Source organism: Misgurnus anguillicaudatus, chromosome 4, assembly GCF_027580225.2.
Source record: "Misgurnus anguillicaudatus chromosome 4, ASM2758022v2, whole genome shotgun sequence".
Classification (NCBI taxonomy): Eukaryota; Metazoa; Chordata; class Actinopteri; order Cypriniformes; family Cobitidae; genus Misgurnus; species Misgurnus anguillicaudatus.
The window spans coordinates 5,864,976-6,009,154 of record NC_073340.2 but is presented as its reverse complement, the minus strand read 5'-3'; the positions used below and the strand labels follow the sequence as shown (position 1 = coordinate 6,009,154).

Here is a 144,179-nt window from a genome sequence, read left to right as displayed (position 1 = left end):
GATCCACTACTTGAATATTTTAAGTAAATTTACCAAGGATTTGTGCTTTATCAGAGTGTTTGTCTTGGGAAAAAATGTACTTTAATTAGCTAAAAAATGTTCACTACATTCTAAAGCATAGAATCATACCGTGTATTACTTTTATATTGCATATTAAAATTGATTTAATACCCAATTACATAAAAATGTTGTACTTTTACTTTTCTTGAGTAAAAATAGAAAAAAACTTTTTAACTTAAGTAAAAAAATACTAGATGTTTAATGTACTTAAATATTACATATAAACCAAAACTTGAAATTATGAAATGTAGTGGAGTAAAATTATGATAATATGCTTTGGAATTTATGTTTTACAAAGAAAAACACTGATAAAATACAAATACTTAAAAATGTACTTTTATGTAGAAAGTAAAAATACTTAAAGGTATTGCTGAGGATTTTCTTTTTCCGGGTGGATCATCAAGATTATTGGTCCTCCTAGTTGTCAATCAGGAGATGTTGTGCAACTGCATTTTTTTAAAAAAGTGGAGAAGGCTGTTCTTTTCTAAAATTTGAGAAAATCCTTCGCTACACCTTTAAGTAGTGTCCGCCTCTGACTTTAACACATGAAACACATTATAAGAAAAAAATTACTAATATATTTTATTAATAATTAATAAATGATTAATATATTTACTTATTATGGTTGAAAACAGCTTTCCGGACCTACGCGCGCAAAACGATAAGAAACATAAACTTAAACATTTTATCTAAAAAAAAAGGATTTTACCTAAAGTAAAGTTGTTTTCTGATTCTTTTATCAACTTCTGTGAATTTGTGCCTAAAACAAGAAAATAAATCTGCAAATTTGGGTAAGAAATAAAAACTAATAGTTGAAGTTGTAACTCTCCTTAAAGGTGCAGTGTGTAACTTTTAGAAGAATCTCTTGACAGAAATGCAATATAATATACAGAACTATATTGTCAGGAGTGTATAAAGACCTCAAATAATGAACAATTATGTTTTAGTTACCTTAGCATAATATGTTTTTATCTACATACACCGAGGGTCCCCTTACATGGAAGCCACCATTTTGTGTCACCATGTTTCTACAGAAGCCCTTAACGGAAACACTTTGTTTAATAAGTTGCCTCTGATGTAGACATGTTTGTCCTGTGGCATCTACCGTAGCTTCTCTATGTGTTTCAAAAGCGAGGGGTTAGCTGTGGACGTGCCGTTGGTTGCAATTTGCAACCTCACCACTAGATGCCGCTAAAATTTACACACTGCACCTTTAAGTATTGCTATAAATTTACAAGCTATAACTGAACTTGCAAAAAGTTAAACTAAAAAGTTTGCATACACTTCTCAATATTGTGTGATGTTACCTGGACAATTAGTGCCTGATTTGTGATAGTTGTTTGTGACTTTCTTGTTTAATCTGAGCTGCCAACTGTTCTTCATAAAATCCTACCGGTGCTGCACATTCCTTGCTTTTCTAGCATCTTTGATCCCTTTCAAACACTCACTGTGTTATGTTGAGATTCTGTTTTCACAGTGATGACATTTAAGAAATGCATACAAAAAGATACAAACATTCACTGGTGCTTGAGAAGGCAATGTGATACAGTAAGAGCGTCTGAACAGAATGATCAGTGTTATTATTTGTGACCTTGCGTCTAAAAACCCAGTTAAAGTTATTTTTTGTGATTTAATATTTTCTACAAAAAAATCATCCTACATATTGATTTAAGTTACTTATTAACGTAATATTTTTTGTTGAAAAAATGTCATTTTTTGTGTTACCAATTGAAGTAATTTTTCAAGTTCACTGAAAAAAATGATTCATTGAATTTAATCAATTTTTTTAAGGTAAGTGGTTACAATCAATTTATTTAAGCTACATTTAAAAAAAAGATTAGTAAAGTAAAATAAAATATAAAAATTTTGTTTAAATGTAGCTTAAATAAATTGATTGCAACCACTTACCTTTAAAAAATTGATTAAATTCAATGAATCATTTTTTCAGTGTTGATCCAACTTTTCACATTTTACAATGCACTTTTATTTGTAATATTTTAACAGTGCAAAATTCATTTTACATGGCTTGTGTGTCTAACTAGTTACTTAATCATGATTCTGTTCATTGCATAACCACCTAAACTGTGCACTTCTCCAAATAAACATGAGGTGACAAATTTGGTATCTTTGTTAAAATATGTAAATGTTAATAAAAGCAGATATTGCTAAAAGTGACTTTCAGTGTTTATTCAATGGTATTGCAGTTAGCAGTACTTGCATATATTTCTGTCCTCAAGAAATAATGACGATACATTTAGAGGAATTGAACAATTATACAATTCCTTAAACCAGATAGTACAAGAGGTGAATACTACAAGAATAATACTGTGATGCTTGAAATTATGGCAAAGTAATTGATTTCCTCAGGGGAGATTTCAAAACTTATTCTCTCTCTCTCTCTTCAGTATCTTCTCAACCCAAGCTTGTTAGTTCTAACCAGACGTTTGTGGCTTAGTTGACAGATCCTGAATCTGTGGCATTAGAAATTTGATAAAATAACACTCTTATTATTAATGTGGATATACATGATTCATCTGGCTGGTTAAAAGATCAAAACGTTGTTCTACACTGCTAGTGTAGGCGAATGAATTCAATGCAATTACAGTTATATAATCCTGCATTCATTCACTACTCTTGTGTCTCAGTGATGATGGTGAAAGCCAGGAGAAATCTGCACGTGATTGGCCTTGACCTTAACAATACAAATGCAGAACTAGATGAAAAGCTTTTGCAGGATGACAAAATACAAAACTTTGTCAAAACCTGACCCCTTTTTGACAAATGCTAAAATGTTGTAATTTGAAAAATACGGTGGTATGTTTCTTGAACAAGTGAATCACTCAAGCAGAAAAATCTTTCAAGTCAATGAGATGAAAGACCTGAAAGCCTTCTGAAGCAACAGACTCACACATGTTGTGTCATACTGTACACTTTTTCTAAACTAAAATACAAAATCAGTAAATAAAACAGGATAAAGGTTTGGCAAACAAGATAGTGTCTGGTGTATGTCATGGGTTTATCAACTGTTATATCTCTTACCCTGAACATTTCATGAATGCTGATTTATTAATTGCTCATTAATGTCCTCATGAGATTTCCAGAGCTGTTTTTTAAACTTTAAAATAATATGCTTTGAGACTAAGTATTAAATGATATTCTGTTTTCACTGTCATTCCTTTGAATAATTCTTCACATTCACATGAGGGTTATTCTGTGCATGATGATAAAAGATATATTTTAAACATTAGATAACATTAAGAAGGTCTTTAAATGATAATAAATGGCATTAAGCTATCTCAAGATAACTTAAATATTAATGTTTATACCACGGGTCTGTTGAATGCTGTATTCTGATTGGCTGAGAAATGTATGCATTAATACACTCTGAGGCTATTTTGGGGATTTCCGCATGGATTTGGCCTACCCAATTTCAAAAGCTTCTCATACCCACAAGCAGAGGTGCACATACAAAGGTTTGGTATCATTTTACAGGAAACCCTTTGAAATTACATAAAACACTGTTAAAAGTGCTCAACATGGTTGTATGTGTTGTCAGTCCTCTAATAAACACAAAAATAAATAGGCGCTTTTTGATGTTTTTTTTCTAAAGTCTGTATTTAAAAGTGTATAACTCTGGCCCTGAGTGTTAAGGAAACATGCAGACAGTTTTGTTTGATTCCAGCCAGCTTACAGAGGAAAAAGGAAGTTTTCTCTATCATAATAAATGCAAAAGTTATTTTACTCCAACTGATGGGAGGAATAATACCCTTTTTGTATAAAATTTCTGTCTAAAAACATTTGAAGTGCTCCCATAACCACATACAGTGGAATAAATGCAATATCTTTATATCATTTTACAGAAAACCCTTTGAAGTTACATAAAAAGCGACAATGGTTTAAAAATGTGGAACAAAAATTAAGTAGTTACCGTCCAGAAGCGGCATGATCCTGCCGATCGTCGCATAACGTGACGGCACCTTCCGGGATTCCCTTTCGTCTATATCCAATGCTGAGGGATTAGCATGAAAGCAACGGAGTTCCCATTTCGTCGATATACTGACGCATAGGGGCACCCTTCGCGTCTTCATATTGAACATGCTTCAGATTTTGACGCCTTGGGGAGTGAATGATATCAAATGAACATCTATTTTTATAATACATTAACAAATTAAGTTAAACAATTTCTAAGTTAAACTTATCACAAGTCAATACTTAAAAAGGTAGATTGAATTGACTTGCAAAGCCAAGTTGTTTTAACCTTAAAAAGTTTTGTGTTTCTACGTAAATGCTTATCTGAGAATTTATATTTTATGATCCATGTTAAAAGCCATTTCTGCAAACATTCAAATAAAAGTAGATATTCATAAAGTTAAATCTACTGTATAGCCAAAATACAAAATCTTTCACCTCTTAGAATTAGGGATGCAATTTTCTGACACCTGCTACACAGCTGGCAATACTGTGTCATGTTTAAAAACTGAAGGACTTTGGATTGAGTTTGGGCCACAAGATGTCCTTGTTCTAGAGTACAATATTTGTTGTAGCCATGGGAACCAGAGCCGTACACAAAATTTTATAAACACAGAGGTCCGAATATGCTTTAAGTAGGGCATGCATCCCTGGAAAAAAATGTGATTTCCCTGCTCCATATATATAGGCTACATATGCATTTGTTTTTAAAACATCAGAAGGCCAAAGAATCAGATAACTATACTGTAGATATGAAACCATTTTAGCATGCATTAATTGCGTTAAAGAACAACTATATACAACACCCTCCATTGGGACAAGAAAGGCCAAAAAAGGTGAATATGTGATCATATGGAAACAATTGTGTGACAAGTCTTAAGTGATGAACTGTGTCTTAATGCATTAATTGTTCACACAAGAAAAGCAAAGTTTGATCCACTGCTTCTGCAATCCCAGTCTTGCATTTGGTGACGACACACATTAGTCAGTATGAAAGGTTGTTGTTCTTTATTGGAAAATGTTTAAAACATAATCAAATGTTATTAAAATGTAACATACTGTACTTTTGATTGAGCAAATAGAGAAGTTGTGTCTTTATTGTTCCAATATGTGTACTGTATGTGTGTTGTAATAATGCTTTTTCAATCTGGGCACAGTGGACTGCATCAGTAAAGTAAACATAATGTTACTGATAGTATTATATGTAAAGTCTATGTTTCATGAATCCCTTTCTTGGACGTGAATTAAAGTGAATGTACTAAAGGCTACCAACAAAACATCCCTTACGAAAAAGAAGTTTATTCAAGTGTGCTATAAGTATACTTTTTTAAAACTTAAAATAAGAAAGTATACTTTCAGTTGACTTTTTATGTACTTCTCTAAAATGTACTTTAGGTACTTCTTAGAAATATACTTAAATTGTACTAAAATATACTTGACCTATACTGACTGAAATGTCTAAGTATATTTGGCCTATACTTGTTTACTGACATATACTTAAAAGTATTAAGTAAAAATGCAACAACAAAAGCTACATCAAGAAAGCTGCAAAAAGCCATATGAATAGCCCTGGTGAAAAATAAATATACTTTATTGTATTTCAAGTATATTTAACTTTGCAATAGTACATTACAAATATACTTAGAAAGAAATGTACCATCTTTGAATATATTGAAAGTATGCTTACAACATATTTGTTTACAATTAAACTTTTAACATATTTCAAAATAATTATAATTTAGTATATTTTCTAAAAGTATACTTTAAAAAAATATATACTTGGAGTTAAAGTTCCGTGCAATTTTTAAAGTATACTAATTTGAACTTATTTTAAAGTTTATTTTAGGTATACTTTATCTGTTAAAGTTATCATTATAATATGCACTGACAGCATATTTATAAAATACATTATTTAGCATCCTTTAGAAACAGTATATTTTAAGTAAATTTTGAAAGTATATGTAGTGTACAAATGTATATTATCTTTATGGAGAATCTTTAGTGTTAGTAAACTAGTAGGTTATTAATTTTGTGCTGCAGGTATACTTGCAAGTATTCTTTTACTACACTGTAAAAAAATACTTTGCTGCCTTAAATTTTTTTGTTGAATCAACTCGGATTTACAAGTCATTTCAACTTACTGTTATTTATCTTGACTAGAGATCAGTTGTTATAACTACAGGTGAGTTGTTATAACTTATAAAATTAAGTTGACTCAACTATATTTTATAAGTTGTGACAACTCATCTTTGTTGACATGACTTGTAAATCTGAGTTGATTTAACAAAAAATTTTAAGGCAGCAAAGTATTTTTACAGTGTAAACTTTTAGTTAACTAGTGTACTCATACTGAAAGTGTACATGCAAGTGTTCTGTTAGTGTACTCTTAGTAAACTAGTGTGTTACTAATTGTGTGCTGCAGGTATACTTGCAAGTATTCTTTTACTATACTTTTAGTTAACTAGTAGTTTACTACTCAACTTTACTTTAAGTGAACTTAACATCATACTATAAATATATATATATATATTGCACTTAAAGTACAATACAATGTTCCTGTGTATTAATTTTTATACTTGACATATACCTTTTAATTTTACTTTCAATTTGAAGCTAAATCTTTCGTATGCTATCAGTGAGCTAATCAAACAAAAATAATAAATAAAAAAATTATAAATATATAATTTATATATTATATACTCACTTTCAACATTTGATATGTTATCTATATTCTATTGTGAATAAAATATACGTTTATGAGATTTGTAAATGATTCCATTCCTTTTTTACTCACAATTTCTACAGTGTCCCAACTTTTTCTGATTTGAGGTTGTATATGTATCTATATATATGGCTGAATCCCCTGAATATTTACTTTCGTTCTGGACTCCATTTCCCATAATCCCGCATACCTGGACTGATTACTCTGCCACCTGAAACTCATTGGACAGCCTATATAAACTCTCTGGAAACATTCAGTTAGTGCATAGTCTTGATTTGTACCGGCTGTCATTGCTGAGCGGTTTGCCTGCCTGACATTGCTGTTGTTTGACCTTGCCTGTTGGAATATGAGTGTTTAATAAAAACCTGCAGATGGATCCTCAGTGTCAAAGTGCTTTGTTACACAAGCAGTATACAATAAGTAACCTACTAGTTTACTAAGAGTACACTAACAGAACACTTGCATGTACACTTTCAGTATATGACTAGTAAACTACTAGTTAACTAAAAGTATATTAAAAGAACACTTGGAAGTATACCTGCAGCACACAATAAGTAACCTACTAGTTTACTAAGAGTAGACTAACAGAACACTTGCATGTACACTTTCAGTATATGACTAGTAAACTACTAGTTAACTAAAAGTATATTAAAAGAACATTTGGAAGTATACCTGCAGCACAAATTGAGTAACCTACTAGTTTACTAAGAGTAATCTAACAAACATTTGCATGTACACTTGAAGTATAAGTCTAGAAAACTACTAGTGTACTCATGAGTTCACTTGCAGTACAAATTAAGAACTAATTGTGCACTAGTTGTACACTTAAAGTTGACTACTCTTACACTTATAGTACACTTAGAAGTATACTTTTATATACTAAAAGTGGGCCAATTTAGTCCCAAGCGGTATTCAAGCAGTACACTTACAAGTTTACTACTAGAACATAAATGTTAGTACACTTACTACATAAAGTATACTTAAAACTATACTCCAACATTACTTAAGTATACTTAATAAAATGAACTTAAAGTGTACTTCTTTTTCGTAAGGGATAGCTTCATAAGAAGTTCATTCAATTGGAAATCAATACAGTTATTGTCTCAGTATCGTCACTACAAAAACATCATTAGAAAAAAGCATCATGTGCATGCATATTAATTGATCAGACATTGTGACATCGCTAACTACTGCCCTGGCATGCATACATTATTTATAGTCGTCCTTGTGAAAAAAAAACGCAAAAGAGAAACTTCTGTTTTTATTACATCGGTGTTGTGTAAACATACCCCAAGACAATACAGTTATTGTTACAACCATACTGAGAAATAAAACATTTAGTGTTCATCTCAACCTGTCAACACTGTACAGCTGTTTGTCTCTATCCTTGGCCCATCTCTCCGTCTTTTAGTAAATTAGACACTAAGCACAGATTTCACATTGCATTTGGGAAAGATGATTAATAGCTTCAAGCCTTTTTATTTCAATCTGGAATATTCTCTTAACAATGCAGTATGATCACTCTCATCAGGGGCTCTTCTAGTGAGGAAAAAGGCCAATCAAAATCACACCTGTCTCTTTGCTGCCTGTATTTAATAGTGAGGTGCCTCCAAGCTTTATCACATATAACTGTAGCTGTGAATAGTCAGAAGCACTGGTTTATAAACAGGTCATTATTCACAATTTTATTAGTTGCTCATTGTGGAGACTCTCTATTTGAGTACAAAAACAGTGATTGGTATGACGTAATAACACGGTCCTTGTTTGCAAAAAAAAAAAAAAAAAAAAAACATAGTACTTACTAACTGCATGTGCATGGAAAAATGGAATTAAATCTCTTTATTTTTCAAATTATTCCCACCCAGAAAGCTGCAAGAAAATGGAGAGCAACTGAACATTTCTAAATCCCAAAAAGTTGCTGTCAGGAAAAGTCGGACTCAGAGTCAAGTGCAAGTCAAATAGTTTATTTAGAAAAATTAGAGAACAGGAAAGCAAAGTCACTGGTAGATCCACACACGGCGTACACCCGTTGACTCACTCTGGTGGAATCACTACTGTGGGAATGAAGCACTCCCACAGTAGGAGGGAGTGAATCGGCGCTACACAATAATCCAGTACAGATCCAAAGGAAGAGAGAGAGCCACCCACGCGCTCCGTCGAGAACGCCAGCACTGTCACCACACGCAACAGAGGGATGAAACACGCCGCCCTGAAGGTGGATGACAGGCGGAGATGGGAGATGGAAGTCCAAGTTCTCAGACGGATAATCCACTGTGTAATCCAAATGTTGAAGGTCCTCTCGGAAACCACTGGTCACCGCCTAAAAACAAAGCGAACCAGCGGTTCCGAAAACAACAGTAGTTAGAGTCAATATAATCCACAAAGGTGAAATGGGTGTACTCCACTCACGGGTGATGATGCAAACCGGCGAGAGAGGGAGACAGCTGGTATACCGCCTAAAAACGAAGCGAACCAGCTGTATCAAAAAAAACAAACAAAGTCAATATAATCCAATGCTCCACAAGCGAGCGGTCCGGGTGAAGGCGAGTCCCCGAACGCCGAAACCAAACCTGGGGTAACAGAGGAGAAGACAGAGAACGACTGACAGGACAAGGCAGGGCAGCAGGACTGTGATAAAACAATGAACGCGCACGAAAGACAGGACTACGTGCAATATAAAGGGAAAGGTAAACGAGACACCACCGGTGAACAATCTACTGAAACAAGGAGGCGGAGTTAGTGAACACACGAGGAACCGGCACCACAGGTAAACAACACACACACACACATCACACAGCCATCGATCACCCAGCAGTCATGACAGTAGCCCCCCCTCCACAACCGGCACCAGACGGACCGGGAGACTCACCCTGTCGCCGACGGAGATCCTCGATCAGCCCAGGATCCAGCAAATCCCGACCCGGAACCCAGCTCCTCTCATCAGGACCGTATCCTTCCCAATCCACTAAATACTGAAATCCTCTGCCCCTGCGGCGGGAGTCTAGTAACCTCTTAACAGCATAGACAGGGGCACCATCCACTAGACGAGGGGCGGGGGGATTAGGGGCAGAGACAGGAGGGTTATAGCGAGCAAACATCACAGGTTTAACCTTGGATACATGAAAAACAGGGTGAACCCGACCAAGAGAAAGGGGTAACTTAAGCTTTATCGTCACCGGATTAATGACCTTAGAAATACTGTATGGCCCAATGAATCTCGGAGCCAGCTTACGAGACGGCTCACGGAGAGACAGATCCTTGGTAGAAAGCCATACCTTTTGACCACAAACGTAACGGGGTGGAGGTCGCCGATGACGATCAGCTGCAGCCTTGGTTCGTCTGGAATTAGATAATAACAATGTCTTAGCTCTCCTCCAGGTGCGTCTGCACCTGCGTACGAAAGCTAACGCAGACGGAACCGCTGCGTCGGGCTCCTGTGATGGAAACAGGGGAGGTTGATAACCGATGGAAAGTTCAAACGGGGATAAATTGGTAGACGTAACGGGAAGAGAATTATGAGAATACTCAACCCACGGGAGCTGATTGCACCAGGAATTCGGATATTGTGACGACAAACAGCGGAGCGTTCTACCGAGATCCTGATTAGCCCATTCGCATTGCCCATTGGTCTGCGGGTGATAACCAGAAGACAAGCTGGCCGTGGCGCCAATCTGTCTACAAAACTCCTGCCAAAAACGAGAGATGAACTGAGGACCCCTATCTGACACTACGTCAGTCGGAATACCATGTAACCGAAAAACGTGATTAATCAAAACCTGAGCCATCTCTTTAGCAGAAGGTAGCTTGGGCAGGGGAATGAAATGAACCGCCTTCGAAAAACGATCCACCACAGTCAGAACAACAGTGTTACCATTAGATGCGGGTAAGCCGGTGACAAAATCAAGAGCTATATGCGACCAGGGGCGGGAGGGCACGGGCAAAGATTTAAGCAGACCAGCGGGTGGTAAATTAGATGCTTTATTACGAGCACAAACCGAACAGGCTAGTACAAACTGTCTGACGTCAATGGACATAGAAGGCCACCAAAAACGCTGACGGACGGCAGCCAACGTTCTCCGAATACCTGGATGGCCGACAAATTTGGATTCGTGACCCCACCGGATGACATCGGAACGTTACCGCTCAGGAACCCATAGGCGACCCGCTGGACACCCCTCCGGAACTCCCCCCTCCCGGCCGGCCTCTCTCACCCGCTGTTCGATTCCCCATACAAGGGCGCCGACCACCCTCCCACCCGGGAGAATGGTCTCCGCCCTCTCCGAATCGGATTTTTCGAACAGACGGGAGAGAGCATCAGGTTTGGTATTTTTCGAGCCAGGCCGGTACGAGAGGGTGAAGTTGAAACGATCAAAGAAGAGTGCCCAACGAGCCTGCCTAGATGTTAGTCTTCTGGCCGAACGGATATATTCAAGATTTTTATGATCCGTCCAGACCAGAAAGGGCTCCGAGGTTCCCTCCAACCAGTGACGCCATTCACCCAAAGCGAGTCTAACCGCCAACAGCTCCCGATTCCCTATGTCGTAATTACGTTCTGCTGGGTTTAACCGGTGAGAGAAAAAAGCACACGGATGTACTTTCCCATCAATAGACGATCGCTGTGATAAAACGGCGCCTACCCCAACATCAGATGCATCCACTTCCACTATAAATTGTTTAGCCGGATCGGGAATAGAGAGGACAGGCGCAGAGATGAACCGGGATTTTAACACATCAAAGGCCTCCTGAGCCTCTCTATTCCAACGGAAACATACATTAGGTGAAGTGAGAGCAGTGAGAGGCTTAGCGATCTGACCAAAATTTCTGATGAAACGCCGATAAAAATTGGCGAACCCCAGAAATCGCTGAAGCTCCTTCCGAGTGTCGGGTACTGGCCAATCGGCAACCGTCTTAACCTTAGCGGGATCGGGACGAATTTCTCCCTCGGCAATGACAAAACCCAGAAACGAAACCGACTTTCTGTGGAACTCGCACTTCTCCGCCTTAACAAATAGCTGATTCTCTAATAGCCGTTGTAAAACCATGCGAACGTGCTGAGTGTGTATCTGCATGGAGGGAGAAAAGATGAGAATGTCATCGAGATACACAAAGACAAATCTGTTAATCATGTCACCCAGCACTTCATTGACCATGGTCTGGAAGACAGCTGGAGCGTTACAAAGACCGAACGGCAGAACGGAATATTCCCAGTGTCCAGAAGGTGTGTTAAAAGCTGTCTTCCACTCATCGCCCTCTCTAATACGTACCAAGTGATAAGCGTTGCGCAGATCTAGCTTGGTAAATACGCGCGCTCCCTGTAATAACTCGAATGCTGATGACATTAATGGCAAGGGGTACTTATTCTTAACAGTAATGTCATTCAGGCCTCGATAATCAATGCACGGACGAAGAGACCCGTCTTTCTTCTTCACAAAGAAAAATCCAGCACCAGCTGGAGTCGAGGAGCGGCGAATGAGACCGGCTTTAAGAGCGTCATTAATGTATTTATCCATAGCCTCTCTCTCTGGTTTAGCTAGGGAAAATATACGACCCTTAGGTGGAGAAGTGTTGGGAAGAAGTTTGATCTCGCAATCATACGACCGATGAGGAGGCAGAGAAGTAGCCCGGGACTTACTGAAAACCTGACACAGATCTGAGTACTCCGCCGGAACCCCTGAGAGATCGATAGCCGGAACCTGCGGGACAGAACAAGAGACAAGAGAGGGAGCAGGACCAAGACAAGAAACATAACACGACGACTTCCAAGATAACACAACATTGTTCTGCCAATCAACGTGAGGATTATGTTTGGATAGCCAGTCATGACCTAAAATGACTGGCGATTGTGAATCCTCTAAGATGTAAAATTCAATCTCCTCACGATGATTGCCAGAAACAAACAAACTCACAGGGGGTGTGCGGTGCGTGAGCACAGCCATATGCTGGCCCTTCAATGTCCAGGCAGACAAAGGAGAGGAGAGAGGGATGAATGGAATACCCCAGGACTTGGCCAACCCAGCATCCAAAAGACACGCCTCCGCACCGGAATCCAGCAACGCCTGTGACGGAAAAGAGTTAATAATAACAGGTAGTGTGGTGCTGCTTACGGGAGATTTAAATGACGATGCGCCCACCGAGACTCCCAAGTTCATCGGCGGGCGTGAGCTTTTACCGGACAGGTGGCCGCCTGATGCCCCGGCTTGCCACAATACAAACAGAGGCCATTAGACAGCCGACGATTTCTCTCTCCAGCAGATATCCGGAACTTGCCCAGCTGCATAGGTTCCTCGGAGGGCGTCTCTGAAGCGATCTCCCCTGGTTCCGACATCAAAAATGAGCGACGCAGATCTCTCTGCCGATGGCGAGACTCGACCCTCAGAGCCAGATCGATGGCAGCTTCCAGGGACGTGGGTGGCTCCCTCAGTGCAATCTCGTCCTGAATACCTGGCGTGAGACCCTCGAGGAACTGTGCTCTCAATGCCGCGTCATTCCAATTGCAGCATATAGCGAGCGTCTTAAATCGTATGGCAAAATCTGTCACAGAGTCATTATGTTGCCGTAACCTCACCAACTCAGCCGCTGCCATCTCTCCCTTGAGTGAGCGGTCAAACAATTTTAACATCTCCTCCTCGAGAGCCTCAAATGAAAAAGTAAAAGGAGCTTTAGCCCCCCAAGCGGCCATACCCCAGTCTCTCGCCCTTCCCGTAAGTAATGTCAGGACATAGGCCACTTTGGAAGTGGATGAAGAAAATCGACGGGGCTGGAGCGCGAAGACGAGAGAGCACTGCTGTAAAAAGGATCTGCAGGTGTTGGGATCCCCATTGTAGGTGGGGGGTGTAGCCGTGTGTGGCTCCCGTTCAAATGAAGCGGCTCCTCCGGATGAGGTTGAGGCTTCATGGTGAGGAGTCACTTGGTCCAAGCGATCGCTGAGCTCTTTCAGTTGCCCAGACAGGATGCTGAAATCTCTGGCAGCAGCAGACAATAACGACGAATGTTGGTCGATGGCCGCTCCCTGCTGCTGAAGGGCGGTCTGCACCTCCAGACTTTCTAAACTTGCTGACTCCATTTTTGGCGCGCTCATCTGTCAGGAAATCGGACTCGGAGTCAAGTGCAAGTCAAATAGTTTATTTAGAAAAACTAGAGAACAGGAAAGCAAGTCACTGGTAGATCCACACACGGCGTACACCCGTTGACTCACTCTGGTGGAATCACTACTGTGGGACTGAAGCACTCCCACAGTAGGAGAGAGTGAATCGGCGCTACACAATAATCCAGTACAGATCCAAAGGAAGAGAGAGAGCCACCCACGCGCTCCGTCGAGAACGCCAGCACTGTCACCACACGCAACAGAGGGATGAAACACGCCGCCCTGAAGGTGGATGACAGGCGGAGATGGGAGATGGAAGTCCAAGTTCTCAGACGGGTAATCCACTGTGTAATCCAAATGTTGAAGGTCCTCTCGGAAACCACTGGTCACCGCCTAAAAACAAAGCGAACCAGCGGTTCCGAAAACAACAGTAGTTAGAGTCAATATAATCCACAAAGGTGAAATGGGTGTACTCCACTCACGGGTGATGATGCAAACCGGAGAGAGAGGGAGACAGCTGGTATACCGCCTAAAAACGAAGCGAACCAGCTGTATCAAAAAAACAAACAAAGTCAATATAATCCAACGCTCCACAAGCGAGTGGTCCGGGTGAAGGCGGGTCCCCGAACGCCGAAACCAAACCTGGGGTAACAGAGGAGAAGACAGAGAACGACTGACAGGACAAGGCAGGGCAGCAGGACTGTGATAAAACAATGAGCGCGCACGGAAGACAGGACTACGTGCAATATAAAGGGAAAGGTAAACGAGACACCACCGGTGAACAATCTACTGAAACAAGGAGGCGGAGTTAGTGAACACACGAGGAACCGGCACCACAGGTAAACAACACACACACACACACACACATCACACAGCCATCGATCACCCAGCAGTCATGACAGTTGCTTTGGTTAAAAGCATTTAAAATGTAATTTACTGCTATTTTATTATTTTAAAATGAATACCTTCTGGGCAATAACATTTATCTCTGGTAAAATAAAGCAAAAAAAAAAAAAAAAAACATGCAAAAAATGCTTTCAAGAAAAAATTTCTTAGTATTTTTGTCTTGTTTTCAGTAAAAATACCTAAACATTCTTAAATTAAGATGCTTTATCTTGATGAGCAAAACAAAAAAGAAAATAAATCTAGTCTTTAGATCAAAAATACAAGCAAAAACAACATGCATAAAACAAGCAAAAAAAAATTTTTCTTAAACCATAAATTTAAGAAACATTCAAGAAAAATTTGCTTGGCAGATTTGCATCTTAATTTAAAGTCGCAATGAAAGTAAAATAAAAAACTGTAATTTGTTTTGTAATATTGTGGTATTTTTTTTTACAAATAATTTATCTGTGAGCTTCATTAATTTTAAAAAATGTATGTGCCCTCATAATCTTTAATCAAAAATGCAAATCTCATCCCCTCCTCAAAATGATCTCTCTTCACTTCCGGTCATAATGTATGGCAGGTGGGCGGGGTCTGGGAGAATATCGCTGCGATTAGCAATAGGCTTTATGCCCAGCTGCACTACTTCCTGAACTTCAGCCAGCTCCTTGTTTCCTGTCTGCCATTATTGGACAAACTGATTAATTCAGGTGTGTCTGATTTTTGTTGTTGTGACTACTGAGGTCAGGCACACCTGGATTAATCAGTTTGTCCAATAATGGCAGACAGGAAACAAGGAGCTGGCTGAAGTTCAGGAAGTAGTGCAGCTGGGCATAAAGCCTATTAGCAACACAACCCAACTTCAAATGATCCAATCAGATCTCGATGGATACAAATTCAAATCCAGCCCTGCCTTATTTCATTTCAGAGGCCGGTTTTACTTGGATACACGTCACCACGGGGAAAATTAGGCAAATGATACTTTCGTTTCATGGCGACTTTAAGGCTTTTTAGATATGTTTACTGAAAACAAGACAAAACATCCTAAGAAAATGTTTTCTTGAAAATCATTTTTTGTAGTGCAAGGTAAGACAGTGTGTAATTAATGTATATATGGTATAAGGCTACATCTTTTGGATGAGCCTAATCTTTATATAAATATTTCCTATACTGTTTATATATCTCATATTTGAGTTTCTAGTATGATTTATGATAAATTCACATGAATTGTCTAAACTCAAATTGATGTTACAACAAAATCCTCCACTGCAACCCTGAGTGATTCACATTTTAAGAGACAGATGAATAATTAATGCTTTAATACTTTGTTTTTGACTAAGGGCCGTTCGCATTATAACGATAACCATTAGCATCCACATCATTGAACGATAATGATACATTTATGCGAATTTGCTCATGCGCACGCCGCTCGTGCAAATCACTTGCCTTTAATATTGCGTATTTCTTGTAAAAACTTTTGCAATCGTTTACATGTCACTGAATATGTAAATGCACGCGCAGTTCAAATTACATGTCACTGAATATTCACATAGGCTATTCAGTGACATGTAATTTGAACTGCGCGTGCGCTTGAAGTTCAAATAGATTTGATTGGCTGTCAATGGTTTATCGTTCATCAGGTGAGAAAAAACGCTCAGAATGTGACCCCAACGAAATCGTTCATTGTATCTTTATCGTTATAGTTGTGGTGTGACCTCCGTTATTCTCTTTAATTTAAAACGATTTTTAAAACTATATTTCTTATAGTTATCATTATAATGTGAACGGCCCTTTAGACCTCTTGATCAGGTTTTTTATTTGGCATGCAAAAATAAACCTTTAGCTCATTTACAAATTAAATTAGCAGGGCTTACCATTAGCTTTGTTCCTGCTATGCCAAGAAAGGAGAAAATGGCACCATGTGACGTCAGTGCTGTCGTGTTTAAACTGTGCTGTATATATTGTAGTTCTGGTGGGTTTTATTTTTACTTTCATTACACCAGGCCTCAAAGGTTCTTTCATAAAGTGATTCATCCTGTGTTGCTGGACAACATAGATGAAAATATGTGCACTTTAATTCAAACAGATGGAAGATAATAAGAAAAAACACAAATACACATGAACCAACCACACCAAACTATTATTGACAGAATATTTAATGATTTCATCATTTTATAAAGAACCATTATTTGCTTATGGGTTCTTAACATTCCTACTGTGGTATATTACATATTATAAAGTGGTTAGTTCAAGTCCTTGATTCTAATTGGTCAATAGATTTACCATTATGTTTATTACTGTGCAGCACCATTAGCAACATGTGTTTTTGTTCACAGTCGGTAAGGGAGTTTTTATGTTTTCCAGCAGAAGGAAAGCTTTTAGTGATTTTACTTTATGAAAGTTGCATTGATAAATATATTTAACATCTGTATTGTGTGGTAACCGTTTTATAAAAGCAATATGGTACTACAGGCGAGTGCTGTATCGTGAATAAGTAATGGCTGAAAGGTTTGCAGGCACTCCGCTTCTTGTTGTGCCTAATGCCCTTCAGCCACGATACATCACAACTAATTCATTCAGTGCCACCTACAAAAGGAAAGATGTTACAATATGATGACTATTTAGCACACTGCACATGTTTTTTGTGTGATTTAGTGTATATAAATATAGATTCACTCTAATGATTGATCCAGTATGGTGCAGAGTGACTTATATCATAATGGAAAACTAATTTTGTTATTTTACAGGCTATTTTTTAGTGATTATTGATTTGCATCTGACATTTAAAGCAAATTGAATCTTCCTGTAGGACTAGAAGCATTGCTTAATGAAAAGCCACATCTAACACAAACTCACAGAATGGCAAGAACAAGTTTTTTTAAGTGTGTTACCCACACTTTGGTATCACACAGTGAAATGTGCACATGTTCCCCTGCCTCTGGCTGTTTCCATTTTATTGTAATAAATACTTAGACAAACATTAATGCATAAATGAATCCCATATCCTGGAAGTGGTAATGAGACGGAGATCTTCATTCATTTACAATGAGAGAGATAGAGACCTTTATCTTTTATAATCAGATAAATTACATTAGTTGTCAATTAGTACAGTACGTCCAGTATTTGTAACAGAAATTTACTGTATCCAATATTGTTTAACCATGTTTAGATTTAAATAAATTAAGTCTAAAAATGGCTTGGTTATTTTTGACCCATAATGGGTAGATATTGGACAGAACACATGCACCGCTGCGTTAAAAATAACCCAATGCTGGGTTATTATAATCCATGGTTGCATAACAACAACCAAACATTGGGTTGTTTTTAACCAAGCAGTGTGGTTGGTCCAATATGACTATAATGGCGGCTGGCGACTTCTTTTCAACATGTATGTAGCCCGTCATCTGTGTGGTTCGTCATTTCAAAATATGTGTTCTGCGCATCAAGTGATCCTATATGCATCATCACATGTCTTCTGTCTGCTGCAGACGCGTCTAAAGGATTTATGATAAAAGAGACGCTCGTGTTTGCCAGACACTCGCATAATCTCATGCGTAATCAGAGTTTACTGTTAAGGGAGTGTGTTGCGTGTATTTTGTGAACGTGAGCGTCTCCTTTATCATAAACGGGTTTGACGCGCGTGCAGCAGGCACTTATTTTGACAAAACTGATGCACATTGTTCATATGATGCAACAAACAAATATTTTGAAAACGCAAGAAACACACATTACACCCTGAACACATATTTGGAATTTAGTATAAACCAATATATAAAGTGACATTGTAATGCAAGCACCAAATCTAACCCTAAACCGAAGCGGCAATGGTTTAAAAATAGGAAAAAGCAGTTGAGTAACCAATACGTGATAATCACATGAAAACAGGAATTTGATATACGATCACGAAAAAAATCGTTTTTGGTTTTGTCCTTTAAACTGCAAATGAGTTGATCTCTGCACTAAACTACTAATTGCCGTGATTGGATAGTGCAGATTAAGGGGCAGTATTATCCCCTTCTGACATCACAAAGAGAGCCACATTTTAATGACCCATTTTTTCACATGTTTGCAGAGAATGCTTTACCAAAACTAAGTTACTGGGTTGATCTTTTTCATATTTTCAAGGTTGATAGAAGCACTGTGTCAGGAAGGAGTCAGAGAGAGAGAGAGGATTCAATTGCAAGCGAAAGTGTTTATTAAAGGCAATTCACTTTATAAGCCAGGCAGCGAGCGAAAGGCCTCCTCGGACCAGCTGGCATAGGTGATGTCAGGAGATGGACGCAGATGAGGAAGTGAGAGAGACCGATTGCCAAAGAACAGTTTAGAGCGAGGATCGCAGAGTAACACAGGCTGAGACGCGGGGCAGATGGCAGGTGATAGTGAGCTGGAAAATAACAAAGAAAAAGAGGAAGGAACCTCACGAAAAGCACTGGAGACTAAAAAATGATGGTGAACAGCAGGAAGACAAAGTCTGTAACTAGAAATAAGCCTAAATACCATACTAGGCAAGGAGGACTATGAAACAATTTAGACAGTCACGCACAGGACAAGAGATCTAAGAAACTAAGGGCTAAATAGTGAAATAATGAGATGATAGAAGAATGAAATAACAAGAAGCAGGAGTCGAACGAGAATGACAGGTATCCACGAGGAGAGCTGTCAAAAACAACAACACCACATACACACAAAAAGAAATGACCGATCAGAAAAACACTTCTCTGCCAATGACGAGATTTTACGGCAATCCATATGTCCGCTATTATCCATCAGGTGGCGATCTTAGCCAACTTGTTAAACCCGGAAGCATCCCCTTAGGCCAAACAGTGGATACTCTGTGTATTTTTTGATTATCGCTCTGAATCTGATCTACATCAAAAGTTTTTCACAAAAATGGAACTATCTCAGCTTTTTGCTCAAATTTATTTTTTGTAACCTAACCATATTTAGGAGGTGATAAAAAGACAACAAATGAAGATGATTTTTTTTTTTTTTTTTTGAAAGCAGTGACTCTGTTCTTTCATTTGTATATATATATATATATATATATATATATATATATATATATATATATATATATATATATATATATATATATATATATATATATATATATATATATATATATATATATATATATATATATATATATATATATGTATATATATATATATATATATATTGTATGTTTATATATCCTTAACCCTAATAAATCCTTTGGGGTCAATTCTACCCCCAAGCCACTTTTCTTTAGTTAAAAAACATGGTTCCCTTCTTTACAGTGGAATAAGATTTTGTGACTTTTCCAGATTATCTGTCAAGATTTATATAAAATACTGGGCTTGATTCGGTCGTTCTAAAGAGGTGTAAAAAAAATTTACCAAAAGAGGCCCCTTGGGGGTAAAAATGACCCCAATTGAAATGAATGGGAAATGCAAAAAAAAAAATTTCCCTTTTATTTGTCAAAAAATGTAATGCATCCTGAATAAGGGGCTGGACACACCAAAACTTTTAAACGCGGCTTAATACGCCTTGAGGACGCCTAATTCCAGCTGTTTTTCAGCTGAGCGCTTTGGTAGCTGTGATACTTCAGCTGTGAGCCGGTTGGTTGCTGTGGTAATGTCCCGCCCCTCCTCCACTGTGATTGGGCGGCCGTGTGAGAACTGACATTGACGAGCGGAGCTTTTCTCCCAAAGTTGAATCTCTTTCAACTCTGGACGCTCAGCGCCGAGCGCGGAAAAAACCCGCTAGCTGCTGGCTTATTTGAAAAACGCCGAGCTTCCATTGGAAACATTTGAAAACATGCGCCGGCCGCGGGCGTAAAAGTTTTGGTGTACACAACCCCTAAATCTGAAAATGTTAACACAGAAAGGTGGGCCTGGTACTAGAGCACAAATGTTACATAGAAAATACATGCTCACACACACACACACACACACACACACACACACACACACACACACACACACACACACATACATACACACAAAATGCATCAAAAACTACAAAATATTCTACTATTTGAAATAATTTTTATTTTTAATGTCCTTTCTAATGTTTATATAAACATAAATTCACCAAATGTGTCAATAAAGAACTGATGTTAAGCAGTTGGTCACATCCATTGAAATGAATTGGTCTCTGTGTGCATCTGCTGGTCCAAATGATTTATTTCCTAAACTGTAGTTCTTTTTTTAAACACCAAATGGCTGAATTCAACACATAACATCTAGATCAATATCTAAAAACAATTTAAATCAAATTTAGATCATACTTTATGTGAATATTTCATAAAAAATATTTAAGATTTTTTTCAGGCAAGCTAATGGTGTAGTTGAGGAATTGAGTGGTAAACAGGTACAAAAGTACTTCATATCTCCCAAAACACAGCATTAATGTATAGATGGGAAGTAAACAAAAAATAATATTATTTGTATCATTAAAAATGTATATCTTTTTTTTGTAATCACTTTTAATTTCCGGGGTCATTTTTACCCCCAAGGAACTCTAACGTATACAGGAAGATAGGGTATTATGAGTGTTAAGATACAGTAATGTATCTAAAAAGGTACCAAATTGTATTATGTTTAGTATACATGTAAAGATACAAAACAGATCCTTAGGGTACAACCCCAGCAACAGAAAAGGTACAGTTTTAAACCTTTTTTCTGACAGTGTACAGGCATAAAAGTGTGAGTCACGTGTGGGATATATAACATCCTTCACAAAAGCAACGTTGGGATCCACCTTTTCAAGTGTACTTTATTATTTTGAGAGTTTGGGTCTTTGTGACCTTCAACAATCCATCTAGAACAGCGTTTCCCAACTCCAGTCTTTATGCAACCCCTCCCAGACTGTTTTAGATGTTTCCTTACATAAAACACCTAATTCAACTCATCAGTTTTGTGTTAATAGAGAAACATTTTGACGGTGTTAGATTTACAGTTATTTATTTAGCAGGTGCTTTTATCCAAAAGTGACTTACAAAATAATATTTAAGTGACTTACAAATAAGAGAGCATTTAACAAAAGCGTTTGTAAAAAAGTTGGTTCAACTTAAAAAAAAATATGTTATCTAGTTGCCTTAAAATTGTGAAAGATACAAGTTAATACAATTTTTAACAAAACCTTTTTAAGTTAACTAATAATTGTTTAAGTTGAACCAACAAATCTTTTTTTGTGTGGTTTTCACCGCCCGGTCACATTTTACTGTTTGCTGCAAGGACTATTGGAAATGTAATGCTATAATTATTCTGCCCAAACAAGTGTAAACAGTTGTGTACTTCAGTGTTTTAGCCTTAAACCACACACCTACCATTGCTTCTTCACTGCATTAATGTGCGAAGAGAGCTGGTGATGCATTTACAGTAAATGGGCAGAAAGAGAAACACATATGAGAGACGAGACAGCGGGCTACAAAAGGTTTCTTTTCTATTTCTATCATTTTTATTTTTTCTTTCAGTTATTTATTTATTATGTAATTGGATTATTATTACCAAAAACTTTTTATTTTATAGTGCATGCAAAAAGCACCATTTAGCCTAAAAATCTCTTATCAACCTTAACAACCCATAACCCAAAAATTAGCATTCATTTGAAAAGTGCAGTTTAATTTAGTTGCACATTTACTGTATTTCCTCTAATATTTCAATGTGAGTTTATCAATACGTGGTTGTTAACACTTTTTGCTCATATCCCATAAATTAACGTAATGCCAAAAAAAACCACACTGACGTTAGTTATGCCTAAAGACAGCCACTTACGTTCTTCCCTGTAACCATGGCAGAGCTGGTCACATTATTTCCACAGCAACCTTGAATCAGACACCTTAGATAAACAAGAAACCACTTTTAACACACTTTTTTAGGAGGCAGGTGGATTAAATAAAGTACATTTTGATCATTCTGCACCAATTTGATTACAACCAACCTTTTTAGAGCAATTGGTATGAGGTAGTTTGGATGATGTAATGCAAACTGTACTACTATATTGAGTAATGGCTTTCTCTTATTCTGGTTTGCAAAACCAGAATACCTTTTTTCTTTGTCATGTCTCACATCCAAGTCCTGGAACAAAAAACGGCTGGAACACAAATTTAATAAAGTTATATTTTCGTTTTTTATACCTTTCAAATGCATTTCTAGCAAGAAATCCGTATTATAGTTTAAAAATATGTGATTAGTTATCACAAAGGACTCCATTATGCTGCCTATGAAGTCTGTTCGAATGCGTTTCTCGGAGCTGCCTAAATGTAAATCTACGGTAAATTACCGGCAACCCAGCTGCAATAACATTGTAATTTCTACGGATTTTTTTACAGTGTACGTCAGAATTTTTTCTGCAAATACGTTTCCATCTCGCATTATTCACATTTACTTTTTTTCTCAAAAAGAGATGAGCGAATGACTCACGTGTTTAAAGTAGCCCCACTAACTAATACTAAAATGAGCAGTAGGGTGGTGGAATGATACAAACGGTGAAGCGGTTACTGTTATGTTATCAGTACAATATCACACGCCTGGGAGGAGCTCTTAGCCAATCAGATTCGAGACCCAGAAAGAATTGTTGTATAATTTCAGTTATAATGAGATTGTACCTACACTGTCAAAAATAAAGGTACAAAGCCGTCACTGGGGCAGTACCCTTCAAAAAAGGTCCTAATATGTACCATTTAGGTACAAATATGTATTTTTGAACTGCCAATATATACCTTTAAAGTACTAATATGCACTCTTTGGGTACAAAGGTGTACCTTTTTGAAAGGGTATTGTTCCAGCCACCGTTTTTAACCCAGCGTTAAGTCAATAAGGGACAAACCCAACCCACTGAGTTGTAATAATTTAACCTATGCTGGGTTGTTTCAATCAAAAATGCTACAACATTAACGATAATTTAAAGAATAGCTTATTTTAATTAATTAGCTTAATATTTGTATTTATTATAAGCATTCATAGCAGTTGTACCCTTTGACTTTGGTTGCACCACCTGACCTCTGCAATGAATTTACATTTAAACCAACCTGATCTCACGAATTTCCGTGGCATAGTCACGGAATTTTGTGCTCATTTTTCTGTGGCATTCTCACGGATCTCCGCATTTTTCCGTGGCCCTGCTACGGACTGTCTTTTTCCGTGGCATTCTCACGGATTGGTTACTCAACTGTTTTGTCCTATTTTCTTACCATTTTCGCACAAAATTCTGTGACTATGCCACGGAACTTTGTGAGATCATGTTGATTTAAACAAGACGTCTACTTGGATGCTGGTTTAAGCTTTTGCATGTGATATCAAATTCATAAATATACTTTTAAAGACAATTAAAATGTGTTTTACAACAGTTTTACATTGGTTATACCAGCCTACACATAACATTAAAGTAGCTATGTATACTTCTATATTTGTTTTCAGACATTTTTTTAAATATCCAGCTATGAATCTGGAATCTGCACATCAAAAACCAGTAATAATAACTGTGAATGTCAGACAGAATGTTAATCACAGACAGCTACTGGGAGTTGGCCAGAAAAGAAGTGTTTTGGAACAGCCGATATTTCTATGTAAACCAAGCCACCTGTGGTTGATGATTCACACACAGGTCTGTGACTGATAGCTCGCTCTCTGTGACACAGCTCATCTTCCTCTGTATATTCAGCTGTTTGCTGCTTGCCTCATCGGATTGGGCGACACACACTGTGCCAATTGCATCACAATATTAACAGAGGCGTGTTAGCGAGCTGGATCCCAATGGAGTGATCAGTGGGATGTAATTGGATCCAGAAAGAAAGATATTCCAGCCCAACAAGGTTTTTGAACTCTCTGATCCATCCTTGCCGTTCCCGCGTGACGCAAAGACCGAAAGAAAAACATTAAAAAATTTCCTGGAGAGTGCTGAACATGTTTCATTTTTTGGCAGTCTGTCTTTTATTAGCGCTCTGGCCAGGATCTGTTGCCTATAGGGCTAAGAAAGATGATTGTTGGTGTAATGATACCACAGTGTTTTTTTTTTGTTTTTACCACATGGTAAAATTTACTTATCACTTTTTATACATTTGTTTCAATTAAAGCAATGTACAGAAATTGTATGCCAACTAGTAAACGTTTTTGTGAACGAAATTTTAAATATGTATGATGATCCATAAATAAGATCTAAAATAATAGGGAAAAAATAATCTATGGGGCAAATACAGCAATTTATAACTACTTGTAACTAGTCCACCCACAAATGTAGCTATAACCTCTATTTATATCGCATGAAGATGCTAGAAACAATCTGAAATGCTCGTAGAAGTACACAGTTAATAGTACGTCGGGTTACAGCCTTGAATTAATTCCTTTGTTCCATTGTGGTGACACAAGAGTGATAACTTTAGCATGACTACAGCAGGTGAAATGCTTTGGTCCCTGTGGAGTTTTAGCATGTTCCTGCTTGATAAATAATCTAAATTTTAATTCAAATGAATGACAAACCAGGACTTTCTGTCTCTGTTGTTCAAAGCATTATCACACACAGAAAGACTAAGCATAGGGAACTGACTGTACACTGTAAAACCTAACAGTTGACTTAACTCAAACCATTTAACTAAACCGGTTGCATTAGGCCATTTAAGTTTTAAAACAAATACATTTAAGTACTGTGAACTTGAGTCATGTGCAATTATGCACTTATATTTAAGTAGTGTGAACGTAAATATAAGTGCATAACTGCATATGACTAAATTTGTTTAAGTTCACAGTACTCAAATGTATGTGTTTTAAAACTAATGCAACCGGTTTACTTAAATGGTTTGAGTTGAGTTCACTTTTAGGTTTTACAGTGTACTCAAGGGGATTCACAAATCAAACTACTGTTGATTGATTTGCATTTCCTGAGGGAAATTCACGTCATAGTGCTTTGAAGTGATGTTTTAAGTTTTAGCTTTAAAAAGCTGCATCAAAGCCACTTTTCTACTCTTATGAAACTTGTTTGGACACTTAGTTTATTTTTTTTTACTTATGCTTTGTGTTCCTGTGACCTACCCTGCATATGAAATTGCCTGCGTACATACTACACATAAAACCTCAATATGCAAAAAACAGGATGCTATGAAGTATCTATAGTCTACTACTGCTTACGTTAAGATTTTTCACTGTGCACTGAATGGACATTTTTCGAACCCACGAGACCACAGGACCTGAGCCAGGCCAGCCTGATATCACAAGAATTCGTACGTATTTTACAAGTTGGCGTAGATTAAGGGGCAAATTGGGTTGCTGCAATTTTGAAAATTTAAATTTAAAATTTGACCAATTGGTATACATCAAATTATCAGTCCTTACCCTTACTGTAGGTCAGGAGTGACATTATGAGGGTAAGACCATAAGATAAGGGAATTTATGATTTTTTTTGCCAACTATGTCAAGTAAATATGCCTATACCATCACATGGAATCTAATTTATCTTGAACTTAATGAGATTTTTACTTGCAAGATGAATTATAGTCATTTACGTATCTAAATTTCTGATTCATCAATCTACCCTGGCTTGGAATCTAAGAGGCTGTTTACACTTGGCATTAACATGTGTTTTCGTCGATCGGATCACAAGTGGACGACGTTAATGCCAGGTGTAAACGGTGTTCAAAACGTTTTGAGCTCGTCCACTTTCGACCACTTTCAACCACATTCAGAGGTGGTCGAAAACACTTTCGATCGGATCGCTTTGGAGTTGCGGAACGCTCATGTGGTTGAATGCGTTCGAACAGCCACACGCGACCGCCTTCTCTCCGCCCATTTATCTAATCTGAGGTATTAAACACAAGTTTTACGTCTTTTTTGAATTCTGGCGTGAACATTCGGTGAACAGCGCTATTTTAAGCCTTTCATTGATAAAACTAAGCGGCTGATCTCCGTAGTTTTGTTTTGAAAGCGTGTGAAAGTTGCGCGATCCTATTTCATCAATTGCGCTGAAAATTCAAAGAAAGCTCTTACATACTCATGTACAAAACACTGTGCAGCATGTTTACTTGCTAAACAAGCAGTGCACTCCGACATAATATTACTTTGCGTCCATATAAACTCATAATTACTCTCGCTCGGGTTTGAATGACAGGCAGAGAGACTCGCCCACCGTCTCACAGACCACCCCCTCGTAGTGTTCGGCACGGAGGCGGTCGAAAGTGGACAAAAGAGACGGATTTAAATACCAGGTGTAAACGTAATGTGTCTCTCTCGTCCACTTGTGATCCGATCGATGAAAACACATCTTAATACCAAGTGTAAACAGCCCCTAAGCTTATTTTAGATGAATGCCATATATCAAAACTTTTAAATACATTGTCAGAAATGTATAATTGTAGGATGCTTTTGTTATTTATACATAATTGATTGGCAAAATTATGTATTGTGCTGGTAATGATGGTGCTGGTAATGACATTTTTGTCAAAAAACTAGCCCTACTAGCTATGCTTTTCTGGACATCAAGGCATCAGTCTTTTCAGCTTGAAATCCATGTGCTCCACTATGTCATTAGGTTACCATGGCTACCAAATAAACTTTTGATGAAAAAACAGTGGAAAAGTGCCTTTATGCAGAGCGTGTTGGTAATGACAGCTAAACCATGGGACAGGTAGAAATTACGCAAAATAAAGTACAAAATGCTTAATCTCTGCATGTAGTTTATTAGTTCAAGTAACATTTAATTCATATGCACTTTTTTATTAATTTTTGATACATAATGTTTGAGATATGGCACGACATGTGAAAACTCTGGTGAAGGACAACATCAAAACACTGATATTGTACCACAAAACAACAATAAAATGTGATAAAATTATTAGTAAGAGCAGCCATAAAAAAAGTCTAGGCTTGTTTTTGTCTATACTAATTAATGGTGCTCAAATTTATTAGATTTGATTAGTTTTTAATAGAATTACACCCTGGGGACATAAATACCCATGAATTTGTACGAAGTGAATTGTACAAAAACATATTATCATTACCAAACCAATAAGGAAACCCTATCCCTAATTTCGATGTCAAAGGGACATAAGCAAATTATACAAAAATGTACGAATGTGGTCGTACAAATTAATACGTAATAGCCACTTTCTAAAATACGTGCAAATTGTCATGAGATAGCATGGGCCGGGCATCTCTGTCCAGTGTAGGTTATAGAAAAATCTTTGGTGACAAGGATGTGGTTAAACTGTATACTTGTATAACACACGTAAATTATTAAGTACATCATAGGTGCGATAATGTACACATTATGAATAAATACATGCCGGATAAACGTGATATCTATTTCAATCATTGCTGTTATTCGGTCTTGTTGCGAATCAGGAAGCAGTCATATTACGCAGCGTGACACAGAGGGTAATGTAATTGTGGCCTATTAATAGCACTGTTCTCTATTTTTAGCAAACCATTGTGCACAACAGCTCCTAAAATAACCAAGCTGCACTAAAAGGGCAAAAGTGAGCCCTTACATTTGGAATCATATTGTGGAAGAAAACTTCAAGACTTTGCCTTGTAGCCAATCCTAAAGTCACAGCAGGCAGCACTTGGTATCTCTGAAGCCTAGATTAGTGGCTGATGAGCCCAACTCCTCAATCTGTCACTCCTGAACGAAGCTCTTATTGGATTCATGCAGCTATAGCAGCCCTACAGACTAGGCAATGCTCCCCGAAATAGGCTCTTTTTATGGGTAGCAGCATCCGTACTGATTGCCTCTGAATGGGTTGCTCAGCACAAATGAAAATTACAATTTTTCATGCATCTGAACACCTAATACCCCCCTTTGCTCGCTTTTGTTGTCTGCGAGAGTCACAGTTTTTCTTCTTCACTGCATTAATATGCTTAATGTTGTCCTCTTATCAATTCTAACAATTTGATCATGTGTTGTTGTTCATGTTTTAAGATCACTTCTCACTATTCCCAATTATCTGTCGTATCTGTTGTTTTAAGACAGAAAAAAACCTGTTGTCACACAAATTCATCACTAAAACTGCTCACTTAACTGTAATAAAACAATAATTTATAATAACCTAATACTACAAACTTTTATTTAGACATAAAGCACCACAAAGTGTGGAAATGTCAGAGAATTTAACACAAGTTTAAGCTCTTTTGAAAGGAAACTCTTTTTTCCTCTCTGATTTTAATAAATTTAAACTCTTTTTACACCATAAACTGTAAAAAAAAATAGGTTTACACTGTAAATCAAAAGGGAGAGAAATTATGTCCTAAAGTTATTTATTTCTAATAATAAACTGACTTTTATCTCTCAAAGTGAAAATAAAAGTCTTGGAAAAATGGAAAGGATTACTAATAATTTAATAAATGTCCATTTATTCAGTTTTAAACTTTCTAAATAAGGGATTGGGAGATGCGTTTCGTTAACACGTCGGAACTCAATTTCCCATAGTTCATTGCGTCGTAAGTAGGTCAAAGGTAAACCGTCATGTCCGCTGTGTTACCTTTGGCATGCAGAAAGTTCCTAAGCAATACAGTAATAAACGTTATAGTCGTTTACACAGAATGTTGCTGATATATTGTTGAAAGGGATTAGACTTCCTCTTTTATACCTGATCATTTACGAGCGGAGAGTCCTTGTTCGACAGAAAACCCGAACTGGATTGCTGTGGAGGCTTGAATAACGTGGATTACAGTCAGGTATCAGTCTTTATCCGACTTTCAGGCAACCTTACCTGTCTTCGTGTCGTGTGTAAATGTGGGTCCCGCTGAAACAACAGCAAGCCAGAGCTCATTTTTCAGATGTGTCACCCGGTTCGCCTAAATTTAAATGAAGATTGATTGTGTTTATGTTTGATTTATTGTGCGCGTGAGCGCTGACTGGAAACGTGCTGTCATTTAGTCTGATTATTGTCAGTGTACCTACTGGAAAAATGATTTTTGCGAACAAAAACATTTGGCACTTATTAACACATTAACGCAGGATACACGATTTTCTGATTTAAGACCACCGGATTACTCTAAAAAATAGGTTAAATAGTGTCACTTTAATGAAAAGTGTATTTTATACATTTAGTTTATTACACATCTCCAACAAGTAGCTAATGTTTAAGATATAAACCATACATATACTTAGAATAGATAAGAATCAACGAAAGCATAGGTTTTAAAAAGTTTTACACGTTAATAAATGAAGATGACAAATCAAATAGCATCGCATGTAATGCTGCGTTCATGACAAGGTCGGGAGTGGTAATCAGTGTTGCCAGATAGAGTTGATGGTTTTCAGCTCAAAACTGTCCAAAAAAAACCCACCCAAACGCACAAAAACGCACAAAATATTTAAAACATTTTTGTTCAATTTGATTAGCATTTAGTTATTTTAACTGCCATAATGAATGCATCATACTATAACTAGCAATTAAACACCAGCACCTACAGAACCACAATAGCAAAATGACATATCTGGTGGCCCCCTCGCCCAAACGCACAATGCACTTTTACAGCGTATTTAAATGGTTTTAGGATTATTCAAATACCCAATTCGTTATTAACAAATTCAACATCTGTTTTTATCTATTATATTAATATACCTGTATTTTTTTAAGTGTGTTACATAGAAAGGTAGATTAGTCTAATTTAAATCCAAATAATAAGGTTGATTAGCCCTTACTAACTGCAAGTTAGTCAGAATCGTTCTTAAGACGCAGTCTTAACTTCACGGCTATGTTTATGCAACCGGCCACAGAACTATGTACAGTCTGGCTGAAGTTCATGGTACCAGAATGACAGCCAAACATCTGGTTCTGTTCACCTGAAATGCTCCGATAATTCATCCAGGGCATAATTCAACAACGGCATTGATGTGTGAAAAGCACTGTACGTTGCTATCCGGAGTCTGTGTTGCAGGATTTGCAGTGCTATTTTCCGATTTAAATGGCATTACACCCAAGCCAATTTTTACCTGCACAATCAAATAAAAAAAGAAACGCCCAATTGGCCGGACGCCGCCAAATCTGGCAACATAGCTGGTAAAATCTCAGTTTAAATGTACCACCTCTCATCTCAATCACACATTTTGCCAGATTAAACATCACACACACTTTATTTATTTTTTTAATTTACTACTTAAACTGACGAAAATACTTTTATACTTTAAATTTTTTTATTTTATAACAGTGTGGTGTGAAATTACTTTAAAGTTTATTTTTACGTTTCACATAAGATAGCAGCGCTAATCTCACCTGAGGTATCCTGGGCATGACATCAAATGATGGGTCTCCCATGAGGTCAAGTTGATCGTTGTACCGTAAGTTCACATGTTTGATTTGGCTTCAAGCTCCGTTCCAGACGTTTTTTTCGAGTTTGAGATGAGTTGTGACTGAGTTATCTCAAACAAAGCAAAATTGTCTGGAAGCTTGGTTGGACTTTGGATATTTCAATTTGTGTATTCCCACCTTCGACTAAAGCCCTGCTTCTTATTCGGTAGATACTTTGTATTTTGAGATTTGTTTACACTGGAAGGAGCTTACATGAGTATTCATAAGTTTCCTGAGCACTCTGTGTGATCTCAGATGTAAGTTATATTGTCATGATCGTGCATGGACAGAGCCCAATCTGTCTTAAAATACGTCCTTAGAAGGTCGCAGCCTTTGAATTGGGACACAGATTGTAAGGTCAGGAGACAAGACAAGGAAGCACACAGCCCAAAACAAAGGCCGTGTGCTGCCACCTAAAACATGGGCCTGTCATGATTCTGCCTCAAGACAAGAGTTAAACAAGGACAAGAGGGCAGAATCATGACATACTTTTTCATAGCAATGCTGTACATATTTTTTAGAGCATAGTAGCATGTGTTTGTGTGGCGCTGACATCAAAGTACTAAGAGAGTGATTCAAAAGCTATACTTGTCTACAGTGAACATGATGGGTTCTTTGATCTTGGCCTATCTTTTGCTGAGATTAAGGACAGACAACTCAGGGCAAAATCAGCCCTTTGTACCTGTAAACAAAGAGCTGTCTTTAAACACTAAGCGTTTGAATGTCTGTTTTGTTTTGCTTGATTGCGAAATTAAATCTTTTGCATACACATATGTACAACAGATTTTTTATATATATTCTTAAAGGAATAGTCTACTCATTTTCTATATTAAAATATGTTAACTTATTACCTTAACTAAGAATTGTTGATACATCCCTCTATCATCTGTGTGCGTGCACGTAAGCGCTGGAGTGCGCTGCAACGCTTCGATAGCATTTAGCTTAGCCCCATTCATTCAATGGTACCATTTAGAGATAAAGTTAGAAGTGACCAAACACATCAACGTTTTTCCTATTTAAGACGAGTAGTTATACGAGCAAGTTTGGTGGTACAAAATAAAACGTAGCGCTTTTCTAAGCGGATTTAAAAGAGGAACTATATTTTATGGCGTAATAGCACTTTTGGGAGTACTTGGACTCGGCGCAGTAACTACCTCCTTCTCCCATTATGAGAGTGAGAAGGGGAGCGGACTTTTCAGGCGAGTCGAAGTACTCACAAAAGTGCTATTACGCCATAAAACACAGCTCCTCTTCCAAATCCGCTCAGAAAAGCGCTACGTTTTATTTTGTACCACCAAACTTGCTCGTATAACTACTCGTCTTAAATAGGAAAAACGTTGATGTGTTTGGTCACGTCTAACTTTATCTCTGAATGGTACCATTGAATGAATGGGGCCAAGCCAAACGCTATCGAAGCGTCGCAGCGCGCTCCAGCGCCCACGCGCACGCACACAGATGACAGAGGGATGCATCAACTCCTCCCAGTCAAGGCAATAACATATCCCAATATTGAAAATGAGTAGACCATTCCTTTAATACCATTCCACACGCAATGACAAGATGGAACTAGTCCAGCCAATCACAGTGCAGATGGTATTAATGGAGAAAGGTTGACCAACTGAAGGGCATGTTGATTGTCCATTCATAAAGAAATGGCCTTGTAATTTCTCACGATAGATGCAAGAGCCATTAGAGATTAGATAATGAATGATCTCATCATTTATTATATGTTCATCAAACCTTGAGCCGTGAGACTCAAACTGGCAGTTTTTTCAGGTTACAACACAGACTTTCTTACCACTAGGCTACAACTGCCCCTTTATGCAATCAGAACTTAAAACAAGTCTTTTTAAAAAGATTTTTGAATTTCTCATCTTGCCAAACCATTTGGCAAGCATCTATATTACACATTAAAGAATAGTTAAAGTAAAAAAAAAGATTCAATATTAGCCAGTTGTGCAAAGGCAACATAAGTAGGCCATGGCAGGTTAATTTTAACACAAAGTGTATCCAGACTCTGTCAACACATTTCTCTGTTTGTTTAAACATTCTGGTCAGCCCGACACAGCAACACTGACCCAGCCAAAGGTGTGAGCTTTTGTTTTGTTTGAATTAATTTTTAACTACTGTTGATTCCCAAATGTCTCTGGATCATCTATTTTTAGATGTCTATTTCATCTAAACTATCATACAGATGGAAAATGTATACAATATATGTTTTCTTTCTCTCCTTAGATGAACATGTCTCTGGCGGTCCTGTCGAGGTTTATAGACCTGACAGAACCCAGGTTCTGCGTGGCTGTTGTTGCTATCATTTTCAACCCATTCTTCTGGAATGTGGTAAGTGTTCTGTTTCTCTTCAACACTGTGTTTTTTGTTACCAGTAATAACAGGCTTATGTGAGCAGGTCATTCTTACATAACATGCATACACATTTACAGACTTTGAATGTCTCCCTGCATTTCAATTGCACATCATTTACAGTACAATCAGAATGCTGATTGCTCTGGTTTGGAGTAGAAAAGCTTGCGTCTGTTTGAGGACGGATCTTTTGTGTGTTAAATATTGTTTTTTAGTGAACCCACGTCATAAACCTCTTTTCTATGCTGAATGGGTTTTTTAATGGGTGAATTATTTTTCATATTGATGTTAGCAGGACTTATTTTATGTGTCCAATACCTGCATGCCATAAGTTGGCCTTACTGCTCATATGACTGAAAATCCTTTAAAGGTGTCAAAGGGCTGGGACGATAAATCGTGTGATGATGCTTGGTATGCTTTTCAATGAAACTATTTGTAGAAACATTTTACGAGTCAACACTTCAGGTATCTGCAGACTTGCCAGCTTTGGCAAATTTGCCTTTTTGACATTGAAATAGGCCATTTAGTTGAGTCATTTAAATCCGAGTTGGGACTTATGGTTCGTGTCAACTGAACTTTGACGGGCAAAGCAAGCAGACTTTTTGACAACAAATTGCTTTTGATTATGGATGGTGATAATTTTGTAATAATAAGATTACAAGTTGTCAAGTTAAGCAATTCCTTATTCATTTTAGAGGCATGGTATGCCAAGGGCTGTCCCTAAATCTAATTGTCACTAAATACAGCATGTCTTGCTGCAGTGTTTAATAAAACATAATTCATATAACTTGGAGTGATCTAGTTGTGTGTAAATAAGTTGTGTGTTGGTTTGCATAACTAAATCGCATCTTTAATTCTTCTTTTCGCCTTCTTACTTTACTGCAATGTGTTTGTAATATGGTTTCATTATTAGTCATATATCTCTTGCTGGGCAGGACTGAATTATGGATAATACAGATGGGTGATTCTCGCGAAATTAGACTTATGAGGTGTCATGAAACATTTTGATATAAAAGGAAATGCAAAGTAAGAGTATCAAAATAAGAAGCATCTCCTCATGATTTCAAATTACATCATACAAACCAATTTTTTTTTTTTTCCGTATTTAAGGGGAAAATTTCATTACCGCAATGTGTCCATGGCTGGATTTGGGGTCTTTGACATGGAAATATTTTAGTGCTGCACAATTAATCGCATCGCAATCGCAATGTCAGCCTGTGCAATTATATGACAGCAAAATGTTGCAATTATATAAAATAAATAAATGTGTGGACTTGTTAACACAAACTTTCTGATAACAGTTTGATGATTTTCCTTGCTGTTTAAAAAAAGAAAGAAAAATGAACAAAAATGGCAGTGCACCATGTGGCATGCACGTGTGTGGTGTGCGTCGTCACTTATACCAGAGCGAAGATGGATGCAGAGGAGGTTGACAGTGATCTGGTAGCAAAAAAAAAAAAACTATATCTGTTGTATGGCGGTATTTTGGATTTAGGATTACTGACACTGAGCAGTTGCTACATCACGTGGCAATACGAAAACATTTCTAGTTTTACAAATACACATTTTAGCTAAACTGTGTGTGGATTTTCCTTAAAACCCATCAAGTTGACTCATGATACCATTTAGCATAATCGCAATCGCACAGCGCAATATTAGCAGCAATAACCGCAATGGGAAAAATTACCCAAATCGTGCAGCCCTAAAATATTTATAATAAAAACATCTAAAAAAAAAATTAAAAGCTTCAGTGCATGTTACACTATAAACATTTACAGTAAAGAAACATGTGCTATTTGGTGATCATTGGTAAATGTAGAGACAATAATAAGGAATATAAATGTGTTCAAGACCAATTTTCTCATCCTCCGCAACAATTTTCAATCATTGTTAAACCTTCAAGGAACTAACATTAAAAAAAAAAAGGGTTGTAGGAAGAGACATAATTGACTGTGACACTCAAGATGGCTACCAGGTAAGCAGTTCTTATTTTTTCTCTCCAGATAAAAGTATAAATTTTGTTTGTCATAGTACCAAGACAACTTTTTAGTTCTCATTACCGAAACATGAGTATGTAAATGCATATATTTAATGTAATATGTTGCGGTAATGATTTTTGATAATGATCATCTAAAAAATGTAAATATTTCTATAGGAAATATATTTTAAATCCTCTAAAAATAACGGTTATAGTAAGTTCAGACCTTAATCTTAGATGTGCAAAAAAATAAATTGGCTTCAAGGGCTTTTTAAAAATTCTGATGCTGGACACCTTCTAAATCTGTATTTCGTGAGAAACACCCAGATCAGTTTGCAATTATATTCTTGAGAACATTGTAGGACTTGACTAATCCTGATTAAGCTTCTTATAAGAATCATTCTCTCTGGGTGCCACCTTTGTCCCTTTCCCAGGTGGCTCGGCTTTAGACTCAGGTTTTCCAGTTGTTTTTGTCAGCACGTACAGATGTTGTTGGAAATAATGGTGCCATTTAGAATTGAATTAAGGTTTTCAATTTAAATTATGCTGCATTCATTAATTCTTTTTTTTTTTTTTTGAAAATTGGAGGAATTTGAATAGCAACTTGATTTATGTCTAGGAAAAAAGCTAAATTCAGAGTCGAATTCAGAGATATGGTATTTATGTAATAAATATTTTCCGGACTATAAGTCACTCGGAGTATAAGTCGCATCAGTCAAAAATGCGTTTTGTAGAGGAAAAAACATATTTAGAAAACGATTTTACAAAATCCAAGCTGAAGAACATTTAATCTGGAAAGGCAAGTTATTCATTCAACTAAACAATAGCACAAAGAACAGCAGGCTGAAAAGGTGTCCATACATGTTAAAGTAACATAAACAGTTATTTACACGATACACAATAGCATACAGAACATACATGAGAGGTTGAATAGACTAAATTAACAAGATAAGCCAAATCAAGTTCAAAAAGGTCCTGAAGTCATTTTGCATCACCGAATCTATTGAATTACATAAATACAGGAGAAGCATAGAGCGGACTCTCACGGCTGAAGACGGTAATGGTTTCACTTGGTTCATATGAAATAATTTTGACGTATAAGTCTAGAAGTTCCAGGACCTGCCAAACTATGGAAAAGTGTGACTTATAGTCTGGAAAATACAGTTTGTATACTGTGCAAAGTCTTAGGCCACCATGCTACCATTAAATGTGTTGTTTTTGCAATGGTGTAGTTATCATATATGATTGTTTCTCAGTTTTATTGTTTGAATACAACCAGACAATATACAGGAAATGTGTATGTAGTATTAAAAACTGTATAAAAGTATAAGCTAAAGTATTTAGGGTAATAGCGGGCAACTGCAGGATCTCCTTAACCTATATGAAATTAAAACCCAATTTCTAATTCTAATTGAATGACTTCAGGACTTCAGTCTCTTCAAAAAAAGCTCAAGATGTGTTTCGTGCAAAGAGAGGTCACACTAAATACTGACTGATGTCTGAAGAAGACATTTAGTTCTGAAAATGTTTTTTATTTATTTTGTCTACATATTTCCTGTTTGTTCTGTTTGTATCCTAATAAAATATATTGAAAAATAAATATGGATGGACATTCGTGAACCCACGTCATAAACCTCTTTTCTAAAACTTCTAAAACAACAAGTCTGGTGGTGGTGGAGGCATAAGATGTTTGCACAGTACTGTGTATATATATATATATATATATATATATATATATATATATATATATATATATATATATATATATATATATATATATATATATATATATATATATATATATATATATATATATATACATACATACATTCTATATTTAGAATATGCACCTTACCGTTTATTTCAATAAAGCTCAGTTTGCCAGACATAGACCTTTTTTCCACAACATGTATGTCTGTGCTTGTTTTCTTCTTTCTTTCTTTTACCTTTCCTGTATTCATGCTGTACTTTAAGTGCACCCACCATTAAGAGCATGTAGACCTTTTAACGTATTTTTTGGGTTATTGTATTCAAGATGCAGCCTTCAATATGCTATCAAGCTAACATTAGGGTTCCTTTTAAACAAATTACTGTGGGGCAAAACAAATTCAGGGCTTTTTAAAGGTAATGGCGATAAGGGCCAATCACAACAATGCAGCACAGAACATTTCTTAGACCATGTAAGAGCTACTTTCACCTGCTGTGATAATAATAAAAAACAAAAATCAAGCCTTTTAAACTTTCACCGATGAGTGCATTTACTATATTTGTAGTTATTGGATACCATAATACTATTCAAAATAAATCTGTAATAATTCTTAGAAAATTCTGAGTGCCCTAATATAGGTTGTTGTGAGTAGTAGTCTGGTTGTTGACGTGTGATGCTAATGCTTATGTGACCAAAGTGGTACCAAGTCGTGCCACTATAACCTCTAACAGGTGTTATGGCAAACATCACTGAAAAGTACAGAAATGTACAAGGTGAAAGTGTAATGCTGTACAACGTGCGATAAGGCAGTAAAGGTTCAAGGTTCACTTTGGGTTTTTTTTTCTTTCTGGAGCTCATCTTATTATAGCATGTGTGAAAAAACATGGAGGTGCAGAATCGTGTTCCTACGCCATTGTAAGGGAACATGGTGTTTCCCTGTGTCCTCTGTGGTAGCAGAAAAAGTGTGATCGAGATGTCCTCTCCTTTAACGTGACCTTTTCATTTAAGACAGATCCTGACTGAGCTTAGCAGTAGCCCATAGAAGCCATTCAGTTCTGCATGTTGGCATACGTTAACTGGAAAAATGAGGCAAAGTAGGCCTGTAGTGATTATTATATAATCTCCTATACAATATATGAAGAGTTTGGTTCCAAAACGCGATAAACGCCATTTTTGAAAAAAATGAGTTACTGCCAAAATCAGTATTATATCAGGTCAGTAGTTAAAAGTAAATAATTAATTTAACGCAAAATCCAATACAAGCCGTGATATTCTGTCATCTTTTCTCCCTTTTTTCCCAAAATGCGACAAACGCCACTCCTCCTTTTTTACAGAACGCAATAAATCCATTTCTGATATTACAGCGGACCATTCACGCAATGTAAACAAACAATGGCGGCGCGCTGAGTACACAGAGTCCTAGTTTTCCTCATCTACTTTGTACTTCGTGATCAACAAACAAAACAAAATAATACTTTAATAGCATTGCCAAACCTGTGATGGTTTTCTGTGACGGGAAAGAAACGTAAGCCATCAACAGCTAATAATTTCCGCGAGAGGCACTCGGTTGCTTGTTCTCCAGACAGCATCAAGCTTCTCATGCTAAAACATTGTGTTCTTAATATAACAAAGTAAGTGTTTTGATTAATGACATTAATGTTTATTTTTTAATCATTGTATACCACTAGTCAACTAAATAAATATAAAATGGTAAAGATGAATGCACATTTATACATTGATTTAATAGATTTATAGCATTTTGAAATAAAAAACTGTCATGGATTTATTGCTTTTTGTGGAAAAAAGAATTAGTTTTTATAATAAATCTTTGAAAATCAAGTTATGGATTTGAATTTTTTATGTTATTATAACCTAAAGATGCTATGTGAAAGTTTTTAACAGAAAATTGTGGTTTTCATCTTGTCACTTTCTTGGTATAGAAAACACGTTTTTACCGAAATTTGTCAAAATGGATTTATTGCGTTTTGGAACCAAACTCTTCATATATAATACCTATATAATCTCTAAACATTGTAAAGGTATGATCATGATTATTGGTACCTTAACGTACTAATCACACATTGTCATTCAAATAGAAAGTATTTAAAATACAAAAAAATCTAAATTGAATTTTTAATAGCACTAGAGTATATTTCTAATAGCCTAAAGTCTATTTCTGATAAGCTGAAGTCTATTTCTAATTTGTGGACAAAAATAAATCTACAATGTGAAAATAAATCTACAATGTCTCTCCTTTTGGGTTTTAATTAAAAAATTCACATAAAAAATATTTGAAAGTGGAGGGAATCGCATGAATAAAAAAAATGTTTTCTCAAATAGATGTTGACCACACTTCTTGGCCCCCCTCTTCATTTAATACTACCTCCATTTTCAAAGATAACAGCTAAGAGTCGTGTTTTATAATGTCTGATGAGGTTAAATAAATCATGTCAAGATCTTAGATTATTCCTCCATACAGAATTTCTCCAGACCCTTTAACGGTTGCTGCCCTCTCCTCTTCAGTTCACTCCGATCATTTTCTATGTTAGTGACCCATTTTTGTTGATTTTGATGTTTGTTTTGAAACAATTTCTTTATGGAAGATTAGAGGTCTTCACAGAGGACACGTACGGTTCCGGATCTATATTTTAAATTGACAGATGAACTTTATGCTTTGTTTGTCATTGTTTGGACGTGCTGCTGATGTTTGGATAGGTCGCATATTCATTTCCAAATGAATTGCTCGTACCGCCTGTGGGCAGGACCTTATTAAAGACAGTGGCATAAACTGGCAATATTTGTTTTTAATTGTAATTATTTTGTTTAAAAGTCAGGATACACTCACCTAAAGGATTATTGGGAACACCATACTTATACTGTGTCTGACCCCCTTTCGCCTTCAGAACTGCCTTTTTTCTACATGTCATTGATTCAACAAGGTGCTGAAAGCATTCTTTAGAAATGTTGGCCCATATTGATAGGATAGCATCTTGCAGTTGATGGAGATTTGTGGAATGCACATCCAGAGCACGAAGCTCCCGTTCCACCACATCCCAAAGATGCTCTATTGGGTTGAGATCTGGTGACTGTGGGGGCCATTTTAGGACAGTGAACTCATTGTCATGTTCAAGAAACCAATTTGAAATGATTTGAGCTTTGTGACATTTTGCATTATCCTGCTGGAAGTAGCCATCAGAGGATGAGTACATGGTGGTCATAAAGGGATGGACATGGTAAGAAACAATGCACAGGTAGGGTGTGGCATTTAACTTCTTCCACCCTGAAGCTATTTTGGGGATTTTCGCCTGGATTTGGCCTACCCAATTTCAAAAGCTTCCCATACCCACATGCAGAGGTTTACATACAAATGTTTGGTATCATTTTACAGGAAACCCTTTGAAATTACATAAAACACTGTTGAAAGTGCTAAACATGGTTGTATGTGATGTCAGTCCTCTAATAAACACAAAAATAAATAGGCGCTTTTTGATGTTTTTTTTCTAAAGTTTTTATTTAAAAGTGTATAACTCTGGCCCTGAGTGCCTCAGCTCCCTGCAGACAGTTTTGTTTGATTCCAGCAATTGCCAGCTTACAGAGGAAAAAAGATTTTTTTCTCTATCATAATCTATGCAAAAGTTATTTTACTCCAACTGATGGGAGGAATAATACCCTTTTTGTATACAATTTCTGCCTAAAAACATTTGAAGTGCTCCCATAACCACATACAGTGGAATAAATGCAATTGCTTTATATCATTTTAAAGAAAACCCTTTGAAGTTACATAAAAAGCTGCTGTTTGTGACAAATAGTGTTATTTATGTTGTTTTTCATATGAAGAAACACCAAATTTTCTTTTTATATGTTGTAAATACTGCCTCTGATAGTGTATAACTCTGGTTCTGGGTGCTCTAGTATGGAAGGTTTTTTTGGTCTTTTTTAAATTAATTAATTAAATTATAAAATAAAAAATAAAATCGCAAAATATGTCCCAAATTTGAAAATGAAATGCTAAAATAAAAATTTAAACATTATGTTAAATTATTTCATTTTCATTTTTAACGTGATGAAGCATTATTCCGGCAAAATTGAAAAATTTAATTAAATTGATGATTTGACATTTCATTTTCAATATAATCTTGAGTCAAGACTCACAAAATTAAAATAAAAAGGCAAACTTGAAAAGGAATCCGTAAATACATTTTTTAAAAGGCTTTTCATTCATGCCCAATAATAGGGACAAAATTAAAATGTAAAGTTCAGTTTTAATGTTATGTTCTCTTTTATTTGTTGTTTTTCTTTTTCATTTTCGTTTTCATTTTCGTGTTCATTTTTATTTTCAACTTGTATGCAAATTCAATGTTAGTCAGTGGGTGGGGCTTACTTGCATAAAAAAGGGGATTGGCTGAAGCGGTTGTTCAGTGTTGCCAACTCAGTGACTGTGTTGCTTGCCAACTCAGCGACCTTGGTGCTGCATCTGGCGACTTTTGGACTCATTTAGCCAAACTTAGCGACTGTTTGGATGAATATTAGCTTCACATCTGTACAGATAGGCTGTGTCAATTGTATTGGCCCACGAGTGCCGGGTGGCGCTGTCACGGTGAAATTTGCGTCTACCCTCTGTGCATGGAGCAACATTTAGACTGTACGAGCTGACGCGTGGATTGTTTACATTTCAAAGGAGGAACAAACATTAAAAGAAGCTGGTCCGCTGTTGTGTGTGTGCGTGTTTTTACACATCTGGTCCGGTGAGGCGTCAGTCATTCTCATATGCATTCACAGTGTCACGCAGTGTGATAATCGTGCAATACATGCGCCGAAATCCGGGAAGGACTGGTGTATCATATGCTCTCAAAATTGAAATTTGCCGTGAGGCACTATAATCACACTGCGTGTTGTTTGTATTCATTTCATGAGAATGGACATACACAGCGTAACTTACTTTTGCAGCGGGCACACCGGAGCAGACTTCAGCCTTTGGACGGGGTTCAGCTTCGGCCCAGTTTTAAACCCTGCATATTTGTAAGTGGTCCTCATTTGTAACGCTGATTTGTTGGCTGTGACCGTACGGGATTTTGTTTGCGGTGAAGAAGCAACAAAATTACGTGGTAGGGTGTTACAGCACAACAACCCACCCCAGGAAAGGAGTAATCGTATATATTATTAAAACAACAAATTATATTAGCAATAACAACATGAAATAATATGCATTTCTTTATGCCGTGACATCACCGCACCGCATTTATGTGCGTAGCTCGTCTTTTAAGCTTCAGCTATGGTCAGAACTGCAGCCTATGTTGTGTCCAGTGCAGTGTACAGAGTAGACCCCGAAAGACTCACATTGGGGTGATACTTGTGGGGTGGTACAGACAGCACAGATAATGTTCATTTAAAAGTAACTGGCTGTTTGTGTATGTCTGCAATTCATTGAACTGGCGCCTCATCGGGTCGGATGTGTGAAAATACGCATACATAACAGCGGACCGGCCTCTTTTGGTGTTTGTTCCTCCTTTGAAGTGTAGACAATGTACTCGAATCTCATCCGCGCGTCGGCTCGTGCAGTCTAGATGTTGCTCCATGCACAGAGGGCACATTTCACCATGACAGCGCCACCCGGTACTTGTGGGCCAGTACAATCGCCACAGTAGCCTATCTGTACAGATCAGATGTGAAGCTAAAACAGTCGCTAAGAGTCTAAAAGTCGCTAGATGTAGCAATAAGGTCGCTATGTTGGCAAGCAACACAGTCACTGAGTTGGCAACACTGAACACTGCTTCAGCCAATCCCCTTTTTTTAAGCAAGTAAGCCCCACCCACTGACTAACATTGAATTTGCAAGTTGAAAATAAAAATGAACACGAAAATTAAAACGAAAATGAAAAAGAAAAACAGAACATGAAATTAAAACTTTACATTTTAATTTTGTCCCTATTATTGATTGGGCATGAATAAAAAGCCTTTTAAAAAATTTATTTAAAGATTCCTTTTCAAGCTTGCCTTTTTATTTTAATATTGTCAGTCTTGACTCAAGATTATATTGAAAATGAAATGTCAAATCATCAATTTAATTAAATTTTTCAATTTGGCCGGAATAATGCTTCATCACGTTAAAAATGAAAATGAAATAATTTAATATAATGTTTTAATTTTTTTTTAGCATTTCATTTTCAAATTTGGGACATATTTTGCGATTTTATTTTTTATTTTATAATTTAATTAATTATTTTATAATTTAATTAATTATTTTATAATTTAATTAATTAATTTAAAAAAGACCAAAAAAACCTTCCATACTCTAGCAGACTGCAGACAGTTCTGGTTGTTACCAGCAGCAGACAGTAAACACCCAAAAAAAGAATGATCTCTTTAGCATGTCGCATTCAAAAGTTATTCTCATTTTACTGAAGTGTCCGAAAATACATTTTTCATATAAATATTAAATTTTTGTTTTGGACATATAATAAATAACAAGGGATTATTCATGCACACAACCTAAGAAAATGCTGTGAATGGACTCATTTTTTAGAGTAGGACCTAAGAGAAAAGATGGTGTATCATTTGTGGCTATATGTGCTATCTGAGGCAGTCCACACTCAATTTTCCCATATGTTTACAAAAGACGATTTTTTACCTTATTATTCATTCAACTATTGTTGGATATGTGTTGATAATAGAACTAAAATAACGCTGTAGCCTTATTCTTGAGAATGAGAGCTTTCATTTGATATAAGACTTGCCCATGTTTGTGATACTTGAAAAATATGAAATATGTGAATATTAAATCATATAAAAAATTATGGGGGGGTGATAGTGTAAATTAAGTGTAAATAACTTTCTTACAGTATAAGATTTCTCAAAGTGATGCAGGAGAAAGTAGAGAGTCTAAGCTTTCAAACAGTATCTCATATGTGTTACTGGGGTCCATGATGGACCATTAAAGATTAAAAGAATATTTTATTTGAGTCAAAATACGAAATTTTGTACCCGGGACTGGGTCCTCAGGGTTTAAGAGGTTAAACGATGCACAATTGGCACTAAGGGACCTAAAGTGTGCCAAGAAAACATCCCCCACACCATTACACCACCACCACCAGCCTGCACAGTGGTAACAAGGCATGATGGATCCATGTTCTCATTCTGTTTACGCCAAATTCTGACTCTACCATCCGAATGTCCCAACAGAAATTGAGACTCATCAGACCAGGCAACATTTTTCCAGTCTTCAACTGTCCAGTTTTGTTGAGCTTGTGCAAATTGTAGCCTCTTTTTCTTGTTTGTAGTGGAGATGAGTGGTACCCGGTGTGGTCTTCTGCTGTTGTAGCCCATCCGCCTCAAGGTTGTGCGTGCTGTAGCTTCACAAATGCTTTGCTGCATACCTCGGTTGTAACGAGTGCTTATTTCAGTCAAAGTTGCTCTTCTATCAGCTTGAATCAGTCGGCTCATTCTCCTCAACAAGACATTTTCACCCACAGGACTGCCACATACTGGATGTTTTTTCCTTTTCACACTATTCTTTGTAAACCCTAGAAATGGTTGTGCGTGAAAATCCCAGTAACTGAGCAGAAGTCTGAAATACTCAGACCGGCCCGTCTGGCACCAACAGCCATACTCAAAATTACTTAAATCACCTATATTTTCCATTCTGACATTCAGTTTGGAGTTCAGGAGATTGTCTTGACCAGGACCACACCCCTAAATGCATTGAAGCAACTGCCATGTAATTGGTTGATTAGATAACTGCATTGAGAAATTGAATAGGTGTTCCTAATAATCATTTAGGTGAGTGTATGTGTATCATGTTTGTGTGATGAGTATTTGGAAAGTATCAATTGATTTTGTAACGTCTTTCGAGAGACAGTTTGCGGACACAGATGTCTGTAAGCGCACCCTGTTTATTTTCTTTATTTGACAAAAACACAAAGATATGTTGTTATTGTGAATGTACACAAATAAAACTAGACCACCGCATATTTTGCTTTTCCATTGGATACTATGGCTGGGACAGCTACAGCTCCCTTTTGGGGAGGTTTCCAACTTGTACAATACATAGTATCTGATATTTTTTTAGTAACACCTCAGTTGAGGTTTCAAGTGATACTAAAACGTGACGTGTAACACTGCAGATCACTGATTGGTCAGAGAGAATTGTCACTAGCATCATTGCTAAATGCAAGATTACCTTTGTGCACCGTCGAACAGACCAAGTGATGTTGTCATCTTTGCTTTGTTGTCCAAGTTCCCAAACGGTGAAAAAAATCTACATGCTGAGAATCAAGAACACCATTCCATTGACATGAGCATTTGTTTGTATCGCGTTTATGATGATGTCAAGGCAGTATGGGCTGCACAACTATAGATAAGTCTATAATCTCACCCGCTCTAAAGCAGAACTAAACTGCAATGGAAAAGCAAACTTAGCCGAGCTGTGTGGTACCGAGTCGTGTCATAACGATAATAGAAAAGTGCCATTAGTCATTTACACACCTTTGTGTTGCTTACTAGATTTAAAGTTTTATAAATGACATCTTATAAGATGAACTATAATACTAATGACTCATCCTATAAGTGTGTATTCAATTGGTTCTCCAATGAAATGTGCTTTAGAATAATAATGTCCTTGTTTGGACAACCACTTTAACACTAGCCAAACTATGACGTTAAACTGTCTCAGCAAAACCAAAATATCTAGTGCGAAATGCTCTAAAAATACAACTTCTCTTAGCATTGTGTTTCTAGTTTTAACGTCTTCCTACACTTCTAGTATTACACTTGGCATCTTTTTTATGCCTTGACAACTTCAGATTCACACAACTACCGCTGTGTGCCAGAAATGTTATTTCCGGCCTTGCATATGGGCCACTGTAGTTTCTGTGAGCACTGCTGATAACATACACATCTGTTTATCCGGCCTCTTTTCTCTGCTTCTTCTGACACACTAACACCACTTACCATCTCTTCAATTAGGTTTTTAGGACAGGAAGCAGTTCTTGAGTTATGGTGTGTTAGTTAAAGCTTTACTTTACTTTACTTTACTTTACTTTTCAGAAAGAAGGAAAAAGTATTCGACCACCATGTCACCATTATGATCAGAAATACAGGACATTTGTATGCAGTATTAAAAAGTCAAAATAAAATAAAAATCTCTTTAGTTAGACTGAAAGAGTTAAAGCACAACAATATGGATATGTAAAGCAAAACTCGCCTTTCCACATTAGAAAAACAATGTCCAAACAAAAAATATCGGACTTTATCAAACATCCATTATTTAAAATTAAAAATGAACAGGTTTATTTTTAGAAATTCTGTTATTTTTTTGTATTACAAACTTTACGTAAACTTTTCTTATGTTCTTGTTCTGGGCAGGACTAAATAAAAAACAAAACCTTAATTTTAAAAATTTCTTATGTTTCTGCAAAATTGTATATATGCATATTTCAGCTGGTATCTAAATGACTTAATGCACCATTAAATACAGTATTTTAAAACGTCTATTTAGACTACTTATCATTTTATTCTCCATAATGGAAATAATTCCTAGCCAGCGGCATTAAAATATTGCCAGACATGATTTACTGTAATTGGCTGTTTTCCATCTCTCAGGTCTCACTCAGTTATTTCACTGCTTGAGTTCAGGTATTTTGTATTTATTTTAGATTTTTTTATATCCCATCTTCTTAGTTATATTGACATGTTTATATTTTAGTTGCATTATCTGTCCAATTGCAGGCTGAAACAACCTTTCTTTGTCTTGGCATTGCTTCATATGCTTGATTTTTTTAAAGACATCACCACATGTGTTACAATAAGCTAACGACAGTGTAATGACAGTCCTGAAGTTACTGCTTGGAAAATGTTTTTGTTTGGGTTTTTTTGGAATTTGGAGCAATCTTTTAAATTCTGAAGTCCTTTATCACAACTCTTTTTATATAATTTTTTACTAGCACATTTTAGGTCTAAAGTTTGTAAAACAGTTATCATTTTGCAACGTAGTTTTAGAAGTATTAAAAGTTTTTATGCTCTATTCAGGCATGCGTCCACTGTTTTACAGTTAGTATAGTATTTTTTTATTAAAAGTTACATAAATAATCGTAGTACTGTTTGGAAGTGTGTAGCAAAGAAATTGAGCCTTATGTAATACTGTGAACCATGCATTGGTGTGTAGGGCTGTCGCGGTGAAGGAATTTCCCTTGCGGTGATTTTGCGTGGCTCACCAGCGCGGTATGCGGTTTTACCGCCTTCATTTACTAAAATAAAATATTTTTTAAATCCAGAACAATGAGGTCAACTAATAGATGAAGGGTAGACTACAGGTATTCCCCCTTATGAAAAAAAAAGATTAACACAAGCTATACTACAGCTAAATATATTTTTGAGAAAACAAAAATAAATTGAAGAACATCCTATAGGCTTGTTAAGTGCAAATTAACAGAGCATCAGTCAATACAATATCAGCAAAGTAATGCGGTTACCGCGACAGCCCTATTGGTGTGGGACCGAAATTTTACATTTGACTTATCCTTTATATTTATATCCTTTATATATATCCTTAACAAGGATACTACAAACACGCACACAAGTTGCGTTTCCATTACCCTTCACATTGTGCAAACTGAAATAGCGAATTGAAAATGCATTCAATGGAAACACTGAAATTTCGCATAAACTCCCATATATTGCCAAAAAGTTTTAACGCTAATGACTATCGAAAAACTGAAATGAACTGAACTGAAATGTTTGGTTGCACTGTAAAAAGTGAAAGTTGAAAATTCCTAACGTCTAAAATTTTTTGTTTTGCTTTTCTCACTTTAAAGGAACAAGCCCACATGTTGGGTGTTTAGCTTCTTCACTGCATCCCCCAGAGTTAGATATGTCCAATCATACCTTTCTCATCTCCATGCGTGCTGTAACTCTGTCTGACGCAGCCCCCGCTAGCTTAGCTTAGCACAAAGTCTGGAAGTGAATGGCTCCAGCTAGCAAACTGCTCCCAATAAGTGACAAAATAACGAGAACAATTTCCTATTTATGTGTTGGGATTTGTATAGAAACACCGTGTACAAATAACAAGGTCATATGAGACGGACATCTTTTAACCGTATACATACTGGGAACTATATTCTCAGAAGACAAAGCAGAAGCACTGCTACTTGGGCGGAGTGATTTGCACAACTCTGACCGAACTCTCTGCTCCTCACCAGCGGCTTCTCGGATGCTGTGAGCACTTGTCCCAAATCATTAAGGATTAACATTGGCTGCTAACGTTTGCATTTTGAAGTAGACGATATCTGACGAAGCTCGCACTATTTAATGTGCACTTCTGGTTTACGATACCTACGAGTTGTCCTAGACGCGGCGCGGTGCGACGCTGAGCTGCGCGGCCGGTGTGCGATCCCCTTAAGGGAGTTGTTATATTTTTCAGCTTTTAAATGTCTAATAAGTCTCTCCTGTAATCATGTTTCATGATTATTAAACATAATGTGCAGAACCTTTATTAAATTAGATCTCTGAGGCGGAGCTGTCAGCTGTGACATCACTTCTAAAATAATATAAAAATTTTCTTTAAAAACGAAATTGTGCAAATATTTTAAAATATATAAATTAAAGTCAATGAATAAATAATTATGCAGCAAATTTAAACACTTAAAAAATGACAGTATTATCGTCAAGTGAAAACTCTGAGGTTAGCTTGCAAAATACCCTCTAATATAACAACAGTCTTTTGTCAAAAAAAAACAACAACATTTAAATAGATTTTATATGTTTAGGATATATTTTAAATTAGAAACAAATGAATAAATACATGGACCGCAAATTGAAACACTAGGAAAATATCAGTGGCAATACACATGCCGACGGCTTTACAGAGGTCAAAACATAACATAAATTGTGTCCTATATATTATATTAATACGAATAAATAAATATCCTCCACCAAATGGCAGTCTTACTACAGTATACTATAAGAAGGAACCTAACTTTATTCATGTTGTCAGGAAAAACTGAGCTGTGTGTCCAATGGCACTGTCATTTAGTGCCGAGATCAGCTCATTTGCATATTAAAGGACACACACACAAATGGCACATTTTTCCTCCCACCTACAAAGTGGCAATTTTAACATCTTATTATAAATTATTTTTATTGTATTTTAAGCTAAAACTTCACATATACGTACTCTGGAGACACCAAAGATTTATTTGACATCTTAAAGTCTTGTGAAACTTAAATTGGTAACACCTAAAAAAATGAAACTCAAAGTGAAAATTTAAGTTAAATACTTAAATAATAACTTTTTTTTTTGATGTAAGTAACTTTTGAAGTTGATCCAACTTTTACATTTTTACAGTGCAAAGTTCTTCCTGTATCAGTGTCTTTTCCTAACTTGTGTGTAGATTTTCCATTTAGATGCTGTTAATAAATAAATAAACAAGCAAACAAACAAACAGAAGTGATGCAAGATGTTCATTAACATCATTACGTGAACTATTGGATGGTCTTAGTTTATTTAACCTTTAGCTAATTTATCACGAGATCAGCTCATTGACCCTCTAATTCTCTCTTTTGCTATGTCCTTAAGGTTTTTTGTAATGTTTTTGATATTGGCCATGCACATGACCAGCTGACAATGTGTCACACTGCCATGTGATGAGTTAATATGCTTGACTTTGAGTTTTTGCAAAAGAGATTTAAGTTAACAGTCTTATAAGACCTTTGTGATGAGAAGAGAGACAGAAAGACTCCAGTGTATATAAGTCTTGTAAGCAAAATGATCAGTTGGAAAAGCAGTAACACGAAGGCTTTAAAGCATTGTTTTCTGTGGATGAAGACATTTATAATTTATATATTCATAGAATGACTTGAAGCAGCAAAGATAGTACTGTTGTCTACTTATCAGTCACCACATAAAACAAAACAAAAAAATTACCTACTGTATATGCATTATGGGCTTTATGTTTTGTATACATTTCATATACGTTGTGTGGAGTTTCGGGGATGATTCTGTCAGGTTTCTGCTATGAATGATTTGTTGAGCAAAGATGGGATTGAAGAAACATCAGGAGAAAATGCTGATGTGTTTTCCATCCAACAGCGCTTATCTGTAAGACGAAAGCACTGCATTTTGTACTATTTGGTAACCATTTACAGGAATCTTGTACATCAGCTACTAAAAGCTTCACAGAGGCCTTTGTTAGAAATGGATGATGGATACATTACATAAGGGTTTTTATCGACCTCTGGAGATGGGAAGACATCCACCTGATGGGTCTGAACCAGCCAAATCTGCCTTAGACGAGTGCGATGAATGACCACCTGCCTCAGCCTTCAAACTCTGAACAAAGAACAAAAAAGTGGATTGTAGGAACAAAAGAAGTATAAATTGAGAAATGGATGGGTGGGATGTAGTGTAAAACAAAAGAGCAGAGATGGAGGATATAAAGAGAGATGGTTATAACTCCGGCCTTTATGAACCTGGCCCTTAAAATATTTACTAAATATTTTGTTCCAAAATAGCAAAGTATAAACACACTTTTCAAATAAAATAAAAATGTTTGCTAAAAAGCTATAAAACGTATTCAGATTTAATACACTGATCAGATCAATCACACCTATGGTTACTTTAATTTGGGGGGGGGTCTGATTTATTATATATTGATTATATAAGTCATTGTCATGGTTTTATAATTTGAAAAAGCAGAAAAAATAATGACTTTGGACACCAAATGTACCTGCAATTATATAATCACCCACATCTACTATTTTACTTGAGAACAGTTGATTATAATGAGAAAAATGGTATTGAAATTAATTCTAAGAATTGCTTTAACGTCACACACACACACACACACACACGCATGCATTTTGTCTAATGCAATTACACTCAGACAAGTGACTTTAGTTTGAGGCTATCAAAAAGTAACACAATTTTTTCCCTTAGATTTCTATTCATATTGTTTAATATTCATTTAATGAAAAGCAAAAGTAAAAAGGACAGAATAACCAATGCATTAGTTTCAGAAAATCTTTTAAATTTGCAAGTGTCAAGTGGTTATATGCAATTCTGACTATAAACACAATACTTCATGCATTGACGTCATTTGCACTAAACATATGCTTGGCATTGACTTGTGCTGCAATTATGGTGCTAATGCAGGTGGCAGCGAAGTCAAGTACATACTTTACATATACCTTAATGGATGATGTCTGATTGCTACAGATTCACAGTATTAAATCGAGTTCCTGTCTATTCGGCTGTAATGCGCACAGAAACTCCTCTCAGACGTATTATGCACTTGCCAGGTTATGCGGTGTCTTGAATGTAAAATATGTGTTTTGCAGCCACTCTTTGCATGCTCTTGCAATTTGTAGATGTTTTTCATTCCTCAAAAAACAGCATATTGAGTGTTTTGTGATTTCCTCTGCAGTGTCTTACATAACAACCAGGTACAATTTAATAAGCAAGCACACATGTTTCTGAAAGTACAGTATGTTGTTTTTATTCCACATATGGCCACGGCAATATTTTATGAGTTACATAAGATATACGCCATATGAATTTTTTTATAGCAAATATTTACTTAATTCCAAGTGTCTTTAGTTCATCCATATTTTATTTTTGCATAGAGGCTTGTCATGCCACCAAGATTTTAATTAACAAAACTTTAATAGGCTTGTAAATTGTTGTTGGCTTGAGTGTGGAAAATGTATGACTCACAATAAGCAATGCATCTCTCCCGTAACAAGACTTATTTTTAGTATAATTACAGACCTCAGGCTGAATATCATGCGTCAAATGCAAGACTGAGTTGAAGAAAGGTGTCATAATTTCACTGTATATGACGTTTCACCTTGTTGAGGTGAAAGTGTATGTGTGTGTGTATGTGTGTTATGTTTATATTGAGGAATCTATGCCTTAATTTACACCATCACCCCTTTATCATTTTTATAGTCAGACGTCAGAGACATGAGGTTGGGACGTAAGTCACTGAGGTGTTGGTCACACATTTCGAAAGGTTTCATAAAATTAACTAGGGCTGCACGATTTGGGTAATTTTTCACATTGCGGTTATTGATGCTAATATTGCGATGTGCGATTGCGGTTATACTAAATGGTATCATGAGTCAACTTGATGGGTTTTAAGGAAAATCTACACACAGTTTAGCTAAAATGTGTATTTGTAAAACTAGAAATTTTTCGTATTGCCACGTGATGTAGCAACTGCTCAGTGTCAGTAATCCTAAATCCAAAATACCGCCGTACAACAGACGTAGAGGTTTTTTTTAGCTACCAGATCACTGTCAATCTCCTTTGCATCCATATTCTCTCTGGTAAAAGTGACAACGCACACCACACACGTGCATGCCACACGTGCACTGCCTTTTTTGTTCGTTTTTCTTTCTTTTTTTTAAACAGCAAGGAAAATCATCAAACTGTTATCAGAGTTTGTGTAAACAAGTTCACACATTTATTTATTTAATATAATTGCAACATTTTGCTGTCTCATAATCGCACAGGCTGACATCGTGATTGCGATGCGATTAATTGTGCAGCACTAAAATTAACTATGGCAAAGCATACAAAATTCTTATGTCATTTAACTTCAAAAATCTGTAAATTTCTTGGAGTTCATAGAATAACAGAATTCAGAATATCAGCCGATACCGATATCTGCCCGATGTACTGTAGTTAAATGTGTATAGTACTCTCTGCTACATCTAGTATAATTTTATATGTAAAAATAAATTAATTAAAATGATGTGCAAGTTGCAGGAAACATTAGTAAATATTAGTCATGGCAGTGTTTAGGAGAACATATAATAGGTACGTTTAATCAATTAGGTATGCTAAATATTTTTTTCTTAATTGCGTAAAACTGTCATAGTAAAAATGTTTTAGTGTGCAGATAGTTATTTTGTGAATTATGCGCAGCAGGGGTGTTAAAAGATTAATTTGCACATGGTTTGTCTTAAAGCATATTAAAAACACCAAATAAACATAGAGTTTGGTTTCAAAATGCGATAAACGCCGTTTAAAAAAAACAGAATCAGTATTATATCAGGTCGGTATTGAAAATTAAATTCTTCATTTTACACAAAATCCGATATCCGCCGTGTTATTCTATCATCTTTTTCCCCAAAACGCGGTAAACACCAGTCCCCCTTCTCTGCAGAGTGCAATAAATCCGCTCAACCAATCACAGCGCACCATTCCACGCATTGTAAACAATAATGAAGGCGCTTTAAAAACACACAGAATCCTAGTTTTCCTCATCTACTTTGTACTTCGTGATCAACAAACAAACAAAAACATATACTTTTATTGGCATTGATAAACCTGTGGTGGTTTTCTGTGGCGGGGAAGAAACGTAGGCCATCAAAATCTAATAATTTACGTGAGAGCCACTCGGGCAACAGAAAAATGTCGGCTGCTGCTTGTTCTCACACGACAGCATTAAAGGAACAGTATGTAGGATTCTGGCCAAAACTGGTATTGCAATCACAAAACTTGTGGCTAAAACTGGTACTGCAATCACACAACTGGTGGCCAATGCACAAAATGACAACATAAACATCAGTTGAGGGCTGCAACTCCACTTTTTAAATGACAATATCCTGTCCAGACCACTGTTGTCAGTGTTATAAGTATTTGAAATGAAAATGATTTCTTAATGTCTAGTGACATATCAGAGCTATTTTATGATTAATTGATATAAATTTCTTACATACTGTTCCTTTAAGTTTCTGTCATGCTAACACATTGACCCCAGAGGATCTTATGAAAGACTTTACATTATTTTACTTGAAGTCAACGAAAATCGAACAGAACCAAAACATTTTACAGCTGATTGCTGTGGAAAAAGTTCAGCGACGACTTCTCAAGGATGACCGCAGCTATGACAGTGTTTTTAATATGACAAAGTAACTGTTTTTTTTTTTATTAATTGTTTTGATTAATTTTTTTATGTTTTTATCAGTTTACGTCACTAGTCAACTAAATGACTATAAAATGGCAAAGAATAATGCACATTTATGTATTGATTCAATAGATTTATAGCATTTTGAAAAAAAACTTGGATGGATTTATTGCATTTTGTGTAAAAAAATGTTTTAATGTTATTATAACCTAAAGATGCTATGTGAAAGTTTGTAACAGAAAATAGTGGTTTTCATCTTGTCACTTTCTGGGTATAGAAAACATGTTTTTACGCAATAGTTTCATGTGCGCATACAAAATTTTCTTGTGCGCACACGATAGTTTCACGTGAGCACGCAAAACTAAACTTTATTTAATTTTTTATCCATGTCCACTTAGGGGCTCCGTACTGGGACAATACACCTTGATACACACTAAAATGACTGGCTGATATTGATTCTGAATCGCCAAGGCGATAGTATGCACAGCTCTTTCATGTAGGCTACTACGGCTCTTTGATCAGTATGAAGTCCTTTTCAATTTAAAATCACTGTGAGTTTGAGTCATTTATAACATGCATTTGAAAATGCAACACTCTTCAAACATAATCATTATAAATATCATGAAAAACCTGAAAAGTTTTGAAGAACGGCAATATAAATATGCTTATAGGCATTTCCAGGAGCTGCGTGTGTAAATTGTTCTTCTTCTGCGGCACATATTGAGTTTCTGCACAAGAGCGCCCTCTGGCTTTTGGATGTAGAGGCATTTCTTCGTAATTTAATGGAAAGCATAGCAAGATAATTGCAAGATTTATCATCCCAGCCCTAGTAAATAACAAGTAATTATGGTAGTTATGTTGTTAGTAAAAAATCCAAAATGAATGGCTAAAGTACATGTCAATTAACATTTTTAAAATCTCTGATTCACCACTGTATTTGCTGCCCAAACATGCTGCAGAAATGCACAGAAATGAGCACAACTGACAGCTGTAATTGAGGCTTTTGGCGATTATGTAATTCTGTCACCCTTAATTATAATCCTGATTAGTTTTTCGATTAATTTTGCAGTCTTATTTTCACCACAGGGGGACTTTAATATAAGGCTTCACTGATTTACATTGTATTAACAAGAGAGTGCTCTTGTTTTTAAAGCATCACATAACTCATGTTAACATGTACTTAAGAATAGCTTCTTGAAACCCCTTCATTATGTTTCATTTGATAGAAAGCCTTTTCATGGTTTGAAAAGACTTTGGTAGAGTCTTTTTTGGTTATTTTGATCACAGATGCTTTGCTCCTAGAAATACAATTTTTCTAACAGGGTCAAAAGAGTCCGACAGCAGAGCAAGCCATCGGGTTTAAGCAGTGTGATTGACAGATGGGGCAACATCCGGACATACGTGTGTGATTATTGCATGTTCTGTTCTGTTCTGTTTGAGCGCCGATGTGCATTAATGTCTTTCTAATAAGGCCTGGACTTCATTCAAACTACATACAATTGAATTCTAATGAACTTTTATATCATTAGCTTTGATTTTCATATACAGAACATTCAGTCCATTTCACCAACATATTAGCATAAATTCTTATATTTATAGTAATTAAATCATTTAGTGCACTCTGTTGCAGTAATCTGTTGACCTCTTGATTGGGATTATGAAAGGAATACATTACACAACGGTTTCTGGACAGTCCATGAATAGGCCAGTTTTGGCACAACGTTTAGAACACAATCACATCGTCAATTATGATGTCCTGTCACCAGTTTTAAATACAATACATTTCCAGGTTCTTCAGTGGGTGGATTATTTTGAGTTTAGCTACATTTGTATTAAAACAATCATTTTATTCAGCGTCTTGTTTCATTATTTAAATATGTCACGCATTACTGCAGCCATTTAAGAACTTGCTAGTCTTTCCCAATTAGCAGATGTTTAACCCAAACTGACCTTCAGTACAGTACATGCAGATTTGAAAAAACAAAACAAGTACGTTTCGCTATTTGCCAGTAAAGTGGTTTCGATGCATAACCACCATCTGGCTTCTCTTCGTCCTCTTAAGAGTCCTTAATTACTGATCAGTACTGTGATAATCACTTCATGTGCCGTTGACCCCGACTGAACTGGGAACAGCTGAAAAGTGACTGTATGTGGTGAGCTGGTGTGGTCTAATTCAGTTAAGTGCTTCTGGCGCAGCAAGTTTTTGTCTCTACACAATAGATAGATGCATGGACTATAAATATCCATACAGTGAAGGAGATTCATTTAAAAACAAATTTGAGAGGCGTCTGATGGTTATGAAATGAAGGAGAGATTGGGTTTTGTGGTGAGAATGAATTAAGGATTTCAAAAGCTGTTTTTCTGTATTTTGTATTTAGGAACAGGTGTTGGGGGCAGGTAGGGTCAATTATGGTAAAAGAGATTCACAAGAAATAACCTGCGCTTATTGTATGGTTGTGCACAGTAAACATTAATTCAGACAGCATGGTAGTGTTGGGCGATATGCCCTATTTTCAGATCGTCCTATCGTCAGCCTGTGAGATCGGCGATACACGATATTATCGGGGGGCGGGGCAGTAGTTTACTCAGTTTTTTATTTGTTAATTTTTTACTCATTATAACAAGTCACTTGATGGGTGGACAAAAAAAAAACAAGAGCAACACCGTCATGACCGCAACCTTCTTAAACCTGATGCCATTAATGCGAGCGCGTCATTAAAACCCTATCATGATTACTTAATAACTATAATAACATGCATCTGCGCACGCACACACACGTGCGCGCACATAAACAATTCAATGCATTGGTTTAGTGCTGTTGCAGAAGACTACACTTGTCAAGCATTGGTGCTCTCATGAGGTGTCTTTTTAAACGCATCGGTCCAGCGGAACGCGATCATATTTTAAACACAATCATATATTAAACACGAGGGACGTGTTTCTACAACTCCTTGAAATGCATATCATAAACAGGATTAATACCTGATCTGACTTCAGACAGAGCGCAGCTTTCTGCACGTACGCGAGAGTGAGACGCTAATATGCAGCGGGTCATATTTTAAACAAAAAGTAAAGTTTGCCTCAGCTCGCATGAAACGCATTAAACTGAACAAATACATAAGGATTACTACTTTAGTTTATGTTTAGACTTCGGACAGAGGCGAGAGCGCGTGCACATGAGACAGAGAGAAGCGCAGCTGCTCATGACGCGGCGCGCTGGATTTAGTGGTAGAAGGAGACCCCGGCTGTTTCTCAATATGCGTTCTTCAGCGATCTTGCGTCCTCGTGTCCTCGCTCTACGTCATCATTAACGGTCGAAGTTCATTCCAATTCTCAAGAACGTAAGGGTAGAGGACGCATGAAAATACCCGGATGTGTTCTTGATATCGAGGATGCATCGAGTGCAGCCTTGCTGAAATCGCTTTACGCCCCAGAAGTCATTGCGGCAAAACTTCCGAGTTCGTTCTTCCCAGGTCGCCTGGCAAGACCGATCTCCACGAGGACGCAAGTCCGTTCTTTGCGTCTTGGAATTGAGAAACAGCCCAAGACGCGCGCATTAAGTGCAGGTACGTGCAAGAAGGAATTCTCTATTTACAAGCTCTCCACGTAAAGTGAAGCAAAACCCTCATGTGAGGAAAAGCATGCATTGTGGGTGTTAATATAAAACTATGATGATAATAATAATAATAACCATTCGCCAACTATCGTCGTGACTATCGCCATGAAAGCCTTCCATTGGCGATATGTCTGAAGATCGTCGATACACGATACTATCGTCTATCGGCACAACCCTACAGCATGGGTAAGACAATCTGATGCATAATGTTCACAAAATTAGTTTTTTTACCAATATAAGTTTTTTGTATATTAGTAATCACTATAGCTTCAATTTTAACCAAAGAGTTACGTGGTACAGCTGTGGCTGGTTTCTAAGAAGGTTTTTTCTTCACCAATGGAGTTTTGGTTCCTTGCCACTGTCACCCTTGATGGTTTGTTTACTGGGAGACTGCTGACATTAGCTTAGGGTTTTGTCAGTTCTGTTAAAGGGATAGTTCCCCCAAAAAATAATATTTCCCCATGATTCACTCACCCTTAAAGGCGGAGTCCACGATGTTTGAAAAACGCTTTGGAAAAGGAGACGGGCCGACTATCAAAACACACTTATAGCCAATCAGCAGTAAGGAGCGTGTCTACTAACCGACATCCTTGCCGGGTTGCGTATGTGTGGGGCGGGTCTATCAACAGAAGGTCCAGATTTTATTGGGGTAGGGGCGTGTTTGTTTAGGTGATTTCAAAAATCAACATTGGCTTGTAAACATCGTGGACTCCGCCTTTAAGCCATCTTCAATGTATATGATTATCTTTATTAAGAAAAACACAATTATATTAGAAAATGTCCTTGTTCCAAACTTAATAATGGTGCTTCTGATTTGAAGCCCAAAAAGTGCATCCATCCAAGTGCAAGTAATTCACAAAGCTCCAGGGGGTTAATAAAGGTCATCTAAGGGAAATCAATGTGATTTTGTAAGAAAATATCAATAGTTAAAACTTTACAAACTATAATAACTAGCTTCCGGTATTGGCCGGCCTTCGTTTATGAAAAAGTGGGTTTCCAGGGGCCTATACCATGAAGCTGGTTTAGTTGGTTAGCCAGCTTTGTTTAGGATTAGTTTATGCAAATCCTGGGTTTTGGGTACCATGAAAATAGCTTTTACCAACAAGGCCTGCACATTGGCTTGGTTTTGTCAACCTGAAACTAATCCTGTAACCCTGAGTTTGTTTAACCATTTTCATGGTACGGGCCCCAGAATTAGTGTATGAGATGTGGTTAGCTTGGTGACAAACGTGGAGAAAAAAACTATAAACTGACTGCCGTTTTGTTTTGCTCTCTGTGCTTCCACCTTGGGCACTACGTCCAGGGTTTCCCGCAGCATATTTCAGTTAAGGCGGCCCACTTAAGGTTGGAAATCCCTACCGCCTTAACTAGGTCGTCCAAAAAAAAATCACTGCACAAAAGGCCATCAAGTGCATCTCGGATAATAGCGCGTATGCGCATCACACCGCGAGCAGGGACGCCCGCCACACGGCCGAAATGAGAAAGACGTGGCCTGGACCATCACTGTCTGGAGGATAACTAGCCAGTTGATAAAACATCTCGAACAATAGCGCAGACATGCTTCACACCGCGAGCGTGCACGCGCACCACACGGCCGAAATGAGATAAGACGTGATCGGTTATGTCTGGAGGATAGCCAGTTGATAAAACACGTGTCCGTGAGAAATGTAAGTGGACTTATGTTTTGGGTTTATTTAAGCCTGTTATTGTATTCGTCTATAGTTCTTGCAATTTTAAAGTAAGTTAGCTGGTGATTTTGTTTTTTGAGTAACCTGCTAGCTAGGTTTCACGTGCCTGTTGATTAGATATAATTGTTGAGCGCTCTTGCTCACTTTATTTATGTGCATTATTTACATGCTACAGTAGTTACACTCCTTTTTCTATCATCGTTCGCCAGACGTTCTACAACATCTGCTTTAGTTGGTGTTTATTAACCCTTTAGTTTCACTTCATCACGCAGCTATTCTCGTTAATGGTAAAAACATTTAATTCATTAATAGTCTGGTATGTGTTCATTTTCTGTCATAGTTCTTCAAAATTGAGTTTTATTTGAGTGTATTAAAAATAATATTTTATTTATTTATTTTATTAAAATATTTTAATTTTCATCATGACACATACATGATGCCCCGCCCCTTTGATTGCCACGCCCTCAACTTCACCCACCTGCCAAACCCTACCACCTTAACTAACAAATTTTCTGCGGGAAACCCTGACGTCTGCCACGTCTTGTACACTATGTCATACAATATAGCTTTTATTATAATGGTGCAGCTATAATCTTAAAAACAATGTCAGTTTTCAATTTTGTAGGTGTGTGGTGATGGGGTGCACTTAATGATGTTGCTACACTTTTTCTCTATGATTTTACACTACTGTTCAGGAATTGTGTAATGCAAAATTCCTGCTTAAATATATATTTATCTTATTTTAAGAGTATTTTTAAGTAAGATGGAAAAACATTTATAGTTTAAAGGTGACAAATCATGAAAATCTGACGTTTTCCATGTTTCAGTGCTATAATTGGGTTCTCAGTGCTTCTGTCAACCTTGAAAATTTAAAAAAAGATCAACCCAGTAATTTAGTTTCGGTAAACTATTCTCTGTAAGCATGTGAAAAATAGGTAATTGATTTTTGTCTCCCCTTGTGATGTCAGAACGGGATCTTATTATAATAATACAGCCCCTTAATCTGTACTATCCAATCACAGCACTGCCATTTAGTGCAGAGAGAGAAAGAGAGAGAAAATAATTGAGAGCACAACTGAGTTTTAATTTCAACAAACCACCATTATGGCGATCAGTGTTTGCAAAAAACAACTTAGTTTAAATTTTATTTTACAAAAGTTTTCTGAAATGTCCCCTTTAACTCGTTCCCTGCCATTGATGAGTCATCTCGTCAATTAAGAGAAAACATTTGCATTAAAAAAACATGTTTCTTATAATTTTTTATGTTAATCTGCAATACTGCACTTTTTGAAAAAACTCAAGCCAAAATGTTATTTACAAATTCTCGGTGGATGTTTCGATAATCATTCTGAATCTGATCTCTAACAAAATTCCTTTTACTTTGCTAAAAGTAAAAACGTAAAATAAAATTTAAAGTAAAATACCCATATTTAAGAGTTTATAAGCAAAAAATTTCCTGGAAGGCATTTTGTGAAACTTGTGAAAATCACAAAAAATGCTGACAAGCAACTTTTCAAAAAATGGCTGGCGGGAAATGAGTTAATATGAAGCCTGTTAAACTTATTTATCATATTAATTGAATGTCTGATATTCAAAGAAAGTGATGTGTATAACGTTTTATTAAATTATAATCTATTCATGGGAATTTGCAATAATACTATTTATTTTATTTCATATATTGTATATTTTATAATCTTCCCGCTTTCTGTGGTTTCATTTTGCATTATTTATATTCATTTCATGCAAAGTTGCTTTGAAACAATGCAACATTGTTAAAAAGTTTTAAATAAATTAATTCAACTTGATATTGAACCAGATGAAAATAAAAAAAATGCTTCCATGCATAACTTTCTCTCACTGTTGGCATTCTTGTTTAAAACAAATATGTTACTTTAATTTAAAAAAGTTACTTTATGTACTTTACATGGTTTAAAGTCAAAAGACACCAAACTGACGTTTCCCATAAAATCTGACCCGACAGCTTAAATAATTATTATAAAACTACAGATGTAAATCAGTGTAAGGAGAAACACTCAACATTCATGAACATCCTTGATACATTTTTTATTATTATTATTTTTAACCAAAAAATATGGATTGCAGCTTTAGTATAACTATAAAAAGAAAAAGTTACGAATAAATAGTAGGCATGTCTATAGACGTTATGTTATGTTATGGTAATCGTGTATTCATTCGTTTTTGTTTATAATGTTTGACTATGTATATGTTCATATTTCAGGTTGCCAGATGGGAACACAGAACACGAGGACTGACACGACTGTTCGGTAGTCCTTATACAGCCTGTTATTTCCTTGGATTTCTCATCTTGCTCCTAAATGTTTACCGTAGTCACAGGTAACCCACAGCTACCCTAATACCTTTGCACTCAAGTAAATGACTCAGTAACATACTGTATGCTTTTTTACTAACCTTACTTATAACTGTAAAGCTTTACAATTTGTGTTTAACGCTGAGATGTTATCAATAATAACACTGACATTTATGTCTGACGTGGTCTTCTGACTACGGGCTCTTTGCTTCACATTTACCCATCTTACTTTATTTCGTTTGGACTCATGAGCATGTCGACATTGCCATGGCAACCTCTGTCTCCATGCTGCAGTCGCTGGTGTCATCGACATCGCATGTGACAGCCCACAGCTCGGTGTGTGTGTGTGTGTGTTAGACAAGCTGGTGCTATTTTCTACCCCGTTCTGAGAGAAAGAATATGTTCTCAGTACAACTTCAGCGCACACAGTCGACGAAAATGTCACTGAGCTTAAGCTGGGGACACACCTAATGATTTTCACACAGATTATGAATGTAATTTGATCGTAACGACTGATCATGCCTAGTCTTTTCCAGTTGTGCTCAGTCTTTGTTTACAATCACAGATAAAAATCATTTAAGCAATAAAAACACTTTTTATGTGTGTTGAGTCCAATCTCAAAATGTTTCAGCAAGTTTTTTAGGTGTGTCCCCAGCATTAGTTGCTATCAGTCTTTTGTTGTTGTTGTATGAGCCTTTATTTGATACTTAAGATAATCTGACCGGTACTTTTTAAACACAAGTGCATGCATTAAGCTTTGGCCACAGTAGTCCGAGTTAGGGCTGCATGATTTTTTGTTTGTTTGTTTGAAATGAAGATCACAATTCTCCCATGATTCTTAATGCCAACTAAACAAAATAACTTAATTTACTAGAGCTTCTGACAAAAAAGGCTTCCTTAGTTGTTCATTTTAACACAGTTTGCAAATAAAGTAAAGCAAATTTGCAGTATCAGGGGTCGCAAAATCGCTATGTGCACGTCCAGGGCTACTGTGCCTTCCAGTCGGGCTACCAAAAATGCATCTCCGCCCTGCCCGTCGGGCTATGTTGAGAAAAAATATATTTAAATGATTTTGCATTCTCTGACAGATTTGGTTGGGTAGTTATGATGTATGAAATTATGTCATTGTGGATTTAAATTGAGTTTGATTGTGTGTTCAGGTTTACTTTCTCTTTCCATTCGCGATCGCGCAAAGGTGCAAACTATACAGGAAGCAAGCAGTACTAATTTGTCATTGACGATCTGAAACTGTTGGGCAACATTTTCTCCAACGGCGTCCTGTCAGTCATTACTATCTTCAAAAATCTCTCGCAGCAAGTTTTAAAGTGATATAGATTGCATGTGCATTGAAGAGAATTGCTACAGTAGGCTACAGTATAGACCCCTTCACAGCTTACGTCACAGGCGGTTCCCACTGCGCATGTCGGGGTCAAAAGTTATTACAGCAGATTGAGTTGCGTATTATTCGGTATCGTCAAGTTTTTCAGGATACCTGCAGAATCTAAACCTCTTGAAAAGCACCCCCATTCTGGCCCCAAACCATGAAAATATCTACTTTCACTAAAAGGGCTGTTTCTACTAAACCATTTATAGTATAAGCATAACTGTGGTATCTATAGATAGAAGACACTTTGAGCTTCGTTTGCCATGTTTCAAAATTATTTTAAGATAAAAATTAAAAAAGTTAGAGAGGCTGAAGTACATTGTAATAAAAAATGTTTTTGCATAACATCTTTTTTAATACTAAAAATCTTAATGATAAATATGGGTGTGTAACCTAGAAATGCAATGATGACAAAGCCACAAGTCTAAAGAAGTTATATTTCACGTTTGGAGTCAATAGACCCAAAAATGAGGTTCTTGCAAGAGTTTTTGTAAGACTAGTGCCTTTTCTAAGTGCCAGTCAGCCACAAAATAAAAGTCTTTTGTTTACATGCATACACGTTCGTTCTTTTTATTGTTTATCCTTATATAAGCGTATAAAATGCCGTATCCATACCAGGAAATAAAGCTTCACACAAAGATCGTTGAATTCGTTATCTAATTGGCTACATGTTCTGTCTATCAATATTTTTCATGAAGTCATTGGAGGAACGCGCGAGTCAGATGACGTCACGATATTTGACAGCGCTGTTTGGATATTATGTATTATACTCCCGCCTACTTTTACAAACAAGTTTGACCGCTGGTTTTGAAAGCGAGTGTAATCCCATATACAAGTGTTACGATGTAAATAGTCCTCAGATTGTATATTATAATCTATTACAAGACGTGCATGTGAAATCTGATTATATTTCACGGATTATACGCATTTGTGGACAAAAATGGTCATTGGATGTACTTTGTTGGAGAGTTTTTATGGGTTATTCACACATGTGAAACAGACTGGATTTGATTCGCGTTCCTTATACCAGCACAAAGGTAAGACGTCAGCTTATTTTATGCATGTTGTCATCTGGACTTCTGTAACAAAATACTATATTTATGATGCTAGAGCACTTGTATCTCAAAACGTACACCATACACTGATGCTAAACCCTTAGACCTTTTAAACGATGTATAGCAATGTTATTATTATTGTTGTTTGTACAGGCTATATATATATTGTTAGCAGCATTAAAAAAACTGACGTCTTTCCGTCCACAAGCTAGTGCGCGTCGAGAGGTTAATTAAAAACAAAAAATACAACATCTGTGGCTGCAAGCAATTAAACGTGCAGACTGGGACAATGCAAAGATTAAAGATGCTTGTGTTTGTAGTGCTCACTTCATTTCAGCTAAGTCATGATTTTTCAGCCCTAAATGGTATGAACAGTTTGACCCCATGCTGCGCGCGCACCCGATAGTCATTCAATGTTTACAAACCTTGAAGGCGTCTATATGTGACTCCGTTGAGAACTCACTCTTAAAGCGACAGTAGCCCCTATTTTTCTGATCAGGAAAAATGATCCAATCTTTAACTGGAAAAACATTTTATGATCCATACTGTGAGTTTTGTGATCCATTGAACCACTATTAAATAGTGAGTATATCCAGTGTGGAGATGAGCAGGAACAGTTGGCTTGCATGGAAATCCAGATTTTTGGTTTGTTATAAAACAACAGCATCAAAAACAAGAAAAACAGAGCAAACATTGTGGTCAGTGGCCCTTTAGGCTTTGTATTGGCAAAATTAGGCCCGTGGTGAAAACCAATTGAGGAACGTCAAGTGGCATTTTCTTATCTGTGACTTCAGTTGAAGGACAACACCATAGTTTTTCAATATTTTACTATGTTCTTACCTCAACTTAGATGAATTATTACATACCTATCTTTTTTCAATGCGTGCACTTAATCTTTTTACAGCGCGTCGTGAATGTACACGCCGTCATGTGTTTTGATAGATGTTTTGTCTCAATATTCTACATTAAAAGAAATGTCTTTTTATACGGGTTACTTGCATTCATTTCGGGCTACCAAAAACTAAAGAGTGCATGCCCGAAGGGCTACAAGGCATTTCGATTTTTTCGAGCCCTGAGTAAACAGACAGCTGAAAGCAAAGCACAATGAACGCAACCTTCATCCGTACTTTAAATGCACAGGAATAAGTCAGTATTTTTTTGTGGTAGCTAATTTGTATTAATTTGTATGATGTAAATTGTGAATTGTATAAAAACGGTATTTTTTACAAAAAAAAAAAAAACTATACTGAAGCGGATGCACCCTAACCCCACACCCAATGTATAAATGATAACGTACAAATTCATATGAATTAGACATCACATTGCCATGACATTGTGTAGAAATATCAGCTTTAATCTGATTGTCTGGTTGTCTCTGTGAAGGAAAAAATGATAGAAAGATTGGAAGACAGTTTTCGCTTACTTGTTGAAGCTGAAGTGAACCTTGATGTCACAGCTCAGAAAATAGTAGTGTGAGAAGAAAGCACGCCTTGAAGAAAACTCAAGTATGAGCAGCTATTATTTCAATCCCAGACGTCAGTGATCTTGCTGTCTGCTTTTAAACAATTCTCAGCCTGGAAGAAAATTAAGAATTGTAAAAGATCAGATTTCTTCTGAAACATTATCATGCTTAACATATGTGGTTTTGTGCATTCATTTTTACATGTATGGCTGACTTTTATAAATAATTTATGTTTTTTGAAAGCAATATGACACACTCTCAGAATAAAGGTACAAAAGCTGTCACTGGGGAAGAAGTACCCTTTCAAAAAGTCCACCTTTATACCTAAAGAGAGCATATTAGTACCTATAGGGTTGTGCCGATAGATTAACGATAGACATATGGCCGATAGCGCTTGCCTTCATGATGATAGTTGACATGTTTACCTATTATAGTTTTAAATTATTATTATCATCATAGTTTCACATTAACATTACCATAACCAAAACTTGCGACACCAATGTGCATTGCATGCTTTTCCTCGCTTAAGAGAGCTTGTTGGCTTCTCCTCTTCGCACCTGAACTTGTAATGCACTTGTTTAGCACATTGACACTAGAGAGGTTATTATGCATGCAGGGGTTTAAAACCGGTGAGTGAGCTGTTCCCGTTCCCTGACACACAAGAAATTTCTGATGGCATCAAGAAGGTTGCGATTGTGACATTGTTGCCAGCTGCCCTTAGAGTAAATCATCTCTTGTTTTTTTCCACCAATCCAGTGGCTTGTCATAAATGAGTAAAAAATGAACATACTCACACCCCAATACTCACCCGCTGACGATAGTAGGATCTCACTATGGGGCATATCGCCCAACATTATTAGTACCTTAAAGGTACAGATTCATACCACATTTATTCATATGTGTAACCTAAGTGATGCATATTAGGATCTTTTTAAAGATCATCATCCCTTTGGTACCATTTTTTTATGAAAATGCACTTGTTTGACCAGTCTGAGCACTCCGTACCGGTCAGACTCACCCTGGACCACCTGCAGAGGTGTGAGCGAAAAATGTGCCATCTGAAGGTGGGGCGTGTTGTACAAAGTCGCCTCATTGAAAACCTTTTGATGCATGCCAGCACGCTTATGTGAATGTCTAAGTGGCATAAGCGATAGATCGACTAAGCAATAAAAGGGTTGTCTCACTGTGTCTCAAAAAGCAACAAATTTAAAAGGGCCATGAGCTCCAATGTTAAGAGAGCACAGTTGCGTTTGGGCACGGTTCAAAACAAGGCAACCATGCCAAATGTGAGTGTGCCCTTATAGTCACTTATGCATATGTTGTATACAGTATGTTGGCTTAAAAATCGAAAATTATATTATCTTTATTAGTAGTAGCATATTATATCACATCTTTTTTGAGATGTTACGCAATTCTGTCTTTTAAAAGCTATAATTTAGAAAGACCCATCTGAAGCTATTTAGCATACGAATTAATGCCTGGTATATTTAGCCACATTTCATTTAAGACTCCATTTACATTACTGAATAATCATTGCATATATAACATCTTTATTATCGTGTATGAATCATTATACTGTGCTATAGCTTACATATCCTCCCAGAATTGATGCACTTAAAGGTGACGGATGAAAGCTATTCATAGCCGAATCTCTGAAGGTTTCAGATTCCTCTTGACAGTTAAACAAAACCGCCTGTCTGTTTTATCATTGCATGCTAAAAATAATGAAAATCCTTTCCTTTGAGCATCAGATCATTAAGATTGTTGTTGATGCTAAATTTAGAAATGGCATTGCACGACAAGACTTATTATTATAAATCCAAATCCCACTGGATGTCAATGGATTTAATTAATTGAAGAAAATAATAACTAGCTTTTATCAAACTTAAGTACTACAGCAGATTAAATTTTTTAATCTTATGGATGGTGGTCTTATGTATTGTTTTTGTTTTTCCAGTGACAAACATTTAGATTAAAATTAAATTAAAATTAAATAAAGCTAAAAGAGCTTTCGCTAGTTAAACCCTTTTCAGAAATTATTATTGCTTTTTTATCAGGTTTCATTAACCTGAATGTGACCTTGTTCTTCATTCTCCGCAGACACTATTAGTTTCTTATATCCTGTGTTTTATAGAGTTCTCAAAACAGCTCTGTGGGCTTTTATATTTTTTGCAGTCCTTGTCATTTGGTCCATTACCTAACATCAAACCTGCAGCCTTCCTCTGCTTTCCAGAGGTCAACTGTTACTGTCTCAAATGACTCAGCGTTGGTTACATCAGTTCACCTGAAATGAAGTCAAGCACTTCACCCAATTGTTTTTCAAGTAATGTAAAAAAAATATAACCTATTTATTTACTGACCTTCATTTTGACAGTGATGTAACTTTGTGCCGGAAGTCAGTTATGTTTTATTAATGCACGGTAAAAAAAAATTTATTAACCTAAAGGCTTTGAGGACACCACTGTATCTCGTACATACGATTATCGTGTTTATTATAAAATTGCTGTCGCCTACTCTCAAATGACATAATTTTACAATATAGTAGTAGTTAACAGATTACATTACGGTTTAAAGTCACAGGTCAAATCATTTTCGGGGTCAGCAAAATAAAAATTGGGTGGGGGAAAATAAGAACATATCAAGAAATTACAAGCATATAAAAATAGAAAGTTATACATAAAGTAAGGTCTAACAGTAGTATTTGGGTATATAAATGGAATTGAATGAATAATAACAATGTCTTCATTCTATAAATAAAATATAATTTATATTTTTAAAGCTATAAGAGTCTACTGTTGTTTGATTAACATAATGACCCAAACAGTTTTATGATTTGTCTCTTTAAAGGAGTGGTCTACTCATTTTCAATATTAAAATATGTTATTGCCTTGACTGGGAGTTGTTGATGCATCCCTCTGTCGTCTGTGTGCGTGCACGTGGGCGCTGGAGCGCGCTGCGACGCTTCGATAGCATTTAGCTTAGCCCCATTCATTCAATGGTACCATTCAGAGATAAAGTTAGTGGCCAAACACATCAACGTTTTTCCTATTTAAGACGAGTAGTTATACGAGCAAGTTTGGTGGTACAAAATAAAACGTAGCGCTTTTCTAAGCGGATTTAAAAGAGGAACTATATTTTATGGCGTAATAGCTTTTTTGGGAGTACTTCGACTCGCGTGAAAAGTCCGGTCCCCTTCTCCCTCTCATAATGGGAGAGGGAGGGTGTTCCTGCGCCGAGTCGAAGTACTCCCAAAAGTGCTATTACGCCATAAAATGTAGCTCCTCTTTTAAATCCACTTGCTCTTATAACTACTCGTCTTAAATAGGAAAAACGTTGATGTGTTTGGTCACTTCTAACTTTATCTCTGAATGGTACCATTGAATGAATGGGGCTAAGCTAAATGCTATCGAAGCGTCGCAGCGCGCGCCAGCTCTTACGTGCACGCACACAGATGATAGAGGGATGTATCAACAATTCTTAGTTAAGGTAATAACATATTTTAATATTAAAAATGAGTAGACTATTCCTTTAAGACGGGATAAACACGGACAGCCTATTGACACACGGTTGAATTTCTATTTACGTTTACTGTAAGACATAATAACTAACAGTTTTTGTGGAGATATTTGCCAAGACTGGTATTTCGAGATAATTTTGTGTGTATGTGTCCTGTCATGCGAAGAGAGATTCTTGGTTTGAGTGCTTTTTGAAACGCACCTCTCCGTGTATGCACTTTTAACCAGTGTTGGGAGTAACGCATTACAAAATATAATATATTACAGTAATATATTCGTTTTTGCTGTAACGCAGTAATATAACGCATTACTAATAAAATTTTGGTAAAATTGTACTCGTTACAGTCTCAGTAACGCGTGTTACAACAATGCATTTCAAAATTAGACTGTTTTTTATTTTTGACCAATGCCTCGTGACCAGCATCCGCACAGGAAAAAGCTGCGGGTAAAATAGCATTGTTTACGGGTGCTGTATGCAGCATGTTCATTTTTACTTTAATTGTGGATTTGAGCTGCGATTTGGACGCGGTGCGAGTCAAATATAGACGCGTATTTCAAAGAGCCGCTTCTGGGAAGTCCGCGGCTGTATAAGCATTGACTAAAGTGGCCAGAATCAGGTTCGGTAGCGCCGCACACGCATGCAGTGTAAAAACATTTTGCGAACGAGAGCACTTAGTAAAAGCAACAGAAAGTTTCAACCGGTCTCTCATGCTGCTTGAATCCCAGAAGTAAAGAGACTTTTAAAAGGCTGTCAGTAAAATCCATATCAACACCAGCAATGACAAGGTAAGCTAACGTTGTTATGGTTACAGTCCATCCATATACATAATAGATTGCTATTCCTATGCGATCTACAGTTTTATTACAATCAGCAACCTAAACTACAACATAACATTAGTGTAGACTTAAATATGGTTATCTAAATATTAATTAGTACATTTAAACATCACTGTTTGAAGTTTTTACCAGCCTTTGTATGGGAGCCTATATGCATTGTTTGGCAAAAAGCAGTGTTCCTCTGTTTGTCTGTGTTGTATATGTTAGCCTACATGTAATCCTTATATTGGACTGAAATGAGCTGTATTCCTTGAGGCCTAATCCTCCAATAGCACTTTTTGATAAGTTGTGCATGCCAGGTTTGTGCTGTGAATCTGAATTAAAAGTGAATTAAAGAATAGAAATGAAAAGCGGTTGCGTGTCTTGCCATGTAATTAGTCTATAGGTTGCATTATAGTGGGCTGTATTGTGTTTGTTATGTGTACCATAATTTACCAGACTTTTACCAGATCATTTGTCTATGTTTATGATTCTGACAGTGATTGTTACTGTATTTTGCCATAAGTCTTCACTGTGCCTATTCAAAGCTCGAGGGCCAACACATAACTTCTAGATTTATACGCAGCAATAAACTGCATTTGAACATTTTATAATGCCTAGTCATACTTCTTTTATTTTGATGAAAGTAACTCAAAAGTAATGCAAAAGTAATGTAACTCAGTACAGTTACAGTAAAATTATTTTAGATTTAATTCAATGTAAACATTACTTAACACAACATATTTACACAACTTTTTTTTAGTTAACTAAGATTTTTAAGTTGAATTAAATTAAAATTTTAAAGCAATCAGGAATCTGGAATCTGATCTTGATCTGTCTGGATCTACTGTAAGATGTCTGAATGCACAAGGTCACATTGAATAAAAGCATCTCCTAAATGTGCTATATGCATTGAGAGTACAGTAGGAAACACATGTTTACAAGCCCATAATTTAATGCTGCTTTGATAACCATTATTTGTGTAAAACAAAAGGGATCACTTTAACTTGAGTGATTTCATACACCAAAGGCCTTTAGATTGCATTATACGAGTAAATTGTTAATAAAGATGCATAGTAATGCAAAAATTGGAGTTTAAAGTAATATTAGTTAGAACTAAATGAAAAAGTATTTCATTAAAAATTATTATTGTTCTTGTAGTGCATCGAGTCGTAGTGTTGTATCATAGTGGGGGAACTCATAAAACACAACACATTAAACCGATTATCTGTCCCACTATAGCTTAAAATAGAGTATTATGGATCTTTCTGCCCAATGAATGCACGTTTTTCTCAATAAAAAGGATAAAGGAACAAATTAAGGGTTTGACGCACATTCCCAAAATGATCGATAAGTCCACTTAATAGCATAATAACTGCTTTTCATTTCCCGGTGTCTCACTGGAGTGTGGAAATAAAAACTTCACAGATCTGCCATCTGTATTTATAGGCAGCTAAATGGAGGACAGTGGTCAATGTTTTGTCTATTTTTAAAGATTTTTTAGTAGTAAAACACACTTCTCATTGAAAACCAGCGACGTTAGTAAGTTTTTGTGTAAAGGTTTGAAATACACACTAAAGATTGGGGTTGTGGAAAAGTTTTTTTTAAGGATCTTGTCTGACTAGTACTAGGATTGAAACAACTGTATAGCTCAACTGGTAGAGTTTGGTGCTATCTGAACTAAGGAAATGAACTTTATTTGTACTGCTGAAATGTGTAGTATGAATGACACTGTAAATTGCTTCATGCCATCATTTAAATGTACATTTGTTCATTTTAATTTATGTTGTTGTACATTTCATGGAGACTGGGACAAAATCGTAATAGCCCAGATATACCCACCAGTTTGAAAACAATGTTTCTGATTCAAGACCTTGAGAGCTGACGGGGTTGTTGTGCTGTAGACTTCACGAACATCACCATGATCAAAAATGTTAAAATAACTACTTTTTAAGATGTACCCAGTCAAAACTAGGCATGTAAGAATCAACCGCAGGTTCAGGATATTATGACCTGCTATTTTTAATTAAGCGCAAATGGACATGACACAGACATTGGAATCACATATTACAACAAGATCCTGTGTGGGTTTGACCTGACCTGGCCTAAACTCTTTGTACCAAACAAGTCCGCCTGCCTGCTTTTACCAACTGTGCAGTAAAGCCTGAATTCTCAACAAGAAATTTCTGTTGACATCCTACGAAAAGTCCTTGAATATCATAAGACCTGAAAAGGTCACAAAAGGACTATAGACTCGATCCACAGTCATTCAAGTAAAGTGAATAGCAAAGCTTAGATAAACTTACTATCGTGAGCAATTCTAATGAGAAATATTTAAGCTGATATAGAAATTGTTGGCTTTGATAGCAGACTTTCCTATCATAGTAAATCTTGGCACAGTTTGTGACATTGTTGAGATATTTTCTGTAAAGGTGAAGGACCCTTAAGCAAAGTCTCTTTAATTTCATTAAATAATCTTGTTTTGCATTTAACCTTGTTAACCTGCTGTCCTTCACTCCCACATGTTATTTCATTACATTGAAAAAAATCATGTTTCCATTAAGATCGTTTTTATGGCTTGATCTTAAATATTATGCGTTGAATGTATTTTGTTACACTTATGAGTACAGAGGGGCAAAAGTAGTGAAAAAAGAGCCCAAAATTATAAATGCTACACTTTTGTTTGTGTCCCAGTTTTTCATGAGCGGAACTCAAAGATCTAAGACTTTTTCTATGTACACAAAAGGTTGATTTCTCTCAATTATTATTCACAAATCTGTCTAAATCTGTGTTAGTGAGCACTTCTTCTTTGCCGAGATAATCTATCCACCTCACATGTGCGGCATATCAAGATGCTGATTACACAGGTGTGCCTTAGGCTGGCCACAATAAAAGGCTACTATTTATTTATTTATTTATTTATTTATTTATTTATTTATTTATTTATTTATTTATTTATTTATTTATTTATTTATTTATTTATTTATTTATTTATTTATTTATTTATTTATTTATTTATTTATTTATTTATTTATTTATTTATTTATTTATTTATTTATTTATTTATTTATTTAGTAAGCTACTATATAATATCAACTAATGTTTCAGTGCCTTAAATCTGCCCAAGGTGCAGCCAGTACATTAGTCATGGCCCAGAGACCTAGAAAAATGAACACAATGGTCCTCTTCGTAAAATTGACCACCTCCCAGGTGGCTTTCAAAGGCAAAAGTGAGCAATGAAGTCCCACTTACTTTCTTTCAGTTTAGGTGTACAGCCAAAAAATACAGAGATAGAAGGCATAATTATTTCTTTTTTTGACTAAAAAGACAGAATTGTGAGGAAAAACTTCCCTGCTGATGGTGAAAATTAATTATGGACAGGTCAGGTTGTAGTGTGTCTGTTTGTGTGTTTGTACAGTCCTCTATGTCTATGCAGTCATATTAAATATAATAAGACACAAGCCTTTTCAGCTTTGCATTCTGTTTCAGTTTAACATTTGTTTTCTATATGAAGTATGAAAATACTCCAAGTAATAATGCACCACCATTTACATTTATGCATTTGGCAGATACTTTTACCCAAAGCAACTTACTGTGCATTCAGGTTATACATTTTATCATTATGTGTGTTCCCATGGTAACCCATAACCTTTTGCACTACTTACGCAATGTTCCACCAGTTGAGCTATGGTACATGATTGATCAACTTGAGTAGGTTAACTTATTGTGTATGGATTAACCAGTTCTTGCCATGAATATAGCTATAAATGCTGGAATGGTGTTAAGAATAAACAAACAAACAGTCTACACTCACCTACAGGATTACACCTGTTCAATTTTTCATTAATGCAATTATCTAATAATCAACCAATTACATGGCAGTTGCTTCAATGCTTTTAGGGGTGTGGTCCTGGTCAAGACAATCTCCTGAAGTCCAAACTGAATGTCAGAATGGAAAAAGAAAGGTGATTTAATCAGTTTTGAGCGTGGCATGGTTTTTGATGCCAGACGGACCGGTCTGAGTATTTCACAATCTGCTCAGTTACTGTGATTTTCACACACATCCAGTTCTAGGGTTTACAAAGAATGGTGTGAAAAGGGAAAAACATCCAGTATGTGGCAGTCATGTGGGCAAAAATGCCTTGTTGATGCTAGAGGTCAGAGGAGAATGGGCCGATTGATTCAAGCTGATAGAAGAGCAACTTTGACTGAAATAAGCACTCGTTACAACCGAGGTATGCAGCAAAGCATTTGTGAAGCCACAACACACACAACCTTCTCCACTACAAATAGAAAAGAGGCTACATTTTGCACAAGCTCATCAAAATTGGACAGTTGAAGACTGTAAAAATGTTGCCTGGTCTGATGAGTCTCGATTTCTGTTGAGACATTCAGATGGTAGAGTCAGAATTTGGCTTAAACAGAATGAGAACATGGATCCATCATGCCTTGTTATGACTGTGCAGGTTGGTGGTGGTGATGTAATGGTGTGTGGCATGTTTTTTTTTTTGGAACACTTTAGGCCCCTTAGTGCCAATTGGGCATCGTTTAAATGCCACATCCTACCTGAGCATTGTATCTGACCATGTCCATCCCTTTATGACCACCATGTACACATCCTCTGATGGCTACTTCCAGCAGGATAATGCACCATGTCACAAAGCTCGAATAATTTCAAATTGGTTTCTTGAACATGATAATGAGTTCACTGTACTAAAATGGCCCCCACAGTCACCAGATCTCAACCCAATATAGCATCTTTGGGATGTGGTGGAACGTGAGCTTCGTGCCCTGGATGTGCATCCCACAAATCTCCATCAACTGCAAGATGCTATCCTATCAATATGGGCCAACATTTCTAAAGAATGCTTTCAGCACCTTGTTGAATCAATGCCACGTAGAATTAAAGCAGTTCTGAAGGCGAAAGGGGGTCAAACATATATGGTGTTCCTAATAATCCTTTAGGTGAGTGTATGATCAAAGAACTAAAATGTAATGTCTAGTCTTCATCCAGATGTATGCATACATTTTTTCTTGCTTGAATAGCTGTTCGACAAAAAATGCCAGAACTTTATTGGATAAATAATAAATACAATATGCACTTTTAAAACTTGAATATAAGACCTGGATTATGTTTTAGGTAATAAAAGCGCTGAGCGTCTGATTTCATTTAAAATGGCAGTGTTTTTAGTGAATGACTTATTATTTTTCTGGGAAAAATATAATGCTGTCTGCTCTTATGGCGACTGAGACATTATATACATGTCCTAATTGGTGTCATGACAAAATCCCAGTGACTAAACAACTGAAGCAGCATGCATCCCATCTGTATCTTTAAATGAGCCAAACATAAGCCAAGATCTGTGAGAAATCCATTTCAACGTTATAATGGCCGGTTTTCACCCTGACCTACTTTCACTTTGACACAAATATCTTTTTTAGTCCATTTAAGTAATTCAAACACAGTGTAAGACGGGTGTACCTGTGGATGGAGGCAATCGGAAGTGTGGCGCTTTTCATTCAACTGTTATGTATTACGTGACAAGACAAACGCAGACTATATTGGGTATTTTTGGATTCATACTTTTTTGTTTTTAATGATGTGCCCTGTTTTTCATGTATCTCTTTCTCTCTGTGTCTTAGTATTACAGTAGCCATGAAGGGACAACCACGTTTGGACATGCTGGACAATGTACAGGTGTACTATACAGGAGCAGCTCTGGTGGCTTTCGGTTCTTTGTTTGTTATCAGCAGTTTCCTGGCCTTGGGTTTTACTGGCACCTTTCTGGGTAAATCAAACTATTCATTCATATTTCTGTATCCCATCCATCACTGCTGCTTTCAATTGGCTATGGAAAGCATCTTAAATAGGATTGACAGAGAATCACAAGCACATTTGTTGTAAGCTGCCACAGTTTTGAGAGCCTCTCACTGCTCTTTGTGAATAATAATGCCCATTATTATAGTAAACAGCAGCTGAGAGTTTCAGGATGAATAAATGATAGCATGAGATCAAGGAATTATAAAGATAATGTCACAAAATGTTTCACTGAAATACAGCAGAATCAACATGACTTTTGACATGGCATTTATGTTAGTAATAAATTCTGTGAATCAATTCAGATTTATTTCTATAGCAGTTCCTACAATTTTGCATTGCTACAAAGAGGTTTTACAGCAAATACATAGCAGTACAGGCAGTAGAGACAAAAGAGAAACAGAAATACAGAAACTTGTGATATATATACAAATATAATTATAATCAGTGTTAAATTATTTTAGTCATAGTCTTTTGACCAAATGCAATTTTGTTTTAGTCATATTTTAGTCATCTGCATTGTTTTAGTCGACTAAATACGATAAGGTTTTATTCAACTAATCTACATTAAAACATTTTCTCTACAAAAAAAACAGCTGGTACCAGTTAAATTCATTGCTGACTGTTGTTTGCTTCATATCAGTGAAATAACCAGTCAGGTCAATATTATGTGATTTATGTTTTGTATGTGCATTCTTGCAGTTTCAGAAAACATTTAAGCACAAAAAATTGAAAATACTTTATATAAAAAAATGTTTATCCACATAATTATATAGAAATAAGAAAATGATGGTGAAAATGGCTGGGTGTATTTCTTTTTGACCAAACGGACACAGTGCTGTAGTTGAGACTACCCAAAACGAGACCAAGATAAGATAAAGACTTTGAGAGGCGAGACCAAGAAAAGATCTAGACCAAAGACAGTCAAGACCTAGACCAGCATAAAGTGGATGGAATTGCATGGATATTGTGGGTCTTTGTATTAATATGTTGACAGATTTCTTTTTGGACAATCCCCAAGTCATCTCTTACTGGCACAGCAGTAACAAAAGAAATCAAATAAGAAATAAGTCAATGATTGCTTTAAAAGCCAGAAGTTTTTAAGTGTTAACACAAATCAAACAATGCACCAGCCATTTTGTGTAATTTCCGCAGTCCCTATTCTTGAAATAAAAGACCACTAAGGGCGCACTCACATTATCCAGACCAAACCATACCCCAGCATGATTGTCCCCCCTCCCTACTTCCCCAGGTGCACGCACTCCCACTGTACTTTTATCGATACGAGCCCGGGTGCACTTTCGTCATTAGGATGCGATTGTTTTGAACAAAGCAGGAAGTAAAGCTCTCTCTTAACTCTGGGACCCATCGTAATGTTAAGTCTGTGTTTTTTATTCAGAGTCGCTTGTTGTGCGATTACACCAAGCGTGCTGCACAAGCCTTGAAAAGTGAAGCCAAAACGTTTCGATCGCCCCCCGGTGACTGGTCCCAGTATAGGTCATAAAGCCCGCCTCCCACGTTATTCAATGGGACTTGAGACCAATTAAACAATTTAATTACACTTCAATTATCTTTTTTCCGAAGCTGGTTTCTGTCATTTACTGTAGTTTTTATCACGCTGATGTAAATTCAAATATTTGTTTTTAAAATAAGTTTAAAACAGAGAATTCACGGTATGAATTTGAAAAAAACATAATTAATATAATGCTGAACTACTGATTTTTTATTCTTGTTGTCAGTTATTTTCTACTTTTTAGAAATAAACAGATAAAAATAATTGCAATATCTTTTATTTAAAATATAATGCACATTTTTATTAAACAATAAATAAACAACAGTAAATAAAAATGTAAATAAGTATTGTTTTGTTCTCTTTATTATCAACTAATAACGTGACATGTGGTAAACAGTAAAGAAGAAGACTTTACCGTATCACAGTAGCCTACAATCAATAAAGCCACACAGTTGTAAGGGTTTATGACGAATCTCTGCGACAGCTCTCTGACTCATTTTCGTTCACTTCTTCCCCACATAGTGGACTCAATTGTCATTTGCTATATACAGTGTTGGGGGTAATGCATTACAAGTAACGCGCATTACGTAATAATATTACTTTTCTGAAGTAACGAGTAAAATAACGCATTACTTCAACACATCCTCATCCCATGGCGTCAATATTTGACGCCACTTGACCATGCGTCAACAGCCGACGCGGAGGGTATACCTTTCGCGTCATTTTTTGACGAACTGGGGACTTTAATACTATTAGGTACACGAAATTAAACAGTTGTCACCTGGCGTTGGGGTTAGGGTTAGGTTTGGGTAGGGATGTCATTATGTAAATCTAACCCTAAACCGACGTGAAAATGGTAAGAAAATAGGAAAGAGAATGCAACGGACTTAATAGTATTGAAGTCCCCAGTTCGTCAAAAAAATGACGCGAAAGGTATACCCTCCGCGTCAACTGTTGACGCATGGTCAAGTGGCGTCAAATATTGACGCCATGGGGTGAGACTGGGTTGATTACTTTTATAAATGTACACATTCATATTTGAGTTACTTTTTAAAAAAAGTAATTTGAGTTACTTTTCAGTTTAATTAATTTAAAAATAAAATAATGTAGTGAATTAAACTGAACATATTAACGTAGAATTATGCACTCCGTGCACATGAGCGGGAACAGTTTGAGTCAAAAACGGAGATAGCAGGGCAGAACATTTTTGCGATCATAAAAAACACCTGCAAGGCCTGAAAGAGATCAATCCTTAGCCAAGTAAGAAAAAGTAACGCAAGCAATACTTTCCATGAAAAGTAACTAAGCAATGCAATTAGTTACTTTTTTGTGGAGTTACTTAAAGGCGGAGTCCATGATGTTTGAAAGCCAATGTTGATATTTGAAATCACCTAAACAAACACGCCCCTACCCCAATAGAATCTGGACCTTCTGTTGATAGACCCGCCCCACACATACGCAAACCGGCATTTGATTTGATTTGATTGGCTATAAGTGTGTTTTGGTAGTCGGCCCGTCTCCTTTTCCAACGCGTTTTTCAAACATCGTGGACTCCGCCTTTAATATTGTAATGCATTACTTTTAAAAGTAACTTTCCCCAACACTGGCTATATAGGGAATAAAGAATAAGTGAACGAGGGAGTGGTTTCGGACGCAGCTCTTGTCTGTAGTACTGAAGTAACTGATGAGACGTTAGCAGATCACCTGCAAGCTGCACCTGAGGAGCATCAGCTCTGCTTATTTGTGACCCTGCGCTATTTTTATCTGCTTATTAGATTGTGAAGTCATCGTGGAAATGAGCTGTTGTGCCTGTGTTATTTAATTTGTGCCTTTTTAGTAAATACCCCGCAGATATTTCCACTTCCATCCGTACTTTTTTGGAATTGTACGTTTATGCTAATTTGCCCCGTTTAATAAATCTGGCCCTTAATGCTCTGTGAGGCAAGATTTGCTGACAAATTTTGTGATTTCTTGTCCTCACACCTCTAAACCTGACTTATTTTGACCATGTTGTACTATTAGTTTAGTTGTCTCACATAAAGACTATATATAACTTAAAGAGTAGTTAAAAGTAGGTCATGATACAGTAGCATCATGTCACGTTAGCTTTTATAAAATATATTATTGGACCTTTTGATTGTATTTAAAATTTTAACCTCACAGGGCCTTTTGATGTGACCCCTTGTATCCATTTTGAAAAGTCCTTAATTTTTAATGAATGTGTTAAATAATAATAATAGTAATAATAATTATTATTATTATTCTTATTTGTAGTTTAATACAATATGTACAAACAGTTCAGCTTGTTTTGTCATAACACACAGTTACTTCCGAATAGCCATCAATGGAAAAGACAGAATTGATGCTTTTCCACCCGTTGAGCTATTACATTATTCACTATGTAATCGGGTGAATATTGTTTTGTACTTGTGAATGAATCGCCCCTTTTTCATTCAGAACAGGTGGGCAATTTATTCTGCGTCTTCTCCACCCTGAGCAATCTCAGTGCTCCACTGTGTCAGAGTTTATATAAGAGAGATTAATTAATGTCCCGAAAATGAAACCCAAATAAAAGAACTGCTAGAAGCTTGAACAACCAGGTGGATGTTATCAGAGCTTTTTCTTAAACTAGGTCAGAGAGAAAGAGAGGAGTGTTTAAATCCAGATATGACGGGTTGGTTACATAGCCCCTGTGACAAAAGGTTGCTCTACTTTTTTTTTAAAGGGTCTTTGCAAGGTTTTGGAAGTGGACCACAAATTCAGACCGGTATTTTACAGTATGTAGGTTGACCTGAAAGAAGCGACTGTCATAGAGTCAGAGTGTTTACAGTATTTTACTGAGTAATGTGTGCAATTTAATTATAATCTCACAAAAATGCTATTAAGGATTTTTTTAAGGAATATCAGGAAAACAGTGATTTTGAGAAGCTTTTACTTGGTCATAAAGTTTCCTAAAAGCTTGTCATTAGACTAGATCAACATAATTAATCCTTGTCTATATGAAACAGTGGGACAGTGTATTACAACAGCACATGTGCTGTATTTTTCCTAAGAATTCAACTCATGAATCTGGCATTCTACAACTTGTGGTCATTTGATGAGAAGTCTGACCTCTGTTTTACTGTATGCTATCCGAGTTTATTCATAATTTTGAATTAAACCATTGAATTTTCATGTGATGATTTGCCTTAGGCAGGCGTGATCAGTCCGGTTCCTGGAAATCTTCTTGTAAAGTTTAAATCCAGTGTTTGCATCACATTTTGTAAATGCATGTGGATGCACGAATGTACATAAAAAATGGATAATAATTACGAAAAATAACAAAGAAAGCCATTGAAGACACTAATAAATGAGTTCAAGTAATAGTCCAGTTCAAGGGTGTACCACAAGCACTGCACTTCTCGCCCGGTGTGTGAACACCTTTACCTGAGACCTATACTTGAGAGAACTCGGTGACTACATTTATATGCACACAAATAATGCAAACATATTTCCAATAATCATAAGGACTTAAAGTTATATGTTTACTTGACCGGCTTTGCGTCGTGCCACATTTCCACCTTGGTGTGCATTATTTTCTTATAATTCAATGGCCCGTTGTCAATTATTCCTTACATAAACCACCCCTCTCAAACGGATTTGATATTTAATCGGTTTGGGTCTTTTTATTCTGATTCAGGTGTTTACATTAAGTATTTTCATACGGATTGAACATTTAAACCAATTACAATTGTCCATGTAAACGCAGTTAGTGACTGAGTGAACAGAAAGCATTTTTTCACACAAGCTAAAAATTATTTTATAATAATACATGTGTGTTAGATTAGAGCTAGATCAATTCTATCTGATGTATCTGGGTTCACTGGATTTACAATGACGGCTGTTTTTTTACCTTCTTTAAACAGGGGACTATTTTGGAATCCTAATGGATCAGAAGGTGACCGGGTTTCCCTTTAATGTGATGGACAACCCGATGTACTGGGGCAGCACTGCTAACTACTTTGGCCTGGCCTTGATGTAAGTCTGCATTCATGGAACACCCTGTTCTGCATTAACCAATCCACAAACCCATTTATAGTTTGGCCTAAAAGAAAACATTGGTAAAAATGCTTTTAAACTAATTATTATAGTTTCAACCAATCAATCTATATTATCATCTCTAATATCTCAACATTTTTAGGGTTAACCCAATTGCTGGGTTCATCCCTTTTTGATCCAACGTTGGGTTGAAAATAACCCAACATGTTGTAGAGCAGTGGTTCTCAAACTGGGGGCCCGCGAGATGGTGCCAGGGGGGCCCCAGTTTTATGACATTTTATAAAATAAATTAATTTGTCATGAATTCTGTGCAATTAAACCTAAAAAAAAATAAGGCTACTAACCAACAGCACTACTTTGTATCATTCAATATGTTTTGTTTAATTAAAAGTTGAACAGTTTTTTGTCATACATTTTCTTTGGGGCGGCCACGAAGGAATTTGCCGTAGACAAGGGGGGCCGCACGATGAATACGTTTGAGAACCACTGTTGTAGAGTGTACATTACACAAAAAATAATTTGATCAATTTCACAAATTTCCCTACATATCATTTGATTGGTAATGAAATATTTTTTTTACATCATTACAGATTTTCCCTTCATAAAATTTTCAAACAACTAGTTTAGTTCAAGTTCTGCCTTATATTTTGAATCAATACACTGTAAAAAGAATACTGGTTGCAATTGGCAAGTAAGTTGATGTAGTCTAGTTTAGCGTAAACTTACTGTAGATTTAATCACAGATAAAATTCTATATTGTAATTTTTTATTACAATATTAATCACAGTACTGTAGTTGCAATTAGAGTAATAGAATTCTGTATTTTTTAACACAGCAAACAGTATATGCATTTAAAAAATTAAATATTGTAAATCCTAAAGTGAAATGAAAATGTGTTTGGAAATTTGGCACATGACTGGTTTGGCTACTGTATGGAATAATCAAGCAGAACGGGGCAGAGGCTGCCTCTGACCTCCTGAGCTCAACAGCGCTCCACATTTTACCCATTTAATTTGTGGTGAAAAATGGAATTGCAGCGAGCCCCAACTGAGAGCCAAATGGGCAGATTTCAGTCTGTATTAGACTACCACCCTTAGCCTGAAATGCATAAGGACACTGAAGCTCTTGTTTTTTGTGTTTTGCATGCGTTCAGTCATTTAAATGTAAAACTTATACCACTAGCATTTAATCATAGGTTTGTCGTTCAGTCAAAGGCACAATTTTAGATTCATTTTGCAATGGTAGTCCTTTTCTAAACTATTAAAATGTTGCCAAATAAGAAGATATTGTGAATGGCTTCAGCTAGAAAACTGCTCCCAATAAGTGACAAAATAATGCGAACAATTTCCTATTTATGTGTTGTGATTTGTATAGTCACACCGTGTACCGGGTGCTGCGAGCAAATCGCTCTGTCTTTTGAGAATGTAGTTCCCAGTATATATATATATATATATATATACTATACAAATCCCAACACATAAATAGGAAATTGTTCTCGTTATTTTGTCACTTATTGGGAGCAGTATGCTAGCTGGAGCCATTCACTTCCAGTCTTTGTGCTAAGCTAGCGGGGGCTGCGTCAGACCGAGTTACAGCACGCACGGAGATGAGAAAGGTATGTATGGACATATCTAACTCTGGGGGATACGCTGAATAAGCTAAATTCCCAAAATCTGGGTGTGTTCCTTTAACATTTAATGTGTTTTTTCTATGCTTGCAAACACTTGCCAGTTAATGTGGATGTCCTTCTCCACATCTCTCTCACTTTAACTGTCGACCCTAAAGTAAGGATGTCAGGTGAAAATGCTTATATAAGAGAAATAGTGAAAAGTAATAAGCAACTATACCTTTCTGAAGTAAAAAATTGGACTAAATGTGTGCACGTCAGTGTGTGTCATGTCAGTTAATCCATTTCAGAAAACACTCCCCTGCTAAAAAAGATTGAATTATGATTGACAGGATAAATATATATTTACTGTAGAATTTATCCACCACCACAATTTATTCATGATGCTTTGAAGATTTACAGCAACTTTCTTTAATAAATGTTCTACAGTAAAAATCTGTTCATGTTACAGTAATAATGCTGTAAAAACTACAAAAATGTGTTACAGTGTTCTTTTGGACACAACTATACTGTAAACGTGTTCGTAAATACACTACGCAACAAACAATCCGTAGATAATAATTTAAAAGTTTCAGTATAGTCTCTGATATTAAAAATGAAATAAATATGCTAATCAACTTCGATTTGATCATGGTGACACATCCACCGGTGTCATGCTGAACTCCCCGGGTATATCCGAATGTTTTAACTATGAACTCATTAATAAACCAAAGTCTCATCTCAAAATCCCCAGTACACCTATTACCATTCCTCCATGGTCCCATCATAACTGTGTGTTACAGTGAGAAAGAGCCGACACTCTTTGAGATAAGCGGCTGTTATTTTCAGTAATAGATTTCTCAAGAGCAATATGCTGCTATTTCTGGATTTTCTCCCACCCAGATAACACATGCGAGCGCGAGTGATGTCTCGCTGGCTGATAAATCTCTTTATTAGCATTGCAGAATCTCATGCTGAGAAAGAAATGTGAGTAATTTGGAAATGACTTAATAATGCAAGAAATAATTTTTATACAGAATTTACGCAACTGTGACGACAAAATGCTGAAGCTAAACAAGCCATCCATATCAGAATTAAAAAAAGTTGAAGTGGGTCTGCATGTGATCACCTTGACAACGGTGACCAGTCTGCTGATGACTGGCTTCTTTGGTTGCTAGGCAGCAACTGATGGAGCAAGTGACCCATGGTCTACTAAACTATAAACCTTTTTACTGTTTGCTATTCTGTCTCTGTGTGTGTCTCCTTCCGTCTTACGGTTTACTATTCGTTTCTAAAATCGATCAAACAATCTCTCCCCATGTGCTTGTGCGTCAGACACCCCAGAGAGAAAAGAGGCTGGTTGCTAACCTTGCGTAGAAGTGAAATTTGAACACTTGTAGCCAATTCACCCGCTTTGGAAACATTTGTGACAGCATGAATATTTCTGTTTGTTCATTGTTGCATGCAACCCATGGTGATAAAATAATAGCATATATTGTGTTTAGAAAATATAATATTGGATGATTAGCTTAAAGGATTTGTCCATTTTCTTAACTCTTTCCCCGCCATTGACGAGATATCTCGTCAATTAAGAGAAAACGCTTCCCCGCCAATGACGAGTATTTCCGTCTTTCCGCAATACCGCTATTATCCTCTATTATCCCTTCCGCAACTTTTTAAAACGGAAGTATTGCTCTATGGCAAGCTGCTGCATGTCCGTGTCTGTTTTAAAGATCGCTCTGAATGGGATCTCTATGAAAAGTCCGTCACAAAAATTGAATTATCTCTGCTTTTTGCTCAAAATGTGGTGTTTTTGCAGAAACCTACCCATATACAAAAGCTGATTACAAAAGAACTACTAAAGGTAGGATGAAACGTTTTTTTTTTTTTTGTTTGAAAGCAGAGGGTCTGTTATTTCATTTGGTATATTGTATGTTTATATACCTGAAGAAGAACATTTTCTGGAAGGCATTAAACTTTTGTGAAAATCATGAAAAACGCTGGCGCTGGCTGGCAACTTTTTAAAAAAACGCTGGCGGTGAAAGAGTTAAAACAAATCCAGATAATTTACTCACCACCATGTCATCCAAAATTGTTTGTTTTGATTTTTGGCGAAAACATTTCAGGATTTTTCTCATTTTAATGGACTTTAATGGACCCCAACATATAACAGTTTTAATGCAGTTTAAAATTGCAGTTTCAAAGGACTCTAAACGAGCTCAAACGAGGCATAAGGGTCTTATCTAGCGAAACGATTGCCATTTTTTACAAAAAAAAATGCACTTTTAAACCACAACTTCTTGTCTATCTCCGTTTCTGTGACGCGCCAGCGCGACCTCACATAATTGCGTAATGCCGTGGAAAGGTGTTACATATATGAAACGCACATTTGCGGACCATTTTAAACAATAAACTGACACAAAGACATTAAGTAGTATCATTTGACATACAACAACGTCAGAATGGTCCTCTTTCTCCACACTTGTAAACATTGCGGCGTAGTTTCGATACATCATCCATGACCTCTTCACGTAATGACGTATTGTGTGAGGTCACGCTGGCGCATCACATGACCGAAGATAGACGAGAAGTTGTGGTTTAAAAGAGCATATTTTTTATTTTTCTAGATAAGACCCTTATGCCTCGTTTGAGATCGTTTAGAGTCCTTTGAAACTGCTATTTTAAACTGCATTAAAACTGTTACGTGTTGGGGTCCATTAAAGTCCATTAAAATGAAAAAAAAATCGTGGAATGTTTTTCTTAAAAACATAATTTCTTCTGGACTGAACAAAGAAAGACATCAACATTTTGGATGACATGGTGGTGAGTAAATTATCTGGATTTTCTTTTCAAGAAAATGGACTAATCCTTTAACTAGTTTTTCTTGATAATTATCAAAATAATTGTTAGTTGGATCTAAAAAAAAATCTCAAATTCAAGTAAACTTTTCTCTCAAGTAGATAATCATATGATATAATTTTCAATGTAAAGAAAAATAGTTTTGGACCACACTGTGGAAAAGAATTTAACTGTGATGCTTATTAAAAGGATGTGTTAATAAATGATTTTTGCATTCTGCCTACTTTTTGTTTCCACACATTAAGACCCAAGCGACAAAAAAGGAAATGTTATTAAGACGTCCACCAATGTTCCACGTAAGCACACCTGCGCAGGGCACACTATCTCTCTCTCTCTCTCTCTTTTAATGTGTTTCCAAGCCCCCTCATATGTCGTCTAAACCTCTTTTGCTCAGGAAAAGCGTATGCAGTACGCCAACTCAGGGCACATACCTAAAAGATCATTAATAGTCCTTCTTCCCTCAATGTTTTAACCTGTGCACTTTACTATCTTCTCTTCTTACTGAAAGATCACTGAAGCTTTTTATTACATGCACCCCCCAGAACCTTTCTCATTTGGAAAGTTGTTTACTCTAGGTAAATAAAGATGAAGTAATACGTGAAATGATTTGGATTTTATATTTTGTAAACTTGAAATGGAGGAAATGCAATCTAATTCACTTAAAGATGCTTTCAGACATCTTGTGTTCAGAAAAACAGTCAGGTTTTTTGGGTTTATGTGACTGCCTAATGCTGAAACTCAGACAACATTCCCAAAGCAAATTCACAAATTGTATGCATTTATTTCACCATCTACAATAAAGCAGTTGCAAAGTTATTATGGCCACTCAATGCCATACACTTTAAGTGTAAAATACCGAACTTGTCCTTTAACGTTTAATGTGTTTTTTCTATGCAAACACTTACCAGTTAATGTGGATGTCCTTCTCCACGTCTCTCTTGCTTTAACTGTCGACCCTAAAGTAAAGACGTCAGGTGAAAATGCTTATATAAGAGAAATAGTAAAAAATAATAAGCAACTATACTTTTCTGAAGTAAAATTGGACTAAATGTGTGCACGACACGTCAGTATGTGTCATGTCGGTTAATCCAACCTGTGCACTTTACTATCTTCTCTTCTTACTGAAAGATCACTAAAGCTTTTTATTACATGCACTCCCTACCAAGTTGATATGACCTGCACCATCTACAGTAAAGCAGTTGCAAAGTTATTATGGCCATAATGCCATACACTGTAATCCCGGACAAGTTGAATTTACTTAAAAAAATGGAGGAAAGTTGTACAAGAGTATTTAACCTAAAATTTCTAGTAATTCCAAAATAATTCAGCAAGTACATTCAACGTTAGTTGAAGTTGATTTAACTTGAAATAATTTGTTTTATCAATTGCTCTGTCACAACATCTCCACTTATGGCACTTTTCCATTCCATAGTACTCCACAGTTTGGATCAGGTCAGCTTACTTTTGTGCAGTGTTGGGTAAATTACTGAAAATTAGTAATTAGTTACTTCTTTTAAAAGTAATTGAATTACTCTACCAGTTACTGTATATCAAAAGTAATTAGTTATTAGGGAAAGTAACTTTTAAGTTACTTTTATGTCTGCTTTTTAAATGTAAATATGAACAGTACTGAACAGTCAAACAATAAAATTATATTGATGGGCTATTTTACACGTAAGACTCTAATATATCACATACTGTAGGATCCTATATTGCTTTAGATTCAGCTTTTGAATATTTTTTTAGAAATTATCTTAATATGTAAGCTTAGTTTATTTATGTAATTATTTAGTGCATTTAGACAAACATTCTGTATGTTTACGTTGAAAATATATAATGTGTTAAAACTGTATACTATCTCTTTAAGAATTTGGGGACAATTGTGTCAACGTGTCATTTAAAAAAAATATATATATATAATTTTTCTGATTCCATATTTATTTTAATAAGTCAGAAACGTCTCTGATGTGTCCTGCTGACAGGCGCGGTGTGCTCGTGCAGCAGCTGATGCAAATCATGTGTCCTCCGAAGGCTAGACCGTCTCATATAAGTTTTCTTTGCAGACTTCTGAGGCTTCCACCTTGAAAGACAGAGTGCTCACCTTTTAAGGTCGCATGCTTAGCAGGTCGCATCCCTTGAATTGGGACACAGCTTGTGAAGCTTGCGGTGGTAGTGCGCTCTTTGGTCATATATTGTTTGTATATGTTTTATGTTTGATGTAAATGATACAGAAGATTAAAGGAAGATATTTCATCAGAAAATGGAGTACGTGGATTGTTTTGTCGGACGGACACAGAGTGAGTGGATTGTTTTGTCGGATGCGGAGCGAGTGAAACCAAAACTGAAACTATAATGCACACTCTCATACTATGGAGTTTTAACTAGGGATGCACCGATAGTTTTTTTTGGGGCCGATACCGATTTAAACAGACAACTTCTGGCCGATACCGATATTATACATTTGGTCATTTGCTAGTTTATTTCTGCATCAAATTATTTTTACTGAACATGGATTGGATCTAATTAACATTCAACTGACCAACATAATAGATCAGAAATGTCTTGTCTGCAAGTGTTATTTTTTTACAAAATAGAGTAACGTAAGTAAATTGTAATTGCGTTACTTGATTTAAAAAAATACTTTGTTACATGCTTGTTACTGCTAAAAGTAGTGGAATTTAAGTAACGTGTTTGTGGCGCAACATTCGCGATGCGCACGTCCGCATATGCCTAAATGCAATTTAAATGAGGCTTAGCGGAGCGCGACGACTGACGACGCCACCAGTGTTTGTACAGAAACTGTCATGTGATACAGAGGTAGTGATAAACACTTTTATATTAGTAGATGAATTATAACTTATTTTATTTACCCAGTATATGCACATAAAGTAATAGAGGCATGCTTTAGTCAACATACTTAAAGGGTTATAAATATTATCAGGATGTAATAATGAAAGAGAATAGCTCTGCACATAATCCAAATTTGGCATTGTTCGAAAGTCTCATTACTACACTATTTATATATCAGACATGCACAGTTCTGTGTAAATGCATTGATCCCTTGTGTTTACTTGGATATAACAGGGAAGACGGTCAGCCTAAAGATTGGATTTATAAAACAAATCAAATTGTCTGTGTTGTTTGTGTGATGGGTAGTGACGCTGCAAAGAACACATTATACTGTGTTTACTGTGCTGTGTACGTGCAAAATATCCTTGTGTACCGGATAGCTCAACTGGTAGAACATGGCACTATAACACCAAGATCATGGGTTTGATATCTAAGGAAAGCATTTCCTATTAATATCTACACCTTGAAAGTTGTTGTACATAATCTTCTGACAAAGCGCTAAAACTGCTTGTCCTAAATTTTTATTTTATAGTGTATGTGTGTACTGCATTTACATGCAGATTTGTTAAAAGAACTAGCTGTTTTTGATAAAATATCAGATATGAGTGTCTCTAACATTTTATTCAGTTTTTTTTAACTCCTCAGTAGTCAAAAAAAATTGAAATTAAACTTTTTGTTGATTAAACTTAAAAAATTACATTCAATAAGCAATTGTTTTACAGTAAATACTTAAAATTGTGATCATGTGATCTCAATGATGGATGCTTGTCTGGCACGTACCAGAACTTAACACTGACGGGCAAAGCGCTGGGCTCATAGCAGCTTTTGTTGGCCAAGGACCACTTAAGAGGCTGTCTGAATGACATGTTAAGCAACCAATCACAGTTCGGCTTTATTATTAGGCAATTAAAAATCCTTAAAAATCAACTAATCAAAACGACTTCAGAACTCTTGAAATGTTTCCAATTTTGTGTGCTTTATGCATGAGATGGTTATGGGTACTCAGTTTTGGTTCATGAGCTGTTTTATGATTTTTTTTTTTTAATGTAATATTAAAAATAAGCATATGTTATCAGGGCCTGGCCTCTGACCTCTATGCACACTCTTCAGACTGACTCTAGAGAAGGGTTGCATGCTACAGTACAGCATTACTGACCGCCCACCAGCCTGCATCTTATTAACCCACTTCCTCTGGCCATTAAACTCTAGTGACGTGAAAAGGCCATTTGTTGAATAACTCTCACATTGCACGTGTGTGATGTGTGTAACCGAGTATCAGGATGAAAGGGTGCAATTTAAAGAGGCAATTTAAAGCAATTTTGGTAGATGTTATAAAGATGATGTTTGTAAGACTGCTGTGGATATAATAAAGCATAGAGTCCATTGACCATCAGTGCAGATATTTGCACTGTTAGGAAAAAATGGTCAAAATAAGTGCCCCAGCTGTAACTGGTCCTAATATTTACCATTAGATACATATATATACACCAACCTAAAGAATTATTAGGAAAAACTGTTCAATTTCTCATTAATGCAATGATCTAATCAACCAATCACATGGCCGACTGATTCAAGCTGATAGAAGAGCAACTTTGACTGAAATAACTACTCGTTACAACCGAGGTATGCAGCAAAGCATTTGTGAAGCCACAACACACACAACCTTGAGGCGGATGGGCTACTGCAGAAGATCCCACCGGGTACCACTCATTTCCACTACAAATAGGAAAAAGAGGCTACAATTTGCACAAGCTCACCAAAATTGGACAGTTGAAGACTGGAAAAATGTTGCCTGGTCTGATGAGTCTCGAATTCTGTTGAGACATTTAGATGGTAGAGTCAGAATTTGGCGTAAATAGAATGAGAACATGGATCCATCATGCCTTGTTACCACTGTGCAGGTTAGTTGTGGTGGTGGTGTAATGGTGTGGGGGATGTTTTCTTAGCACACTTTAGGCCTCTTAGTGCCAATTGGGCATCGTTTAAATGCCACGGCCTACCTGAGCATTGTTTCTAACCATGTCCATCCCTTTATGACCACCATGTACTCATCCTCTGATGGCTACTTCCAGCAGGATAATGCAGCATGCCACCAAGCTCGAATCATTTCAAATTGGTTTCTTGAACATGACAACGAGTTCACTGTACTAAAATGGCCCTCACACAGTCACGAGATCTCAACCCAATAGAGCATCTTTGGGATGTGGTGGAAGGGGAGCTTCATGCCCTGGATGTGCATCCCACAAATCTCCATCAACTGCAAGATGCTATTCTATCAATATGAGCCAACATTTCTAAAGAATGCTTTCAGCACCTTGTTGAATCAATGCCAGTACCTTCGATGTACAATTATGAACTTCTTTTTGAAGAGTACAGCACCAGTAACAACTGGGGTACACATTTTTACTTTTTTCAGACAATGTGAATATCAGTGCCCTGAAATCGAGAATAGGATCAGTGTGCGTAGAATTTATATAAACGGATATATTTTGCTTTCAAGGGTTTTAAAGAAGCATGTCATAAGATCACGTGTCATTGTTTGACATCTACAGAGCGTAATGGCTTCATGCGCCATTAGGTTCCTTTTCTTTATAATGAAGCTTAATCCCTCAGCATATTAGCCCAAATATGTTTTTATTACCCTACACAAGGCTACAATTAGGTCAAGAGCTAAGACTGCCGTTTTGGTAATGACTGTATCTATATCATGTTGTACTGCACCCAGAGGCACGAAGATTCAGCATGACATCACCGCTGCGATTAGACGGCCTGCTTGTGATTGGCTAACAGAACATGCATTATTTCATTCAGACATTTCTATTAAAGCATACAGGGTGTCTTTCGGGAAAGGGCACTGCAATGTCTCTTTACACGCATCGAGCAAATGTTTCCCAGATGGTTATATAAGGCAGCCAGGTGCTGGCTACTTTAGTACCTGTTTCACAACAAAACAGGATTCAGCTTGCATTGGGAATGTGCTGAAGAAAAAGGTCAAGTATAAATAGTAAACATACTGTGTTTGTTCTTGTTCATTTATATCTAAAGTCTTGACAATTTTTTTCAAACAGTCGTATGTTGCATTTAAGGTATTGTGTATATTTTTCGGGTCTTAAACCCATAACCGTTGCATTGCTGGCACCACCTACTAGAACAGCTATAAACTGAATAAGTTTACTTTCTGTTGGGGTCAATTTAACAAAGGTGAAATTGGTTCAAATTAAAAGCTATTAACAACAACGCCAATTCCAAGAACTACATCTGCTTTTAATGTTATGGGTCACTTTCAATATCAGCACCAAGCTGTGAACATCAGGTTTCTTCATTATTTAAATGTGTTCACTGATTCATAGTGATTCATCATGAATAGTTTTTTTTTTTTTTTTGCTTTTCATATGTATGTGGGCATTGCTTTTAAAGTCACAACCAGCTGTGACATGCAGTAGTCCAAGTTGAAAATCAGTACACAATGTTTTGTTAGACGTCCTCATGTATCTATTAATATCACTTAGACAAATTAAAAAAACATGGGATCTGAAATTGGAATGAATTTTTGTGGACTGTAATAAAATGTTTATGTATACTACATTTTATATAAATCATGCACACAGTGGCTCTACATTTGGCAATTTATGTTTGTGCTCACAGTCAACTACATACGCTGCATTTACAGTGTAGACTCTTTACTTAAGATCTATTTATAGTTTTTTTTTATTCACATTGACGCATTTGGCCAACACTTTTATACAAAGCAACTTAAAGACATTATAAAACAAAACCCTCAAGTTTCAGAAGAAGTAAGCCACAGACTTTATAAAGTGATGAGGAACAAAGCAATATTAAATTTCAGACTGTAAATTAAAGAGGGAAAATCAAATCCATGGATTACAGTGCAGGGAGCCTTTATGTATTCAGGTCAGTGGGCTATTCACAGTGGCGTAACCAAAAGTAGCTCAGGTGCAGGAGTTGTGAGAAAAGTTGAATAAAAGAGAATAATCTGAGTTGATTTAATGCTGAAGTTAGGGGCCAGTCACACCAAAAGCGTTTATGGCAGTTGCAGGCGCCTTTTTTGAATGATATTCTATGGGCAGGGCGCGTTTGCGCGCTGTTTATGCGCGCCGAGCGCCTTGCGGTTTTTTGCAGCCTGCGGCGCACGCGTTTTTGAAGGAGAGCGGAGAAGCGCCCGACGTCATTCGCGTCTTTCCATTGTCCAATCGAATGAGGGGAGAGGCGGGCCTTACGTTGTGGTGAGGGAAGTTTACAGTTGCTTTGAAGAACCGCACTCCACTCGCTCACTCTCTCCTGCGTGTTTATGCATCTCTCACCCTCAAACAAGGTCAGAGCAAGCGTCCTCTTTTTTAAGTTTCTGCTAATATGACAGTTAACAGCAAAAGAGCGCTCACGCTTCAATGTTTGATTGACAAGACAGCTGACTCGGTGGTTGCTTAGCAATATGAAAAGCAGCGTCGCACTGCTCTTTTTTTAAAAAAAGCAGTGCGTCGCGCCTTGCGTTTGCAAGCGTTTAAAGCGCTTTTGGTGTGACTGGCCCTTAGACTACCAAGACCTAAGGATCTCTCTCCCGCTTTAAAATAATTGTTGTAAAAATAATCTAGATTGCGTAGATAAGAAATCTGTATATGAAGAGTTTCGTTGCAAAACGAGATAACCACCGTTTTTTTAATTGTTCAGAAATCTCGTTTTTTGGTTGTGCATTCCAATTAATATCAATGCAACTGCTGTTGGTTTGTTTGGATTTAAACCTTCATAACTTAAAAAATACAGCTAAGTAGCACCATAAAACAAAATAATAACATGATAACATAATAATAAACATGTTTTGACAAAAATGCAACAAAACTCTTCATATAAAGATTTGGGGAAATTTGATAAGAGTAATATTGACTTTTTATTGGAAATCTTGCCAATATTTGCAAAAGAAATATCAGTCTCATATATTAATCTCATTGATGTCTCTGAAAATTAATAAAAAAATTAAAGATATCTGTGATTATTCGCTGTTCATTTATGGATTGAGTTGAATTGGAATGACAGGGAAAAGACCAAGACAACAGTACAATGGGCAAGAACAGATAGTCTGATGATTTATCATTTCCATTTTCTAAACCTTTGTCATGTTGATTAGATCTTTCTGAAGACTTTTACATCAATCTCCATATAGATTTTAGTGCTTGTTTACACTCAAAGTCCATTTCTGAATGTGAATGCTTGAACCATTTTGATCAATTGTTTGGTAAGTGTTTGTTTTGTCTCAGTTTAATGGTGTTTCGTTCATTTTGATTTAATTTCGTAGGATCCTGTTTTTTATTCCTGATGTGCTGTCTGAAGGGTTTTTAGTTTTTTTTTTTTTTTTTGAGTCATGTTTTATCAATTCTTTTGTGTTCCTGCAACTGTAAAACATTTCAAGCTGGCTAAACGTAGAAACAAAAGTTCATCTGCTGCCTTAAAAATGTGAGTTAAAGGGGCCATATCATACAAATCTGACTTTTTCCATGTTTAAGTGCTATAATTGGGTCCCCAGTGCTTCTATCAACCTAGAAAATGTGAAAAAGATCAACCCAGTATCTTAGTTTTGGTAGACCATTCTCTACAAGTATGAAAAAATAGGTTGTTGAAATTTGGCTCCCCTTATGATGTCATAAGGACATGCTCTATAATTATACCACATCTTTATCTGCACTATCCAACCACAGCACTGCAATTTAGTGCAGAGAAAAGCACAATTGAGTTGTAATTGCAACAAACCACCATCACTGTAATCAGTGTTTGAATTTCATCAGCTCATTTGCATTTTAAATGAAACACCCAAAACGGCTCATTTTTGCACACACCTACAACGTAGCAATTTTAACATGCTATAATAAATTATTTATATGGTTTTTAAGCTAAAACTTCACATATGTGCACTGGGGACACCAAAGATTTATTTGACATCTTAAAAAAGGCTGGTGCCATGTGGCCCCTTTAAATAATTTTGGTGATGTGCTTTGTTTCAACTCACAAGTAGTTTAGACAACATGTAACTTTACGTTTAACTTTTTGGAAACTTAGAAACATGAGTTCAATATCTAAAACTTGGCATGGTTATTTGACTTAAATAGAAGTAGTAAATACACATAACTTAATGAGGCTTTTAAATTTTACAGTGTGTTGGAAGAGCAGGTCTTATGTACTAATATTGATGCAAGGCGTCCACTGTGATTTTACTGTAACACAATCCCATGTCTGTTGCTGCAACATTGTCTACTGTATGTGTGTTTAAAGATCAAGATGAATTGTTTGCCAAGAGTTGTGTAAAGTAATGTGATGGTCTTACATAATGTGCTTGCTTTAGGAAAGTAACATTTGAACTAGATAACAGTCTAGTCTTATAACATTTTGACCTGCTGAGTGATAAATCTCCTGCTCTGCTTAAGGATAATGGTCAGAGTAAGTGGAAATTCGCTTAGATGATGAGAGAAGATTATTATAAATTGAAGCGCCTTGAAATGTATTTGAAGAGTTTCTGGTACATAGAAATGAATCACTGACACAGATTGCATTTTTGTCATACTTGTTAATAGTTGATTAAGATTTTTTTTGTTGTTGTTATAATTCTCTTAAATTATTGACATGTCACATCATTATTTCCTATTCTTTGTTTTTGTTAAGACCCATTGACCTTTGCTCTGCTAAAGCATTGCCATAGCAATTGAGCTAAAGCAACAGGTAAATCTTTAATGGTAAAACATTACAGGACAGGTGTCAATACGTTTCAGTTAATCAAAGTAGCAAGGAAGAGTTGGATTTAGCGACTTGCAATCCCTGAACTGTTTTCTACTAAAGTTGTTTTTGCATCTTTCCAGACACTTTCTTACAGTGGTACCTTGTTTCTCCATGACATTATGACCTTCATGTCAAGTTGCCTTTTTCTGTTTGCCTGGTCAAATGATATTACTGCAGCTATTGCACTGATGTACAAAAGGCTTTAAATTACAACATTTATCAAAAGGATTTAGGGCTCAACAATAGTAGATCAGGTCAAGGATGAGACTGACACACAAACTGTAGTATATACTTGTTTAAACAAACCATTTGGGATAGTCAGTGAAACCCCAATTGTTTTTTTTGTGCAAAAAGTCATGCTACATTCTGTAAAAAATATAACCTTGATATCTTTAATATTGCCTAACACCATGTCACAATTGAAATTAATGTTTAGGATGCCATGACTCAGTGACTTCTTTTTCCGAGGGTGCTCGATGTGAAGTTGATCACAACATGTATGTAGCTCGTCCTTTTTTCTAAATATGTGTTCGGCGCGTCGAGTTAACATATGCGCATTATGTGTCTTGTCAAAATAAGTGCCTGCTGCAGACGCGTCTAAAGGGTTTATGATAAAAGAGGCACTTATTTTGACACAACACGTGATGCACATGGTTCATATGACGCAGCAAACACATATTTTGAAAACACAAGCAACACATATGAAACTCAGAACACTTATTTTGAATTTGTGCCCCTCGAATGAGCAGTTACGAGCCGCCACTGCCATAACTATGAATAATTTGATGCTTCTGATCTCATAATTAGATTATGAAACTTTAACCTGGTTTTCACTGGATCACATTTATTTTCATAGTATTTCCTAATAAAATGGGAAGTTAAGGCAGAAAAGTGAATGTCTCCAGTAGCCTATTTGGATCAGAGCCATGAGCAATAATTTTCTACTTGCTAATGCAAGTCTAGATCAGTGGTTCTCAAACTTTTACAGCGTGCGGCCCGCCTTATATGGCACATTCCTTCGCGGCTCCCCCAATGAAAATGTATGACAAAAAATGTTTCTAAAACTCAACTTTTAATTAAGCAAAACATATTGAATGATACAAAGTAGTGCTGTTGGTTAGTAGCCTTATTTTTTTAGGTTTAATTGCACAGAATTTATGATAAATTGTTTTTATTTTATAAAATGTCATAAAACTGGTGTGCCCTGGCACCATCTCGCGGAGACATTTCAGCATTTAATTGGACAAATTCAATATGCATATGTGTGCAAAAAGTCATCTTTTTCTCAGATAAAGTACCCAATGTTTACACAAGACTGTCTTCCAAGAATAATGCCATCATAGGTTTCTTGTGCAAGCCGGTTTTGGGATTAGCGCCTCTAAGCGGCATGCAACTTATTACAACCTGTTTTTAAGGTTTTTTGCCTCAAGTGTCAGATTAGACACATCATCTGCATTTGTAAAATTAGAAATTGTTTCATAAAACATTTATGTGGATATTTTAAAGCAATGTACCCCACCACTACCTTAAACCCAAACACTTTTTAATCATATAAAACACAACATACAAGTAAAAGCACAGTCACAGATATTTATTGCATAAATTGACAAAAACAACAACAGTATAAAAGTATTACAAACAAACTGAAGCCATGGGATTCTTGAGCCATATGTTATTTGCTCAAAATGCCTGAATAATTTAATGTGTAATATAAATACAATAAATCCTAGCGGTTTAAATTAAAAATCATGAGTCATCATTTTATCCCAATAAAACAAAAATCATCACCCCAATATATCATTTCATACCCCAATGTATTAAGTTTCACCTGCTGCCAGTAGAGGCATTAATTTAGTAAACGCTTCTGTTGACTGTATTTGGGGGAATGGACAAACAACCTAAACAGTTGTATGGGTTGGATAATAGGTTAGTTTATACGCATATCTATTAATGGTATTTTGCAAGTTCTCCCACTTAGAAATCACGGAGGGGTCTGAAATTGTCATCGTATGTGCATGTCCACTGTGAGAAACATAATCTAAAAATTTTGGCCCTATCCTCCACACAGATCTTCTCTAGATCAGTCAGGTTTCTGGCCTGTTGCTGAGAAACACGGAGTTTGAGCTCCCTGCAAAGATACTCTATTGGGTTTAGGTGTGGAGACTGGCTAGGCCACACCAGAACCTTGATATGCTTCTTACAGAGCCACCACTTGGTTATCCTGGCTGTGTGTTTCAGGCCATTGTCATGTTGGAAGACCCAGCCTTGGCCCATCTTCAATGCTCTAACTGAGGGAAGGAGGTTGTTCCCCAAAATCTCACAATACATGGCCCCAGTCATCCTCTTCTAAATACAGTGCAGTCGCCCTGTCCCATGTGCAGAAAAACACCCCCAAAGCATGATGCTACCACCCCCATGCTTCACAGTAGGGATGGTGTTCTTGGGATGGTACTCATCATTCTTCTTCCTCCAAACACGTTTAGTGGAATTATGACCAAAAAGTTATATTTTGGTCTCATCTGACCACATGACTTTCTCCCATGACTCCTCTGGATCATCCAAATGGTCATTGGCAAACTTAAGACGGGCCTGGACATGTGCTGGTTTAAGCAGGGAAACCTTCCGTGCCATGCATGATTTCAAACCATGACGTCTTAGTGTATTACCAACAGTAACCTTGGAAACGGTGGTCCCAGCTCTTTTCAGGTCATTGACCAGCTCCTCCCGTGTAGTTCTGGGCTGATTTCTCACCTTTCTTAGGATCACCGAGACCCCACGAGGTGAGACATAGCATGGAGCCCCAGTCCGAGGGAGATTGACAGTCATGTTTAGCTTCTTCCATTTTCTAATGATTGCTCCAACAGTGGACCTTTTTTCACCAAGCTGCTTGCCAATTTCCCTGTAGCCCTTTCCAGCCTTGTAGAGGTGTACAAATTTGTCTCTACTGTCTTTGTACAGCTCTTTGGTCTTGGCCATGTTAGTAGTTGGATTCTTACTGATTGTATGGGGTGGACAGGTGTCTTTATGCAGTTAATGACCTCAAACAGGTGCATCTAATTTAGGATAATAAATGGAGTGGAGTTGGACATTTTAAGGGCAGACTAACAGGTCTTTAAGGATCAGAATTCTAGCTGATAGACAGGTGTTCCAGTGCTTGTTTGCAGCTGTATCATACAAATAGATAGTTGGAGAATCATGCATTGTGATTTCTGGATTTTTTTGGATTGTGTCTCTCCCGGTGGGCATGCACCTATGATGACCATTTCAGACCCCTCTATGATTTTAAGTGGGAGAACCTGCAAAATAGCAGGGTGTTCAAATACTTATTTTCCTCACTGTATGTAGCCACAAAAGTCCCATTATTGTTTTGTGTGGTGTTTAAATAGTATAATAAATTACACATTCGAATATAGCTACTCTTTCTTAAATCCCTGCTTGAAACTGATGAATGTGTTTTTAAGATATTTCATTCAAAATGGATGTAAAGTTAAATTAAAGTTGTAATACGGTGTGAGTCATTATTTTGTCAAAGTTTAGTTTTGATTGGGATATTTACTGGCCTGTGACTCATGACGCTTTACACCTGATGTGTCACACAACTAATATGTTTGTGTGTGTGCACAAAGCTAACTCGCCAATTTAAGAGGAAATTACTTTTTTCTGTGTTTCTTAAAATGGCAAAGGGTAAAACAGAGAGACCGCTGCTCCGTAAAAGTATTTTAATTCATTTAATTTTTTTTGCATGTGCCGTAGGAATGCCAGTCCTGTAGGGTTGGTCCTGACTGCAGTGGTTGGTTTGTCTTACTGGATAGCTATTGCATATGAGGGGTAAGTGTATACATTTTTCTATAATAATCCAAATATTACTCAATAATAAAATAGTAATAATATATATTTTACAGTACACATACTTACATTGTTCTTACCCAACAAAATTATTAAATGTATTTAATGTTGGTTAGGTTAAGGGCTGGTACGTAGTAAGTACGTAGTACATACGTACTTACAGGAGTGTAAAATGCTACCTGAATTTAGTCCAGTCAAAGCTCTCATTTCACAGTGTAAAGATGTGCCAGCAGCTACTCTGTGATCATAAAATAATATAAACAGTAGACATCAGTTTTGAGAGACGCTCTTAGCTAAAAGTAAAAAAATACAAGTTAAGGTCAGCCAACTCAACTACTCTTCTGCAATGAAAGGTTAAGCAGAAAAGCTGGCAACTTTTCTCCATAGAGACAGCAATAAATGCAGGTCTAAAACACGTACACACATATATACACGTACACATACACACACACACACTGTAATGTTGCTATGGTTACCGGAGATCATCAATGTGCTGAACTTTAATGGTACAAAACAAAAACAACATCAGCACATACAACAGCTTATTAACAGTCTGTCCTGTCTGCAGACTCATGATGATTGAGAGCTGTCTGATTGTCTCCCACACAAACACAGAGCGTCAACACCTCTTTGAGATTTAGCTCTGGACTCAAATAAAAGGTCTTTCTTTGTCTGATGAATGGGTTAATTTGTATCCAGACATTTCATATTAATGCAGAGTTGATGCCCATGGTTTCTGCTAATCTACGTCTGGGTCTTGTTACGCTCTTCAGTTCCCTGCGATATGAAACGTCACGTCTTCAACACAAATTCATGACGTCAATTCATAGGCCAGCCTGGTGTGAAATAGTCATTTGTGAATCAAATAAATCCTTGAGCAGAAATATAGCTATTAATACATCTAACAGCGATTATGGCATCAGTTGTTTGGTTTATCATGCATTTTAATGAAAATATAGTGTATGAAATATGTTATCCTGTCTGTGCAAACCCAGTTAGTCTTTTTTGTGATTTACTGTTTTCTACATAAATTCATCAACATTATGTAAAGAAATGAATGTGAAATCAATGAGTGAAATCAGACATGATGTTCCTTATTTCACAGACAGGGTCAAATGCTCATTATGAGTTAATGAAGAAACTAGGACAGTGTTTTTGGTACAGTGAGCATTTCGAAGAGTTCATTTATTTATTTTTTACCAGTTATTAGATGTATTTCAGTGGCATTGCAAGGCTAGGAAGAGGCATATTATTATATAATATAACTCTAAATGTATTCAGCTGAAGAACATAAGTTATATACACCTAGGATGGTAATGATACAGTTTTGATACAGGTACATATTATGCAAAATCCACTATTACAGGGTGGACATAAATGTGTATTGCAGGGTTCCTACGGGTCCTTGAAATCCTTGAAAGTTTGTGAATCTGGGGGAAAAAATTCAAGGCCCTGGGAAGTTTTAGAAAATATACATACATAGATACAGGTCATTGAAAGTGCTTGAATCTATTTTATAACAAAAGTTTTCTAAAAAAAAAAAAAAATCCATATTATTTCCTATTTAGTGTAGGATAATATCATCAAATTTCTAGACTTTTTAAGCACACGTGCTAAACTGTTCGCTTTAAATGTTTATATGTTCTGTATGCGAATTTTGATTTATACCAAAATGCTTTTTTGCATAGTTGTGTTTGACACATGAAAACGTCTCGGGGTTACGTATGTAACTTTTGTTCTTTGAGAATGGAACGAGATGCTGTGTCTCCCTTGCTATACTTCCTGTGTCTCTTTAACGCCGTCTTCGCCAATATTTCAGATAGCGATATACTTCCTCACTCTCACGTCACCCTGTCTTTGTCGTTAAGCCTCACCATTGGTTGAATTTGATATACACATTCAGACGCACTTGAGGCGTCCCCAAAGTGTCACCGCAGTGACGCAGTGTAAGTTCCCTCGAAAGGGAACTGTAACAATGTATCTTAAAAGTAACATGATGTAACCTTGCTCTCACTTGAAATGTCACATTTAGTCCTTGAATTTGAGGGTATTGGACCTGGAAAATCCTTGAAAGGTTCTTGAATTTGAAGTTAACTAAGGGAAACGGACGACTTTATACCCCTCTCTCTGTATGATATAGGACCAGCGATTATAAGCAGAAATTGTCACATTTGTTTCACAATGGTAATCTTTTGTTTGGGACAGCAAACAATCGTGCAGTGTGTCCCGGGCTTAATCCCCATTAAACCAAAGCAGTCTCATTAGAAATGCTTTTTTGGTTCTCTTATCAATGTGACATAACACTGATAAAGCTCCGCCCACAGCCACTGACTTGACTGGTTAATTTTACCCAAAAGCTTTTTTGCATGTTTAGCATGTTGTAGCGCTAATGTGGCTAAAGATTATATTGTCTTTGCAGGAATCAGATCTATTGTTTAATAATATACAAGTATTTATTCACATACACTCACCTAAAGGATTATTAGGACCACCATACTAATACTGTGTTTGACCCCCTTTCGCCTTCAGAACTGCTTTAATTCTATGTGGCATTGATTCAATAAGGTGCTGAAAGCATTCTTTAGAAATGTTGGCCCATATTGATAGAATAGCATCTTGCAGTTGATGGAGATTTGTGGTATGCACATCCAGGGCACGAAGCTCCCGTTCCACCACATCGCAAAGATGCTCTATTGGGTTGAGATCTGGTGACTGTGGGGGCCATTTTAGTACAGTGAACTCATTGTCATGTTCAAGACACCAATTTGAAATGATTTGAGCTTTTTGAGATGGTGCATTATCCTGCTGGAAGTAGCCATCAGAGGATGAATACATGGTGGTCATAAAGAGATGGACATGGTCAGAAACAATGCTCAGGTAGGCCGTGGCATTTAAACGATGCCCAATTGGCACCATTGCATAAATGAGAAATTGAACAGGTGTTCCTAATAATCCTTTAGGTGAGTGTATTTGTGCATACATAACAGTTGACCGCCGAATCTGATGGAAATGTTGCATGTGAATTTTACAAGAAACCCTGCAGTTAAACCTGTGTTGTTTAAATAGTCCTCCAAGCTCTTGTGCCTTATCTCTTCATGCGTGTGTGCTTACTTTATATTTGCAGACCATTCACAGAGGAGATCTATCGGCAGAGGAGCCAGCGGTGCAAGCACAAATAGAGATGAAGTGTGATTGTAAATACACATCACATGTGCTGACACTTTATGCTGACGTTCAGACAACCATATGGAGAAGAGTGGATGGAAACGAGGGATGTTCATGAACTTCCGATGTAAACACTGATGTAGCTGTAACTATTTAAGACACTGTGAACTCTGTCACCCTGTGCTGGGTGTCTTATTGGCATACGAGTAATGACTGAAAGGATAAAGCACAGCTTAAAGAAATCGATTTAAAAAAAATATTTTACAGACATATACAAATTTAAAACACTTTTTAAATGAAAAGAAGACCGTTTTTGTTGTCAATCTTTTATTTTAGGAATCACATACTTAGCTTGTTCTCATTTGTTGGTTATCTGTAAATTGCTATTTTCGATATGATGTCATAACTGTAAAGATAGTTTTGTTGTGTTCTTAATACATTCCTAACATACATCCTGACTGAATTCAGCTCTTTAAGGGTTCATTTGTTGTAATGTAATGAAAGTGAATATGACGACATGTCTGGATTTGTTTTTCTTCAGTACACTAAGTTCTCTCTCCTTTGTTTCCTACGAAATATAAAATAAATGGATGAATTCTAATCCTTAATTATGCAAATCTCTGTTAATCTCTTGCAAGCTCTCGTGGTGCATATCTCATAAACAACCCAAATTATCAAATGTTTCTTGTTAAATATAATTCAATGGATCTTTATTACATATGTTTTTACATATTACACTGATACCGTTTATACAGTATATCATTTATATTAAAATGTATAATTTTTCTGTATAATTTGTACAAGCAGTAGGAGTGAAGTAAATGCTAAACTAAACGCTACTTAAACAAAATCTTAATATTGACATCCATTGCTCCCAAAAACGATTTGTAGGAGTACAAATATTTAACATTTGTTGACGTTAACAGCCTAAAAAAAAACATAGTGTTAAAAAACAATAACACTTTCTCTCTTTTCTCTTGTGTGACCAATACCACTGATGCCTCAGGAAAGTGGCGTCCTGATATGCTGACAATTGTAATTACTTGGTAGCATCACAAGGCCTCCTTCTGACACTTTTGAAAGTGGATATTGGTAAAAACATCTACATGTGCTTGTGATAGCTCAGTGGTAGAGCATTGCATTAGCAGCACTAAAGGTCATTGGTTAAACCCAGGGAATTATGGAGAACGAGAAATGACTTAAAGTGACAGTAAGTAGGGTTTCAAGTGTTTTATTAGTCAAAATCAATGTCTTTATTCATAAATCTGTCCTCGTTGGTGTCAAATGACCTCTGCCAGTGATCTGACTTTTCTTTGTAAGCTTTGTAGAATTTCTTCTCTTTATTTACATTGAATGGGTAAGTCCAAGCAGAGAGGGACAAAAAGCGCCTACCAACGCTTTTCCACAATGCATTTTTGTTCAGAACCCGTGAATCAGCTGAAACGGAGATCAGTGATTACATAACGGCTACCGTAGTTGCAACACGCATTTGGAAAAGCGAGGCGCTAGAGAGCACTATTCATTTGAATGCAAAATACAATTTCACCACTAGATGGGGGTAAATACTTATTGTCCCTTTAAGTGTAAAACCCCTTAGCATTCCTAAAAATGTCTAGAAAGGACACATATTGTACCTGCTGTGTTGATGAAAAGGGTTTACACCATTCGAATCACAAGAATTTCCCATGGTACGCTGGAATTTTAAGGGGTTTTAATAAATAAAACCTTCATGTGCAGAATTTTTTTTAAGTTTAGTTTCACTTGCTCACGTGAAACTTTAGCACACGCACGTGCCCACGCAAAACTAAACTTGATTTAATTTTTGCTCCATGTCCTCTTAGGGGCTCCGTAGTATTCATTAAAAACGAGCAAAGCAAATATTTCAAACAATATTTAATGTTACTTACCTTACTTATGAGATAAATAGTCACACAATAAGCAGGATAATGGGAAGCCAGTTGTTGTCACAATATAATCCCCTTTAGTAAGACCCTCTGCTTTGTGTCGGGTCCTGATCACACTGTCAGGGCTTATATCTGTGATAACAACCGGCTGCATATATACATTATCCCTTACATAATTAAATACTTGCAATATCCGTGCCTGAACAAAACTGTGTATGTAAGGTGTAGTAAGAATGATGTAGTAACAGTACCGGGACCATGCTAAGGAGTTGAACCCTGACCCCTTTTGATCACCTAAAGTTACAGACTATGTTTCTCAAAGCTTTATCTCTTGGACAGTGTGTTATTTGATGTGGTCACATGGTTCATGAGACACTCATATGACCCGGCACCAGAGCTGATCAATCTGACATCCTTTCTTAAACCCTAACGCTTCGATTGACTTTCCTGAAAGGATATATTACACATGCAGACATTGTGCAATAAGACAAGGCTAGACTTTGTTTTTAAAACAGTATAATCAATTTAAGTAATCAATTTCATCTGTTTGCACATAACATATTAGTTTCTTAGCAAATTACTTTGAATTTGTTATTGTATGTTGTGGAAAAAAGATAAATTTGTGATATCATAACATTTCTCTTTGCATGTAATAATAATATTTCTCTTTATTGTTATGGCCTACCTGTCAAACCGGTTTGTATTGACTTATATTTGTTATTCATGTCATTATTACTTAGGATTTTACATTACTCTAATCACAGAGTGCTTAAGTAGAAGAAGATACAGTAGAAGTGCTATCATAACTTTTCTGCTGATCTGTCGTTTTTAGCATTCAGCACAGAAGAGAGTGTAAATGCAAAACATTACTGTTTATGTCCATGCATTTCATTGCAATTTGTAAAAAGTGAAAGTTGGATCTACTTAAATTGTTTGGGTGTTACCAATTGAAGTCATTTTTTAAGGTTTTTCAACTTAAGTTTTATAGCTTAATATGAAAATAATATTAAAATTTTTAGGCGTTACCAAAACGTTTTTTTTTAGTTCATTCACTTTTAATTTTTACAGTATGTATATTATGAGGTGGCTCATTCGTATAAGTTCGTATAACCACACTTGTACGCTTTTGTACGATTTGTTTTCGCCTGCACACACTGAAAGAAATGATTCATTGAATTTAATCAATTTTTTAAGGTAAGTGGTTGCAATCAATTTATTTAAGCTACATTTAAACAAAAAAGTTTAGTAACGTAAAATAAAATATAAAACTTTTGTTTAAATATAGCTTAAATAAATTGATTGCAACCACTTACCTTAAAAAAAGTGATTTTTTTTCAGTGCATCTGGATAAGGGGTGTGGTTTCATTTTTGCTTTTTAATCGTACATTTTGTATAATTCGATTCATATAATTTAATATGAATTAGCCAACTGGTTAAATACATAAGAAACTCCCATGCATGAGATTATCAATCTGGTGTTTTCTGCACCATTATTTAACGTTTTTTAGAATAAATAAAAAACTGTAAAATATCAAACAACAAGTGTATTTTTCTTATAACTTTAGTTTAAGTTTTTAATTTATAGTTTTTGGTGAGCATTTTCTGTTGTTGATAAAACTTTACAAAAGGTTGTATTGGTTAACAATTAGTTAATGCATTACGCTCTCAGAAATAAAGGTACAAAAGTTGTCACTGGGACAGCCTTGTACCCAAAGAGTGCATATTAGTACTTCAAAGGTACATATTGGCAGTTCAAAGATACATATTTGTACCTACAGTAAATGGTACATATTAGGACCTTTTTTACTGCCCCAGTGACAACTTTGTACCTTTATTTTTGACAGTATAGCTAACATGAACTAATGAACAATAGGCTACTTCTACAGCATTTATAAATCTTTGATCATGTCAATTTCTGCATTTACTAAAACCATAGACTGTAAAAAAAACATGGACATAGTGTCCGTGACGTCACCCATAGGTTTGTAAAGAGCTTTTTTTAGTAGGCGGTGCCTGTTGTCGCCATCTTATCATTGCGTCACTGCGCATCACTCGTGGATAACCAAAAATGGGTAAAGAGGGGGAACGTGAGTAAAGCTGAAGGGGCTTTACACTTAATTATGCAGGACTTTAAAGCTTAATAAAATTTAAATGGAGATGACTTACAAAAAATGTACCCCCCTCACAGGAAAAAATTGCTATATAGACCAAAAACACTTTTTGTAGGCTGTAAACATATTATTTTCTACATTAAAGTTGGGCATTTTAACATGGATGTCTATGGGAATGGTCATCTTTTGGAGCCTCTAGTGGCCAGTTGATGAATTGCAGTTCAAGTCACTTCCGTATTGGCTTCATCAGAGAGATCGAAAGGTTTCCCCTCGACTAAAACATTTATAAATATTGACATTAACTAACATTACCAAGAATTAATAAATGCTGAAAACCTATATTGTTTATTATTTGTTCATGTTAGTTAATGCATTTACTCATGTTAACTAATACAACCTTATTATAAAGTGTTACACTGTTTTCTATAGACTATTAAACAGTGGTGGCCGATGACTTTTTTTGAGGGCGCACGATGCGAAGCTCATGAAAACATGTATTTAACCCATCATGTGTATGGCTCCGCGTGTCAAAATATTTGTTTGCCACGTCATGTGAACTACTGTGCATCACGCACCATCTCTGAGCTTACCCTGTCCTTAAATGCACACAAACAGACAGCTGACATGCACTATATACTGTACATACACACATTCAAAATTAGGTTCAGGCAGAAATGTCAGAGCGAAGGTCTGAATTTTTGATGAACTGTGCCAGGGTTAAGGACTTTCTCTCATGGTGCTGACAAAAGCAGGCCACACTTTATGTGCTGGCGCCTGTGCCATTTAGCTTTTATTCAGTCCTTGGGAGGATAAATCAATTCAAATTTCTGGGAGCAGCCATTCTGAACTCAATTAAAGTGTCTGTATTAAGACCATTCGATCTGCTTTATGACACTTGACCCATTTTAAGTCTATTACACCAATGTGGATAGAGATCAGCAGCAGTAATGTAATACTCATAAATAATGTTCACTGTTAAAGCTTAACTGTATCCATTCAACACCACGAAAGTAGCAGCGCCACTCAAAGTTGCAAACTTTGAAAAGGTTGTAATATGCACCACTTAGGTACTGATATTCTGAGACATGCACCAATACATATATGTAGTTTTAAGGTTCTCAGGTGTACTTTTTGCAAACATACCGTAAAGAATTTGGATAATATTGTGTACAGCTCTTGCATTTCTTGCACTACAAAATGAAGTCCTTAATCCTCAAAAACAAAAAGCATGACAGATGTGTTTTTCAAAGCTTTTTCATTTCACAAACAAATCTAGTGCAAACTTGAAACTACGTCACAAGGAGAAATAAATCTTTTCAGATTTTGTTACTGCATGCACCAGAACTAAAAGAGGATGGTCCAAATAATGGGCCAACTCAAGTGCAACTGTCTTTGCAATCTACAGAAAAGAGCTTGAAATCATCATCATTTTCTGCATGAATGAAATACAGCACAACCTTCTCTGGCGAGAATGAATAACATAATGGCAAATGCTTTTGTGATGTCACCAGTAATGAACCGCAGATTCAGAATTCAGAAAGGCTTTTTGAAACATCCTTATTCTTTCAGATGCTTGAAATGTAATAGAAATTCTCTATAGTCCTAAAGGTCACTCAGAATGAAGTGTGGTTTATTTTCACTACGTGTTCTCAGCATTCCTGTATTTTTTCACATTCAGTAGATTCTTGTTAGCATTCATCCATTCGGATTATTACTCTGATTATTATAGATGTTCTACTTTTTCCACTATTTATTCTTTACACCAGGGGTCTCCAATCTTTTTGTGAGCAAGGATAAAACAATCTGGAGGGCAACTTTTTGATAGTCTACTCAAAACTGTTTATTTTACTTGTTGATATGTTTTATCATTAAAATGTTAACATATGTAAACCAAGCCAAGCTAATATAAAAAATATGTCATAAATACAATTGAGAATGTGCTTTGGCGTTGCAGACCCCTGCTTTACACCATTTCAGCATCTATGGCTATATTCATGGCGAGAACTGGTTAATCCATACACAAGTTAATCCATACACATGTTAGGAGAGGGGCAATTTGGTATCTCAAATTTACATAACTTGCACATTTTTGACCTGTGGGAGGACACCAGATTACCCGAAGTAAACCCACACTGACACAGGGACAATATGCAAACCATACAGAAAGGCCACCTGACCTAGCCGGGGCTCGGACTGGCGAATAAGGGCACATCTGATGGGATCATTGAATGCTGGAATCTGCAGGATGATTATAAACCAGCAATAAGCTGGAGTTGAATGTTTACAAAGCTGATTTTATGCTTCTTTTAGGCACTACTGTTTCAAAAAAAATCTTATTATTATTATGTGCCTTTTTTAGTAGCTCTTTAATGCAAATCCATCAGATTTTAAACAAACTTTTTATCTTCATGACTTATTGCTGTATGCAACGGAAGGACATTTGATCCAACTTATTATTAATGTCTTTAAAATGAGTCCTGTCAATTGAGAGGTTGTTGCACATAGGGGTGGTTTCCCAGGACTAGATTTGGGAATTTAACTAGTTTAAACAAACATACCTTACTAAAACATTACTTGTGTGCATTTTGAGGCAAAACAAAGGGCATTGATGTATTTTAAGATACAGGGCTCCAGACTAATTTTTTTTCACTAGGAGCACAGTGGCCCCCAACTGAAAATTTTAGGGGCGCAACCAGAAAATTTATTAGGGGCACACACTGTAAATCAACATACTAACCAAATATTCACATTTCTACAAATTTCCACTGTATTATTAATAAATACTTTAATGCTAGATGCAGAAAGTACAATTTGCCGTTTCAAATTCAGTGTCACATCACAAAAAAAAGTCAAATTTACTGATCACACATGTGCAACTGGATGTAAAATTCTGGGGGCAAAAAGTCTGAAGCCCTGAGATATGTCAGTGCAAGTTGTTTTCAGTTTGGACAGCTCTTACATTTATTTTAGTCTAGGACTAGTCTAATCACTGTCCAGGAAACCGCCCATTAAAGTTTAAACAATTTGAATGAACAATCTTTTCTGACTAGTGAGGAGTTGGTATAAATAAAAATAAGGTTGAATGGGATTAAATTCTTACAATTTAATTAGTCAAAAAAGTTCAAATGTCATTGAAGTGCAGCAACAGGTGGCAGTCAAGAGTCTCGTTTCTGGTAAAAATGACATTTTAGTGTACATTTTATTAGGCCTATTATGTAGTGTAATGCTTTTATTAGTATAATATCCCATGACGACTTACACAATTATTTAGTTCATAAATATTACAGTTGAAGAAAAAACAGGTAGCCAATATTTCAAGTCTGTTACCTGCAGCTGCATGTAAACAAACAACTAGAAGAGATCAAAAGGTTTTCTCAGTATGCTTATTAATGCACCCTCACGACCTCGTATCCATATATGTTGCTTACCAAATGACACACTATAAATTTACAAAGCACTGTTCTCTCTCAATGTCCATTTGGTGTATACATTTTAAAAGGTTAGTTTTGTCTCAAATGGAACCCTAACTGTTCAATGCATAACACAGTGCCTATCAATAAATCAATTTGTATATTGTACCTTTGACGTCACTGTTACCTGTTTTACCCAATGTGACCTCAGTCAATGCCAGACTGAAACCTAATCGTCTTCTCGGGTGAACTTTGCTCAAGCAGCGCTTGATAGCCCCTCCTCTTTTTCACTACGTAAGCAAAACTCTGACCACTGAACGCATGAAGTGTCTATCATTACATGATTTGGTTAAATGAGTGCATCATAGATAGCCTAATTCAAATGCATTTGTTTTTTTATAACACTATATTGGTGTAGAATAGTGAGTTGATTTGAGATGCACCCACAGTCTCAACATTCCACACTTCATTTGATTTTTTTACATTTTTTGTAGGAATGCCATATGCCCTAAAAGTGCATACTTATAGTGAACAATCTACTTAATATTTATAATGCAAACATGGCATCTAATGTGGATTATTATGTGCTTTGGGACACATCTTGTAAATTATGAATGCTTATATCTTCCAAATGCAAATTTTGCAGGTTTTAAAACGCACCAGTTTATAGGTAAGACGGTTCATATTAATACTAAAAGCCAAAAAACCCTCAAAAATGACTCAGGCTGACGCTAACGCCGCTGTGTGGTGAGGTCGAGCACCTTAGTGATAGGTGGGCTGAAGCCAGTCGATGTAAACACGCGCGCACACACAAATGTAAAAATCTGTCATTTTAAAAACATTATGTTTTTTCTTCCACTTTCAGGAACTGTTAAACACTAACGAATAATGTTGCACAAGACGCTTCTGTTCCCAGGTTTAAGGTCAAGCGTAACCATTAACAAACAAATAATAATAATACAGAACATCATTAACGCCTTAATAACACCCTTGCATGTTAATGTTTTAACGGGTATATGCTAAGGGAACTTGTTACACGGCGTGACAGTACTTTTTCTCTCTGTACGTTTGTCCTGGTGTCAGCTGTACCACAGAGCCAGTGCTGATCCACACAAACTGACGCATCAGACGTTCAGCACCTGTTTTTACACTGTACCACCGCTTCTCCATCACAGTGACGCGCATGGGAGGAGGAGCGCGCTGAGCGTTTAAATAGGCGCACTTCAGCCTGAAATGATCAGAGGCACTTCTGGCCAGCACAAATTCAGAGCTTTCTCTTGTTTTCTCTACGCAACCTTCTGGCTCAGAAGCACAGAAACAATGATTAAGAAAATGAGTCCCTCAGAGAATGAGTTTGACATCCCGGCGAAAAACTGTTACAGGATGGTCATCCTCGGGTCCACCAAAGTTGGCAAGACCGCAATAGTGTCCCGCTTTCTCAACGGACGTTTTGAGGAGCAGTACACGCCGACGATTGAAGACTTTCACAGGAAACTCTACAGCATTAAAGGAGAGGTGTACCAACTGGACATATTGGATACTTCGGGGAACCATCCCTTCCCAGCTATGAGACGACTTTCTATTCTGACAGGTAAATATTGTACTTTGCAAACGCAATGTGTTATAGTGCTTTAAAAATGTAATACGGTGCTCTGTACAAAGGACATTTAATAAACTCGTTCTTCTTTCTGCCACAGGTGATGTTTTCATCCTGGTTTTCAGTTTGGACAACCGTGAGTCGTTTCATGAGGTGCAACGACTAAAGCAGCAAATCTACGAGACCAAGTCCTGCCTTAAAAACAAGACCAAGGAGAACGTGGACGTACCGCTGGTCATCTGCGGAAACAAGGGCGACCGCGAGTTCTACCGCGAGGTTCAGCGAGAAGAGATCGAACAGCTGATCGCCGGAGACGAGCAGTGCGCGTACTTCGAGATCTCCGCCAAGAGGAACACTAACGTCGACCAGATGTTTCAAAGACTATTCACCTTAGCCAAACTGCCAAACGAAATGAGCCCGGACCTCCATCGCAAAGTTTCCGTGCAGTACTGTGACATTCTCCACAAAAAGTCGCTCAGAAACAAGAAGCCGAAGGACGGCGACGCGTACGGCATCGTGGCGCCTTTTGCGCGCCGCCCTAGCGTGCACAGTGACTTAATGTACATTAAAGAGAAGGCGATAGGAGGCGGACAAGCTAAGGATAAGGAAAGGTGCATCATCAGCTAAGACTGACCTGTTAAAATAACAGTGGTACGATCACAGTGAGATATGCGACCGTTTAGCTGCACTCCTGGCAGAAGTGCGCGCGGTTGTTACGCCTATTGCCGTTTGCGGGGACTCTGAAAGTACCGCATTAGCGCGGCGATAACAATAAAAAAGTCATCGGCTTGAGCTCTCACATCGCCAAGTGGAAGCGCATGTTCTGCTCGCTAGACCTGCTGTACAGAATATTGACTTTGTTCTGTCAGAGCGCTCTGTTGTGTGGCTTTAAATTATTGTGAGGCTCTTTTCAACTCCATGCTTAAAAAATGTGCTTTATTAGACCATTTGCCTTTTTTGAGTGCTGAATGGAGACGCCGAACGTGGAGATGAGTTGCAATGTCAGTTGTTTACATTTTTCATTTCTTAGATTTGATCACAAAGAATTGAACTGGAATGTTTGGAACAATTTTTTTATTTTGAATGTATATTTATTCTTCTATGTCATAGTTGAATTTATCAAACAGAAAATTGAAATAAAATTGTCAAAAAATATAATGTTTCCTGTTTTTTCTCAACCTGCAGTGCCAATTTACTTAACGTCACACACACGCGCACGCACAACAGCATTAATACATGAATATTTCACAGCCCCATATACACAAGTGTGCAGTCAGTGAAGAAAAGTTTTGCAGAAATTAATATTAATGATATTTACTTTTATTCATTTGGCAGACGCTTTTACATCGACGTCACAGCACTGCAAGGTACACATTTTTAATCAGATTGTGTCTCCTGGATATGAACCCATGTCCCATTGACTTTGCCCTGCTCATGTAATGCTCTACCACTAATTTATACAGATACACTATAATAATAATAATAATAATAATAATAATAAGCATCTTATTTAAGTTGTTTATTAATATGGTTGGGATTAACACCTCAAGTCATATTTGCACACTATAAAAAGTTTTATTTTTTAGCTTAAGTGAAAGCGTTTGTTTAGAAAAGAAAAGCCAATTTATTACACATGCTGTAAAACACTAAACAAATCCAAGAAATATTCTTTAGCTCAAAATAGCCATAATGTGTCAAAATAATTTTCCAAAGTGAAAAAATACAAAATATTAACATATAGTATATCAAAAAACAAGCACTGCATCACTGAACCAGTTCTGCCTTCACATGTGGGACAACCCCACCACAAAAGCGCTGACCAAAGTGAAATAATGTCCGTGTCTCTTTCCTTATTCCAAAAAAAAGGCAATCTCATGAGGGTTTAGGGATATCAAACATGCAAAGGCTCTTATATTTCTGCAGCAGCTGGTTTTTGGTCTGGACCTGCTCTCTCAGAGTGCGTAGTTTATTATCCTGTAGCGCAGGACTCATGTCGATGCCTGGCATAGCTGAAATCTGCTCCCGAGCCTCCTGGATCTTCGTCTTCAGTTTGTTCAGTTCCTGAAGTACGTCTGGACTGTCTTTGTCCATACTATTGACATATAAATTAATACGACAAACGGTGACAAAACAGGCTATATGGAAGTCATTTTTGTTACGAAGATAGCGTATACGGCGGAATTCAATGCATTCTAAAATGTTGATATTTTTCTTACACAAACATATGGCGACTAACAAGTTCTCTCTGTAACACATTAAAAAGAAGTAATATTTAGTTCTCACCATTTGATAATATCATGAATAATGGGTAAAAAGGAATAATCTTCAGGCTCCTCTACAACCGGTGCAGTAGCCGCCATGATGTTTCCGCGCAGGATGTCTGCGTCATCAATATGCGTCTGCGTTTTTTGAAGGTGATTGGCTGATACATTCGTTTTTACTCGTTGATAAAAATCTATATTATATTAAATTATATTATATTAAATTATATTATATTATATTATATTATATTATATTATATTATATTATATTATATTATATTATATTATATTATATTATATTATATTATATTATATTATAATTTTCTTTCTCAAAGTCACTCTTCTACAGTAGGGATTAATGCGCATTGAAAACCATGTTTTTTCATGGACTGAGTGGACTCTATTTAATTTTGTGCAATGGTTGCACACACCATAAACAATAAAACTTCCAACAGTCATCTTAGGCCTAAATCCATTAATTCGGACTCTGTATAATGTCATCCAAGCATTGCAGATCTCTCCACCCTTTATTGTTTGTTAATATACTATAAGATGGTGCATTTTGGATTGCTTTCACCATGAATAATCTTCTGCTCTAATATCGAGCGTATTTTATTGACCTCTCCCCTCCGCCAAAACTCAATGCAGAAATGGACAGCACAATTTATGAGAGTCCTAAAATTGCTCAGTGTTTTGCCAGTAATGAATAAATTACAACTGTTATGTAACGAGTCTCATTCAAAATAGCATGTGACTGTAAGAAAGCAAAAGCTCATAAAATGGATAAAAAAGCAAATACATTTACAAGGTCTCTGTTGTTTGTTCAGACCGAGTGATAGTGAGTCTAGAATTTTATTTGATAATTTATTATCTTATTTTGGGTCTGTGATTTAAAGTATGGGAACTTAACATAAAACATTCCAGGAAAACTAAAGCTGCATTCTTCCTTTTGTTCTGATTGTTTCCTTCATTCCTGTAATATTGATTTTCATAATCTATGTTCTTCCAGATACCATGACATGTGTGATAGGTGTCTACTATTGAGCAGCCTGTGACTGGCAATGCATGTGACTGCACTGCCAATCTATATTCACAGATTATTAGGATATAAGGATTGTTAATGTTATGATGTTAAGATAAAGTGGGGATCATTGAAACACTTTTGATTCCCAAAACACTTAGATGGTACTTATGCAGGGTGCACTTAATTTTGTTTTCACTTTGTTAAAGGTGCAGTGTGTAAATTTTAGCAGCATCTAGTGGTGAGGTTGCGCATTGCAACCAACGGCTCAGTCCACTGCTCGCTCCTTGCTTTTGAAACACATAGAGAAGCTACGGTAGCCACCACCAGACAAACATGTCATCGTCAGAGACAACTTAGTAAAAAAGTTTGTCCGTTAAGGGCTTCTGTAGAAACATGACAAAATGGCGACTTTCATGTAAGGGGACCCTCGGTTTATGTAGATAAAAAGGTCTTGTTCTAAGGTAATAAAAACATAATGGTTCATTATGAATGGTCTTTATACACCCCTGATCATATAGTTTTGGATTACATATTTTGCATTTCTGTCAAGAGATACTTCTAAAAAATAGACTAGAATTACTATTGTAATATAAGTTTGACCTCTTTTACATACTGTACATTATTTTACAGATATAATCTCTTAAATAAAGTGTCTAATGCTAAATCTAGACAAACAGACCATAATGCAATATTTTGCTAAATATATCAATATATTGGGAACCAGAAGGAAATATTGTTGAGGTTCGGGCTGATAAGCCATAAAATGACATAAATTCAGTGTGCATGCATGCCTTGTTGGCCGTCTCATTTTCATTTTATGATGTTTAACTTATAAAAGAAGACAAACAGGATTTTTTTTTTTTATTTCCTGATATAAGTTAAACAAGAGGGCATTTTCCTGCTTCAATCAATAGATTTCAAAAAGATACACTACATGTCAAAACTTTGGAAATGTTTTTCCGTGATCTTAATCTTTTAATCTGATGGTGCATGTTTTATTGTTTGACATCAATTTTGTAGACAAAAATATTCTTAGGTTTGCACATCTGACAAGTTCTGCATTGCAAGTTTATATTAAACATATTTTGGTGGTTTCCCAGACAGGATTTAGATCAATCCTGAACTAGGCCTTAGATATATTAGAACATTTATATTAGTAGTTTTTACAAACAAACTTTACAAAAACAATACTGGTGTGCATCTTGAGACAAAACAATGTCACTGATATATATTAAGACATTTCAGTGGAAGATGTTTTGAAATGAAGGCAGCTCAAACATGCATTTTAGTCTAAGACGGATAAACCCACCCAGAAAACCAATTTGTATATAGATTTTGGATTACTAGTCATTATTATTAACATACATTCTACAGACTATAAGTATCTTTGCAACTACATGTCAACTTATTCCAGTGGTTCCCAAACTTTTTCAGCGTGCGGCCCACCGTGTGTATGGTGCATTCTTTCGCGGCCCCCCAAAGAAAATTTGTGACAAAAAACTGTTCTAAACTCAACATTTTACTAAAACACATATTAAATTATACAAAAAAGTAGTGCTTTTGGTTAGTAACCTTATTTTTTATGTTTAATTACAAAGAATTCATGATAAATTAATGTATTTTTAATGTCATAAAACTGGGGCCCCCCCTGGCACCATCTCGCGGCCCCCCTGGGCCCCCCCCCCAGTTTGAAAACTCCTGACTTATTCTACTCACTTTAACCTCTTCCCTAACCATAACAGTAAACTTACACTCTAATGTGAGAAATGTAAACATGTGTGAAAGTGGATATTATGTTTCCTGTCTTTATTTGGCATGCTTGAACTGTTTGGTTGTTCTAACCTGACGATTACCAAACCCACTAAGCACGTGGATCTATCAATTGTTCTTCATTAATGAACAGCCACCTGCGTAACAACTTCTGGGTACACATTCATTTCTCATTAACAGGATGTTTTGATGAAAGAACATTGTTTGACAATCACATTTTTTTAATGCAAATATTATGTTTGATCCATTCTGCCAAATTGCACAATTAATAATTCAGTCTGTTTGCTTATTATTCCATGATCAACTAAAGTCATACCGTAGAAAAATTGTAAGGTTGTATTAGTAAACATTAGTCAATGCATTAACTAACATGAACAAACGATGTAGTTTTACAGCATGTATTAATTGTTGTTAATGTTAGTTAAAGTCAATACAGTTATTCATGTTAATGCATGGTGCATTAACTACTGTTAACAAATACAACTCTTGATTTTATCATTGTATTTGTAAACGTTTGTTGTAAATTTGTATTGTTCATTGTTAGTTCATGTTTGCTAATGCATTAACTAATTGTTTGCAAATAAAAGCTTACTGGAAAGTGTTACTAAAAAATCTAATCCTGTGTAGAAAAATGACAATATCATACACTTTCACAAGTCTCATGCTGTTGTAATGCCTGTTGATGGTGCTTGGAGGTAAACTTCATGATGTTTAACACTTGCGTTTATCAAATAACCTTCCTGCACAGTGATAATGTTTAAAAACACAAATACTTCTATTGGGTTTAGCCAAGTGTCCTTCAAGGGAGTGACTTTAGCTGGTAAAGGTGATGATACAGATTGTACTGTACTGATGTCCTTCTCTTTTAAGTGTAATCTCTTTAATTCAATGACATTTCCGTTGAACACTTTAAGTTCACGCCTATTGCCACATAATTTGAGTGTACAGGTTTTGATCTTTTGTTTCAGAGGGAGGGACTCTGGAGCTCGCTGTTCTGTTGAAACCACCTTAAAGTAATCTGTATGTTTTTTATCAATAGGAACACCTTAAGGGAAGAATTACGTTTATTGGTGTATTACTGTTATGCAATGAAAATGGAATTTTATAATTGTTAATAATTTAGTGTGAGGAATGTTCTAGAAATTTTTTTTCAAGACATCACGCATATACTCTTATCTTACCAGTAAACTTTTTCTTGTCAAAATCTAGGTCAGGTCATGTGCACAACACTCGCTTCCTCTTATGAAACTTTCTACCTGTGCAGTTTCACACTTCAATGATTTGTGACATCCGTTTCATAATGCGTCAACTCCGTGAAATTGTGGTCTGACTTTTGACAGGTCAGCTAAAGAGAGTGACCACATAAGTGACCGGTTTTGTTCCATTAATGATGCCTGTCAATCTTTGACTAACTTGTATAATATATAATGCATGCTTTTTCTGCAGAACAGAACGTTTAGGCCAGTGGTTTTTTATTGTGCACTCCTTCCAAAGACAATTCATGACATAGGCTAAAACCACCTCAAACGTAGAATTGAATTTAACAAAACATATTAAATTATACAATAGTAGCCTTCTTTTTCTAAGGTTTATTTGCACAGAATTTATGTCGAATTAATTAAATTTAAATTTAAATTTAAAAATAAATAAATAAATAGGGACCCCCGGTCACCATCTCACCCCCCAGTTTGAGAACCACTGACCTATAGGCAATTCATTTTAGGCAAGCAGAATTCTTTATCCTTTATTGGTAAGATTTTATTAGGCAAGTTTTTTACAGTAGCCTGTATACTGCATGGTTCTCCAACGTTGTTCCTGCATATTTTAGTTCCAACCCTACTCCAACACACCTGCCTCTAATTTTAAGGTAGCCCTGAACAACTTAAAGGAATATTCAATTTTCTTAAAAGAAAAATCCAGATAATTTACTCACCACCATGTCATCCAAAATGTTGATGTCTTTCTTTGTTCAGTCGAGAAGAAATAATGTTTTTTTAGGAAACATTGCAGGATTTTTCTCATTTTAATGGACTTTAATAGAGCCCAACACTTAACTCAACACTTAACAGTTTTTTTCAACGGAGTTTCAAAGGACTATAAACGATCCCAAACGAGGCATAAGGGTCTTATCTAGCGAAACGATTGTCATTTTTGACAAGAAAAATAAAAAATATGCTCTTTTAAACCACAACTTTTCGTCTAGGTCCGGTCCAGCGTAACCTAACATAAATGTTACATATATAAAATGCACATTTGCGGACCATTTTAAACAATAAACTGACACAAAGACATTAATTAGTATCAGTTGACATACAATAACATAGGAACGGTCCTCTTTCAAGACATTTGTAAACACTGGGGCGGAGTTTCGCGTTCGTCCTCTGTGACCTAATGACGTCATGACGTATTGCGTGAGGTCACGCTGACGCTTTCAGGACCGGATCTAGACGAGAAGTTGTGCTTTAAAAGTGGATATTTTTTATTTTTCTTGTCAAAAATGACAATCGTTTTGCTAGATAAGACCCTAATGCCTCGTTTGGGATCGTTTATAGTCATTTGAAACTCCGTTAAAAAAACTGTTAAGTGTTGAGTTAAGTATTAAATGTTGGGCTCTATTAAAGTCCATTAAAATGAGAAAATCCTGCAATGTTTTCCTCAAAAAATATAATTTCTTCTCGACTGAACAAAGAAAGACATCAATATTTTGGATGACATGGTGGTGAGTAAATTATCTGGATTTTTCTTTTAAGAAAATTGAATATTCCTTTAATTAACAGGTTCTGGCGCCGGTTGCACCATCTAGGCATAGCGCTCCAGCAAGCAAAAACCGAGAAAGTGAATTGACGACTAACTGTACCAATATCCCTTATTGGTATTACTTATATTGTGGTAAAAGTGCAGTAACTGTGTTTTTTGTGTATTGATTAGCCTACTATTAGCAAAACCATGGTTTAATTACAGTAAATGGTGTAACTATGTTATTTGAAAACCATGGTTGTTAAAAGTAGGGTGCAGTATAGTGTTGTCGGTTAATCCACACGTAAATAAAGTATTTCACATATATGCTGATGATCAATAATAGCTCTTGAATGTTTGTTGCTCTATGATCTTCACAAGGTGCATGAGAAACTGAGAGTTGATGTTAACATTTACCCATGATGTAAAAGATCCAACGTACACCAGCATGGATTTTAATCTCAAAAGATTCCCTGATCCTATAAATTCTTTTGGGATAACTAAACACAGACATAAAATAAAACATTTGAAATGTACAGTAAGAGTATAACTATAAAATTATCATTTGGAAAACTTTAACGAGAAATGTTTAAGGTAGGCCTAATAAAGATATCTCAAGTTAATTTCCAGGTTTGGGATTTTCCAAAAAGACACAAATCATAGGTCATTGCACAAATACAAATGAAGAAAGTTAGTTTGAGATCTTTTCTGAAACTGAAGGTGTCATGTGCAATTATTAGGGTCTATTTCTCAGGTAAAAAATCTAAAAAGCAGGAAACTCCATTTGGCCCATATTTTAACTTTTAACATTAAAGAGATTTCATTTGTTATTTTTCTTTCTTATTGGCAGGCTGTTTTTGGCTAGTTTAACTGGTGGCTCACCACCACAAAAAAAAAATGCTTAACAACCAGTGAAATGGTTTTCCAGGTGCATTCTCAAAAAAAAAGGCACAAAAGGGACAGTACCTTTTAAAAAGGTCCTAATACAGGTATGTACCATTTAGGTACCTTTTTAAAAAGGTACCGCCCCAGCGACAACTTTTGTGCCTTTTTTTCTGGTTAAACAAATAATTCTTGCTGCTTGAAAAGCCTGGTGGGGACACCATGATCCAGGATATAACTTATACTGGTAAACAAGGTATTTTTTAAGTCTATTACATAAGCACTCAATCCCCCAAAGCCAGATTCCTGAGTCTTCCCCCCGTATTTCCTTTAAGAGTCAATAAACTGGACCTGCATTGAGTCAAACCAAGCCGAGAGACGCAGCAGCTTTCCAAGTGCTTTCACAAAATACACTGTCTGATTGTATTTAGACTCTTCTTTTACTTCTCCATGACGTGTACAGTATGAGCACACTTTCTCTTTCTGGCATTTGTTGTGACAGTGTGCTTTATTTCGAGTTGTGCTTGCTCAAGAATTTGGCAAGTGAGTCAGATATTAACTTTTATTAAAGAGCAATGTTTGCCCATACATCTGATTTTCTACACTCTAAGAAAGAAAAAGGTTCACTTTTTACACATTGTTTTGTGTTATGCTATTTAATATGTGTTATTTTAACACATTATGTGCCATTTTGTGTTGATTTTGTGTTCAAATAAATACAAGGGACAACACAAAATGTGTTGTTCCAAAAATAACACAGATATGTGTCCAGTTAGGGATAGCACATTAAATGTGTTGTTTTAACACAACTTTTTTAAGATTGTACCATGAAGTATTTTTTTATGTGAAAAGTATGTAAAAGTTTCAATTTTAGGATTTTTTTGTGATTTTTTTGTAATCTTTACAGCATTTTAATCAAAAGCACCTATTCATTTCCTATTCTGATTTGCATTCACTCCTTTACTTGATAAAGAAACTGATGCACGACCATGAATGCTGCAATGAACAAATATAAAGAAAGAAAGTGCATTGAGAAGTGTGGTGTGGTGTGGTGTGTTGAAGGGTGTGTGCGACTCACGTGTGGTCTGCCCCGTGTTCTGACACGAGAAGAGAGGATCAAACAGGCGAGACCTTTTCCTAAAATCATTTTCATTGACAAAAAGAAGCCCACAGCTGTAATCAAGCCACTTATCATCTATCAGCTCAAAGCAGCACATTAAATCTGCAAGTCCAATCCTCTGTGTGTATTAAAGCTATAGCTCCCAAAAGGCACATGTGCACTTTTTTAAATCAGTGCCACCATTCCCCTCATGTTTTTTGGTTTGTTATTTAGATTTAAGTGAACTAACATTAAAGGTGCCGCTTTTCGTGGTCCCAAACTTTAGTTAGTGTGTAATGTTGCTGTTAGTGCATAAATAATACCTGCAAAATGATAAAGCTTAATGCTAAGCGAAATATTTTCTTTAACAGAATTCACTTTTCAAAAACTACGGAGAGCGGACGGTTTGGACTACAGCCCTCTACTTCCCAGGTAGATGACGACATTCAGAATTTTTGACTAAAAAACAGGAATTCGCCAAATAAAGTTTGTGACCTTGTTGCGCTTTCGCGGAGAAGAGGAAGAGTTGCGTTAGTAGAGTATTTTTGTCACCATGCTATCGAGACACTGTTATATTCATCTTAAATCCCCTTTGTTTGGTCTTTGCTGATAACAGCTTCCTCAATGTGGCGTGACCTTTCCGGACAACATGTACTAAGCTGCTGTCGAATCACAACACACTGGACTAGCTACACAGACCAAACTTTTCAGTTAGACCCAGCAAACAATGACCTGGCGGTCCGCCTGCGTTTTTTGGGCGGCACGAAGTCAGCGGCTTGACGCGGTCGGACCACCGTCGGCGCACCTTCGGCAAACCGACCAATGTAAAAAAGCTGTCTGTCTGCCGGCATTTCTTGGGTGGACCACCGTTGGTACACCAGTGGCAAGCCGCTAGGTTTCTACTGAAACTAAAGAATTACAGTCTTAAGAAAATACATGAAAAACAACGAGACTGCATATAGGGCTTATTTAACAAAATACATACATTTTTTTAATATTTCAGTTTAAAAGAATTTTAAGGATAGAATAAAAAATGACAGAGAAACTTTGAAACCTTTCACAAAAGCAGGGGCGGTTCTAGACCCTTTTTAGGGGGGCTCCAGCCACCCTGTCTGTCATCTTAGTCCCCCTAAAATTAGTCTTAATATTTCTACCAAACTATCAAACACACACACACACACACACACACACACACACACACACACACACACACACACACACACACACACACGCACAAACAAATTGAGATGATAAAGTGATTGTAGTAGCTTCATAGTCATGATAAAGGTTATTAGCCCCTAAAATAAACATCATTCCATTATTTACTTACCCTTATGTTGTTTTAAAACCTAACAGCTTTTAGTTTTCCGATCAGGAACTAAAGGGGTCATGTATGATTTATTACAGTCATATTTAGATTCAGTGCAGATTATTGTTAGTTAGTTAAGAATCTGGTTATGCATGCATGATACATCTAGAAAGTAAAACTGATTTATAATGTATAACGAAAGGTACAGTCTGACTCGTATAAATATAAATTCTCATATAAATTGTTAGTATTGAGTAAACTTTGAATATAAAGCTTTAATTTAAGTTACACAATGATAAATAATAGTAATAAATAACTTTTATATCTGTTCAAGAGGTTTTTTATTAGGTTACATCAAAAATTGTAAGGGCTTGGAACTATAAAGAGTAATGTATGTAGCCTACATGAATTTATTAATATAATAATACTGGTCCCAGTTTGCAAAAAGGCATCATAATGCTCTCTTCACATAATCAGTGAGGGCTAAGCCCCCCTAAGAATGAAATCCTAGACAAAAGCTTCATTTTTAAGTGGTAAAAGGTTTTTAAGTTCAGTTCTTCATACAGCATCTATTGCTCAAACTTGGACACATCATCAGTGTTGTTTCCTGGCATCATGGGTGTTTTGGGTCTTTCAACAGACACCCTTTTCCAAGCGACCCGACCGAGGTTGATTACGCCTCGGCCTGTGTCCAAGTGGCATTTTGCGGGCCCCACACTTCACCCTTTTTCAGCCATAGCCATCTTGATGCTCTGCAGCCTCCGTGCTGTTACTGATGGCTCTTCTCCGGCTTGCGGCAGTTATTCCAAGCAATCTGTAAGCCTTGTTGAGAGAATGTCATACGAATCCTCTGCAACCCCCCTCCACAGGCATGCACCTGGGGACTCATTTATAAAGCGTGCGTATGCACAGATTTCATCGTAAAGTGTGCATACGCAAACATCCACGGGAAAGTCCATATTTATAAAAACTTTCTTTGATGTGGACAAATGCTTAGTGCCACGTCAGGGTCTGAGCAGACGTACGCACTTTTGCTTGCTGTAATTATGCAGCTGGTTGCCAATAACTTACTGTAGGAGATAAAGACTGAAAATGTTCATTTAACTTTGAACAAACTCTTGCCAGTAGATAACATAAATGTAAAATCTGTAATACGCAGTAATATTGTAATTCCTACAGAATTTTTTTTACAGTGTAGCTGACCAGGATAATGTCTGGTCTTGGTGTGGTCTGGGTGATGTGTGCTGGAATTTTCAACTGTCATCACCAATCTCCTGCTGTGTAGAGCAAGGCAACAGGGTTTACGTCTCCTTGTTGGCTGCGCTTCCTTTTTGACAAATTCAGTCATCCTGCCTGAAGTGTTTGCGCTTCTACTCCCGCTGATCCCCTTGCTGATTGGCTCAGCTTGGTCTTGAGAACTTGGTCGTGTCTCCAGCGATAACAATCATCGCCCAGGGCCCGGAAACAGTACTTAAGATATGTTCAAGAGAGCCCATCTTGGAACGTCATAGTCTTGAAGCTTTTATAAAAAATATTTGACTGTATGGTTCTTTGGTAAGGATGTAACGATTCAACCGTGTGTCCCATTAAAGCAACACTAAAGAGTTTTTGCTCTTTGCTCCCCCTACAGGTTAGAAGCGTAATTGTTCATTACCACTGTCGTAAATACTGCAGCATAGCTGGCTCTGATTGGATTGTAGGTCTGCCGTAAAGCAAGTTTTTGTAGTTTTCACTCGAACTACAGGACCACTACCCGACGGTTGGAAACTTCTTTAGTGCGGTTTTGGCCAATAGAGGGCTGCAAAGCGAATGTGAAAGTGCCGTTCACCCTGTTTTGAGTGGATGAACCACTGAAACTTTTTTGGAAATGTTATTTTAAGGTAAAAAAAAACTCTTTGGTGTTGCTTTAAAAATGCCTGTCTGAAATCGATTCTGAATTGCAAGACTGCGATTCTTTGTTTCATGCACAGCTTGTGCGTGTACTACGGAATTTGGTCAGTAGGAAGTCCTTATCAATCTAAAATCATAACGAGTCGGATTCGTTTATAACATGCATTTAAAAAAGCAACACTCGTTAAACAAAATAATTTAAAATATTTAATATTATCATAAAAATACCTGAAACAATTTGAAGAACAGTAGGGTGGCCATTCGTGCCAGTTCCGCCGGACACGTCCCGAACATGTTTTCGGGTTCCTTCTCCGGAAGTCGCGTTGGTCGACCATATACGTCATCAAGGTTTAATATTTCAGGTTTAATTTCACAAAAGCAACCATTACATTTCAAGGTAAGAATGAAACTACAATGATTGTATGTCGTAAAAGAAATAAATCTTAATTTTCTAATGTATTTTAACTGAAATGTGAGAACCTCGATGACGTATGCGGTCGAGCAACGCGACTTCTGAAAACATGTTCGGGACGTGTCCGGCGAAACTGGCACGAATGGCCACCCTAAAGAACAGTGATATAAATATTGCTGTAGCCATTTCCTGGAATAGCATTCGTAATGCTACTTCTTCTGTGGCACAATGGGAGTTTCTGCAATGGAGCGCCCCCTGGCGTTCGGATGTGCCTGGATTTCACCGTAATTCATTCAAATTCATTCATTGAGAAAACGCGCATTTGCACGGTTAATCATTACACCCCTATTCTTTGGGGAACCAAACATGTTTTTTTCTATGCCATTGCATGGCAATAACCTTTTGTAGCACCTTTTTCTGAGAGTATACAGATTTGAAAATAAAATATGATAACGTTTATAACTATTTAAATTTCAGTCTTCTCCTTACACAATGCTCTCATATGGCTATATTTCTCGTATTTTTTAAGATTGATAGTTGTTCACTGAAATAGCTGTGAGAACATTTTTTAGAAGTTCTCATTTTGTATAGAAAAATATCAGCATATGGGTTTGAAATAGTGAGTAAATAACCTTATAAAGGGAGTTATGCACTCATAAAATCTGACTATTATGCATGCAGCTAGTTTAGATGCAGCTCTACAGTAAATACACAAATAAACTGGTGTCAGTATTTGTTTGGTTGGTATGTTTGTGTTATTCAAGGACACTGCCAAGTCTCCGTGACGTGTGCAAACTAAATGCTTTAGTATCCTGCACAGTCATCACAAGAGATGAGGGTGTACGTCATGTTTAAGTGCTTTTCCCAGAGACCCATGTGCCCTTAATTTCATTTATCTGGAATGTCCTGTCTGCCTTCCTGTTTGTCTGTATTAATGTGTCTTTAAATATACAGCATGCATGTAGTGTGTCTTCAGTTTTATTTGTGTAGTCAGGGGCGGACTGGCCATCTGGCAGACCGGGCAGTTTCCCGGTGGGCCGACGTACTTTTTGGGCCGCTACATCTCATACTATCGTTGTCTGCTGAGCAGCCCAGTTAGCGTCTTTTTTTCTAGACAGACCGGCCCACTGACATTTAAGCAGCAGCCCATTGGTTATTTTTTTTAATGACATTAAGCTGGCCCAATGACTGCCCAGCCCAGTCATCGTCTGTTTTCCCTAGATAGACCGGCCCACTCAGCAGCAGCCCATTGGTTATTTTTGATTGACATTAAGCTGGCCCAATCACTGCTTTGGTCTCTGTGCAAGCGAGCATGCGTCGTCGGTCAGTTCACGTGTCAAAATAGAGAGAGAGAGATGGAGATAACACGCAAGGGAGGCGCAGATAAACTGCGCGACAAAAGAAACAGGCTCTTCAGCAGACGCTGCAAAATGTGTTAAAATAACACAGTAGGACCTTCAATTCGCGTTGCTGGTGATGATGATGATTATGGTGGCGGTGGTGGCACTGACAGCGCAGCACCAGCACGCAAAGTGTGTCAGTGAGGCGAGGGACAGAGACAAGAGATAAGTGCGTGCGGTAAGCAGAACTGCTTTCAAAACACAAGTTTAGATAGATACCCCTTGATAAAACACAAAACACAAAATTATGGTGATAAAGCTGCAATAAAATAATTGCACTCTTTGCTCTGTGACTACGAGAGTGTATCTGATTCGTAGATTTTTCGTTGATTGTCTGTTTCAAAACGTATCATTTCTCTTCAAGCAAAATCAAACAATCCAGGAGATCTGCTTACAGAAAAAGATATGTTTATTGTATATAACAACACACTTGACAGATAATATTAAAAATCTCTATTACTGTAATCACACTAGTTTAGTTCAGTGAATGTAGTGAATACTTCCTGTACAGTAAGTACTGCAAGTAATAATCAGTTTTCAATATTACTGTAAGCAGGACTTGTATTTTGTAAAAAGTCAGCAATTCAATGGCAAATTTTGCCAATTGCATATAGCTTATTTTAGGTTTCATAAGTGTGGATTACTAAACTAAACTAAACTAAACTAAACTAAACTAAACTAAACTAAACTAAACTAAACTAAACTAAACTAAACTAAACTAAACTAAACTAAACTAAACTAATAAATAACATGTTCTAGAAGTGTTTGTTGTGTCAACTCTCACTCTTTTCTGCTATTAATTGGGTTTAGTGCTTTTATAGAATTTGGAGTTGCTATTGCTACATATTTAAAGGTGTGCAAAGATGGGTGGTATTTGTAATAATTATACACTGCAAAAAATGATTTTCAAGAAAAAATTCTTAGTATTTTTGTCTTGTTTTCAGTAAAACATATCTAGGAATTCTTAAAATGGGAAGGTTTTTCTTGATGAGCAAAATGACCCAGGAAGGTGAGTCTAGTTTTTACACCAAAAGTTTTACATTTGGGTGATTTTGTGCATAAAACAAGCAAAAAGAATCTGCCCATGGGGTAAGCATGGGGAATTGTTTGCATTTAGTGTTTAAGAAAATGTTCAAGATTTTTTGCTTACCCCATTGGCAGATTTTTTTTGCTTGTTTTATGCACAAAATCACTAAAATTTGATATTTTTGGTCTAAAAACTAGACTTTTATTTTCTTGGGTAATTTTCATCAAGAAAAAGCATTTTAATTTAAGAATTTTTAGATATTTTTACTGAAAAAAAGACAAAAATACTAAGATTCTTTTTCTTGAAAATCATTTTTTGCAGTGTAGTGTGGGCCGGTTTGGGCCAAAATGCCAGGGCCGAATTTTTGTCCCAGTCCAGCCCTGTGTGTACATGGGTTTGATTCACACATCAAAAGTGAGAACACATAACTCTCTTTCTTTCTTTCTTTCTTTCTCAATAAATCTTTACTGAGACCTGTGAAAGGTGCTCAATTTCCTATCCGTTTCCATTCATCTTTCTGTACAAACTCTTATGTAACAATGGTCGGAGGGAGGGTTTGGTACGTTCCTCGATCACTGTGCCCACGTGGAGGGCAGAAAAACGTGTTTATGTGCGTGTGCATGTGTGGGACAATTTAAATATTGAAAGGTTCCTTCGATAGTATCACAAATAAATGATATGTATGTCTGCTTGAGTTTGTTATTGAGCAGGTTGGTAGATTAAAATACTTTGGACTGAAGGACTGAGAAACTTTTGCTCATTCAGAACAAATCTTTTATTACTGACAACGTGCATGCTGTCTATAGGGATCATAAAAACAAAAACAACACAGACCTGATGTTGAAATCAAACCCAATACAAAGTAGATACAGGTGGGTGACAAATTAAAGGCAAAGATGAATAATGTTTTGCTATGTGCAACATCTTGCTGGCATGGTTTATGTCCACTTGTCCAAAAGAGAAATGCAACATTTTAATCCTGATGGGAGTGGTCTCATTTGTAAAGCATGAATCATTGAATGGTGTGACAAGTATTAAAATGATGTGAACCATATGCTGTGGCTATTGTAGTCATCAGATATTCACATAATTAGACACCATTTAGATTTTAGCAGTCACTAACACCATTTTGAAAATCTAAAATGAGGAGACTGGAATTTGCAAGCAGTTCAATACTGTGTAACTTAGAGCAACTGCAAAACAATCAATTACAATAATGGCGAACATTCTGTGCCAATCTGCTGTTAACTTCATTCACACAGCACTCTGGTCCCAGAAAATACCTGTAAAATTTGCAGACAATCTTCAGTGTGAACGCAAACACGTCCTGTAAGGCCATGTTTACATTAGAGCATTTGCGTTTTAAAATGGCATTTTAAAATGAAAACGATCATCGTTTATACTGGCATTTTAAAAAGAATCTTCATCCACACTATACACCACCATAAACGCATGAAACATGACCAATCATGTAACTGGGCATGCGCATATAAGTGTAAAATAACTTATTACTCTAATAATAGCTTACCTTTGCACGTTTACGCAGCCTAGGGGTGTGCGATATTGACAAAAAGTCATACATGGGTCCTTTGCTGGCAACTATAACAGACACTATTTTTGAACCTATAAAAATGTGTTTGGGAAAGTCTTATACTGTTCTATTTCCCCCCTACAACATATTAATATGATTAATAGGTTAATTTTGATTTTATAACTAAACAGAAAGGTCTTTATGATTTAAAAAGAAAGCATTCAAGTGAACAGTACTAAACAGTAGCGAACTTGAAGCAAAAATAAATTTCAGCAAATTGCAAACTTCAATCAAACATAGTAAGAGGTGAAGTATTGCTTTAGCCTACCAGAAATGCTTATTGCATTAATTTTTAAAAGTGTGCGAGGTCCGTGCACACTAGCAACACACAAATAGCTAAAAGCGCAAGTGCCTGAACGAGCATTATATATTAATGACGTTGAGTTTATTGTTTTTATTAATTTATATTCACAAAACTTATCAACAAAACATTGATTAAAATTAAGAGACAAATTATCTGAAACGAAATTCATTTTAAAGTAGCAAACAAAACTTACATTAAACTGGAAAATAATGTCTGACCCATTACAATTCTCCCTTCACATTGGCCTTTACAACGCCTATATTGCGTTTAAAATTACAGTCTATCTTTCGTAAGCTAACTAAATTTAAACAAAACATAAACACTTATACTGTTCTAGCTCCCCCTACAACATATTAATATGATTAATAGGTTAATTTTGATTTTATAACTAAACAGAAAGGTCTTTATGATTTAAAAAGAAAGCATTCTAAACAGTAGCGAACTTGAAGCAAAAATAAATTTCAGCAAATGCAAACTTCAATCAAACATATAGTAAGAAGTGAAGTATTGCTTTAGCCTACCAGAAATGCTTATTGCATTAATTTTTAAAAGTGTGCGAGGTCCGTGCACGTCCTCCGCTAGCAACACACAAATAGCTAAAAGCCAAGCGCCTAAACGAGCATTATATTAATGACGTTGAGTTTATTGTTTTTATTAATTTATATCCACAAAACTTTTCAACAAAACATCGATTAAAATTAAGAGACAAATTATCTGAAACGAAATTCATTTTAAAGTAGTAAACAAAACTTACATTAAACTCGAAAATAATGTCTGACCCATTACAATTCTCCCTTCATATTGGCCTTTGCAACGCCTATATGGCGTATAAAATTACAGTCTATCTTTCGTAAGCTAACTAAATTTAAACAAAACATAAACACATTAAACCCAACAATACTCAAACATTAATATAAAACAGGCATTATCTAAAAGTATACATGTTAAAACAATCCGATAGCCTATAGCGTTTATAATAGCTGGTTGGTAGATGTTTACTATTTTTGGCAAAACCTCCGTTGCAAACCAACATTTACATCAATAAAATAATTTTTACTTGAAAATGATGCGCTGTCGCGTTAATATCAGCTGTTCGTTTACATAAGACTACGTCTACGTTCATTTACACTCAGAGCAACGTCTGAGTTCCCTTTCAGTCGGTCACTACGAAGTCACGTCGTGACCGACGAATTGGGAACCGCTTCGCGGGTGACCTATCTGCTTCGAGAAACCTTTAAAACACCAAAGAGCTTGGCATGCAGATAATTGCATCTGCCGGCGCCGCCCCGCCGCACAGCTATTTAATGAGCGGCAGGTGCAGTTATCAAATCAGCTTTTTAGCTTTGAAAGCTGGCAGACTGACTGCTCACGAGAAGCTACTCTCTGCTCTTTGGAGAACTCTGCGTGTTCGATTTGGTTGGGCAAAGGCATTTCAGCGGAGGCTCGCGGGTGTTCCACCTCTCTTTTTAATTTTTTGACTTTTTTCTCACTCTTAGTTGAGTGTGTGCATAGCCGTTCCCCTGTGTGCTTCATCAACATCAGCACATTAAAAGAGTATTTCCTCTAAAAGAGTATTGCGGTGTTCTGCGTCTTTTTAAAGACAGCATTTCACTTGCACTGAGACGGGAGCGTCTTTTTAAAGATGTCTTTCCGTCCGTGTTTCTGGATGCGGCAAATGTATGGGTCCCCGGGTGGCCACGATCGTTTTCTCTCGTGCGCAAGAGTGCATGCTGAGGCTGCGATCGTGGAGGGTTCATACTCCTAAGAGAGCATGAACCTCTTGGATGGCGGAGATGGGTTTCGTACCTCCGGGAACGTCACCCCCGTTTTTCCGTTGCGGAGCCCCGTTAAAGGTGCGGTGGCAAAACTCCGGAAATCTTATCTCCGTATAAACGGTGCTGAATCGGTTAGCTGGTTCGTCCAGTGACTCTCAGCACCCCCATCCACAGCCAGAGGTGCCGTAAGAGACGGGTGGCGCGTGTTCTACGCGCTCTCGTCCTCTTTCAGTCCTCACGAGGATTCTATGTCTGTCACAGCATCGGAGAGGGGGTCGTCTATTCGGTCGCCGACTCGGACCCACTCCCGCCTTCGGGTTGGGTAGGGGCTTCCGTGCTCGACCCAGAGTGGCGGCCATGTACGCTCGGGACCGCGGAGACGGTCTGCGTGGAGCGGAGAGCTCCTCCCCCACCGCACCGTCCCGCCTAGATGATTGGCACTTCAGGACTGCAAGAACAGCCCCGACCTTCTGTGCCTTTCTTCCCGGGGTGCATGTTGGTTGACACGGTCGTGGAAAACTCGTTTTCCTCCCGGAACGGATCGTTCAGCCATCACCTCTCACCTCTCCTGACGGCGGGGCCGCTAAGGTTGCTGCTCCAAGAGACCAGCCTCCCTCCCCTCACAGACCCACGGGCTTGTGAGAGGCGGCCTCTGCCGTGCGCGCCATGGCGTGATGCAGGTCCGCCAGGCTAAGGCACTGAAGGATCTGCACAGGTGAGGTCACGGTCCGGCAACTAAAGAATCCTGTGTGGCTCTGACCTGGCGCTACGTGCGACTGGGTTCACCCCACAGGCCGCCGGACGTGCTATGCCCACCCCCCGGTGGTCCAGGAACGCCGTCTCTGGTTGTGTCTTGCGGGCATTAAGTAGGTCGTTAATAATCGTCCTAAATGTTCCATTTTAGACCAGCCATTTCGGCGACGCGGCTGAGAGTGTCCAACAATGATCAGCCGCTTTAGAGCAGACTGAGGCATCATGCCACGTCGGAGCCTAGCTGCCCCCTCCGTTACGTCAGTATATTGGTCTGCTTTTCGCCGAGGGCGTCCTGCTACGGCTTTTTTTGTTCCTTCATCCCGGCAGCTCTGAGGAACCTGTCGTAAGCAGTACACCCGCCCACTCAGCCCGCTACAGAGGTGGAAAATGAAACTTAGCGGCTCTGAGTCGGGCGATCTGAAGATTGAGAGGATCGCTCTTCAGGAGATGGTGAAAGCATCATTCTCCCCCCCACCCCGGAGGAGGGCCGGGTGGGGAATCCTTGGTTTCGTTTTGTGTTCCGCCGACTTCAATCGGCACCCACTAACCTCAAAGAGCGAATTCCTCTTCTTTCTCCAGATCACCGGAGGCATATAGGAGTTTCGGACGGGCTCAAAACCCTAAGTTCTCCTCTTCCTCTTTCGCCAGCGGATGTATCGAGCGGGACATCTACAAAGGAGCCTTTGCTCAGCATCCATCAGCGGTTTCGGGTGAGTGTTTCATTACACACAACATCTCACAATGAGGCCAAAGAGCACGCGTCGTTGAGTTCCCCGTCTCCGCTCGCCACGGGTACACACTTCGTGCCGTTAATTTCCTCTCGCTCGGTATCTGGGGGCCTGGGAAGAGCTTCCCAGCCCGTCGCGGTGGCTTTTACGCACGATCCGTCTCGGTTACGCATTCATTTTGCCCGGCTACCTTACAAATATTCAGGCACTCGCTTCACCACGGTGAAGGCTGTCGATGCGCACGTACTGCGTGCGGAGATTGCTGTCCTATTGGCGAAAGGACGCGGTCCAGCCGGTCCCTCCAGCCGAGATAAATTCGGGGCTTTACAGCCCTTCATTGTACCCAAGAAGAGTGGCGGGTTGCGTCCGATCCTAGATCTGCGCGTACTGAATCGAGAATTCACAGAATTCACATTCACAGAATGCTGTTCAAAATGTTTACGCAGAGGAGCATATTTTAATGCATCCGCCCATAGTATTGGTTCGCAGCTTTCAACCTGAAGGACGCGTACTTTCATGTCTCCATACTCCCCCAACACAGGCCGTTTCTCCGCTTTGTGTTCGAGGGGAGGGCATATCAGTACAAAGTCTCACCGTTCGGGCTTTCTCTCTCTCTCTCTCTCCCTGTGTCTTCATGAAAGTTGCGGATGGCGCACTGCAGCCCCTGAGAGAGAGAGTGGTGTTTGCGTTTTGGCGTTTTGGCTCATAATAGCTCAGTTTCGTCAGATGCTGTGCACACACATAGATCGTGTACTTAAACACCTCGCTCGTCTCGGTCTTCAGGCCAACTGGGGAAAGAGTAAACTTTGCCCCGTGCAGAGAATCTCTTTTCTCGGAAAGTAACGGGATTTGGTCGATTTAACAACACGTCTCATAGAAGCGCGTGTTCAGTCAATTCTGGCTTGCCTCAACATTTAAAGGCAGGGTTGCGGTTCCACTGAAATAATTTTAGAAACTTCTGGGGCATATGACAGCAGCCGCGGCCGTGACACCGCTCGGGCTGCTCCATATGAGACCGCTTCAGTGTTGGCTTTATGACCGAGTCCCGAGGAGAGCGTGGCTCACTGGCTTTCACACTATTATAATTACATCGAGATGCCGTCACACTTTAACCCCGTGGTCAGACCCAGCGTTTCTCAGGGTGCGGGTGCCACTGAGAGGTCTCCAGGCATGCTATTGTTGGCAAAGATGCCTCTACCACGGGGTGGGCAGCCACGTACGGCGGGCTCGTCGCTTCGGGGGTCTGTTCGACATTCCAGCGACATAAGCATGAATTGCCTCGAGCTGTGCACTGTATATCTTGCGCTCGTCCGTTTCGTCAACGTGATTTGATGCTTAAGATGTAGTGCGCACCGACAACACTGCGGCTGTAGCGTATATCTATCGCCAAGGCGGTCTGCGCTCTCGTCACCTGTCGCATCTCGCCCGTCTCTCCTCCTCTGGAGTCAGAAGTATCTGAGGTCTCTTCATGCCATTCACATGTCGGGGTCGCTGAACACAGCGGCAGTCGCGCTCTCACGAGCAGCGCGCTCCGGCGAGTGGCGACTCCACCCCCGGTCGGTTCAGCTGATTTGGAAATGTTTCGGCAGAGTGCAGTTAGATCTGTTTGCTTCTTCAGAGACAACCCATTGTCGCCTGTTTTATTCATTATCCGAAGGAACACTCGGCGTGGATGCACTGGCACACAGCTGGCCACGGGGTTTTCCCCAGTAAGCTTTGTTGCGCAGACACTGTGCAAAGTCAGGGAGGACGAGGAGCGCATTCTATTAGTTGCGCCGTACCGGACAACTAGGAATTGGTTTTACAGAGTTCACTCTCCTCGCGACAGTCCCTCCCTGGCTGACTCCTTGGCACATTATGGCACCCTCGCCCCGATCTGTGGAACCCCCATGTGTGGTCTTTGGACGGGGCGCGGAGGTTTTAGGTGGTTTACCCCAGGCGGTATCTAACACCATCGCTGCAGCGCAAGCACCGTCTATGAGACAGGCGTATACGCTGAAATGGAACCTGGTTGTTGTTTGGTGTACCTCTCAGCGAGAGGACCCCCGAGAATGCTCGATCAGTATTGTGCTTTCATATCTCCAGCACCGCTTGGAGAAGAGGCTGTCACCATCTACTATTAAAGTAGATATCGCGGCAATATCCGCGCATCACGCACCTATAGACGGTAGATCTGTGGGTCAGCACGATCTGGTCATTAGGGTTTTTAACAGGGGCACGGAGGCTGAATCCTTCGCGCCTCCCTCTATTCCTCCTTGGGACTTGTCCATGGTGCTGAAAGTTCAGCACTGCCCTTTCGAGCCTCTGCTGACGGTGAGCGTCAAGTTTCTCACTATGAAAACTTTGACGCTCCTCGCATTGGCTTCTATTAAAAGGATAGGGGATTTTCATGCATTTTCGGTCAACGATTCGTGCCTTCAGTTCGGGCCGGCTGAAACCAGCGTTAAACTGAGACCCCGGCCGGGCTACGTGCCTAAAGTTCCCACCACTCCCTTTAGAGATCGGATGGGGGACTTTTCAAGCGCTGCCTTCGGAGGCAGACCCAGCTATGGCTTTGTTATGTTCTGTACGTGCACTACGTGTGTATGTGGATCGCACTCAAAGCTTTCGGACCTCAGAACAGCTCTTTGTCTGTTACGGTGGTCAGCAGAAAGGGAAAGCTGTCACTAAACAGAGGATGTCTCATTGGATTGTAGACACAATCGCCCTGAAATATGAGAAACAGGGCATTCCTTGCCCTTTTGGTTTGAGAGCCCATTCAACCAGAAGCGTGGCTTCATCTTGGGCTTTGGCTCGTGGTTCCTCGCTTTCAGATATTTGTAGAGCTGCTGGCTGGGTGACACCTAATACGTTCACTAGATTCTACAGTGTTCGTGTTGAGCCGGTATCCTCTCGAGTTCTCTCGTCAGATCAGTGAGAACATCGAGGAACGGCTCCTGTGTCGGCTTGGAGCCTTTCTTTTTGGCTGCGCAGAAACCGCACCATTATGGAAGGCCATTAAGGCAAAAACGTTACAAAAAATGTTTTTTGTCTTTTCCACCGCTTGGTGACCGATGTTGCGGAGCATCGGCTGCCAGCCTCTCACTAGATGTACTCTTGACTATCTGGGTGAGGCTAGCGCCCACATTGCGCCCCCTAGTGGTTTCTTTGTGAGTATTTCCGTGGAAAGTTTATGATTTACCACATTTCCCTTAGCGGAGTTCGTTCCGCGCCTCTCTAGTGTTGCTAAGAGAGTGTATTTTTATAGACCTTGTGTCTTTTTATCCATCACCTTAGTGGTAGACCCCTAGAGGGTTTTTCTTCCGCAGCGATCTTAGTCCCGCCTGACGAGTTCGCTTCCCAGTTCGCCTAGTCACTATCGTGGGTTAAGGAACAAGTAGTGACCGGCCTCTGCTTCAACCCCATTTCCGTTCCCTTAAAGAGGAGAGTCGGAGGGTTTATGCAGGCACTGGAAGGGTCAGCTTCAGTGGCGCTTTGGTAGGGATTCCCAATTCGTCGGTCACGACGTGACGTCGTAGTGACCGACTGAAAGGGAACGTCTCGGTTACATATGTAACCCTCGTTCCCTGAAGGAAGGGAACGGAGACGTCACGTCCCGTCGCCACAGTTTGCTGTTCCACTGCTGATATCGGCCGGACCCTTTCCTTCTGTCCAGCTTTCTCAGCAAAAAATAGCTGATTTGATAACTGCACCTGCCGCTCATTAAATAGCTGTGCGGCGGGGCGGCGCCGGCAGATGCAATTATCTGCATGCCAAGTTCATTGGCGTTTTAAAGGTTTCTCGAAGCAGATAGGTCACCTGCGAAGCGGTTCCCAATTCGTCGGTCACGACGTGATGTCTCCGTTCCCTTCCTTCAGGGAACGAGGGTTACATATGTAACCGAGACGTTCTCAAACTAAAACAGGGTCTTCAGCGTTTGCGAACGAATCCGTTTATGAGGGTCGAAAACGGTGATGTAGTGTAGATGAAAGGCGTAAACGTAGCAAAAGTAACGCGTTTTAAAGCATAAACGCATTAATGTAAACATAGCCTAAATGTTCTGGGAACGCTCTCGGAAAGATGACCTAGTAACATTGCCGTAAGATACCCGGAAACAGTGTTGCAACTTTTAAAAGTAATGCAATACAATTTAAGTTACTTCCAAAAAAAGTAACTAATTGCATTATTACTTTTCATGGAAAGTAATGCTTACATTACTTTTAAGTTACTTTTGCGTTACTTTTTCTTGGCTGAGACTTGATCTCTTTCAGGCCTTGCAGGTGTTTATTCATGACTGAAAAGTTCAGAAATTGCATATTTCATGGCAAAAATGTCGAGCTTTGGCCTGCCATGTCAGTTTTTGACTCAAACTGTTCCCACACAGGCGTGTACGCATAGAGTGCATAATGTGACTACCTTTAGTTTAATTCAGTACATAAATTTTTAATCAAATTAATTAAACTAAAAAAACTAACTTGCATTACTTTTTTTAAATAGTAACTCCAATATTAACGTGTACATTTAAAAAGTAATGCGTTACTTTACTCGTTACTTCAGAAAAGTAATATTATTACATAATGCACGTACTTGTAATGCGTTATCCCCAACACTGCTCGGACAGCCCTCAGTGTGAATGAGACGCAGAAACAATACCGTAATGGGCTTGTCGTAGTGCTGAAGTTGGTTCATCTCTTTAAAACAAGGGGTTTACATGCAGATTAACATTCACGAAGAGAAATGTCTGCAAACTGGTCTGAAGCAGGTATCATGTAGCTCGTCACTCTCCCTGCTGAAGCAGAGATCATTCAGCAACATAAAAGAATAGCGCATCACACATATGAGCTTATAATACACAAAAATGCATGCGCGTCATCGCAACAAGATAAATCGTTCAGCTCTTCAAAACGGGGGTTTTAAATGCACACTTACATTCACAATGAGAAATGTCTGAAAACTGTATTAAAGCAGACATCAGGGAGCTGGTCAAATATCACCAGCATACTAGAACGGCGCATCACGCGCTCCTTTATAATCTTATCATAAACAAAAATGCACGCAAGTGGTTTCTGGAGAGAGAAATAATGGATGATAAGCAGACACTGCAGAAAAAAATCTCCCAAGTGCAGGACTTAACGTGTCTTTCCAGGATATTAACGGTATCTGTGTGAACGAAAAATGGTTTGATTCCGGCAAATCATTGGCAGTGTGAATGAACCAAAATTCGAACGATCCCAGACAAATCTCAGACGCATTTCTCGTGTATTTTCCATAATGTCTGTGTGTAAAGGGCTTTTATGTATTCTTGAGAAAGGCAAGGCCTGTTTAATGTGTATTCCCTCAGCATAAGATGTTGTTTGCTCATGAGACAAGAGACGGGAAGTGGAGAGAGAGAGAGAGAGAGAGAGAGAGAGAGAGAGAGAGAGAGAGAGAGAGAGAGAGAGAATATGAGCATGTTTTTATTGGGTCAAATATGAACAAACTCAACTGTGGGTTTGTTGAAACAACCCAGCATAGGTTGAAATTAACTGTTTGGTGTGTCCCAGTTGTGACTTAAAACAACAACTTTTGGAGTGTATGCTTGCATCATATAAAATGTCTGGGTTATTTTTAACCTATGCTGGGTAAATATCGGACATGACCAAGGCCGTATCATAGCTTGAACATTGGGGGGACCAAAACATTCAGGGCTATATGTATCAATACATACCAGATAGCAGTAAATATACATTCATCTTTAGCACATCAAAGAAGTGTACTTACCATAGCATTTGCACATGAGATTTTTCTCAAGGGTGAGCTGTATGAGCTGATAATGATGACTTAACTGCCAAAATTTGTTTGTAAGATTGCATGCAATGCACAGCTGGAATCATGAATGAACCTACAATACTGTATGCTACTGTGTAAACATGCTATATAATTTATATCTACTCTATATCATACTACAACCAAACTGCATATTCACATTTTAATAAACAGAACTACTTCTAAAACAAAATCTACAAATATTTAAGGGTGTGTATTTAGAGACTTGCTATTGGCTGTTGCATTTGAATAAATAATGAGTTAGGTCTTAGAAAGGACTATAGGGGCTATTTAGGGGATGATTAGTCTGGAAACCTGTTAAAACTTTAAATGTTGGGGGGGGGCAATTTGGCCATTTCTGATTATTGGGGGGACATGTCCCCCTTAATGTCTATTGTGGTTACGGCATGCTGGGTTAAAAATCACCTAATGTTGGGTTGTTGTAATGCAACATGGGTTATAATATCCCAGCAGTTGGGTTAAAACAACCCAGCATTGGATCAATTTTAACCCATGTGTTCTGTCCAGTATGTAGACAGCATTGGTTATTAAACATAATCCAGCCATTTTTAAAGTGTGAAATTGTAAAATAATATGACCTGCAAACCAATTCAGTCCCATTTCAGTCAACAGAAGTTAGAAATACAATACGTCTAGGTATAAACATGCATGATTCCTGTTAGCATTGCTTTTCATGATGGTTTTGGAATATTGACAAATGTTTTTATAGTGCCACATTGACATACACGTATATAACTTATCTGTCAATAGTCGGTATAGAAAAAATGTTCATCAGACTCTCTCACCTATAAATACTATGTGAAACCGTATAGGCATAATTGTTACAAATGTTGCTACATTCAGCAACACTTTAAAAATGCTGGGTTGTTTGTAACCCATGCTGGGTATATTGGACAGAATAAACAGCTAGGTAAACATTAGGCTACCCAATGACAACCTAAAGTTGGGGTAACAATAACCCAGCATTGGAAAATTTTGTCACATAACCATCCAGTTGCATGTAAGTGGATTTTGCATTTTTAATTTAATTTTGTGTCTGTTCTGTTTTTATTTCAAATAATGTGTCAAATTAGAGATACTTCCTAACATGCTGAATGTTATGCTGTTATTGTCATATAACTTCACATTTGGCCCAAACTCAGCTTAGATAAAAATATAAATGCTATTCCAATGACAAAAGTGTGAACTGTATTTACAGTGTTTTAAGCAGGTGTGGCTTTTAAGTGCCAGCTGTTAAATGCATTACAGATGCAAATGGACATTATATTCATTAATGTTGCACATTAATGCAGACAGGAAGCACATGGAAAAGACTCAATGTTCTTTTTAGTGCATATGGGAGTGTGATATGATCTCCTCCTGGTACCCATCATTCTTGTGTCATCACGTTTGGAACATGATGACAAATTGAAAGAAAAAAAAACTAATAAAGTAATATATGCTCTCTGTACAGAACTAAGGATTAGCTATGGTTATGCTACTAAAACAATTAAAAAAAGATTTTACTCCAGTCCTTTGAATTATTTGAAAATAATGCACACATTAACACCTTGGGTGTGCATTATTATCGAATAATTCAACGGCCCATTGTCAATTATTCCTTACTTAATTTTTGTTAATGTTATTAATGTATGTTAATACAGTTGTTCATGTTAGTTCATTGTGCATTAACTAATGCTAACAAATACCAATAACCTTATCGTATAAGTGTTACCAAATAATTAAAAGAAAGCCACACCATGGTGCAATCCATTTTCCTCAAATGCTGGATAATCAAAAATGGTTGTAGATGCAGAATCCCTGATTGCAAAGCAATGTTCATGTGTCTCCAGTAAGTGAGAATGCTACATCAAATATCATCTTGGATCAAATATCTTATTTAAAACTCATAATCTTTAATGGCACTTTGTGGTAAAAATGAAAATAAATGTAAAAAATAAAATAAATGTGAAAAAATTAATCGAACGGCAAAAACACTAAATCAAGATGGGTGTAATTCAGAACATTAAAGTCCCGTTGTCCACTACAGTGGATTAAAAAATAAAAAATATGTGTGTTTTTATTCTTTGCAATGTGTTTGTTACCACCCCAGCACTTCATTTTTAAAATATTTTAAAAAATCTAGAACTTTTTCCCTGGTTCTCACGAAGGTAACACAAAACATGGTATAGAAAATACATATATGTAATGAGAGCCATCATGGTTCCCTCTGCTGGCCTTCAGAAGCTTCTCGCTCACATCTCCCCAAGGACTCCATCACCCACAATCCCTTGCACTAGCCGGTTCATCACCACACCTGTTTGCTAATTATCTGGATTATTCAACCATGCTCACTCTCAAGACTCATTGCGAAGTATTGTATTCTACTGTTTGCATTGCAGAGTGCTTATTCCAGTCATTCAGACCTGTGCCTGTTTACCGTATATGATTGTTTGCTGCCTGCCCTGACCTTCGTCTGGATATTGACTACTGTTTTGGATTAGCCTCTGTTTATATTTGCCTAGTGTATGACCCTTGCCTGTATGTGGATTTCTATAAATAAACCTGCATTTGGATCTGACCTGTTTCACTGTGCATGACAGAATACTTTGCCAAAACAAGAATCAGCAGTTTATTACATCCACTTTAGACTGCTTCCCTACACCAGCCATGGACCAAACAGCTATATCCAACTGCAACTTTTCTACAGGTATTATTCCCAATCTATTACAGCCACACTCAAGCCACTTCACAAGATGGCGCCTCACCAGCCTCTCCAGTTCATGTTAGGACCCAGCAGTTGATGTCTAGTCTGGCGGATACTCAGATGATATTTGTACAGGCGGTTGGGATCCCAAGTCCAGTTGTTTCCAGTTCTGTGGTCTCTAAGGCATCTGAGGTATGTCCTTTGACTTCTGTGCTTCCTGTATTTGCCATGGCTCTGTGGTGTGTGTGGTCAGCTTTCTGTTCTTCTGTTCTCCAAGAGATCCCTCACGCCTATGAACCTGAGTCACCTGAGTCTGCCGCAAAGTCTGAACCTGAGTCTCCTGAACTTCCTGTCACGACTGAGAGGTCCGATCCTGAGTCCTCTACACTCTCTGTGTTTCGGCTAAAGGGTCTAAATTCGAGTCCCCTGAGCTTCCATTCTCAACCAAGTTAGCTGAGCCCAATTTTCCTGAATTTACTGTCCTGACCATAAGGCCGGTTTCCGAGTTTCCTGGGTTTCCTGTAAAGGCCGAGGTGGTTGCTCCTGAGTTTCCTGTGTCATGTAGGTCAGCCAACAAGGTCGGTCCATAGACTCTCTGCCCCTTCCAAAATAGCCATGCATGACTCCCAAAGTCTCTCTGTCCAGTCCAAAATGGCCGTTCCTGAGCTCCCTGATCTTTCTGCCGGCCCAAGATGGTCGCTCCGGAGCTCCCTGAACTCTTTGCCCGGCCCAAGATGGCTGCTCCCGAGCTCCCTGAACTCTCTGCCATAACTAACCTCTTTCTGCTCTCATCCTCTGTCTAGGTTCCTGTTGCTGCCGGCACCACCATGGTTTCCAGTTCTGCCTTGGTCTCTGGCTCCACCTGTGGCACCACCCTGGTCTCCAGTTCCTCCTGGGTTCCTGAAAATACCAGCACCACCATGGTTTCTAGATCCACCCTGGATCCTGGTTCCTGCTCTGCCTGCTCTGTCCTGAATCCTGGTTCCTGCTCTGCCGGCTCTGCCCTGGATCCTGGTTCCTGCCCTGCTGGCTCCACCCTGGCCTCCTGCCCTTCCAGCTCCGCCCTGGCCTCCTGCTCTGCCGGCTTCGCCCTGGCCTCCTAGCCCTCTGCCACTACATGGACCTGGCACACCATCACACTCCCTTTTCTGCCTTCATTCCACCTCCCTCCGGAACTCTTTGAGGAGTGTCTGGAATCCATTCCTAGGGGTGGGGCTCTGTAATGACAGCCATCATGGCTCCCTCTGCTGGCCTTCAGAGGCTTCTCGCTCACATCTCCCTCGGGACTCCATCACTCATAATCCCTTGCACTAGCCGATTCATCACCACACCTGTTTGCTAATTATCTGGACTATTTAACCATGCTCACTCTCAAGATTTTGTATTCGACTGTTTGCATTACAGAGCACTTATTCCAGTCATTTAGACCCGTGCCTGTTTCCCGAATATGATTGTTTGCTGCCTGCCCTGACCTTTACCTGGATATTGACTATGTTTTGGATTAGCCTCTGTTTATATTTGCCTAGTGTATGACCCTTGCCTGTATGTGGATTTCTCTAAACCTGCATTTGGATCTAACCTGTTTCATATTGCATGACAATATATGAATACATTTTAATGCTAGTTTAGTTATTCCAAAATGGAAATGCATATATGAAACTATACAAATCTATAAGACACAAATCAACTGCAGCCGATTGTTTTATCTGGGAATAACAAACTTCGAAATGTTGCCACTCAGCAATCAGAATATAGCAGTGTCATATGTAAGGGTTAAGGTATAGGCAGCAGATTGTTATCGCAGAAATAAGCCCCGACAGTGTGATCAGGACCTGATGCGAAGCGGATTACATTATCTCGCTATTTACCTCATAAATAAGGGGAGGAACATTAAATATTGATTTGAAATATTTGATTTGCTCATTTTTAACAAAAGCAGACCTCGTTTTTTGTGTAATATTAAACTGTCACTGTCAAAATTATTTGCAGCATCTGGGTTGCAGGTGTTTTATTAGTTCTGAGTGATTGTTATCTAACAAACATGCAAAAGACTTGCCAATCAGAATCAAGCATTCCAACGAACCGTGCAATAAACTCATATACACAATCCTTTATTCATCATAAAATGTATGAATAAATGTAATCTACAGAGACAAAAAAGTAAATATGGACTGAGCTGCATGCAATAAGGCGTATTATGTAGAAAACGTTGGACGTTGATGTTTGTGTGCGTGGTTGTGTAGGAGTGGGTACATGCTATTATTTCCATAAATGTGAGCAGTGACAGCTATATTTTTGTCTGTGGCAATGTGACAGCCTGTTGCATTCTGCTTGCACGTGTTTTTCTATGTCATCTGACAGTGAATGTGAAAATAATCCGTTTGCTGCATGGTGTATGTGTGTATCTGTGCTTGTATCAGTGACTTGGTATCATGACAGTTGAAGGCCGGCCCACTTATCTCATGATGACCCAGAGAAATGCTTTTCTTTACTGACCTTCCCTTGGTTAAGCAGATTGTCTGTGCGTGGGCTCCACCGACACGCTCACAAACACTGTTTCAAAGACAAATACAGTTATCATTCATATAAGCTCATCTCTGCAATTGTGTCAAATAACAGTACCACATAACCGGATGCATATTACAGCACAGTTATGTGTCTGAAAGAGCAAGACCATCAACAGAAGCCACAATTACCCTCTTTAATCAGTTGTATCTCTATAATGAGCAATTTTCTAGCAAAAACAGTCTGATAATAGCTATGATCGACCCTTAACGCTGTTATCAGAAGAAAACACATGTTGTAATTCAATACAGAGATGTTGATGCTAGTGCGGTCTACTGTAAAGGAGGAGTCACATCAAACTTGTTTATATTTTAGTTTTTTTAATGTAAGGTTTACTTATAATGTTAGCAAAGTCTTTGAAAATTAGATATACATGAAGCTTTGGTGCTGTGACTTTAAGACCTTCTAGTCTTCTGTTATGTGTTGGCCTGAATGGTTTCATAAAGAATCTTTAACATCTAATTTTACCTCCTTGTAGAGGAAAACCTTTAGATAAAATAAGAAATGTTTTTTTTTTTTACTTTTTTGGGACCAAATAGTGTATACTTATTCTACGTCAGCCCTTTAATTCATCTGAGTGTTCTGCATTATTTCCAGACTACAAGAAAATCAGGGCCACCGAAAATGTTAAAGGAGACGTGTATTATTTTTAAATATTTTTGCTATGTCAGAAATAGATTAAGTTAGCTATTTGTGGGTTGCTTTCTATGAAACGTGACTCTGTGTTGCTATAAAAATATTGCTATATTTGTTGCATGTTAACAAGTGTCTTTTCTGAGCTGAATAAACTCAGAATTACAGGTTTGGTTTTATTTAGACAAAAACAAACAAATGCATTTAGGCTAAATTGGGGTTATCAACAA

At 37.3% G+C, this 144,179-nt stretch overlaps 3 protein-coding genes across 4 annotated transcripts; 2 read left to right on the top strand and 1 right to left on the bottom strand.

The window, feature by feature from the left end:
* The first annotated feature begins 29,125 nt into the window (after nt 1-29,125).
* Nucleotides 29,126-102,885, top strand: pemt (phosphatidylethanolamine N-methyltransferase). Of its 2 annotated transcripts, XM_055176714.2 has the most exons (7): nt 29,127-29,368; nt 33,223-33,327; nt 61,481-61,596; nt 75,446-75,591; nt 81,039-81,150; nt 99,020-99,094; nt 102,237-102,885. In XM_055176714.2, exons 2-7 carry the CDS (start codon nt 33,223-33,225, stop codon nt 102,289-102,291), a joined length of 609 nt encoding a protein of 202 aa, XP_055032689.2. In that variant the 5' UTR covers nt 29,127-29,368; the 3' UTR covers nt 102,292-102,885. The 2 variants fall into 2 exon arrangements, with proteins under 2 accessions (XP_055032690.2, XP_055032689.2); XM_055176715.2 differs by lacking the exon at nt 99,020-99,094 and having other exon boundaries at nt 29,126-29,368.
* An 8,026-nt stretch (nt 102,886-110,911) lies between these two features.
* On the top strand, nt 110,912-112,457 carry rasd1 (RAS, dexamethasone-induced 1). The gene is made up of 2 exons (XM_055176550.2): nt 110,912-111,293; nt 111,400-112,457. The coding sequence occupies exons 1-2, from the start codon at nt 110,936-110,938 to the stop codon at nt 111,924-111,926; spliced, it is 885 nt and encodes a 294-aa protein (XP_055032525.2). The 5' UTR covers nt 110,912-110,935; the 3' UTR covers nt 111,927-112,457.
* Nucleotides 112,458-112,852: 395 nt separating this feature from the next.
* On the bottom strand, nt 112,853-113,718 carry med9 (mediator complex subunit 9). Its single transcript, XM_055176551.2, has 2 exons — nt 113,583-113,718; nt 112,853-113,391 (listed from the first exon to the last, which is right to left on the bottom strand). The coding sequence occupies exons 1-2, from the start codon at nt 113,657-113,659 to the stop codon at nt 113,172-113,174; spliced, it is 297 nt and encodes a 98-aa protein (XP_055032526.1). The 5' UTR covers nt 113,660-113,718; the 3' UTR covers nt 112,853-113,171.
* Nucleotides 113,719-144,179: the final 30,461 nt, after the last annotated feature.

What these genes read in the sequence shown, in the direction of transcription:
- pemt (XM_055176714.2), top strand. Translation starts at nt 33,223, where the DNA reads ATGAACATGTCTCTGGCGGTCCTGTCGAGGTTTATAGACCTGACAGAA. An exon ending in TTTTACTGGCACCTTTCTGG is followed by an intron (nt 75,592 to 81,038) that starts GTAAATCAAACT and finishes TTCTTTAAACAG; the next exon opens with GGGACTATTTTGGAATCCTA. An exon ending in ATAGCTATTGCATATGAGGG is followed by an intron (nt 99,095 to 102,236) that starts GTAAGTGTATAC and finishes TTATATTTGCAG; the next exon opens with ACCATTCACAGAGGAGATCT.
- rasd1 (XM_055176550.2), top strand. Translation starts at nt 110,936, where the DNA reads ATGATCAGAGGCACTTCTGGCCAGCACAAATTCAGAGCTTTCTCTTGT. An exon ending in ACGACTTTCTATTCTGACAG is followed by an intron (nt 111,294 to 111,399) that starts GTAAATATTGTA and finishes TTTCTGCCACAG; the next exon opens with GTGATGTTTTCATCCTGGTT.
- med9 (XM_055176551.2), bottom strand. Translation starts at nt 113,659, where the DNA reads ATGGCGGCTACTGCACCGGTTGTAGAGGAGCCTGAAGATTATTCCTTT. An exon ending in ATTCATGATATTATCAAATG is followed by an intron (nt 113,392 to 113,582) that starts GTGAGAACTAAA and finishes ATATGTCAATAG; the next exon opens with TATGGACAAAGACAGTCCAG.